The following is a 128,710-nucleotide window of genomic DNA, read 5'->3' on the forward strand; positions in this document are numbered from 1 at the left end:
TATTATATATAAGGCAAGACATATCGAGTTTCGGGGTGACATCTTCCTAATATGGCAATGATAAATGTGTTTGGTGTATAGTAGTATCAAGTTTTAAGCGTCTCAATACCATACAAAATGGTATCAATATAGGAAACCTTGAGGAAGAGACCATTTCTCTTGATATGGTTAAGCTTTTTTACTCAAATACTAGCATATATATTTATGTTAATCCCTCTATCTTATACCAATCATGTCCAAGTAGGTCGAAAGGGTTACCGATCTTTTCTATCAATGACAGAAGAAGGGGGAGGCCCTCCTCTCCCTTTGTCTATGACCTCTTACACCAGAGAAAGCTCCGGTCTTCTATTTCCCATGACCTTAAACCTTGAACCCTAAACCTTAAAACTTTATAATTTAATAATCTAAAAAAATTTCACCTTCCATAATGAACTCAATATGTCTAACTCCAGTCTGTTTGATAGGAAGACAGCATAGGAAATGGTAACAAGTGCTTTAGGGGTCCACAAATCAACATCTTGGAAGCCAAGATACCTTCTTTTCATGGAATAATTTAAGTTCAAGTTGGCAGTCTAACTCCAGAAGTGATACCCAGGTCATAGCTTACTTTATATTTCTAAAGAAAGAAGAGTCTTGGTTCAGTAAAATCTAATTTAGTAGGCAGCAGATGGAATTGTGGAGCTGTTGAGATTCTCTACCTTTAAGCCATGGATATGGTTCATTAGCCAGGAACAATAATCTATGTTTATGAAATAAGAAGCTTTGAAAAGCCAACAAAGTGCATGAAAGGAATTAAGACCAAGCCCTTTTGTCAGCATTGGATGACTTTGAACATTCAACGTTCTTCATCGTTATCTCTACTGTAAGACAAAGAAAGAGAGTAGGTGGTGTGTCTTTCACAGAACAAAAGCTGATCAAGCAATCCATTTCTATCCAGAAGGCCATTGCTGGTTTCAAAGATCGTTCAGGTTGACTCAGCTACACTTGTTGCTGATCTCATTCCTCACCATCTTCTACGTTGGAATTCATCCTTAATACTTCCACCTCTCCATTCTGCCCAGTGCCCAGCCTGAGTCTTTCTCTCTCTCTCTCTCTCGTCCCCTCTCCTTTTCTTTGTTGTGGACTTTTTGACTCCCGTTAACAACAACTTGGACTTGTAAGCCACTATCTTGTATGTGTCCTTATATAGAAAAAGGACATGTATGTGACCCACGTAGAATGAGAGAAATGATTCTCAAAACGAAGTCTTTGGCATGGAGTAGACCAATGTCAACCTTGATAATGACTTTCTTTGTCATTTATGCAAGGAAAACAACTGGTTTAGTGACTTTTTTTTGTCTAATTTACTTGTGTTTATTTCAAAAAAAAAAAAAAAAAAAAAAAACAGAAACCAAGAATGGAATGAAGAAATCAACGCCATCAATTGTTGAATGATAGAGCGGAATTGCAGCAGCAGCGTCTATTTTCTTGCCAATCGAAGGAAGAAGACGATAATGCGTTCATTCTTCCACCTCTCTTTTCCCTCTTCTTTCTCCTCCACCGACAAAATATACAAAGCACTGCGCGCAGGGTATTCAAAATTCCCTCGTCTCTGATGTCCCATCACGGCACCAAGAACTGCAATTCTCATTTGGAATTATACAAGGTGCTTTCTGAAATTTTATTCCTCTGAAATTTTCTGCATTTTCTGAATTTCTTCTTCCAAGTTTTTCATTATCCGGGCATGGTTTAGTTTACAGTCGTTTAATCCTAATTTGCTGGACACCTCCAATGGAAGATTGGTTTTTGCTCCATGAGTTCTTTCTGAGAAAGAAAAGAAATAAGATCTTTAAGATCATATCCTGATATCCACAATAGCAGGCTTGTGGGTTATTGTTGATTTCTTGGGCCAACCCATAAACCCAAAAAAATCTCAAGAGAAGCAGAGAAGAGAGAAACTCTCCCTTGGGGAAGAGAGGAGAGAAAAACCAAGAGAGAACCTCTATTTTTTTATTTAGTATAGGTATAGGTGGGGTAATGGAGAAATTTTTATTTTCATTATTGTTTTCGGGGAAACGATCCCAAATCCACATGTGTGGAAGCTATAATTGTAAACCACGATCGAATCTTTGTGTTCCTCGAACAGATCTCTTAGTTGTTGAGAGGGCTACCCAAAAGTGGTATATAAGTCATAACCAGTAGAGCTTACAAGTGAACCAGATATAGAGATGGCGATTAGAGGCTTGAATGTTCTACCCCATGTTGTATTTATAGTTATGTGAAGGTGTTTATAATTATTACAATACCCTTAGGGTCACATGTTTTGAAATAAAAAAGGCATAAGTTGATATGTCATCTGGTATAATTATAATTTTATGTCATCTCTATGAAAGTTTTCCTTATTTAATAGTCATGTAAGTCCTACACACGTGGACATGGGTGTCTTTTAACAGTTATTGTTAGCAAAACATTTCCTATGATTAAGAGCAATAGTCAGATATTAAACACTCAACCCTATTTTTTTTAGTTGTTCTTTGTGGTTTTATTTTTAATCCTATTTCTTATTCGTTTTTTCGATATTGCAAATGAAGTAGCACTCCAGTTAGTTTATCGACAACCTCGGACTATTAATTTCATAGGCAAGGAAGTACTTAAATAATATGCATATTATCTTAATAAATTATGTTTTTATATAATTGTTTATTTTTTTTTGTTACTTATATTTTGTCGGAGGTGGTTCCGGTCCACGTCTCTTGAGTAAGTTGGCCAATACAATTTAAAAGACTAGTCGTTTAAGTGCAGAAAGTCAACCTACTCAAAAGAAGTGGTTCTGACCAGAACCACGTCTGACACCCACCCCATGGGGCTCAAAAGCGAAACATGTCGGACCTGGCTCTAATACTATGACAACGGCTAGCCAATACACCCAAAAGCTACCGCCTAAAAGAGTGGACGGAACCACTCTGACATATTTAACTCTATTTTCAACCAATAATGACTTAAAACTTACAAATTAATGTTACACAATTTGAAAAGTATAATTAATTAATAATTTTAATTTATAAAACAATTTAGATAAATATTTATTTTATCTAATTTCAAAACATTTAACATAATAATAAATTATTAATTACATAAATTATCCAAAAAATTATATTTAATTTTTTTTTAATGTAATGTAATTATTTTTAATTAGATATGGTTTTGACTTGCATTGGTTCTATCGATGGCCGGCTTGGAGCACTTGCTTAAATTAAATTGTGAAAAAACTAAGGGGGTTGGTGGGCCCTCATCTGAGGTGGCATGTGTGGCCAATGGGAAACTCACAAAAGGGTTTTAAAACGTGAAAACGACGGCCACGTTGGAGAGTGAGCGAGCCGCCGGATTCTGTCTTCACCAGCCTCGCCTTTTGTCCTTCCTCTCGTCCCTTCTCGCGACTCTCGCAATCGGTGAGTCTCCGTCTGATTTAACCGATTTCCATTCGGATTAATCCCAAAATTTTCAAAATTAAAAAAACCCTAAAACTCTTTGAAATATATTTTAAGAATGATGAAAAATTAGTCATTATTTGTCATCCGAAGCCTCATCCATGGTGGCAGAGCCGGCAGTCTATCCCTTCAGATGATCAGATGACCAGGAGAGAAAGATACAGAAAGCAACTCCTGTCTTTTTGTTCCAAGTGAATGAATAAGACAGGGATGACTGGATAATCAGTGGACATGCATCACTCCTCCACCGCAAGTTATGTCGACGATTCGTCAGTTCAAGTTTAATGCCCTCGTTGCTTCTTCTTCCCAGCTCCACAGGCTCTCTCAGTGAGATTTGGATCTGAGAGGGAAATGGGGAAATTTTACTGTCAATAGAGGTGTCCTGGTGCAAAGATCCGACTTCCTTACATTGCAATCTAATGGGGAAAAACCCTCTGATCGTTGAACAAGGAAACTACTAATTGCAGAATGCTGCTCCCGACCACAGCACTACGCCTCTAGACTTCAGAATGGTTATGCGTAAGCACTACGCGGATTGGGTGCACAGATTAATGAAAGAAATCGAAGCACATAAACGTGATCAAGGAAATGAGATTACATTAGTAATCAACTAAACCCACCACCATATAAATATTAGCAGACAAGTCCCATCAGCAGAGATATAAAATAAGAACTTCGCAGAGGTATCATTGTGATTAGGCTACTCTTTCATGTAAAATAATTATTTCCATCAGTTTCTCAATGTTGTGCAGAGACTCAACTACACTTCCATTTTTTTTTCTCTTGAACCCTGCATTTCTTTGTAGTTTTTCCACTAACCCAAGCTATATTACATAATCTTTTTCTCTTTCTTCTAAAAGATTCACAGACAAACTTGCATCTGTGATTACAATGGAAAACTGTAGAAATTTGTTACATGTAAGAACTCCTGTATCTTCTTCTTCTTCTTCTTCTTCTTGACATTTCTTCTTTCTCTGTGCTTCTTTGCAACCTGCTCCCCCTCCAATGGGGGGAGAGAAGGCTGTACTGCTGCTGTTTGCAAATGGGTGTATGAAAACTCGGACAAGGAGGTTGAGGTTTGTTTCAAAGACGAGTTTCGACAAAAAAGGGGAAAAAATAGGAAAAGTGTTGTGTTTTAAAGTGGGGAAACAACTGAATGCATCAGGGCTCTTTGTTCTACCTTTTTATCTATAATCCTTTCTCCTGTTTAAAAGTAGTCTCTATATCACTGTGGAAATGCTGCTTGCTATTGGAGATGCAAACGGGCTCTCTGGAAGGTTAATTCCTTGGCTACTGCAACAAAGAAACACACCCGTTGTATAAAAGAAAAAAAAAGAAGAGAGATCATGCACGAAACTGCAGTTTAACAGTAAAACAATTGGAATCTCTCGTGAGATTATATTTACCTGTCCTGGTCATTATAATTGTTGTTTATATGCCTATTTTTGTCATCGTTGGTAGACCCATTGTTTAGAACATCAAGAAGATAACTGAAACGATCAGCTGATGAGAAGTCATTGAGGTCTGCAAAAGCTTCCATATACGAGTGGAAGTTCAGAATGAAGGATTTTCATAACTTATAAAGAAGAAAAATCTAAGGAAGAAAAACAGACTGACCTTCTGTGAATTTAAAATCATGGATTGGGGGATAGTTGAAGTATGGTTGTTGGGTCACTGGCTTAGGTGCTAATTGCAGGTCTGAAAGTCGCCTTCTCTCAAGTTCCATGGCCTGCTCATGCTCTTCAATAAGCTGCTTACGAATCAATCGTGAATTGTCACTGGCTCGATGCACTGCATGAAGAGCAAGCCTGGTCAGGAAAAAAAGGGAACTAGCAAAAAGACCTACAATCATTACTCGGTATAAGATACCTGTCCACTCACTTGAGTGAAGCTGAGATTCCATCTCAAGAAAGTGGTGGGGATAGTACATTGGAGGGTCAATTTTCTCTTGGTACTTTCTGCAATGTAAAAGGACATCAAATTCCAATCTGATAACCAAAAGAATATAACAAAAGTTAGTAACAATTGCTATGGCTTTTCTATGTACACAATATGCAATTGATGCAAAATGTAATGCAGCTATCAAAGCATTGTATCTGACAAAAACAACACAGTGCCAGATAACCACCAAACCAGGCCACTAAAATGGGATGCCAAAAATCTCATAGTGGCACAGAGAGAACTCCGCTAGAACAACAAACAAGCAATACCAAGAATAAGAGCCCACCAAATTATCAGCACAAAATCGCGGGCCAAACAGTTGATTTACACCCCCTTTTCAGGTAAAAAAGGCTAAAAGCTCAAAAATTTGGAAAGGATTTCCAATTTTACAGAAAAAAAAAAAAAAAAAACCATGACCAGCCAAAAGATGATTACTAATCAAAATATCATTAGTAGGTTCATGAGTAATAATAAGTAAAGTCAGTGATATGGTCTGAAGAGACATGCACCAGGAATCACCATTATTTTCTTTTTCCTTTGAAATGTTCATCATTTCCACTTGGATAGACAAATTCCAAAACTCATAATAAGTGTTCGGCCAATCTAGAGATTTTAGTTCAAGATCGGGACGAAGCCCACATTTCTTGGCAGGACACCAGCTGTATATCAAATATGACCATATGCAAATCGGAGTTTTCATAGGCAAAGTGGGAGCCTAGCACTCCCCTGACAACTGCCATTGCATTTCAATTGTCAATGCAATTGGCAAAAAAACCCAGATGTAAATATGCATGGGTAATCCAAAAAGGAAAAAAATAATAAACCCATGATTCCAGAACCTAACCTCTTTGTTTCACCAAATACGTAAAGAAAGGAAATAAGTTACCTGTCACCAAGTCTGGCCTTTTCTCTGTAAGGTTTAACAAGAACACGAGCACCACAGACAAAATGAGGATTCCCCTTCGTTAGAATCTGCTTCACAGTCTCTGAATACACAAAAGTTACAAAACCAAACATTCTCTTCTGTTGACTGGGAATTCTCACATCCTCAACTGGTCCAAATATCCTAAACAAACAGAAAGCAAGAAAAAACAGCATATGTTAGAACACTGGAACTAGAGAAGTGAAACACATTGCCTGGAACAAGATACAGGGCAGCTCATTACTCAAAATAATCAGAAACATCCTTCTCAGAGAAGGTGCTCTCCGCTGGGAAAGTCAGGTAAATCTGGTGGGAACCAGCAACAATGACTCCAGGATCGTTTCGGTCACTCCTATAGTCCATATATCTGGCAGCATCTTCCGCCAAAACGACAGAATGCTGCCCATGTGGCCTGCAAGCCAGTTATAATAGTCAAGAGCAATGAAACAAACAAAGGGGAAATGAAATAAAGTTTAGTTTGGTATTTACCGATCTATTAGCCGAATACTGTTCTTCAACCGAGCAAGTAACTTGGTCAGACTGTAACCAGCTTTCCCATGTCTTTGGCTTTCTGTAAGGTATCCATCAGCCTGCAAATTCCTTCCATATTTTTCGAAATACAACATTGGGAGAGAAGCAATAGACACAGGCAACCCCCTTTTGGACTTCAGAAGCTCAGTGAGCTCCATTTCTAGTCTCTCAAGGGAACCCGGAGAGAAAATCTGATCATCGCTGCCCAAATCATTTAGACTTAGATTGATTACCTGAGACAAACTATCAGCCATGGTCTGGCCATGAAAATATCTACAGTTAGCCCCGTGCTTGCAAAATCCTTTGTTGAAGTAATGGCAAGCTTTAACAGGGAACTCGGGCAAGCTCGGGGATCTCCTGCTGCTTCTCGTGGCCAGGGCACCTCCCAGTGAGTGCTCCGGGTAGTAGTAATTGTTCGAGAACTCTGGACCAACAGAGTTAGCAGCGTCCAACTGGTCCTCCAAGCTCAAAAACTGGCCTTGATTATGAACTCGGTAGTCTTCTCCCAGAGACTCGGCATAAGCTCCCTGATGAACAAAATCCAAATTGTGCTGATTGTTGGCGAGCTGGGGTTCCCAGAACGGGGACGGGACACGGAAGGTAGCCGGAGAAGAGAAGGGCCGGGAGGAAGCAGGAGTAAAAGGGGTAAACTGCAAAGGCATGTCCGAGATGGGCCCTGAATTGATGGAAGAAGGTGAAATTGGAGTAGACGCGGCTGGTTTCGGGGACAAACCGAGCTCTGCCTTCACCTTGCTAACAAGATTAAAAATCGCATTGTCAGGGCCGAATGCTAACCGAATCATCTCACCCTGGGCATTATCCTGTAAGAGGACATATCCAATAATCTTCGCAACATGGTCAGGCTCGATCATGCTGATTCGGTTGAAAACAACTTTTGTAGCGTCAGGAAAATCCATATTCATCTCCACCGCCTGCAGAGGGAAAACAAAAACACAGAAAAAGAAGAAAGCGTGGAAATTATTCAAACGGAGAGCCGAGCGAATCAAAACGAAAGCCTAGAAAAAAGAGAAAGATTTTCTAAAAATGAAGGCCCCAAAAGTGGTTCGAAGCCACAGATCTAAGAAAAGGGAAACATATAAGCAGATTCAAGACAAATCCAAGACAGAATCGAAGAAAAAAAGGCGAAAAATAAACAACAGAAAACATTTTTTTCCCCGGCCTCATCGTTATACCTCAACCCTATTTTTCTCCCCATAAGGACAAAAGCCTGTTACTGCCCTACCCACGTAATCTCCATCCTCTTACCTAAAAAAGCAAAGATGATGCAAAAATTCCAGCCAAAAGGAAAAACAAAACCCTACAAAGGCTGGAAGGATTAGCAGTCGCAGACACCTTAAAAGCCAGCCTATTTCCCCATTTGGAACACGGAAGAACACTGCACCAGCAAAGTCTGTAAGCTTTTGTTCCTACTCAAAAAAGACGGAATAAATAGCAGCAATTATGGTAATAATGAGGACAATTACGACCTACGTTCTTCACTCTCAAGTAACAAAACCCAACTTCAAATGTGACAAAAACGAACTGCTACCCCGCAACAAAACCCTCCTCCTCCAATATCCATACCCAACACTCCGCTTTCAAGATTCAAATAGGTCTAACAACAACGAAAAAACTGTCTTTGCTTTCAGAAAGAAACTTGAGAAAATACAAGATTTCCAAGGTCGCTTTGTACCATTAGTAAGCTTGCAGCGAGTCTTTTACCACTCCAGTTCCCAAAAGAAACGATTTTCGACGATTCCGAAGCAAACCCACGTTGAAGAAACAGGAATCTCGTGGCAGGAGTGAGTGACAGAGAGAGAGAAAGAGAGAAGCAAGACGAGAAAGCGAGAACGATGTCCTAGCCTAGATCTGCATGAAAGATGAATCTTACAGATTTTTCAGAGAGAGAGAGAGAGAGAGAAAAAAACAAACAGTCAGATGAACCAATCCAACTCCTGATACTGCTCTAGTATCCCCTTCTCTTCCTCTTCCATGCCTTCAATTCTCTACGACTCGAGGCATATCCAATTGCTCCAATGGCAGAAATGATAGCTATAAAGGGCGCTCTGTCGTTGAGTTCAAATCAAGGTGATAAATAAATATATAAAACAGAAAACGAAAAAAAAATTATTATTAAATATCAATATTTTCATTATAAAAAAATAAGAATTTTGAAAATTCCAATTTTTAATTGCGACGCCTTTTCTTGTTTCTCCATTTACAGGTTGGATTTGTCGTTACAGGAATTTCCGGCAAATTGAAAGGCAAAATTGTTCCTGAATTCACGAAATAAACTGCAACTGTCTTTACCTCACGAATTTACCTATCTACCCCTCTTTAATTTCCTTTTATTTTCTCTTTTTAACCGAAAATTCCCTTTTTTTTATGCTCTAACAAATTACACCCTTATCCAAAGTTCACTTTCCGCCATGTGAGTGGGTCCCACCAACATCAATGTCCCTAACACTAAATTAATATTATATTATCAATTTTTATTACTAATGTTTTATATAATAATTAATATTTTAGAATAATTTGATCATGATGAATGGTTGGGATTTAAAGGGGCAGGGTAGAATTTATTTATTTTTAAATAAAAAGTGTCCGAGGGCAAAAAGGGAAAGGAGTAGGTAAAAGGGCAGTTTCGTCCGAGGACCACGACTATGGGTGACCGCTTCCACCGGCTGGAGATGAGGAGCGACCGTCAACTGCCCTTGAAAAGATCCCGCGCGGATTGATAGTTAAATGATTAAATCCCGTTCGATCCACGAGATTCCCAGCAGCTCGGCCGGATCTCCGTCAGAACCGTTCCGTTCCGTTCCGTTTTCCATTCTCTTTTTACCGCACAGTCAAAAAAAAAATCTTAAATAGAATAACTGTAAATCTTCCTTCTTACTGAATCGATAACTCGGAATTAAAACACATGCGCTTATTCAACGACACGGTGTATGCGCCATGGAGGGAGGATGGGACCCACAACATGGTTTTATGTCCGCCTGGCCCTTTTTTTTAAGGGCAGGGGACCCGCATTGTGGGACTCGCACTTGGGTGCATTTAAGTTATAATTATTTAATTAAGCGAGATTAGATCTTATCCTGTCTTTTTTTATTTTGGCAAGCCAGAGTGTAAGTAATCGAGGCATATGGTGGGCCCGTGGTGGGCCCTAGTGAAATTAATGTGAGCTGATGGAAATGGAAATGGGCGGTGGCTGGCAGCCTGGGTCATATTCTCGCGATATATCGCATCGCAGTTTCATCTCGCATACTTTCAGGGTACTCCGGAAAGTCCTCTACCGTCCTATTTCGGTTACTCTCGATTTTTTTAATAATAAAAATGTGTACGCATTATCCAAATAAAATAATATTATATGACGAAAATAGCCTCGTTCGCCGCGTTAATAAATTTAATACCGCGAGAAAATAGAAAAAGCCAGCGTGGCTCGCCGCGGCAGCAGGGGTAAACGTGGCACGTCTCTCAGGTGATGTCGTCGATGTCGTCGACACGTGTACGTGGTTTTCTCCGAGGAACGGCGGGAATCTAATCAAGGGTCGTTTAGGTGGGTTAAAAAGGGGTGGGCCCACCGGATTAGTTGGAAAGCTAGGGTGACTCTCGAGTCAGGGGAAAGGACAAGTTGGGATTTTTTAATGAAGATGGTTGAGTGACATCGGTCTCCTTTGCTTGTTCTCATCCAATAATTCATAATAAAAAAATAATATTACTGTATGTGGGTATGATGTTGAGGGAGATATAAAATGTGTCACACCTCACCATCAATGATCAGCTTGAGAAATTTAGAAATAATTAAATATTAAATTAATTAAAAATAAAATATTAAAAACCCTTTTAAGATTAAATAATTTTTTATTTTTTTATATTTTAAAAAAATTATAAAAATTGCATCATAAATTTTTAATCAATTTTCCTCGAATACACATATTTTATCATTTAATTAATGTTGATTTTTAATTTTTTATATTTATAAATAACAAAATAAAAATGGGAAAATGGGAAGTTTGGAAAGTAGTAATGATAGGGCTATATGAATCTCTCTCTCTCCCTCCAGCCTTTTTTTAAACCTATGTGCAAGTGGTGAGGATCCTTTTTCTCGAGGCCCTTTTTATGAGCTAAGCTGCCTCACATGTTTCACCAAATCATTGCTTGCTTTCCAGCAATATGTGGTGAAGAGGGCAAGCTGCAAAAAAGGTAGAGGGAGACCCTTACAACATTAAAAATGGGGTTTTAAGGCAAGGTGAGATTCTTGCATATAAAGCCTTATTCCCCACCCACTTCATTCAATGGGATCCACCCCACTTGACTCCAATTGCTTCTTTTCTCATTAAATTTTATTAATTAAAATTTATAATTATTTAAAATTTATTTGAGAATTAGACATCATGATCTTGGTTTTTATCTATTTTTTTTAACTTAATTTGATGTGTCAACATGTTATTGGATAAAAATCTATGTGAGAATTTACAATTTCTAGGGCATATTAATAAATTATTCGAATTAAAATTATATAATATTGTGGAAAATTTTTATTTATTACCTTCTTATAAATAATATATTTTTTGAGTATAATGTTAAAACTTTTAACTATGACCGAATTCTAGACAAAATACCCTTCAAATTTGATCGTATCTTTAATATAAATTATAAAAATACATTTTTTAACATGTCCGATATATACATGTTATGAGAACCAAGGAAAGCAATATCTATCAGCTATTGCAAATCTGACACACATATCGGTTGATACAAGTTATATAATGCACTTTGTATTAGCCAACCAAAGGTAACAGTTTCTATCAGGTTGGGTTGGTGGTTGTAACTTAAAATAGTAAAGACTTAAAGACTTAAGAGTTGTTTCGAGTCGAGAGACATACTTATATCTATTTGTGTGTGAATGTGTGTGTGTGGTTATTCTAGGTTATAGTTTCTAAAATGGTCAAGACTTCAAGATTGAGAATCATATTAGATTTTTTGGGCTAAACAAGTTAAGTCTTAGAGAGGGACTCAATTTTTTTTAAAAATTATGAAAATTGTTAGCCTTTTTTTATTGTTTTTAGTTTCATATCTAGAGATTTGCTAATTTCATTGCCGATGTTCTGACCAAACAGGGAGCTTCCTTTAAATTCCTTGTTGTTAGGGTTTAACTCCCCTGAGTTTGTTTCTCGTTGTTATCTCTCTTAATAAAAAAATAAAAAATTCTAACTCGTTCCGAGACTAGTCACTACACTAGTGAATCCTGATCTTATTCGATCAATCTTACTCAAATTTTCATATATCAAAGTCAGGTCTTGAATTGAAATAAAAAAAAAAAACCCTGATTTTGATCCCACTTTAAACATATGAAATATAATTTAGCTTGAGATGGTATAACTAATGCCACCAATGGAAACAAAATCTAATTTTATTCCAAAATTTTAATGTTATTTTATCTTTTTCTCTATTTGTATAGCATAACCTGAATGGTTCATCATGTAATGTATTAAAAGCATTATTCAAATAAACCTCGAATCCAGTTGGAATTTGGCTAGATCGAAACATACGGGGGAAGAACCAGAGGAACGGAGGGAGGGTAGGAACACGCAGAGAAGAAGTGTATCCAGGTTTTAGGATCGTTCGGCGGTGAGGAAGGATAAGAGTTCTAATCTGTTTAGCAGATAAAGAGAAATTCTGTTCGTTGTTTGGTGCATCAGGGATGTACCAGTGGCGGAAATTCGAGTTCTTCGAGGAGAAATGCTCAGGAAAATGTTCGATCCCGAAGGAAAACATAGAATGTTGTTCGAGCGGATGAGGGAAGATTGTTGTGGGTTGTGACGATGGTACCGTGAATTTGCTTGATCGAGGGCTGAAGTTCATGTATGGGTTCCAGGCCCACGCATTTGTTGTCTTGTTTGTTCAACAGTTAAAGGTAGTGACTTTTCTTTCTTCGTATTTTCTTTTGATGGCGTTAATCTGTAATTTGTATGGAAATGTCTTTCCCGTTTCTGCTAGAGATTACTATTCTCAATGTTTAAAGTTGCGTGTATTTGGTGGAAATTCTTGGTTTTGCTCAGCATGCTTACTTCATTGGTTTTAATTTAATTACTTTTAGCTTCCTAGGCAGAGTTCTTCTCTGTGGTGTTGGCACAGTATCTCAATGGTGTAAATACCTGTCTTCCCTTTTTGTTCACTGTTATTTGTCCATTTTTGTTCTTGATTACTACTTATGCTGTTATTGTAATTCATTTTTGTTTTACTCCATTCAATTTTTCAGTGTTAGTTTATCTCTCTCTCTCTCTCTCTCTCACACACACACACACACTCTTTCTCTTTTCCTACAGTTGAGGGTTCATTAGAAACTCAATCTTATATCTGCTTAGTCTGATTTTAAAACTTATAGTTGGGGTTTTCTTAGATTATATTCTTTGATATTTTATTTTATGCTCATTCTACATCTTTCGTTTTTGTGCGTTCTAAACCAATTTGAAGTCCAGCAAGACTTTCACATTCAGTTTACTAACATCCACTCCCCTCGATGGAGAAGTAGAAACTATACCCGTTGGAAAAAAATAATGATCAAGAGCTCTCTTTTCTGTTTTTTCGTTTGATTAAATAATAAGTGCTTTAAATTCCTATCGCACTTTTTCTTTGTTCTACAATGTAAAGAAAACACCTATGAACTTATGTTCAGGTTAATGATGCTAGTTTTTTACTCAATTCATATTACTTATGTTAAAACTATATAATAATTGTTGTTCATCCTGTCCAGGAAGACGACTAGTTGCTTGTTTAGTCTAAAGTACAATTGCATTTGGTTGGATCTACCAAAACAAGATGATGAAAAGTTTGGGTTAAGAATCGATTACTTACTTTTCTGTTCTATACCATGATTAATTTTGGGAGATCATCTCATATTCTTCTTTTTTTTTTTTTGTAAATTTTGTTTTCTTTGACTTGACCTACACTGTGCATTGTGATGCGTATTATATTTTTAGCAGCATAATCTACTTCTAGTTCTACCTACGGTTTTAACTCATCATGCATGTTTAGTTCGGAGCAAATAAATACAGTGTCAATACATTACACCAATCTGTTGTGCCTCTGTGGGCCTATTACTTGCAGACAGTAGGACATCTTTTTGCAGGGAAGAACAGGAATGCTACTCGAACCTGTATAATATTTGAATCCTTAGAATTGAAATCTTGCTGCTTAAATTATGTATTGTGGATGCCACTTTAAGTCATTTATTCCTCTCTTAATTACCCAGCTATGTAATTTTCTTGTAACTGTTGGAGTGGATGAGCAAACATCTCCACAGCTATCACCAATCAGCCTGAAGGTTTTTGACCTGGACAAGATGCAACCAGAAAGCTCAAGCACTAATATTCCAGTTTGTATCCAAATTTTACGTATATTTACCGATCAATTTCCAGTTGCAAAGTTATATAAAGGTGTCCTTTCTATCTGGCTTCTCTCTCTCTCTCTCTCTTTCTCTCTCTGTATAATTTTTATTTTGATTACATGCTTATTTGCAGATAACATCATTCATAGTTCTTGAGGAAGCTCCGCCTATATTACTCATATCAGTTGGACTGGACAATGGTTGTATTTACTGCATCAAAGGGGATGTTGCGAGGGAGCGTATCACTCGTTTCACACTCCAGGTGGAGAATACATCTGAAAAGAGTAGCTCTTCAGTCATAGGATTAGGTTACAGAGTTGACGGCCGATCCCTGCAACTCTTCGCTGTTACTCCTTCTTCAGTGAGCTTGTTCAGTTTGCAGGATCAACCACCTAGGTGCCAGACATTAGATCATATTGGATGTGATGTCAATAGTGTAGCAATGAGTGACCGCTCGGTATGCAGTTTTCTTTTGTTTGTTTTATGTCTAACTATTATTTCTATTTATCGTTTGTGATGGTAATTTTCTTTTGTATTTCTCCATAAAAGAGCTGTCTTGGAGCATGGTTAATTAGATGGTTTAAAGTGGCTGATTACTTTGTTTCTACTGGCAAAAAGCTCCATTAAATTTATATTCTGTTGTTCATCTTTCAGGAACTAATAATTGGTCGTCCTGAGGCTGTTTACTTCTATGAAGTTGATGGTCGTGTGCCCTGCTGGGCTTTTGAAGGGGAGAAGCAATTTCTGGGGTGGTTTCGGGGATACCTACTATGTGTCATTGCAGATCCAAGAAGCAATAAGAATACCTTCAATGTTTAAGATCTTAAGAACCGGTTGATTGCCCAAAGCATGATAGTTAAGGAGGTATCACATATGATTTGTGAATGGGGTAACGTAGTTCTGATACTTAATGACAAAACAGCTTCAGTCATTGGAGAGAAGGACATGGAGAGCAAATTAGAGATGCTCTTCAAGAAAAATTTGTATACGGTTGCCATCAATCTTGTTCAGAATGCCCAGGCAGATGCAAAGGCCACAACTGAAGTCCTAAGGAAGTATGGGGACCATTTATATGGGAAACAAGACTATGATGAAGCCATGGCCCAATATATTCACACTATTTGTCATCTTGAACCTTCTTATGTGATACAAAAGTTTCTTGATACCCAACGTATCTATAATCTTACAAACTATTTGGAGAAATTGCATGAGAAAGGACTGGCTTCAAAAGATCATACAACCCTAGTGCTAAACTGCTATACAAAATTGAAAGACGTAGAAAAGCTGGATTTGTTCATTAAGAGTGAAGATGGGCTTGGAGAGCACAAATTTGATGTGGAGACTGCCATTAGAGTCTGCCGTGTTACTGGCTATCATGAGCATGCTATGTATGTTGCTAAGAAAGCGCACAAACATGAGTGGTACTTGAAGATCTTACTTGAAGACCTTGATAGGTTTAAGGAAGCACTGGATTATATCTCAAGTCTTGAACCTTATCAAACTGGGATAACTGTGAAGGAGTGTAGTAAGATTCTTGTGGAGCATAAGCCAGTAGAGACTATTGATATTCTAATGAGATTGTGCACTGTTGATGAAGAGTCAAGCACAAAGAAAACCTCAAGTGGAACCCACTTATCTATACTGCCATCTCCTGTAGATTTTCTCAATATCTTCATCCACCATCCTCAGGCTCTTATGGATTTTTTTGAGAAGTATATTGGCAAAGTGGAAGACTCCCCTGTGCAAGTAGAAATTCACAATACCCTCTTGGAGCTATACCTATGTAATGACTTGAACTTTCCGTCACTCTCACAGGAAAATGGCTCCGTTGCTCCCTATCTGTAAGGAACTAGTTCCTTAGGTGCTTCCACGTCCACAACAGCTGAAAGCAAAGATGTGAATAAAGAGAAGGACCACAAGCAACGGCTTGAGAAAGGACTAGCATTGCTCAAGAGGGCATGGCCTGCTGACATGGAACAGCCTTTATATGATGTGGATCCTACTGTCATTCTTTGTGAGATGAGCTCATTCAAATTCTTATACGAGAAAAATTAAGCTTTATAAAGAAGTGATCAGTTGCTATATGCAGGCCCATGATCATGAGGGGTTGATTGCTTGCTGCAAGAGGCTAGGAAATGTGAGCAAAGGTGGGGATTCATCTCTTTGGGCTGATTTGCTCAAGTACTTTGGGGAACTTGGGAGAGGATTGCTTCAAGGAAGTCAAAGAGGTGTTGTCATATATTGAAAGAGATGACATATTAACCCCAATTATAGTTCTACAGACTCTTGCTAAGAACCCATGTCTTACTCTCTCTGTTGTGAAAGATTATATCGCTCGGAAACTTGAACAAGAATCGAAGCTGATTGATGAGGACAGGAAAGCTATTGAGAAGTATCAGGTTAGTGTTCTTGGGGATGGACATCATTTAGCTATTTAAATGTTGAGTCTTAGCAGCTGAAAACAAAAAGTAGAATATCGATTCTTTTTTTTTCTTTTTTTTTTTTGACAAACCTTCATAATCATTTAAAAAGCTTGAAATGATAAAGTTGTCACTCTAGTTCCTGTCTGAACTTCTGCACCTCGATTCACCTGTTTTTTTTCTTCATAGAAAGCTAAAATTTTCAATAAGTATGAAAAGAACATGTTTCTCTAGGAATGCCAAGTACTGTTTGCTCTTCTCTTTTTATCTCCACCTTCAAATACTCTCCAAGAATGAGGTTCAACCAAATGCACCTTTATTCTTAAGAGTTATAGCCTTGAAATCATTTCCAACCTGCCGACCTTGAGGCATGTGGTTTTGAAAACCAATAAATACATGTAGAGGGAAAGGAAGTTGGACTCAAGTTTAGCCAACTTTAGTTTCACCCAACTTTTACTTCTTCAGAAAAGTCATTCTAATTACAAGAGTGCCATTTTTTATTTTTTTTATGAAGGATGCCATTGACTTCTACCTATTCATAATAATGCCATTATCTTCATTTTATCATTAAAAAATGATAAGAACTAAAAAAAACGCATATGAACATCAACCATGAATGCATGGGATTATAAAATAAATCTTCAATATGAAGAAATCAATCAGTTAAAAAAAAGAAGAAGAAGAAATCAATTTTTAAACCATTTAATTCAAATTCGATAGTTAAATTACAAAATTGATGCACCTAGCTTCAATAGATTTTGTCCTTACTCTTTTTTTCATATATGTATATGTGCTCTACCTTAAAGTAGTGCTATTTCCTGTTAGTCAGATCTCTTAGAAATAAAAAACTATATACTCAAGTTAGGTACACCATTGTTATCAGCAAAGAGCTTCATTATAAACAAAAAGCAGGAAACTGAAGATAGTTCAGAAATGACTGTATGTCAATGTCAAGCATCACAAACTATCATTTAAACCTTTGTAAGCTTAGTTTTAGATTCATCAAAATTTATGTAAAAAACTTTCCCTAAATAATTAGGAGGCAAGGTGAAGGGGCCACTGTTTTTTTCTTCATTCTGTGTGCAAAGGCTTCCAGTTTTAAAAAATTACGAACATGTATTCTGCAGTTCTTCTAGATCCAAAGTATGTGATTTAAAATAGAAAGGGCATGAACCTACTTCTTTGTGAAAATAACCCTAAAAAAACTCATTCCTATTACAGAAGCTCTTTGCAGTCTCTCTGTCCTATAATACATCCAGTCTGTGAGCAACTGGAATTTTTTAAGTCCTATCCAGAGAGGCTTTGGCTAAATAACTTGGTGACATTGAGGAAGTCTCACTGTCTGTTCAGAAAATTCCTTTTTGTCCATACACGTCACTGAGTTGGGTGAACTGGTTGTTTATTGTTGGTCGATACATTCAAACAACATTTTGTGTCTCGGTTTCAAGCCAGCTGCCTACATGCAATTCATTTTGGAGTAGCTGAAGTTGACTCTACTTGAAATCGAAGTTGAGTTGTATCTTGGCTCCACTCTGGTTGATTACTAAATTCCTTTCAAGTTTTCTTGCCTTGGTCCATCTTTCCAGCAAATAGTGCAGCCTGGTTGGGTATACCTGCCTTTTTTATCAGATCAAATCCATTGAAAGCCTTAGAAGCAGTAACATTACAAATGAACTTCCAAATTGTGAAGAGAAGCAGGAACATTAGAAATGAACTTCCTAATTGTGAAGTATGTGGTGATATATGTGATCTTTGCTGTGCAGGAAGAAACCTCAGTAATGAAGAATGAGGTCCAGGATTTGAGGAACAACACAAGGATCTTCCAGCTGAGCAAATGCTCTGCTTGCACTTTCACACTTGATCTTCCTGCAGTCCATTTTATGTGCATGCATTCGTTTCATCAACGGTGCCTGGGTGACAATGAGAAAGAGTGCCCTGAATGTGCACCTGAGTACAGGTCAGTCCTAGAGACAAAGAGAAACTTAGAACTGAACGCCAGAGATCATGATCGATTCTTCCATCAAGTCAAGAACTCCAAAGATGAGTTCTCTGTAGTTGCTGAATATTTTGGTAAGGGTATTATCAGTAAAACCATTGAAGTCCCACGAGGTAATACTCCTGATCAGTCTTCCCTGGTTTGCTGGAAGAAGGTTATTTAAGCAAGTTTTTTTACTGTCAATGACTGGTGGAGAAATGATTTATTTCCAGAGCTCGAATACAATACAAGTTCAAGCACATCAAGTTCCAGCCCATTTTTATCAGGCCTCAAAATTTTTACTGTTTGGAAGGTTCCCGGCGGCGAGAGCTAGTCTCTTCTGCTCCAAGAACCATTTTTAATGTGATACTAATCTCGAAAGTTTACCCTGTGAATTTCTTGTTTCCTTTAGATTATGTCGGCTTACAACTGCTGTTATGTAAGTACTGGAGAGTGGGGATACCTGCCTTGTAATGATTTTGTTACTGTTTCATCAGTGTAACATTTACATGCTTGTATGCATGCAATGTATCCCCTGAACTTCGTCAGATGTGTTCCTGCAAATTGACAACAGCATTGATCTATATTGTGTTTATGCCTCAGATTATTGTTTCAAAACCTGATCCCATGAATCATTTTAAAGGATTAGCAGCCTCTAAACTACAACAATTTGCATGAACCAGACTCATGTTCTAGAGCATATTGAATGTACTGGCAATAAAACCAGAAAAGAGGTTGCAAAATCTAAAAACTTAGATCAAAGTGGACTAGATTGGACAGTTGAATTAGGTTCAATCAGACTGGATTTCTTGTCTGGGTTATGGATTTTATTGACCTGGAGAATGACAGTTGAACGGCAGGAAGGGCAGAGACTCCTTCCCTACATTATATACTCAATAGATAAAACTGACAATTTGGTCAAAGAAATGAAAAAAATGACAAAAAATTACTTAAAAATATATAAAATAATTAAAGTATAATAAATAATAGTATCCAATAAAAATCTAGAATAATGTCACGCAAATATGTAATACATTTACCTATCCTCGTAGAGCTGCGCGGGACCCTATTTCTGGTCGCCACCTCCTTTACTCATCGAAGCCGCTGTGTCTGGTAAAATGGTTTAAGTACCAGGGCTGCTCCTGCAATTGGGTTGCTCGGTCTGAAGGGTCCGGCAAATGCTTGTGGGTTTGGCCGTAGTGCATGTGCTTGTTCGCTTGCTAAGGGAAGGAGATATGCCTACAAAGCTTACTGCAGGTATTGCTTTAGGTATAATCTAGTACCCCATAGACTATATAAAACCAGTCGCTTGCTCTGGGCTATTGCCTTATTTACTCAACTGCTTGAAGCGCAGGAACCGCTTGGACGAGAAATAGCAGAAGATGTGTTTTGTATTTTGGCTGTTGCAGAGAAAAATGCTATAGTTGAACATGTTGTTAGAATTCTTTGAAACGGTAATAACGAAGTTAAAGCTGCTGCAGCGGACGTCTTGTGGGATCTATCAGGTTATAAGCATTCCTTTTCAGTTGTAGGAAATTCAGATGCAATCTCTCTTTTACTTGTACTATTAAGGGGTGGGATTGAGGATGGCAGGGAAAAGGATTCTGGGGCTACAGCCCAATTAAGCTATGATGAGCCTGACCGGGAACCATTGGTTGAGGCAGGAGTCATACCCCTTCTGATTGAGTTATCGAGTGAGGAATTAGAGGAGCTTAAGGATAATGCTGCAGAAGCTCTTATAAATTTCTCCGAAGATCGTATTTTACTGATTTTTTTTTTCTAGTGGTTGATTCGCAGTCCTTTCCGGAGTTACAGCACAGATTTGTTAGGTTTCGAATGTCAGATGAGTATACAGTGAGGTCATTGTGGCAAATGAGCATTGATCAGTTTGTGGCAGAGCCAAAGCTTGCCTAATATAGGTGAGCTTTAATATTCAAAATTTTGATTGATGTGTTGACCTGTAATCCAAAGATCAAGTAGTCAAGTTTAAGGCTTCATTGAAAGTTTGAAGATTATATCTTTCTTGTATCCTTTACATTTAGTGGGTTTATATTTTGCAGCAAGTAAAATGAATTGGTTTTGCCAATTTGCATCAGGGTGCCTGAGAACTTGAACTAGTTTAGGCAAAAATGTGGTTTAAACCAAGTCCATTTTTTTTTCTGTTGGTTGGTTTGCAATAGTAGATAGGCTGTTGCTTGTGGTTATCTAATCTCACTCTTTTTCCTATGTCAAAGCCTGATAGTCAAAAAGGTACTGTCTTACCTTGTCCATTGCATTGTGACTGTTACCTCCCCAGGTGCAGATATTTCCATTTACTTTAGCTTCTTTGCCTTGAATTTTTTGTTCTTTAGTGTTTGTGCTCCTAATGACAAGATCTTGACTGATTTGCTCTTATAGCATGTTTAATATTTTGGCAAATCCTATTCCTCCCATACTAGTATCCTTCACATGTTTGTCTAACTCAACTTGGGAATCTAGATCGCATAGCAGAATCATTTGCCCTGGAACTCATTCTGTAACTAAGTTTAACAATTCAATAGGTATATTTTTTATTTTTATTTTTTGAGAAAAATTCCATAGGTATAATTTCAGTGTCAAAGTCTTGAATTCGAAGGTTCAAATGCAAGTTCTGCTAAATATATGGTACATAATATCTGGAGGTTGCAATTTTTCTGTTTTTTAGAATGTTAATATTCACACATTCCATAAAAAAAAAGTAATTCTCGTCTTGTAGAAACTTATTTTACCAAAACTGCTCAGTCTCAAACTCTATGAGCACCTTCATTCTCATGATTTTGTCTATCTTCATATCATGATATAGAATGCATTCTGCTAAAAAAGAAAAGGTGAGTATTGCTCAGTTTAGGTTTGAATGTAAAAAGTGTTTCAATCAAAATAAAAGGAATTTGAAGCATCCTAAGCTTTAGGAAACCAGTCTTTTTAAAAACTGAAAAGCAACCTTCCAGTAGAAATTGAGAATCTCATATCTGCCTTTCTGGCACTCTTGAATTCTCGAACTTAAAAACCTTGGTCTAACATGCTTGTTGTAGTTGGGTTTTAGCAGGTATAAAGACTTTGTATTTGTTGAATTTTATGGTAACTCATATTGGAACAAAGAATTCGTATAATCACTTAATCCTTCCTAGGGACTTCTGATTGCACTTGGAAATTGGCAAACTGAAAGATCAAATTTAAATTTCATATGACTGACAGCTAGATCTTTAGTGTCAAGTTACCTATCTCAAGAGTCTAAATTGAAAGGGGAGCAACCAAATCTTTATCCAACATGGAAAAAGAAATTACAAATTGCTTTAAGAAACTATAAATTTTTTTATAGTGTGGGTGTCAATGTGTTTGAAATTGAAATTTTGGAGTTCTCTTGCCCTACAAACGGTAATTCTGGTGTTACTATGAGCAGAATTAGTGCCTCTATTGAAAGCGTATTTTTTTGGTCATACGTGCACAATTCATTGCTGTTCAAAGAGAAGCGAAATAAAAGTCCTTAGTAAAAGCTTCTATTCTTTCCCTCTTTCCTCCCCTTTTTCCTTTTGTTTTCTTCTTTCTTTCTCTTTCTTTATTCTATTCTGTGAACTAATTCCAGAAAACACACTAACTCTAAAATTCTCTTATGGAAAAAATGTCTGAAATCTATATCTTACTAATAGAATGTGACATATATTTTCTAGTTAATGCAATTCCACACGCATTATTTTGGGAGTTTTCTCACTTTAAGCTAGAGATAATTGTGTGAAAATGTCGGACAGTGCTCTATGTGCTCATTTATGGTTTTTTCATAGAGATAAAAAGCTTAGAATGTTCAATCTCTCCTTGTGAGTGTTTTTATAAGTATTATATATATAGATTATGTTTAATTTTAAATAGAAGTCATGCCCAATCTTATACATGTATTATATAGATAGGTTATGTCCAATTTTATATGGAGGTCATGCCCAATTTTATGTAAAATGTACGTATAATTTTATATACAATTTATTTGATATATATTTTTTGAAAAATTTTAAATGTATGTTGAAGCTCAAGTTTGACTCGAACTCGGTTAAAATTTTTGGGCTCAAACTTGATAACAATTTTAGGCTAGAGACGAGGCTTGGCTCGAAATATTTAAATCAAGCTCAGTTCGAACATAGGCAAATTCGGGTTCGACTCGGTTCGATGCCACCCCTACCTGTGAGCAAGATGAGACTCAAGCAAGCTTTTGGCCCCATTTCTCTCTTCCCTTGTTTCTTGGATCAAAGACACCAAGATGCCTTTCTTTTTGAGATTTAAACACGGGTTATCTCAACATTCATAAAAACCAACTCTGTAATGCTTTCACCTTGAATTTTCAGTCTAAATTATTAGCTTAAACTCGTTTAGAGTTTTGCTTTTGAACTTATATTATAGTGGCTAATACCTGATACTTAATTATGTTTATTTTGTTAACAATCCAAATCTTGTATAAGTAATATTTTTCCATAAATGAATGCAAAACATTATAAAACGAATAATTAGGTAAAATTACTATATTAATGCCCTATTGAGACTGTTCCAAGTTTTAGAAATTGAATTAGCACCAAGTGTATAAAATGAAGATGAAAAGGAGAAGTAATTCTACTGTAATTAAAACATGAAAAAAATAAATTTAACAAGCCAACTCTACCTTCCTCGTGTAAGGGAAAAGAGAAGTAGATTGAAAGGACTAAGAAAGAGCTTTTCCGAGCTTGATCCAAAAGAGTACTTCCGTATGCTAAAAAGCTTCAAGGAAGTCCCCCCAAAGGAGTAGGTAGAAGGAGGTTAGAATTATTTATTATTTTATAATTTGTTCAGACATGATTGAATGACAATTTTGTCCATTCTTATTTTCTTATATTTTTAGTATATTTTTCACATTTTCGCAATTCCGAACGATCGATCGAAATCGCATTTAATATCTGGTATCCGTACCTACAGCACTCTACGCTTGTGTGTACTGTGTCGGTGGTTTGATACTCCTGCAAGAGAGAATGGCGTCATTTACCGAAAGCAATGGAAGAAGGCAAAGAGCACAAGGAATCTTCCACTAAAGTCGAACAAATCGACGGGTCTCTCTGGACCCACCCTTCCATTCCGCCATTACAACTCTGAAGCAAGAAAAACAGAGAGAAAAGCGGCCAGTGAAGGGAGAAAAATCAAAAACCAAAACCATGTTTTCATTTTTCAACTCCATCTAGAAATGTGATCAGTGATCACTGCTCCGATGACCGATCCCTCTTTCCTGAAACACGCGTCTTTTGACGGGTTTTTGTCCATGCCCACTTCATGCACTTTTTGCCAACTTTTTTGAAGTTTGATGATCTGGGAAGCGGTGAATTCTATCTGATACCCTTCTGTGCCTTGTTGTTCTCTTGGGATTTCGATGTATGAGAGGTTCTAGGGGCCGGGGCTCTCGGAACGGGATGCGGGAAATGACCAAAGTGCGGCCTCCAGAGCCTCTCGATTTCTTTATTTGGACTGTTGAGGTACTTTTTCTGTTTCCCGTTTTAGCTTGTGTGCGATCAAATCTGTTTTGATCTTTTGCGATTTGTGTAGATCGTTGCTGAAGTGCGGTGTACTTGGGTGGACTAGAATTTGATTTTGTCAATTACTCGGAAAAAGTGGCCGTTTTGTATGTCTCTAGTGGTCGAGAGCTTTTGAGCTTTATTCTCTGCGTTATCTCATATTTCAGTTTTCTTAAGACCCTCAATGAAACAAAAAAACTGACAATCGAGACTGAGTTATGCTGGTCTTCCGTATTGTATATCTCAATTATCCTGCTACTTCGAATTACACGGCTCCGGGTTAGAGTGAAAGTGTTTGGGAGCAGTATTTACGTTCATTTAGGGAGGATACGTGATTGAACAATTGCAAAAGATGTACCTGAGGTTCCCAAAACCGCTGTCACTGCAACAGCGTTAATGGATTTCATTAAAAGATAAAACTAAATAAAAAGCAGTTGGAATATGGAGAGAAAATGCATGTACATAGCTTTTCTTCCTCTTTCTTACAAAATAATTTTAGGAGAAGATGCAAATTATGTGCATTGGGCTAAAGCTTAGTTCAATATGTGACTTATTTGTTCAGAACTTGTGGTTGTCTGGAACCAATATTCTGAAGAAAAAGAAGAGGGTGCAAATTTTCCTTGTGGTCGAAGAATCAAAATTGGCATGGGCCATCTTGGCTTAGATAATTTTGTTTTATTGCATGCAAACTATACAGAAGATTTTTGCTTTTATTTTTTTTTAAAGAATTGTCTTATCCAGAATGTGCAAGCAGAGTATGTGCTTTTACTTGTATACCGAATTCCATTCATGTAATTTTTTTAGGTGTTTGGATGCAAAATTATAGTGTAAAATGTTCAAGAATATTGTAACAGCAAAATTCATTTGTTATCAAAGAGGAGAAAACGTGTTTGGTTGTCTGCATCTCTCGATAAATTGTTTCTGAACACTATCTTAGCATGCTTGATATTACTGTAGGATGACAAATATCCCACTTCTAATAATAATGTTCAAACTAGGGCAAAAGTAGGATCTAAAACTGCCACTGAAATTAGTTATCCAACTATCCAGATCCCTAAAATGCCCTTGGATTATAAGCTGCTTGCAGTGGGGCCAAATCGCGTAGTGGTGTGAATGGTTTGAGAACAGTTCTTGGGTTTGTTTTGTGATCCTTCATTAGAAGTATATACAAAAAGCTAGCATTAAGAGCAAATAATATTGTTCATTTAATATTCTTTTCTTATTTTGTTTACTTGTGTCTTTTTTTTATCTTCTCCAGTTGATTTAATGAATTTCTGAGATCATGGCCCTCAAATTTGTGTTAATTTCACCCAAGAAAACAATCCCTAAAAATGGTTTGAGGAATTGTAAAAAGGGAGTTTGCTAAGTCATTTAATCTGATATTTTGAGATTTGTCAATGAAAAATATACACTCAACAGTTGCAAAGAAAAAGACAGTGGTCCAGTTGGGGGTTGCATAATTGGAGAAAATGTTGGAAAATTTGTTATGGCTTAGCCGAGTCTTTTGGGGCATAAAAGACTCCATGGAAGCAGAAATTTTCTGGCTCTGTTGCATGGGCTAAGGATTCATAAGAACAATCTTGGTGGATTTTAGTTTTTGTTGCCAATATAAAAGCTTTTCTTGGTTGGATGAGCATGCTGTTGGTTACACCCTGGAGACTTCTGCTAGACTCCATTGAGGCTCAAGACTCGCTTAGAATTTCCTGGCCCCATGCATTGGGAACTGATGATTCTATTGCTGTTTCTCATGATAGAATGGATGTGAGCTGCCAACACATTGTAGCGGGAAAACCTTCCTACTCCCTTGATGTACACTTTTTTTGTCTTTGTATCTTAACTGTGCTTTTCTTGTCTTTCTTATAACTAATTAATCCATTGTTCAAAGAAAAAAAAATGAAAAAGAGTATTAACCATCTCTAAGTGGTTCATTACTGTAAGAGATGTTGCCCCTGTGGATTGGGTCTTTGCCTGAATGGCCACTGGGGGATTTCTAATCTAAGGTTTGGGGTTCAAGTCTCACTAGGGTATTGGTGTTTAACATTCAAACAAAAAAAAAAAAAAAAAAAAAAAAAGTAGAAAAAAGGATGTTACATCTTTTGGAATTTGAAGTTTAGGAAATTCAATTCTTGAATCTTTAGTAAGGAAGCTTAGATAAGGGATGATACCCTTTTTGGAGATTGAAGTTGAGAAAGTTCAGGTCTTGATGCTTCACTGAGAGAGACTAAAAAATTGTTCAGAACAAAAAACAAAAGCTTTCATAAGACAATATCGCTCCCCTTATGTGTCGGTGTTTCTATGTCCTGACTATTAAGTAGAACATGGGTATAATCCTGTTGTCTTCCTTCAGGGGATTTTGTTGGAGAGTTCTATGGTTGCTGTAAATTGTTTGTGCTTCATTCTGGTACATTTTTTTCTGACTTCTCGCCTATCAGACCAGAATCTCCTTGAATCTAGCCTTTGCATTTGACACATGTCTGAGCTAGCTTGGTTCTCATTTTTTTGCATGCCGAAGGCCTAGCTGTTTGGCATTTTTTGTGTCTAAAACAGCAAATTGGTTTTGTACACTAGGATGATTTTGACTGCTATCATGTTGCTCGGTTCCCTTTGTCCTGGAGAAAGGGTTGACCTGTAAGCTCACCTTTAAAATAAAAGGATCCTTGTAGGAAAGAAAACATGGAGACTGTTGAAAGGTGAAATTATTGGGAGTAACACAAGTTTCTGTCCTTGTTTTTTACCAAGAATGCTTGGGTAAATCTTGGTCTCAACCACATCTGTGACTAGTTATTCATGGTAAATTTAGACTATAATTTGACCTCCCACTAAGATTAGGTAGTTAGGACATGTGAATTAGTTAAGTTTGATACCTCACCATGTAGCTGTGTAAAGCATGTGCAAGGACAGGCACAACATGAATATGAGATTGTTTCCAACTTGTAAAAAACAACCAAATTGAAATAAAGCTTACTGTCAGAGAAGTATAAATGATCCATCCTCACTACTGCTGTTGAGAAAACAAAACAAAATAAGGTAATTCAGTGCTACTAGAAAGAAAATAAGGCTGAGAGTTGTTCTTCTTTTTGCTGGAATACTTTTAGAACCCAATTCAATTATATTATCTTGACACTATCCTCATTTATCATATTGGGCCACCTACAAATATTGACTCGCAGAATTAATATTAACAGACAGAAGTGCTTTCATGAATTTTAATTACTAAAATCTATACATGCTATGCATTTGAGTTTGACCAAGTTTGTGTATTGGTGCTAATAGAATTTTGTCTGAATAGATGAAATGCTGTTCTAGTATATGTGCTAAACCCTACTGGGATGGTTTCAGGATGTTGGTTTATGGCTGGAAGAGATAAATCTTGGAAGTTACAGACAGGTTTTTAAAGAGAATGGTGTCAATGGGGAATATTTGGAGAGCCTATCTATGTTCACAACTGAACAGATCTTGCGGTTTATTAGGCGATGCCACATGAAATGGGGGGACTTCATCACACTTTGCAAGGAGCTGAGACGCATTAAAGGTTCTCTCTGACCCACTTTATTGGGTTGCTCTTCATTGATGCATTTAAGGGCCTCTGTATGCAATAAACTATTCTGGTTCAGTTGCTAGAGCTGCTCAGTTCATTGTCCATTGTCTACTTTCTTATTAGAAGAAGGCATCTGGGGTGCCTGTATTACCAACACATGGTGCTTATGAGCAACATGTTTTGGATTCTGAGGGTGTCACCACAAAATGAATATGACACGATATGCCCAACACAGACCTGACATAGCCTAGCACATATCGCTTATGGGCCATATTGTGTTGGGATTTGGGTGGCTCGATATCAAACCAATACTGATACGGGCCACCGTGGAGGACATGATGGCATTTTAATTCAGATCACTGCAAAAGTTCTCCACCTGCCAGTTTTCCAGCAGAACATGAGGATCTACATGTTGTCTGTTGCAAACCTTTTCTGACCTGATAAATGTTCTAAATATTGTTCAGTGTAACTCTTTTTGGGGTTTTCCACATGCAACCCCTATCACAGAAAAGTGAGAGAAACTACAGATGCACACCTGTTGTTTATGTACATTAGTTGACTTGCACCATATTGCGGAAAAAAAAGTACCCCTTGAGAGAGGTATTACTTCTATTATAACGTAGAATTTTTGGCCTGCTAATTTGTTATGGACATGTGCAGCTGACATTAGACTGTTGCTCCTATCTCTGTGTTTAATTGTGGGCCCTAGTGAATAGGTGTCATATCAAACATGCAGACCTATATTTGAAATAGTGGCCCCCCACATACCTTGCTGCACAAGAGTTATGAGACACTTCCATTTTTTATTTCTCGAGATGACCAAAATAGGCAGCAAGGTTGTGCTTGCATGTGCATTTCATGAGTTTTAGAAGGGTGTCCAAGTAGCTGTTTTCCATGGGAATTTCTAGATAGACTCACTCTTTTTCTCTTGAATTTAATGCCAACTTAGTTAATAGGCTATATTGTGGCAACCAGTGGTACATACAAAGTGGGACCACCGAAGAGACACAAAAAAGGGCATCATGCTCCATGATGACCGAGGTAGGTCAAATGGGAGATGTTTGTGTTAAAAAAAAGGAAAAATAAAAATGGCTAATGTGATATCTAGTTGTAGGAAATGCAGAGGTCTTCGATTAAAGGATTTAGCTACTGATATAGTAAGTAACTGGTAGAACAAATGAAATAGAACTTGATTGAGAATTTGGAAAATAGATGCTTCAAAAACTTGCCAAACGACTTTGCCCGTGAAGAAAACATGGAATGCGAGTTTGGAAATGAACAGACTAAGTTCTGAGTTTGTGAGTTTAGAAATGAACAGGCTAAAATCTGAGTTTGGTGAGTTTAGAAATGAACAGGCTAAAATCTGAGTTTGGTGAGTTTAGAAATGAACAGGCTAAATTCTGAGTTATGCTTTGAGTGTTTGTGCTCTTGAATGTGGATTAATATGAGATATCTTACAATTTGGAATACCAAACAGAAATAATACCTCTATTGGATGACATGAGTCTATTAAATGGCTTTAGCAAAATAATCTATGTTAGATTTCCCCCCCAAAAGGGTAGAAAACAGAAATACAGGTGCGTCTGTTTGTGCATGTATTCTGTCATTTTGTGTGCAGCTTCCTGGCTGAGAGGTAGCATTTGAAAATGCCATTGAATAAACTATATTCTGAACTAACTAATGTTTCAGCACTTAGTGTTCTGAATTTTTGCCTTTTCAAATATCAAGTTATATGAGGTATCCTAGCATTTGGGAAAGCCAAACTGGAAAGTCAATAACTGCTGAATTACATCATTATTTACTTGCCTAAGCACAATCATATATCTAATATTTCTACAAGAATTAATGTTTCAAAAGGAACAGAAAGAACAGAAGTTCGTTGCTGTTATTGATGCTCAGGTATTCTTTCTCTTTTTTTTGTGCAGTTGCCTGCCTGAAAGGGGAACAAGAAGTCCGGAGGCCATGGTGGGCTCCACCCTGCTTATCGGTTGTTTTTGTCAAATTTGCCAAACGCAATAGACAGTCACGGGTTGTTTCACTGAAGCTGGAACCCTGATCTGGATCCTCGGTTACAGTATATCTACGTTTGTGCTCCTTCCTTGTTTTCATCTTCATATCCTTTTGTGAAAATGCTGCTGCCTTGTAAGAGCTTTCTTTACACGTCCCATAAGCTTTCCTATTTACTTTTCTGGTTTTCCCCGTCCGTTAGAGCTGTGTATGAACCAGATATGCTAATCACATACACTGCCATGAGTGGAAGATGAATGGTTATAGCAACAATTGTAAACATGATTCTGACAAAAATGGCTGAAAGTATATAGATCTAAACGCCATAAAAAGCTTTTGATGTTTCTGAAATCTTGATGAGTTGGGATAAGGTTGATGCAATTGTTGGCAGGTTACATTGCAGGACTACCCATAAGCAAACATTTGTCCTGTCCAGTTCAAAGATAAGACTGAAATTTATTTTGCCTTTTGCTATATAAAGGAGGCAAAAAATCTGGACTGGGTTGTGAATGAAGCCACGAACAGAAAAAACGGATTTTCCTTTGGTAAGGCTTTTGAAACGGCTGAGACATTGAAGTTGCAAAGAGACCCTCTGTAGATTGGACAATCTTCAGGCTTTTGCTTAAGCTCTCAGACTCCCACCCTTGAGCCCTTCTCCGTTTCCTTGCCCATTTTTCTCAGTCTCTGGTATTTATTTCATTAAAGAACTTCCTCTTCTGTGTCCTTTTGCTCAATTCCCAACAAGTATGCTCACTCTTTTGATCTTTCTCGACAGATCTACCTCTGAAACGAGCTGCCATTCCTGTGTAGTGGGATAAATACTTTTAGAAAAATTACATTTTTATTTATTATGAGATCTTTTATAGTTTATACTTGAATAAAAAAATTAGTTTTTTATTTTGGTCTGGAGGACTCCAATTCTCTGGGCCACAAAATCGCCGGAAATTATTTTCCGTAACATCTGGAAAGGGTATTTTCGGAACCGAAAGAGCGAAGATCTCAGCCACGGAAAATAAAATCCAAGCAGCCCCCAGCAGGCCAACCCAGGCCACAAAGTCCACGTAAACAGATGCAGCTCACATATGGGACAGATGTGCCACGTGGAAGAAAATCTGCATCAACGAATCAAAATCCATATCCGGATTCGGGATTGTGGCCAATAGAAATGAAGCTGGCGTGGCCACTATCCTCTCCACGAGATGAAACCAACTCTATATAAACGGCCATCTTCAACAACCCACCTCCAGTGCACGCAGCCAGAAACTCAAAAACAGAAAAGAAGAAGAAGAAGAAGAAGAAAAAGCTCAGAAATGGCCGCCTCAGCGATCCAGCAGTCTGCATTTGCCGGCCAGACCGCACTGAAGCAGCGGAATGAGCTCGTCCGCAAGGTCGGCGTCTTTGACGGCCGCATCACCATGCGCCGAACCGTCAGGAGTGCCCCCCAGAGCATATGGTAAGTCCTGGTTCTGTGTCTGAAAGAAGCTAGAAATTGGGTTTTTTGGTTCCGGTTATCTGATGCTTGAAAGGGGATTTTGACAAACAGGTATGGCCCAGACCGCCCAAAGTACTTGGGACCATTCTCCGAGCAGACACCGTCTTACTTGACCGGAGAATTCCCCGGCGATTATGGGTGGGACACCGCCGGGCTCTCCGCCGACCCCGAGACCTTCGCCAAGAACAGGGAACTGGAAGTCATCCACTCCAGGTGGGCAATGCTCGGCGCCCTCGGCTGCGTCTTCCCGGAAATTCTGTCCAAGAATGGTGTCAAATTCGGCGAGGCTGTCTGGTTCAAGGCAGGTTCTCAGATCTTCTCCGAAGGTGGTCTCGACTATCTCGGCAACCCCAACCTGGTTCATGCTCAGAGCATTCTTGCCATTTGGGCGAGCCAAGTGGTTCTCATGGGATTTGTTGAAGGCTACCGTATTGGTGGCGGCCCCCTCGGCGAGGGACTCGACGCCATCTACCCCGGCGGCGCCTTTGACCCTCTTGGCCTCGCCGACGACCCAGAGGCTTTTGCTGAGTTGAAGGTGAAGGAGCTCAAGAACGGCCGGCTGGCTATGTTCTCCATGTTTGGATTCTTTGTGCAGGCTATTGTTACCGGCAAGGGCCCCATTGAGAACCTCGTCGACCATCTCGCTGATCCTGTTGCTAACAATGCTTGGGCCTACGCTACCAACTTCGTTCCCGGAAAGTGAGAGGCCATTTACTGATCTGATACTTGTACTATTATTACTATTGAGGCTTCAAGAGAGGATCAATGATCAACTATTGTCTGTGTTATATGAGTGGATTGATGTAAAATGTATCTTTACTGGCGTTAGAAATAGATGAAAGATTACTGTCTTCTTGCCTGGGTGGTGAAAATCGGAATCTTGGAAATGCTTGCATTTTTGTCTTCACTATCCATACCAAAGGTGTCTGTCGAATGGCTTTCAAACACCTAATTAGTTTCTTGGATCAGACCAGTGAACCAGTTTTACAACAGAAAAATTGATTTGATATCTCACCAGTCATCTCTGCAAAAACATAACCCATTCTTGAAATCACGGAAACGCCTATTGTCTCTCACAATAATATCACAACTGTAAATTCTTGAAAGAAGCTTGGTGACAACATGACAATCATTGCAGACACCAAGGTTTTTTACCACTCGAATTGGTTTTCCTGTCTCAGAGTTCATGAGTTGTTAATCTCTCACTATGATAAGCCAATTCAATCTCCTTGTCCTTCTCTTCTAAATATAACAAACACCTGTGTTGTATCAGGAATGAAACCACCAGATTTCAATCCCATCTTCATTTCATCCAATTTAGAATAGATGTCTTCAGTTTGAGGATGTACTTAGTCTCCCACAACAAAACAATGAACTGTTCCCACATGTTATATTGAACTCCGACCTGGATCCTTCATCCCTGCCCTTGACCTGTCCTGAAACCCTGTACCAAGAAAATTCACGTTTGAAAATTCAACACAATTTTCATCACATGACAAGTTTTTACAGGATGGGCTTTCAAATGGACAAGTTTTAAGGTAAGAATAAAAAAATAATAAATTTAAAATATACAATGTTGAAATAATCTATATGTATCATTTAAATTGACCTCTAATAATAAGAACATTAATTTTTTCTTGTTAAATTTATATATTAATTTTTAATTATTCTATATGAGTAAACCATGCAGGTCAAATTCGGGGCAAAGAGGTAGTTGCTTTTTCTTAACCCTATCCCTGTTCCATGGGGTGAGGGGGAAACCCCAACCCCGCCAAAATAAGGTCGGGTTTGGTCTCCTACTAACCTAATCTGTGCCCACTCCTAGTTGATCATTCGTATGGTTCTGATCTGCTTCATCTTCTAATTGAGAATGGCTTGGTAAACCTTGTGTCCATTTCCCCTCAAATTTCCCGAGCTGTATCTGAGAATAAGATGAGATCAAAGTAGTCTGTCCATGTAAGCTCCATATGAATGAATCACCCTGATTCTATGAAACACTGCTCATTAAATCTTTGAGAAAAGCTTCAGTAGCACAACTCTATTAGAAAAGAATAGACTCTAGATGAATGAGAACTCAGGTATGAAAACAAAAGCATTTAGTTTTTATACTAAAGAAATTAAGTTAAGGTTTGTTTATGCCCTTGTTTCTTTCATTCTATTAGAGCAACTAAACAAGGTTATGTCTAGATTCTGTTGAAATCATATATGAAAATACAACAAACTTTTAGCAGTATTTAGAATAAAGCCAAACTTAAGGTTATATTTGGAAAATATCCTTCTTTATTTTCATTTTATGACCACTTAAAAATGCACAGTGAGCCAGGCCATAACTTGCATAAAGAGTTACAGAGTAGCTGCCCCAGAAAAGATTATATTTTAAATCATACATCCAAAGCTTGATCTTACAAAGGCTAAAGGTGAGCGCCTTGGTATCTTGAGATATAGTAAGAGTATAAGACCCTTAAAATCCTATAAATATTGAGTGATACATCCAGTGTATCAGATAATAATGTCCTATGTCAGATAAATCTTGACTGATATATCTAAGTGTATCAGATTGAAATGTCCTGTTTAGGACTAAAAAATTATCAAAACAAAAAAAAAAAAAATCTATGTATCCTATTGGCACTTCTGTAATTTGAGATGTATCAGACGATATGCCCACACATGATAATAAGACTGTGGTCTCAATGAAGAAGCCTAGTTCAAAGAGGACGCATATGAACAATTCATTGATGCTCAAATCTGAGGTCAGTTTTATTAAAACTAAATACAAGGTGAGACAAATGAAACCAGACTAACCTTTATGGATGGATATCTATCTGTATGAGGAGAGCTCTCCTTGAACGCATACCCATGTGAACCGTGGCACCAGGGTCGGTCATGGGATCAAGCCGATATGCCTCATATAAGGTGACTTCAGAAGGGTCTCTCTCATAGATATCAGCCAAATGGATATGGTAATAGGACAAAGTTGACCCAAAGGTAAGGCCGGAGAGTCTCCTTTCTGGGTCCCTCCATCCAGTGCTTGCTTCTTAGTGCACCATGACTCCTACCATATATGCATACATGAAAGGCTGGAGAGGTATGAAGTGCTTATGCTTGGTTAGCTTGCAATAGCATATCTTAATAGACATACTGAACCAAATCAATGTGGTTGACATGAGAAAGGCATCCAGTTCCAGCAATTTGCTGGTAACAAATGCAGCACTACAGACTGTGTGTCTTCATATGCTGATGGTTCTTCACACTTTGAACTGGAATTGATGTTGAAGGTGCTGAAAACCCCCACACCTTCATCACAGTATGTCCAAAGCAACCTTTTCCTCTTCTTTCTGCTTATCCAGATTCCAGAGAAACGAGGAAATTGTTGGTCTATATCCAGCAAGGTACATCAACTTTGTCATTTCGGCTAATTTTGCGTGGATTTCCTGTGTCATTGGGTGTGACTTGTCACCTGCAATGAACTCATGGACCATGTTATCAACTTCGATTGAACTGCACCCTGGGACTCTCGAGAGGTTCAAGTTTCTCATCATCCTTCTCATTTTCACAACACCGTCCCACTGTTTGGCTTCAGCATAAATATTTGACAGCAGAACATAATGCCCATCTACATGTGGCTCAAGTTCAACAAGGTTGCTTAGGGCTTCTTCTGCCAATTTAATATTTTTATGGATTCTGCAAGCACCAAGAAGTGCCCTCCAAACAATAGCATCTGGTGCAAAAGGCATGCTGTGAATGAGTGCCTTAGCCTCTCGAAAGTGGCCAGATCGACCTAAAAGATCAATCATGCATCCATAATGTTCAATTTTAGGAAGAATGCCATAAATATTACTCATTGTTCTAAATATTTCCCACCCTTTACTCACAAAACCAATATGACTGCATGCACGTAATACCCCCACGAAGGTAATTTCATTTGGTTTTAATCCACTCGATACCATCTCACAGAAAAGATTGAGAGCAGACTCCTCATATCCATGGTTTGCTAGTCCCATGATCACAGAGTTCCAAGTGAGAACATCTTTTTTCCGCATCCCATCAAAGACTTTGAGTGAACTCTCAATATCCCCACAGTTGGCGTACATGTCTATAAGAGATGTTCCAAGCTTCACATCCACTTCAATCCCCCTCCTTCTGATGAACTCATGAACCATCTTGCCCATCCCTAACGCACCAAGATCTCCACATGCTGAGAGGACACTTACCATGATAACTGCATCAGGCACCAAATGTGTCGATTGCATCTCATGGAATAACTTCAAGGCGTCCTGTGGCTGGCCACTTTTAGTATATGCTACAATCATTGAGCTCCAGGAAACCAAATCTCTACAACTACTGATATCAAACAGTTGTCTTGCAGCGGTGGCATTGCCAATTGAGGCGTACCCATAAATTAATGTATTCCGCGACACCAAATCTTTCTCAGGCATGACATCATATAAACCATGTGCAGCTTCAATTTGCCCAAGCTTGACATACTCAGCTAACAAGACATTATAAGATACCAAGTCAGGTTCCGGCATTTCACTGAACACCAGCCGTGAGGTTTCAATATTACCTACTTTTGCATACATTGCGACCAGCGCGGTCTGCACAAACAAATCACTCACATACCCAAGTTTGACGACATGGGCATGGATCCTTCTACCACTAAGTTCATCCTTGGTTTTTCCACAGGCCTGAACAGCAAGAGAAAGGCTGAAGCTATCAACAATCACGCCATCCTCAAGACGCATTCGATCAAAAAGTTTAATACATTCTTCTGGGTTTTCACTACACAGATAAGCCCGGATCAGGGTGTTCCAAATAAAGGCATCTGGGGATCGAATTCGATCAAAAATTGATCGAGCATAAGGCAACAATTCCGAGGCAGAAATTGACAGGCATTGGCGCAAGAACTTGGCGGCAATGAAGATGTTTTGTTGAAGAGAGCTTTTGATGACAAAAGCATGAATTTGGAAGAGATGACTGACACAGGTAGTCCCTTGAAGTAGTAAAATAATTGTTCGACAAATGTGGTTGGGGGCGAGAGGAGAGGAGGGAGACATGGAAGTAGGAACATCCCTCCGGTTTTTTGCCAATTGAACCAATCAGTATAGCGGCTTGTAGCCTGAACACCAGAACATATACACGAGCACAAAGCTTCGCAGCGATAGTAGACAAGCAAAAAGCAGCAAACTAAAAAGAAAGGGGGGGGGGGGGGAAGGGTAGACTAATGCCCTGAACAAGTATAAGAGAGTTAAAGGATGCACTTGTCATTAGTCAAGGGTGGATGAAATGGCCAAGCTCAAGGTTATTCTCCAAGGCAATTATAACTATGGTTTTTTAACCCTTATACAGTCGGTCAGATCAACTCTAATTGTTAAGGGGTTGATCCCCCCTTGCCCTAATTCCAACTCTAGACTAGGGATGACCCAATTTCCACTTTAATATCTTGATTTCTTACCAACTCATAGAGTGATGGGTAGGCTTGCATGAAAAGAACATCTCCAAGCCACAAATTGTCCAAGATGTAACATTTTGAACCCTTATTGCACTTCTTTGGAAGGATTCATGGGTATCCAATTTCTTTGAGATATATCATACTTGTTGGCTATGACTTTTTTCATAAGGCTTCTTTCTAGAGAGGAGTCGAGAGAGCGGGTCTCCTTGTTTATGCGCCCTTTGAACTGGATAACCTTTTTATGTACCATTGATAAGTATATAGTATAAGGATTTTTTCTATGACTAATTTTTTCATCGGAAAATTATTCTATTGGAAAAATTCCCTTTGATCGGTTTTTTTTTTTTGCAATTATGGCACCATAGGAAGCAATTAAAAAATCAGTTAGGTTAATGACTCGATCATTCGACAAGTTTTTGTGTATATATTATTTTTTATATATTTTTTAATTTTTATATATGATGGTTATGTGATGTTTTATATTTTATATTGTTCTAAAATTTAAATATTTATGTAATAATGTGAGGAATTAAATTTTTAAGAAAATTAAATAAGGATAAAATCATTTTTTAAAAATTTAATTCAATAATTTCCATTGACCAGGTTGTGCTTCTCACTTTATTTTTTCTCATCCCTTCCTCTCTCTTATTCCTTTAAGATTTTGTGAGATAAAAAAAACCTAAAATTATTTATATAAACTTTTTCATTTGATTTTTTATTTACAAAAACACGCCCTTCCTCACTTTGCCTCGAGTCCAACTCTTCACTGCTTCAATCTACACTTTAATGCCGCCCCCCGCCCGAGTCGTGGCCTTCCAAAGACCACGCTCTCAGGGGCCACGTACAATCTAACTCTCCACCTTCGTGGGCGCCGCAGCTATTCCTTTGCCGCCGGACGAAACAACTCATGACATCCCGCCGTTGCCGGAGATGTTAACTCACCTTTCCTCCCCAACCTTCCTCCATTTCCCATCATCGTCATTTTTCACTAGTTTCCTCGTCGCTCGATTTTCTCCCGGGAAATTGCTCGGATTCGTGTTGAGGAGATTTTCACAAACACCTTATCTAGAACCCATTTTGGAGACACAGTCGTTTGCTGTTCCAGCGGTTGTGAAGACCATCTGCAATATCTTGCGGGGCTTCAGATGGCAACGCAGCTCTGAGCTGAAAAACCTCTGCCTAACACTAACACCGCATCAGGTAGCGCAGATTTTGGAATTTCAGGACGATTCACGATCGGCTTTACAGTTTTTTGAATATCTTTCTCTGCAAAGTTTTTTCAAGCCTAGCATTGAATCCTTCTCTGTGTTGATTAATAAGCTTGTTCGGGACCGGATGTTTGTATCTGCTGATCGAGTTCGGATTCAGTTGATCAAATCTTGTAAGAATAGGGACGAGATTTTAAGGTTGATTGAGTTTTTGAATAAGGTTAGCCTAAACGAATTTGCATTCACTTTGTTTAGTTACAATACGTTGTTGATTGCTCTGGGAAGATTTGAAATGGTGGTGGAAGCGCAGAATGTGTACAAACAGATACTCGGTAGCAGGGTGAGCCCGAGTCTCTTAACGTTTAATAGTTTGATTAATATACTTTGCAAGAGTGGTAAGGTCCGGGAAGCTGAGTTGGTCTTAGCTCGGATGTTACAGTATGATATGAAACCAGACGTTTTTACATACACTTCTTTCATTATAGGGCATTGTCGAAATTGTAGCTTAGATTCAGCATTTATGGTTTTTGATAGAATGGTCAAGGAAGGTTCTCATCCAAACTCAGTTACTTATTCATGTTTGATTAATGGTCTTTGTAATGCTGGGAGAATTGATGAAGCACTGGATCTCATCAAGGAAATGGTGGACAAGCGCATTGATCCAACAGCATATACATATACAGTCCCTATTACATCTCTATGTGAGTCTGGTCGCATCAAGGAGGCATGTGATCTGCTTTTTGACATGAGAAAGAGCGGTGTTCACCCTAACGTTCAGACTTACACTGGTCTGATCAGTGGTTTGTTTAGAGTGGATAACTTTGAAATTGCAGTTGGCTTGTTTCACAAGATGTTACTAGAGGGTGTAGTTCCTAACACAGTCACTTACAATGCTTTGATCAATGGTTTGTGCTCCCAAGGAAAAGTTGGCCTTGCTAGTAAAGTTTTTGATGAAATGACAAGATTCAGTTGCATGCCAAATGCTCAGACTCACAATGAGATGATCAAGGGTTTTTGCTTACATGTTAGAATGGAAAAGGCAATGACTGTTTTCAACAAGATGTTAAAGATAGGCCCATCCCCAAATCAGATCACATATAATACCTTGATAAATGGATATTGTAAATTGGGAAATCTCAGCAATGCAATGAGATTGTTGAATTTCATGCAAGAGAATGGATGTGAACCGGATGAGTGGACATTTACAGAACTGATTTGTGGATTCTGCAAAATGGGTAAGTTGGATTTAGCTTTAAATATGTTCAATAAAATGGCAGAATGTGGATTGAATCCAAATGAGGTCAGTTATACTGCATTAATTGATGGATATTGTAAAAGTGAGGAGATGGGGATGGCGCTATCATTGTTGGAAAAGATGAAGGAGATTGGTTGTAGACCCAATGTGCGGACATATAATGTGATTATAAATGGATTTTGTAAACAGAAAAGGTTACCAGAAGCAGAAAAGCTCTGTACTGAAATTGCAGAACAGGGGTTATTACCCACTGTTGTAACCTATACAACTTTAATTGATGGGTTGTGTAAGAACGGAGCCACAAGTCTTGCATTTAAAGTGGTTGATGAGATGGTGAAGCGAGACTGCTTACCAAACCTTCATACGTACAGTACACTCATCTATGGGTTATGTCAAGAAGGCAAAGCCATGGAGGCAGAACTTCTAATTAAAGAAATGAAGACGAAAGGGTTGATTCCAGATCTAGTGACTTATACTTCAGTAATAGATGGGTATGTTTTACTAGGTAGGCTTGATCACGCCTTTTTCCTTTTGAAACAAATGGTTAATGCAGGTTGTATGCCCAATTATAGAACATATGGTGTTTTGCTGAAAGACTTGCAGAAGGATCAACAGTTGCTTGAAGAAAACAGCATTGATGGCTCTCTTTCTACAGGAAAGGAGAGAAGTTCTACCAGTGTTACTGTTCTCTTAGACAGGTTGTTGGAGAATGATTGTGGGCCATATTTTGATACATATGTTACTTTAATAGTGGGTTTGTGCGAGGATGGAAGGTCACTTGAGGCTGAGCAACTGTTCACGAGTATGCTAGATAAAGGCATGTGTCCAAATGAAAAAGTGTATAATTCTTTGTTATTGGTGTATTGTAGAGAGCTCAAAGTTGACAGTGCTTTAGAAATTTTGGGTAAGATGAATGATAATGGGTTTGAGCCTTCTTTGTTTGCTTACAAAGCAATGATATGTGCACTCCACAAAGCCAATAGAGTGGAAGAAGCACGAGCTTTGTTTGAGGGGATGCTTCATAGAGAGTGGAGTCCTGATGAGATGGTTTGGACAGTTCTAATTGATGGGCTAATAAAGCAAGGAGGATCAGATTTATGCATGAGTTTACTTCATGTAATGGAAGCTAGGGGTTGTGATATTACCTTCCAAACGTATGTGATCTTGGCCAGGGAGCTGTCGGACCAAAATAAGTCCATTGACAGGGATTGGGTGGCAAATAAATTGAGAGCGTAAAGTAGCTATTTTGTGCTTCAGATCATTTTGGGTGTTGGATCATGCTGAAATATGAGGCATCACTTGTTAATGATTAAATGTCTCCAACACTGATGTTGGCCACATCCTTCTAGCTCCAGCTTGTTCACAACAGTTTCATCTAACAAAGGTGAGAAAGTACTGAGAATCCCATATAATTTTTCTTTTTAGAATTTCACAATTGCTAGTGCCATGGTGGAGTACACTTAATTTGTTTGATGCACCATGATAAATAGTTCCCACCACCCTTATTCTTCAGAAGAGAATATGACTAAAGTCGTGCAAAATGCTGTTCACTATGTGAAGTCACACACACATGCGTGTACATATGCACACACCCCTTCTGCTTTTTGGGTCACTATGAGTTAGAAAACCCGGACCAAATACGATCCCATTTTCAGGTCACATATGAAGAAAACCTGAGGAAGGACAAAACCTGGCTGGGTTTACCGGTTTAATCGGTCGACCCGGCTTCCTTTCTCTGTTACAGAGAGAAGAAGAGGAGAGAGGAGCCACTGCCTCATTGTTCAAGGTGATTCTCAAGTGGTCATTGGTTGGTGCTCAACCCTCGTTGATCCCTATGGAGACACTGGAATGTCTATCATCATATTGTTGATATTGTATCTTCCCTTACTTGTAATTGGTCCCACATCCCAAGGTCAGCAAATTCTTTTGCTGACTCTCTTGCCAAGCAAGGTGCTTCCCTGCAATCCCTTGTTGTAAAGGGCGCGCATCTTGGCTAGGCCTTTGTATTTGCATCTTTTTTTGCTATAAAATTACACTTCAATAAAAATAAAAAAAAGAAAAAAGAAAAGAAAAGAGAGGAGCCACTGCTTCTCTCCTTCATATTTGTTTTCCTAATAAGGCGGGGGAGGGACTCCCCACCCTCCTCCCTTAAAAGAAAAACAGAGGGGGAGGGGAGGCAGAGCCCTGCCCCTTCTCTGGTTTTCGAATTATATTGGGGAAGACAGCTTTCCCTTCGTTTTTTTATTTTTTAAAAATTGATGTCATGATGACATCATATCAGGTCATCCCACAGTCAGTCCTGTTGAACCAGACCCCATCACCTTTCCCGATAGGTGACGTGGTCGGATTTTATGACATTGACTAGAACTCAATGAACAGTTTACTGTTTGCTTCTGAAGCAATAAAAATTAAATTATCCACTGAAAAGCATAAAAAGTTTGAGCATAGGATATTTAGTGTTTTTCTGATTTTCTTTCATGTCATTTCCACAGAATGTTTAACATATTGGACGTATTGGAATTATGGTGCAGGAGTCACATATGCAGGGTGCAGGATGCAAATTTCCTTGCAAAAAAGAAGTTTCTTAACTTTTCAGGTAAAACATTATTTTTTGAGCCTTCATAAGGAAGTTTGTATATTTCTCTACTTTATTGTAAAGCCATTCAATTCAGTTAAACTGGAGTCATGCTGTCATGCAACACTTTTTCGTCCTGTCTCAAAACTGAAGCCTAAGTTTTTTTTATACACCTTTTAAAAATAAAAAAAACTGCAGCAGATGTTTATACCTTTCAAATCAACGGAAAAAATGCACGGATAATTTTAAGAAGTTGTATTCTGTGTCATTAGCACTGCACACTCTGTATCTGGTGTACGAATAAGTCAATGCAAATCAGGAATTAATGCCACCAAGTTTGAGAGACTTTTGTGGAGCTCTCTGTATATAAACATGAAGTCATTCAATTGTCTGGAGTAAGACAGGAAATGAAGCTCTGTGTATACTTGGATCTTTAAACAATTCGAGTCATTATCCTACTGTGAGAAGGTAACACTTTTTAAGAAGCTTTAGTAGTTACTATCAACTCCTTGCAGGATGTTATTAGTCCAAAATCCGGTCTAACAAAATAAGATCTTGTTATTTAGGTGCCATGAATCTTATAAGGTTGTGCATGTTTGCTATTTTGTCAAGAAAAACAACTTTCTTGGAGGAAGCACGTAATTTTTTCATCAGCTGTGTTCTAAAGAGGTTGGAGTGAGTACCTTGTGAGGAATGTGTGGATTTGATCAAGACTTAAGAGGTACAAGAATCGGACAAGAAGTGCCAAGAAATTAGGATTAAAGTGGTGGCATATTTCAAATGCTTCAAATTTCATGAGCCCCTAAAATGAATTATGGGAGTCCTTAAGGCTGAACCTTAGATCATTGGAGGCTGCATTAATAGAAAGCGGTTCTGAACATTATCTGATATTACCTTTTAAGAGTTTAACCATGAAATGTGATTTCGCTAATAAGAATAAAACTCTTGAGGAAAGTTACATGCTGATTAAATACTTTTTTAGCTTTTTTTCTTCATGAAAGATATTGGCGATAGAATATGCATTGACTTATGTTCACTTTGGTTGGATGTATTCACTCTGCAGTTTTCTGTACTGCAAGTTTTTGAGCTCTTCAATTTGATTGTTTACTTTTAAGCATCGTTTGTACTTTATGGGAGTTGTTGATTCTTTTCAACTGTCTTATGAACATGAAGGACCTGCACTGGAATTAATTATCAAGCACCAAGACATTGCAAAGAAAGGTGCTGATGAATAACAAAAAGGATACAGGAAAAAAATGGTTGTAGTCTAGTTTTAAAAGAAAAAGTGGTTGTAGTTTCTTATTCTTTTTATAGTACTGAGTTTTTTTCCCTTTTTTTTTTTTCTCTTTTGAAGTATAATGCATGATTTTACTGAAGATTTGTAGTCTTTGCTGTCATTATTTCAAATAGTTGTTGCCCTTGTCAACATTTGAGATTTGACTTTTTGTGAGTCATGCACCATCCCTGATTTTCTCTATATGAAAGTAAGTCACACTAGTTGCTCATAAAGTACGAGGCTGTGGAACTTAGATGTTCAAAAGTTGTAATTGTCAGTTGTGGGAAGCAACTACTATACTACCTGTTAAAATTACATTATAAAAGCAAAAACATTCAGTACTTCTTGCTGGTCTCTGTACTAAAACTTCACCACTTCTGGGAAGGAATATGAGTTGCAGTTGAAAGTGGCAAAAACTTGTTTGGTAGTTGGAGACCCCCCCCCATTCACTCCCTTTCCCACTTGTAATTGCCTCATCCACCACTTATTCTCCATCTCTGAAACCAAAGAGGCCCAAGACTTATTTGTGCTTTTACAGAACAACAGAATGCAGTGACCCCTATACCTCTCTGACAACAGTTTAAGGGAAAAACTGATAGTTTTGTGATGTGTAAGTGATCTTGACGTTGCCAGTCCTTGTTTAACTACAAGAGGAAGGTTGTGGATGCAATGCAGCTTTTGTAGAGATTTGGGTAAGAATTGGGAACCAAGAAGGCCCATCTATAAATGCTACTGCTTTTGAAAATCTCATTGATACTTCATCATAGGAAATGTTTCAGAAAGTCTTCAAAACTGCAGAGGAGTTGTGACATGGAAACAGAAATTTGTTTGTAAAAAGTACTTTGATAGGCAAATGATATATTAGTTCTGTTTGGTCTCCTCCTCCTCTTGGTCACCTCAAATTGAACTTCGATGGCAGCACCTTTGGTTGTCCTGGGCCCGTTGGTTTTGGCGGAGTAATTCATGACGACAATGGCTACTTCCTTCTCTCCTTCGCCGGTCCTTTGGTTATATCAGACTCCACCTCCGCTGAACTTGCAGGTTTGCTTTATGGCCTTAAGATCTTCCGAGACCGATTATTGAGTCCACTTATCATTGAAGGGGATTCTAAAGTTGTCATTGGTTGGTGCGCCAAATTCAAGACCCCTCTGGCGGCACAAAGATGTCTTCCTAGATATCTGCAACATCTCCTCCTCCCTCAATTGTACTTGGGTGCATGTACCCAAATCTGCTAATCACCTTGCGAACATCCATGCTAAACGGGGATCCTCCCTCCAAACCCTTATTGTGGACGGTGGCCCCACCTTATAGGTTGTATCTTTCCTCTCTTTTCCTTTTGTAAAATTCACACATTCTATAAAAAAAAAAATATCTGCAACTGTAAGCATTATGGGCTATGTATAACTATGTAAAGGATGAGGAAAAAAGGTTGTTTCCTCATTTGGTTTCTTAACTCAATTATACACACTCTAAGAGGGGAGAGCCAAGAGTGGTCTATGAATTGAATGGCCACAGGAGAAGAATTAACAGTGGTCTGAGAAGAACTAAAGGTCTGCTATCATATGGATTTTTGAATATGTTAAGTTGGGTCTAAGGCCCATCCCAAGATGACTAGCCAACTTAGGAAATGTCTTTCCCAACTAATACACTCAAGATTTTTGAACTCACTGATCCATGTGGGACTATTCCTTAACACTCTTCCTCACTTGTAGACCCTCTTTTTGTGGCCCTACAAGTGGATAATTTCGGTGTAGGCCCTCTTTTTGTGGCTCTACAAGTGGATAAATTTAGGTTTAGACCCTCGTTTGTGGCTCTACAAGTGGATAGTTTAGGTGTAGGCCCCTTTTTTTTGTAGCTCTATAAGTAGATAGTTTAGGTGTAGGCCCACATATGAGTACCCGCTCTGATACCATGTTAAGTTGGGTCCAAGGCCCATCCCAAAATGACTAGCCAACTTAGGAAACCTCTTTCCCAACTAATACACTCAAGATTTTTGAACTCACTGATCCATGTGGGACTATTCCTTACCAGAATATATAATTTTGGAGTTCTTATCTGCATATATAAAGTGATTATTTGGTTATGCTTTTCAAGGAAAATGCTGCCAACACAGATTCTTGAATATGGGAATGCCACTGCCTATTCCATGTACAAACCTCTTTCATGTTTGGCTTTTAGCACATCTTTCCTTTCCATTAGGTTGGAAAGTTTGCAATGCTTGTGGTCTACCTTTTTGTTTGTTAGTCGTGTTCCACAATTTGGGAGATATCTCTTTGTTTAAGAAGATTTTTTAAAGTTTGTAGAAGATTAATAGCTGATTTTGTCTCTCGATCAAAGGCATATTAAGAGAAGTGTGGCCTACTCAGTAATGTTGCAATTGGCTTATGTTAGCTTCCGGGATATCAGGCTGCCTTATTCTATTTGGCTTCAGGGATATCAAGCTGCCTTATTCTATTTGTCACCTGTGCTTCATTCATTTTGGATCCAACAAAAGGGGTAGATTTGTTTATAATAACATATGAATGGAGTCCTTCTTATCCCCCATCCGGTCACCACCAGGAAATCCAATCAGATTCTGGTTGTTCACAGAATGAAACTTTCTCATGCATTCTAGCTTGCCTAGTTTAGTTCAAAAGTAGCGAACAGGAGGCAGGTAGTTTTTCAATGTCTCACAGATACTCAAAGTTGGATATAAAAATGAAGTAAACACGTATCATGTTCTCAGCCTAGAGCCATCTCAGTTCCTTTCCTTTTGGAGAGGTTGGCTTGTGATACTTATCTAGCCTCCAGAAGACTCATATCAGCTTGTTTCACAACTTATGGACTCTACAATGAGACCAAGTCTTATGTGTTTGATACAGTAATAAACATGACTGGTTACAGTTGTTGGTTGGTATTTCTCATTCTGTAAAAACAGATATAGTGTTTTCCCAATCCATTCTGCCATTTCTGTTCAAGCTGGCTTTTGCATGAAAACCCCACCACACCTTCATTTCTTTTGTTGCTATTAACTAAAACTATTGCCATTTGAAAAAGAAAAAAAGAAAAGGGAATGATTTTTGTGTGTGTAGGAAGCAGTTGATGCAGATTGTAGAAGTTGCCTCAATAAACAAAGTGTAACAAATACATTACATAATGATTTAGAGTAGGTAGAAAGATGTTACAAAGAGAAATGACATGCACTTTGAGTGGCATGGCATTTGACACCTCTTCCAATTTAAGTTTTAACAGCTTGAGAAAACGAACTAGAGTAATGGAAGTGGAGGTTTTTAAGTGGACCATCAACTAATTTAAAAACTTGTTCTCTTCCATGTCAGGAACAATTAGTATAACTATTACTGATAGAATTTTTATCAACTACTGATGAACAATTAGTATTATTATCATTATTGATGCATTTTTTATCGATTATTAGCAAAATTTTCTTATTCCACTTATTATATGGAAAGATTGTGTGTGATAAGTGTATTTAATACTTTTGCCATTCTTCTTGCAGAATGGTCAGTTTGTTCAGACAGATGCTTTTCTCTCTTCTCAAATGAGTAGTTTTCCTTAATTTCTAGTGAATATCTCTAATAGCTGTTAGAAGAAATAAGATAAACTTTGGTCCACTTTCTTGATGGCACAAATAAGATTTCGACATGTACATTTTGAAGAAACTTATAACCATGCATACCATTTCTAATTTTTACGAGGATGCAAATTTCCAGCCAGGGCTAAGAGGATCTAAAATTTTTATACGGTATCATTGTTATCCTCGTTTTTAGTCAGGAAAACATGTTGTTCTTTCCCCATGATGTTTTTTCTTTCTCTTATCTTAATTTGCATTGAGTTTAGAAAAAGAGAAGGGATTCCGACATTGCTTTGTTTAATCCTTGACTCTCTGATGTTGCAGGGTGTATCCAGGCTGGAGCTCTGTATACTATTCAGGTTGACCATGAAGACATGCACATTCATATAAATGCCATCAATCAACTATCAATAATTGTACAACATATTGTCAACAGATCAATTCTTTTTTCAGATCCCCTTATAATTGAGCAATTCTTTTGATTCGTGCTAAAAATAAGTGTTCAATCTCATAGTTGATTTAGGCTAATACCATTGCCTCTCAATTTTGCAATTTTGTATCCAAGCATGTTGCTCTAATGATTAACTTATCAATCTTATTTGGTTACGAGCAAAGGTTCAATTTTTGTACATTACTGTTATTAGTCTGTTATACTGTAAATTGTATTTTATATTTTGATTTGTTGAATGTGGATTTTTGCTCATTTCTAAATCAAGTTCGAGCTATGTGATCCACTCAGCAATTAGATAACAATGTTTTTCCAATTATCATGCACGAGGGAAGCAACAGTTATTTATTTTAATTTGGTTTATTGTACATTACTGTTAATTTGGTTTATTGTACACAAATTTCTATTAGTCAGTTGATGCATGACATCTGCTGGATAATTCTTTCTTTCTTTTTGTTGCCTCCCTTTTAACTCTCATCTCTTGTTTCCTCTTCTGTCACAAGTCCTTTATAGTGGAAATTTACAGGACCAATCTGTGAATGGGATACAGCAGGGCAGGGTTTCCTATCCAAAGAATTTCATCTCTGGAAAACAATAAAGGTACAGCCGTTGTTGAATTGCTAGAAGCTTGAAACTCCTACGTAGAAAAAGACCCTTATTTTCATCTATAAGACAATAAAAAAACATTTTGTAGTTATCCCAACATTCGGTTTTGTATCATGCTTATTACAGTTCATATGGAGTGAATTAGATTAAATCAAGTGTTTCTTATGTAATATCCAATATTACTTATAAGTGCACTACATCAATGTTTATGATATTGGTACTTCAGAATCTTATACACATGTGACATGGGGAGCAATATGGACAGGATGGCCCAACAGTCCTATTGAAACCACAAAATGCATATGGCCATTGACAAATATCTAAAAAATATTTACGAAGGGGTAGTTTGGTCATTTCACATTTAATCAAATTTCCCTTTATGTTAGAAGCAAGTTTAACTTGGTGTCTCTGTTGTATGATTCAAGTTCTGTTTCATTCCAAGTTGTAATGAGAGAGTTATAGTGAGTTGGGTATAGAGGGGCATTTATGCACTTTTGACTCATTATGACCTAAGCGAGGGTTAATAAAAGAGGATTCGACTTCTACCCCTCAACGAGTGTTGAAGCTGTGCACTCTTCTTCTCTCTCTTGTGCTCTCCTTTCTATCTCTTTTTCTTTCTATTTCTTTTCGATTTTCACTTTTACATGGTATTAGAGCACTAAGATCCAATTGCAGATAGTTTTTAACTACCTTTTCTCCTCTAAGTCTGTGACTATTCCAGGTAAGGTGACACTTAGAATTCTCTGCTGATTGAAGTAAGTTAGATTTTCCTACTTTCTTTTGTGTTATAACCCTAGAATTGATGGCTTGTACTACCAATTAAGCAATTCTATGAGTTATTTGTGCCCCTAAAGGGTTGTATGTGTGTTTTTCTCAACTTTGATTTGCGTAGGTCCCCAAACCTGTGTCTGTTACCTGCTTCATCCTCCTATATGCTAACATCATCTATGTTGTTGGTGATTCTTGCTTTTTTGTGTTGAAGTACTACTATTAAGAGGCCACTTAAGTAGTAGTGGTTTGGTTTGAAGTTTGGGTGCCCTAATCATATCCATTGTGGGCCCACCTTGTCTACATAGGCAATTTACCGTGTTTTGGTGGTTTTTTTGGTTTTGGTTGGTGTGTCAGCTCGGATTGACTAGTTTTTGTGGTAAGTTATGGCTGATTCTGGTGAAGTTATTACCCCTATAAAAAATGTACAAATTTTGAAGGTAAGGATACTATTGTAATTACTATTAAAAAAATTGAATGGACAAAATTTTATAAGTTTGGTCCAAATTTGTCTAAATGTATCTTAAAGCCAAAAGAAAAGTCAAGTATCTTAGGGATGATCCACCCACTCCCATGACTGATGGCTGAGAAAATTAACCAAGTTATGACATGACTTGTAAACAACATGAAATATGGAGTCATGTTATGCATTGTGAGAAAACAAGGAAAGTAATTTTTTCGAGGGATTATGATTCTACGCAAAGTTCTTTAGTCTAAAAAGAGGGGATGGAACTGTGATTAATTATTTTAGTGAATTGCAAAGTGTACTAAATGAAATTAGTATAAACCATTCTTTTTACAAAACTTGAGGAACTTCAGAAGCAATTTGGGCATATTCATGTGCCAAGTTTCTTGTTGGGTTAAGTCTTGAATATGCTGCAATTTGGGCCTTTTACTTGCTGCTGCTGCTGTACCCTCATTGACGAAGTAGTTTGAGTTGAGACAACTGTGGCTCCACAGGGCAGCAAGGAAAATAAGGAGACAGAAGCTGTTACCCTCACTATTCTGTCTACAACAAGCGGTTCAGAGGCACTCCGTGGAGGTGAAGGAGGCAGTAAGGGATGAGGTCGAGATAGTTCTGACCGTGGCAGAGGATGTGGTGATGGTAGAAGTGATAGGAGGTGTGTCCATTGTGGGCACATTAATCACTTCTCAGATAAGTGTTAGGACAAGTTTAGAAAACCTGCTTGGCCAATATAGTGTTTCAGAAGGAGATGAAACTTCAATGGGCTATGTAGTGGGTATTATTTCTGGTGCTCTAGATTAACTTCAGCAATTGGCTCAAAGGATGGGCATAGTTGACCTCGTCCACTACATGCATGAAGCTCAATGATTCGACACCCACAACCACAACCACCATGGCTAATTCAAGTATGTTTACTTACTATGCTTCTTCTGTCATGTCATGGCTGATTGATTTATGTGCATCTTCGCACATATCAGGTACAACTTCTATATTTGCTTCTCTTATTCAGGCATCCCTATTTAGACATGTCACCCTTGTTGATGGCTCCTCCTAGAGTAGGTAAAATTCAGCCTACATCATCCTTACTTTTAGAGTCTGTTTTATTTGTCTCTAAATTTCCTGTTAACTTGTTGTTTGTCACTCGGATTAAAAAATCTTCAACTTGTTCAGTATCCTTCTTTCCTACTCATTGTATGTTTCAAGACCTTCATATGAGGAGGAGGATTGGTTTATCAAGACCTTCATATGAGGAGGAGGATTGGTTTGAGACATGACAAATGGAAGGCTTACTAGTGTAGTCTTCTTTGGCGCTTCAAGTAGATGTATCATCCTTCCGGTGGCACTTGCAGTTATGATATCCCCTTCCAGCCAAGTGACTTCGGATATTTCCAGCTTTACCTTCTTTGTTGTTCCAATGTGAATATCAGCTCGGGAAGCACCATTGGGCGTCGTTTCTGTCTAGTCAAAGTCATAATACTAGTTTGTTTGAAGTAGTCCGTTCAAATGTATGAAGCCTTGTCAGGTATCTAGTGTCTTTGTTTACGAATATTTTTGTACCTTTTTTGATAACTTTAGTAGATCTATGTAGGAGTATCTCCTAAGGAAGAAATATGAAGTATTTGATGTGTTTCATACTTTTTATAATGAAATAAAAAATCAGTTTGGTGCATCTCTTCGTGTATTCCGTTCTAATAATGAGATTGAGTTTATGAACCATAAGTTTGATTTCTTTTATCAAACTAATGGTATTATTTATTAGTCTTCTTGTGTTTATACTCCATAGTAAAACGGGTAGCAAAAAGGAAGGTTGCTTGAGGTCGTAGGATCCATGTTATTTCAAATGTAGGTTCCAAAATCTTATTAGGGCAATGCTATGCTTCTTGTTTTCTCATCAATAGGATGCCCTCCTTTACACCGCGAGTTCTTAAACTCAAGAATGAGTTGTTTCCTCTTTGTCCTTGTGTTTTTGGGTCTATTTGTTTTGTGGATGTTTTGGTCTATCACATGACAAGTTGTCTCCGAGATCAATTAAGTGTATTTTTCTCAGGTATTCTCGTACTAAAAAGGGTATTTTTCACCCCTACAATTTAAAAACAGAAAATAAAAAAGGTGTATGTTTGGTTCACCTTTATCATATTTTTATTTTATTTTATGTAAAGCAAAAGTCTAATTAGAATCTTTACTTTCAAAGTATATGTGTGATCTCGTGTGTTTATTTTTGAGTTCTCATCCATGTAGCCATGGTACTTTTCTGGGAGGAAACAACTTCACTCTAAATTTAATTTATTATTTGCATCCTTTCATATTTCAGGCTGTCAAAAACCGTCATTACTGAATAGATATTTATGATGATGATCTTTAGTGTTTTATTTTTCACAATGCTGCTTACGGGTAGATAATGCTAAGGTGAGACTAATCATAACAACAAACTTACTTAAAGTTGCATCTTTATGTATCTACCATCCTTTAAGGGGAGCCAAAATTGTGATTTGCACCAGTTATGTGTTTGTTTCTATTAGTAGCTGGCATGAATTACATGCCTAATATTTATGTTGAATGCCTGATAGAATGTCAAGTTCATGCATATTTATGATAGAATGCCTGATTTGTTACTAGTGATGAATGCATTGCAGAAGCAGTATTATGTGGATTAGGACCCTATCGATCTTTGACAAGGTTGCAGTATTCTATAGCAGACACTATCAGCTATGACACACTTATTGGAAAGGGTAAGCTTCTCCTTAATTTTCTAGCTTCTGAACAAACCAACTGTTGATCGTCTAACGAAATTGGCTGATAAATTTGACAAACCATACACATAAAGCTCCAAATCTTCTTATTTAAGCCATTTAAGCAGAGTTGTGAGCCTGAAAGCGATCCAGCATTAACCATCACAAATACCGATGGTGACTCGAGAGCTGAAGGAGATTTCATATTGGTGACCGACCAAACACTATAATCTAATGCCTCCTCTAAGTGAAGTTCATATGAGATGTGGATTGCTTAGGCTTGGTCAAAGGGGTAGGCCACATACCGGACATTTTACATACAATTTAAGACACCTGGCCTTCTTAAAATCTTTAAGGAGACTTTAGGGACCTTTTGTGCCGCCATAAGAAAATAAAATAATAAAAAATAATTTTTTATTTAGGTAAATGGGTAATCTTACCCAAAACCTTAAATGCCCCAAAATAATAAATTTTTTGTGCCATATTATAATTACACAACTAAAAAAATAGATAATCTTACCATTAACTGGCCTAATTATCAAGACCATAGGACACATAAGGGTAGGCATCGGGTTGGGTTTTACTGGGGACTCGACTCGACCCAACTTGAAAAACACGGGAATGGGGCGGAGAAAAAAACCTCGTGAACCCAAACCATGAGATTTTATACCCATAATACCCTTTAAAAATGTATCTATGATATATATTTTAGTAATGGTAATTAAGAAAAAATAAATATTTAAAACATTTTATAATAAAAAACACTTAATGGATTAAATAAATAGAGTTTGATATTGTGAGATTTTCATGGTGCATTGAGATTTTTTTTAAAATTATAACTTTTAAAGGTTTATAGATTTTAATGGGTCAATATTTTATGGACCAAACGAACAGGACAAAGACAAGGTGGGGATGGGTCAGGGACGAGCGGAGACGAGGTTGGTTTCACAACCCCGTTCTGTTTTTTTTCAGGCTCGAGTTTTGGGGTTAGGATTGGGGGTTGGGTTCAGGTTTTACGAAACACATCCTCAATAACTAGGTTTTTCCCTCAGAGTACATGTGGCGGAAGAAGAAAGTTCAGGTCAAAGAGGCAAATAGAGAATGGGAAATGAGAAAAAGAATATAAGATGAGGAAGGAGGAAGTAGGAAGGAGGTTGGGGCTCATGTCTTACCGGTGCCTGAATGTTTGTCCTTGAGGTACCGGTAGCAAGAGAATAAAATATACCAAAAAAGGGAATTTGTAGAGCATGAATATCGATAAAGGTCATAACAACAAGAGCAGCATCCAGAGCTTTCTCACCGTCCATACTGTTCCAGGCCAAGAACTGAACGACAAGAAAAAACAATCGGAGCTGTAGACAGACAATGACAAGCATGTTTTTACTCGGTTATTCCTCTTCCTTCTCTCTCTCCCCAGCCTCATCAACTCCCAGATTTATTCCTTCTTCAAGCCCTTGGCTGCTTGTCTCTTCCTCTCGTCCACTGTGCAAAAACGATTTTGGTGAAGAAAGAGAAAGAAAAAAAGACACGGTCTTCTCTGAACCCCACCGAAAAGCACATCTTCTCCGAGGCAAAAGCCCTTTGGACATGGCGACAAAGCCATCACCCAACCCTTATTCCCCTTAAAAATCCTTTCCAAATGCTAGAGTCCGACCCACTTTGGACCCATTCTCCCACCATTTTGCTCTTCGAAGGTCCTGCCTCCTTTCACCCTTTCACGTCCACCAACAAGAGTCCCTTAGGAAAGCCGGAGAACATTTCCTTCTTGGACTTTGCTTCCCTCCTGCCGATTCTCCTCTCTCTTAGACCATCCGCGATCAGCCGAAAAGGACAGAAAATGTATACAAAACAAAGCTATGCTGACAAGCCTCATTTCTTATATATAGTCAGAGCCATCTGAGAAGGGCTAAAACACTCCTCTCCACCGATTTCAATCTGTATTTGGAGCTCACAGACAGATATCTTCTTCGATGGGCAGGCAAAGTGGTGCTGATCCCACTGCTCTCCATTATTCCATTGCTCTCCTGCAAGAGAGGTTCAGACAGTTGCAGAGAGTTAAAGAGATGAGAGAAGAAAGGGAGCTCCTTAGAGTATTTGCACAGACTGAACGGGTGGGTCCTACTTCACGGTGTGAGCCCTTCTTCTTCCACCCTGACTTGATTCTTCCTTGCAGACCTCTTCAAACTTCTTTCTCCCTTCGACCAGACTCACAGTTCAAGTGTGAAAACTTTTCGTCTAATGAGATGCCATTGTTAACAAGCTTGTGGCCTCAGAAAGCTGTTTCACACACCTCCATCATTCGAGATGATACAGATGTAGATACTTCTCTCCATCTGTAGATAGAATGTAGATAGAAGTTCTTCCAATAGTCTATTTCTCTGTTTTTTTTTTTTTTGTTTCTTTTTACATAGTAAGAAGAACGAGAAAAGCCAGATGTTCCTGTAACTAGTATTTGATAATATTGTCATGATCATCAACTTGTTTGAGATTTAGATAAGGATTGGAATAACCATCCTCGAATGAAATTTAATCAAAGTTCAATTCGTTGGAGTTGCTTCATGTCCTAATATACAGTTTACCAAGCTCCTTTTCCTGTTTTATTTAGAATCTCTCTCATCAACTGGTCCAGGAGATATAATTGTAAGAATTCAAATCTCTCAATTGAAAGACTTAACAAGTAAGACCCATCTTTAAAGGAGAGGGGAGGTGGATGATTGATTTGTAGTTGATGATCAAATCTCTCCATTGAAAGACTTAACGAGTAAAACCCACCTTTGAATGAGAGGAGAGGTGGATGATTGATCTGTATTTGATGATTTTCCTCTATCCCAACCAATGACATTTAAAATTTGTTTACAAGTTATTTTGCCAAATGTTGATTACACATGCATACAACACCTCAAACTTCACACTAGAAACCCCTCCTAGTGATTGGAGAGCTAAAATCTCAATCCACAAGTTCTAGTGTGAAATTTTTTTTTTTTTTAAATTGTGGAGTCCTATTTCTTTCTGTGCTTTTAGCAATGTTTTTGGGATTAGAATTTTATGAATAGTCTATTTAAGGAGGTCAAGCGACAACGAAAATACGAAAATACAGTTTGTCATGCCTCCATTTAGCATCATTCCTTCTTTATGTTTCTTGTACACTTATTCTAAATCGGTACTAGAGCTTTTGGTCTGATGCCATCTTGATCTCTCTTATTTTCTTTGGAAGAGGAAAAAAAATAGAGAAACAAGAAAAGAAAGGGAAAAAGAGCATAAAATTGATCCCATTCTTTTCATACTTCCAAATATGGTCTCTTCACTTATTTTATATTTATTTATTATATATAAAGGAATCACATAGTAGGATAGATAAATAAATATAGGATCATTGTTTTTTTAAAATAAATCCTTTTATTGCAATATTACTTTAGACCGTACCTCTTTAACATTCAGCCGTCCCAACAAAAAATTCTTTTGTCGGTTCCTCAGTACAATTTTTTTTTAGTCCAATATGTTCTTGACATTAAAATGCAGTGTGTTTTTTCCTTCCATAAAATTTAATTATTTATCTTTTCCAAAAAAAATCGTCTCTACACTCTCAGTTATTGAGACTTATTACTAAATAGGTCGATTAAGTCTTCATCTTGCGAAAATTTTGTCTAGTGTCCTTTTTCTAATTACTTTGGCCTAAAACTTAGAGACTAACATATAGTAAATCAAAGGAGACCCTAAGCATTTTTCTTTATATCTATGTGAAGTGGGAAAAAGTCTTATAAATTGAGTTATAAGATTGAGCAATAGGCCTCCTAAGTGGCTAGTCATTTTGGGATGTAATCGGACTCAACCCAACAATGGTATCAGAGCAAACTCTCCCAGTTAAAACCCATTACGTGTAAGCTTGGAGGTGTGTGGGAGTGTAAAGTGAGAAAAATTCTCATATTGAAAAGTGTTATAATCACTCCATTATCTATTTCTTACTATAAGTTAACAAATATAGTCATTTAATTAATTAGTATTTATGAAAATACAAAAAAGAGGGGGAGGGAGAGACATCTTCGTCTCCGTCTGCATAGTGCACTGGGCCGCCGCTTGCCGCCACTCAAGGAGAGGGATGGCTCATCCTCGATTTTTGTTTCTGCTTTGTTGAAATTCTTGCTACCTACAACCAGTAGAAAAGAAGGGGAAGGGTGGAGCCTTTCCCGTCCCCTCTCCTCCAAAGGTGGCGGTCGACAAACCATACTCACGCTGGGAGGGAAGGGAAGGTGTCCCTTCCCCTCAAATATAAAATATGTTTCGCATTTTCCAAAAAACTAGCAAATGAAATCTCTACGTGAAAGAGTAAGATACTCCAGTGTTGTAGTGGATCCCGTACGAGCCTGATAACAATGACACTTCGATTTTTACTTTATTACCAGCATAGGAAATGCTATTGCAAGAAAGCAGAGCAAATATACCTTGTCACCTTTTCTATGCCTCTCTACTGTTCCCCCGAATGTGGAGCAAAGCAGAGGTTGACTCTGAAGCATTTTTGTAGAGCCTCAGAGTAATCGAGAACTTTCGAACAGTGGAGGTACTCGGAACAGAAGCCAAAAGGATTGCTTGATGACATGGGGTGCTCTGATGATTCGAATTACAGCAAACCTCTGCCATGGATCGGCCTCTATGTAGCTGCAGCATCTCTGGCATGCGCGCTTGCAATGGCAACTGATGTTTTTTTGGGGCTAGGGAGGAGAAAGCTCTTGTTTCCTTGCAAATACTTTTCTCTAATTCCTTGCAAGTACTTCTCTTTCAACGCGTCCTCCCTGACCCTTATGGCCATCGCCACAAAGCTTCCTGTGGATCTGAACACCAGCATGCCTCATTGGCAGGATCAGCTTACCAAACTCAGCGGTACTACCTTTCTCTGTACAGCCATGGCCAACTTCTTGCCTTCACTGGGGAAACTGAGAGAAGAGGAAATGGTCTCCAACGTTGTCGCGCTGGCAATTACCGTGATTACTGTCATCGTTAACATTGGAATTCAAATGGGTACAGGGGTAATCTTCGCTTTCTGGCCTGAACATTTAATAATTATGTCTATAATGGTGATTCTGCTTGTGGTTGTGGGTTCCTCTGCATTGACTCTTTCAACAACGAAGCAGTTGTTAAGAGAACAGTATGATCGGGAGTACGAGTTGATTCCCGATGCACCCGATGAGGCTGAAAACTTAGCTGTGAAGACACTTAGACAGAAGATGAAGAGATACTGGCTGCTGGCTCACACCTGCAATGCTGAATATGTTCATGGACGCTCAGCCTTGTGTGGTGCTTCAGGGGTATTCTGTCTTCTTAGTGCTTTCATGTTAGTGGAAGCGGTGCTTCGCACACAGCTGACAGGTATGACGGGATTTTGTGATGGGGAATCAGATTATGAGTGGTCAACTATGATTATTTTTGTTTCTCAGGTTATTGCAATAGCAGTGGGGAGTATTGCCCCAGCAAGCAGATGGTTCAATTCAATAAGCTTCAGTGGCAGTCAGACTGGAGGAAGATGCAATCGGACCAACCTCCGAGTGGAGAAATACTGGGTTCAGAGATTGGTGGAATGGAAAGGGAGTCCCTTACCTTTCCAAATGACTAACAGGAGCTGCAGAAGGATGGCATATTCTGTGAAGAGTCAAATTCTCCATTTTTGTATACAGATCCAAAAAGCAGTTGTAATTACAAGCAAGCTCATTCGACTGGCTTCCCCCATGAGGAGCTGCAAGACACCCATGCTAGAGTCTACTTCAATTTTAACCACAAATGATTACTTTGTGGTGCATCTCGATGGAGAGGATGGATTGGTCGACTTGATCATGAGAAAAGGCTGTGAAGCTGCAGAGCTATGGGTTGACTGTGGCAGAGAGCACCAACCAACTCATTTTCTGGAGCTGCTAAAGAATTATTGTACAGCATCACAAGGCTTCAAGGGTGTTGGGGAGTTTGACAGTGAGCAAGTGCAATCTATACTTTCTCCAGAACCTCCCTACTGTTGGAGCCTGCCCTTGGTGACACTGGTGAGTATAGCTATTTCACTTCCTGGTACTGATCGAGCAACTATTGAACTGTTACTAAAGGGTGTCTATGAAGGGCTCAGATATGTCAAACTAATTGAAAAGAATATGGACACGAAAGGATTGATCAATATGAGAGATGGAGCAGGTAGTGACTTGGAAAGGTTTTATCACTATGATCGGTGGTTGATAGATATGAGAGAAGCAGCTGATATTGTCTGGGAAGGAATTGATCTTCATGATCGGTGGTTTGATTACGATCTTCGCAAGTGCAGGCATGAAGAACAAAATGCTGAGGAGGTGATTGTCAAGCTTGCAAATATCTCTAAAACAAGTGTAATGGATTTCATGAATCAATGTGGAAGAATAATGAATCCTCATGACTGGCCGGCCAAAGTAATAGCAGCCAATTCAATGTATAGAGCAAGTCAAACTATTCTGATTGAGCATAGAAGTAAGACTGAGAAAGTTGAAGACTTATTCCAATGGTTATGTACAACAATTGCTGATATCTTTGGTGCTTGTCTAACAAACTTGCCGCATTTGATATATAAGGAGTGTATTGACAACAGAATTGAATTGAGGGAAGCAGGTGTTAGGAAAGCAGCATATCTTCTTGGGGAAACTGAAAACATTCTGGAGATATTTGAGCAGTCTGGATTCTCAGGGTCGGACACTGACGCAATGGCCTAAATCGAAACAAGGCGTCCAAGCAAGCAGAACAATGCTTAGTATCAAATTTAGGAGTTCAAGTGGGAAGTTCATATTACCCTATCTACAAGCAAAAGAAGTAGGTTAGACCCATTAAAGGTTTGTGTTAGAAAATGTGGTGTTAAGTGTATTTAAGTTGTTTCAAATTATGTATGCATATCCTTTAGATGTCTATAATTATTTCTAGTTTGGTTATATTATGTAATCCTGTACTTCTCCTTGTATAACAAGAAGGAGTGGGACTCTTGGGATCTTACGTCTCAATAAGTTTAAAGCCTCGTAAACTCTTATAAACCTCTCATCCCTTTGCTCTCATCTTTGTCATTTCTCTATCTTCCTGTTTTCAAATGATTTCCTACACGAACTATTCCCTTTTTCCCTCCATCGAGATCTCTTCAACCCAACCTCCACCCAATTATTATATGTCAATGTCCACCAAAACCCAACTTTGCAAATAGTTCTAGTATTGGAAATGTTAAAACTACAAAGAAACTGAATTTATCAGATTTGGTGCAAGCTATGAGTCAATGAGTCCTAATCATAAGAGATTCATAAACATCCCGTCTTTCCAAAACCAAACCAATGTGAGACTATTCTGCAGTAATAATTTTTTTTGTCCCTCAAGAACTAGCCCTGAGTATAGCCACAAAACGGTGGATTTTTACCCACCCACTTTTGTAATAACATCTATGCAAATGTAAATGTTTTCTTAGGAAAATATGGGTTACTATATATAAGCTTGTCATTTATTTTTTAGAGTACTGTCTTGCCTAAACAACATACCTGTAATTTGTTATTAGTGAGTTATGAATACATAGTGAAAGGAGCCACCAGGGCATCCTCAAGCACGACATTTTATTGGTCTTTCTCCTGCCCTTTTCCACTTCTTGACTGTTGCTCCTTTTATGGTGTCAGATTAGACAAAAACTTGGTTGTTGCTCCGGTGAGTTGCTTCTGTGGTTGCCGGTGCATCGAGTCAAAGTCAAGAGGTTACTTCATTGTTCTTAAACCCGGCATGTCATCTGTCTGGATTCTTTGTCTCGTTTTGTTCCTCAGTATTTTCATTTCTGTTATCATCACCCATTCTGGGTTGATCAAGTAGACACATGAGTTTATACTCTCTTCTGAAGTTCAGCAATTAACCTAGAATTGCTGCTGTCATAAGTCTATCCTCTTTGCTGAAGAAACTTGTTACAAAAGTTTTTCTTTTTGCTGCTATGTGTGACTAGTCGTGCAGTGGTAAGTGTTTAAGTCCTGCTGTTATCAGGAGTTTCTGAGTTGTTAATAAAGGTTATTCATGCATTGTAGGTCTTGTCTCAAGTAGGTTGATTGCTTCAATGGTGTAGTTCCATGTTTTTGGAAAACCTAGTCTCTTTGCCAACTCCCCCTTGAAGCATGTCCAACCTTTTTTTTTTTTTTTTTCATGGAGCTGCTTTTAGAGCTCCATTGAGGGTATTTGACTGGCAATTATATGTTATGAACCTAATTTTTCAGCCCTTGACTCAGCCCTCAGCTTGGCCATAGACTCAACCTTTGAAGGCTTGGCCCTATTATGGAGGATGGCTATAGGAGTGAGGCTCATGTAGCCTTTTGTAGTACGCGGTAAGCTATTATCTAAAAACTATTTAATTCATAAAATCCCATCAAATAAATTGTGAGGCAATAAGAGTGGAAAATAAATTTTTTAACCCTCTTTGTATTATTATTAAATTAAATTACGCAAATAATTCCTTTTTTCTTTTTTTTAAGATTATAAATTTTCCCTTTTTGTGTTTTCATGAACCGGTGATCCCTCGAGTCGATATTTCAACTTTTGGTGGTATCGCGGACCTTAAAAGACGCATCCCTCTAGTGCTGTCTTAAAAAGACCGGTATTTTCAAAGCACGCTACTGGTTACAAAGCTTCTAGTCTTTTCAGTAAAGGCTGAAATTTCTAACTCGTCTGCAGTTATGCTACCTTCCGCAGCTCCTCCTGATCGATTTTGATGCGAAAATTCCGCGGTTGATTGGAAGGTGTGAAGCATGCTTCTCTTACAATTAGGGTGGTTTTAATTAACAAAAAAAAATTGTATTTTCATTACTTGGATTGTAAGTTCTGCATGTGTTGATGACTTGATGTTTGCTGGTGTCTTCCGCTAGTTCGATCCGGAGGAAGAGAGATCAGATGAGTAGAGATGTGGGTCCTCTTTATTTGATGCCGTAGGTGCTTAAACCCTTAAGTCGGTCGAGGTTTGAAGAGTTTGGGTAGCTACCGTTTGCCGAATTTAATGTTTCTGTGAATCTTTTTTCGCAGTTGTAGTTTTTGAGCTTTTGAATTCAGCTGGTCGGGTGGCGGTTGTAGAAAGTAGTTTCTCCTGGGAGTGATGCAAATTGGATTTTTCATACTGGGGTGAGATATTTTATGGGTGTTTTGAGAATTATTTGGTAATTCGTGGCTATGGGGTATCATCGGAAACCCCGCATCAATGATGCCGGATTTAGGCGCATGCTTCCGATGGTTTTATTTGTTCTCTGCTTTGTTTCGGTTCTGATTTATCTTGTTAGAACGGATAGAGTTTCCCAGGTTGTGCTCTGGTCTTCTCATGAGAATGATGAAAGTGTTGATGGGAGCTATAAGAATGTTCTTTGGAATGTCACAAAAAATCTGAATTTGCCTAATCAGACGGAATTGTCAGTTTATTTGGAGAAGAATAACCGAATGCCTCCCAGAAACTTAGATCTTTTCCCCAAATTGGCCAAAAACCACATCAAGATTGTCCTGTATGTGCACAACCGACCCCAGTATCTTCAAGTAGTCGTTGATAGTCTCTCCAAAGTAGAGGGTATTGGGGAGACTCTGCTTATAGTTAGCCATGATGGGTATTTCCATGAAATGAATGAGATTATTGAGCGTATCAGATTTTGCCAAGTGAAGCAGATTTTTTCACCTTACTCACCTCATATTTTCCCTAACAGTTTTCCCGGAGTCTCACCAGGAGATTGCCAGGCTAAAGACAATCCACTGGAAAAACCTTGTAAAGGGAATGCAGATCAGTATGGCAACCATAGATCCCCAAAAATTGTTTCACTTAAGCATCACTGGTGGTGGATGATGAACACTGTTTGGGATGGTTTGGAGGAGACATGGGATCATTCAGGTCACATTCTTTTCATTGAAGAGGATCACTTTATCTTCCCTAATGCTTATAGGAATATTCAGATGCTTGCATCCTTGAAGCAAAAAAAATGTGCCGATTGCTATGCAGCTAACTTAGCACCATCGGATGTGAATTCAAGAGGTGAAGGATGGGAGATGCTGATTGCAGAGAAGATTGGCAATGTGGGTTATGCATTTAACAGGACTGTTTGGAAGAAGATTCATGAGCGAGCTCGGGAATTCTGCTTTTTTGATGATTACAACTGGGATATAACAATGTGGGCAACAGTTTATCCCTCTTGGGGTACTCCTGTATATACCTTAAGGGGGCCCTGGAGAAGTGCTGCACATTTTGGTAAGTGTGGGTTGCATCAAGGGCAGGGGAAGGAGTCTTGTATTGATAATGGTGGGATTAATGTGGGTTTAGAAATGGTTGACAGTGCACCTAACATTAATCCAAGGTGGCAAGTGCATGTCTATAAACGTCAGGAAGGGTATAAAGCTGGATTTAAGGGCTGGGGAGGCTGGGGTGATGAGCGTGATCGCCAGTTGTGCTTGGATTTTGCACAGATGTATCATGTTTCAGATACATATTCGAGTTGAAGAACTGACTTCTAAACCTTTGTGATTTTTTTCTGAACTTATCAACTACACATGCTTCTTTAGTCAGTTATATAATCCATTTCACTTATGAGTTGTACAATATACATACTGGATTCAGCTCTGAGTAGTTGTTTCTGTATTTTTAATTGATAATGGTAGTGGACTCTGTCTTATTTCACTGTCTTGGAAAACCTTGGCCAGATGATTAGCAAGCTGTTTCTAATTTGTTCTATCTGTTTTTACTCATGGGTCACATTACTTTGCTTAACAAGACAAACAGATAGTCTTTCTAAGTGAAAATTTCTTTGCATTTGTTTTTATAAGATGTATTAAGGTTTGAATGATGCAGTTGGGAAGTGGTCCAAATTAGTGGTATCATTTTATCTGGGAAATGGAATCAGCAACTAAAACTATTTCAATCTAAGATGTGTTGATTATTTTACATTCAATATTAAGAAAAAGCAGCCGTAATGTTCACCGAAGGTACCTTGATAAACAGAAGGGCTCTATATTCTGCCAACAGCAGCGAAACTGTTTAAGGTTGTATAGTGAGCTTGATAACGATGCAGAATCCCGGTGAGGGGGAGAAAAATGGGGTCATGAACATATGTCCACCCACTAGCTGCGGGTGGCTCTGGAAAATTACTGAACTACGTGGCTGCACTACTTTTTTTACATAGAATTTCCATCGATTTGAAATGGTAAACAAAGTTGTGGATATTTACTTAATATAATTTTGCTTAAAGTTGTATGTGCAAGCTTCTACAATATGAGTTCCTGACAGTTTATCAACCTAATTTTCTTTATCTTCCTTTTGCTTTCACTTGTTGACTTACTGGTAGATATCCAATGTTTGTACAATATTTTGCATTACTTCTGATGTTCTCTGTCAAAAATTTACTTTTTAATGGAACGAAAAGAGAAAATACACTTCTTCCTCAGTTTTAAAGCAAATAAAATATTTCTGACAAATTAGAGAAGCTACTGTCCCTGGTTTGCAGACGAATCCCTTGCCGTTTTTTCTCAAAATGTGAACACATTAAGCTGTCTAATGTCAAATTTTCCAGAGATTGGGTCGGTTAAAAATTATATGTTTTTGCACCTGCACAGGTTTTCATTTTCAAGTAAAGTGATCTTTGTATGCTTTCATCTGGTCCTTCTTACATGTATAATATGCTTGCTATTTGGGTTATGAGAAATCGTAACTGTCTTTTAGATTAGTAGAAGGCGCAGATTGTACTTCCAGGAGGCACAGATTGTACCCAGATACTTCTCTTCTCAAATCGTAAAATGGCATGTAGCTAGGTGCTTTTTATGCTAGTTTTCAATTTCAGATACTACTCTCTTACTCCAAATAGCATAACTGCACAAGGTTTGACTCTGTTTATGTATTCAAGAGCTGCTCTTCATTGTAGTCTGAATGTGTATGAATACTTGGTCATGCCTGACTCAAGTCTCAAGATGATTCCGTTCAGAAATGTATAAAGTTGAAATTGAAGAGAAAGGGGAAGAGATGAGATACTGCAGTTGGATGTGGCTTGTCTCTGTTGACTAACACATACTGTAGAGGCTGAAGACAGTTGATTTATCTTAAAACACAGTTGGAGAGTACTTGTTTTCAAGGCTTTAGATAGTCAGAACTGGACAGTTCTCTATGCTGTCATGGGTTGCCGATGGCATGACACTTCACTGGCGAACATCAGGACCATGTATTGCTCGATACAGGCCAATACAGGGGTTATGTATCAGCTGAAATGTCCAATATATAACAGATTTGAAATTCTCCAATCAGTATACGGCCATCACTGATCAGAACTGGATCATCAGGTTCTGGTTATGAAAAGACGAGGAAAAGTACCAGAAGAAGAAGTACTCCATGGACTTGAAGAAAGATGATGAGTGAGAGTTGGACTTCAATGTTTCCAAGCTTCGCAATGTGGTTAGAGGCCTACGGAACAGAAGTTACTCTGCCAGCAAATGGGTAAAGTCTAATTTTTCTAACTGATCTCTTTGTTGTAATTTTCTCCTCCTTTTTTTCTTCATAGCAGCCGAATATCCAACCATTCAAGAGTGATCTGAAGCAAACATTTCCGCATCGTTGCAGAATAATGCTGGTACATAGAACAACCAGCAAGTTTGAGGCATGAACAGCAACTATAACTGGAAACGTTATGGGTAGTTTTTGCAAGGGAAAAATTGGTGGGGTTTGTGCTCGAAAGGATCAATTCTTTGGACTGGAACAAAGTTCAATTCAACGAAGGTGGTCTCCTGAGACTGACTGTCATATCTTTTTTTTCAACTTCATGCCTTAAAAGTTGAAAGAAGAATTTTCATCTTCTCGATGATAAATTTGTTCTGAAAATACAATATCTAGTTGCTTGCATTTAAAGTTTTTTGGATCTGAGAATATCATATTTCATGTAACTAACAGCGTGGAAATTGGACTTTAGAGGGTATATTGATTGAAAAACAAGTGGATCCAAATCCAAATTCTACACTCCAAGTTAAGCACAGGGTAGACTAAACGGGGAGGGGAACCTGCCCAACAAAGGCAAGGACATGATCAGTGGATTAGTTTTTTTACTTGACCTACGGGAATTTATTATAATATTACCTTTTATATACATAATTTTTCGTTAAGAACAACAGTTTACAAAAATCAAACTGATGCTTAAGATTTTTATTTTAAATAAATTAGTTAACTTCTACAATGGCGTTTTCCAAAAATAAAGTTGGAGTAAGAACAGCCCAACATAGCCGGGACAAAAAAATCCGTCTCTGACGTGTCCCTTACTCACCCCGAGTCCTGGAAATATCTGATAGATCGCTACCAGTCACAGCCTATTCTTGATTTCTCCTACAGACGCGCAGCAGGGGTTGGCCATTTTCAGCTCTTTCGAGTAATCTGATAAGGCTTCTCTCGACGTATCAATGAAGACCTAGTGAAGAGATGGCTCTCAATTTCTTTTCGCCTTCTCAGTCCTTCCACGACCTTCCTCTCAGCAAGTCCATTTCTCGTTCTTCGATACTTCAAATATCCTCCTCTTTCCAGCCATGGAGCAGCGAAGTCTTTCACACCCCTCTCAAGTTCGTGTCTCCCAAGGTCACTTTCACTCTCCACGCTCAAAACCTTCTTAAAACCCAAAGTTCGTCGCAGGAATCACTAAATCGTAGTCCCGATTCTCCAAGACCTCAATCTGTTCAAAACCCGGGTAGACATGCCTCTTCCCGGAACTCTGTCTGGGTCAATCCCAACAGTCCCCATGCCTCGCGCCTTCGCCTGCTATCCGCAGAGGCCAGGCACTCATCTCTGGTGAAACTGTCTGAGTCTTTGAATGCATGTAAGTCGACTGAAGATATCTCCAGAGTTGCTTGTGTTTTGGGCGAAAACCCATTAGAGCATGATGTGGTGATTGTGCTGAATAATATGGAGAATCCGGAAAATGCGATTCTTGCGCTTAGGCATTTTCAGAATAGCCTTAGTCTAAGACGCGAGACGATTTTGTATAATGTCACTTTGAAGGTTCTCAAGAAGAGTAGGAAGTGGGATAGGGCTGAGTCGTTGTTGGGAGAGATGATTGAGCGAGGAGTTAAACCAGATAATGTTACATTTTCCACTATAATTAGTTGTGCAAGGCTGTGTTCTTTACCCAATAAGGCTGTGGAGTGGTTTGAAAAGATGCCAGAGTTTGGATGTTTACCTGATGATATCACGTACTCTGCGATGATTGATGCTTATGGGCGAGCTGGTAATGTTGATATGGCTTTAAGTTTGTACGACAAGGCAAGGAAGGAAAGATGGCGGCTTGATTTAGTTACTTGCTCAACCTTGATTCGGGTTTATGGGTCATCTGGCAATTTTGATGGGGCTCTGAATGTGTATCAAGAGATGAAAGCTCTGGGTGTTAAGCCAAATGTTGTTATATATAATACTTTACTCGATGCCATGGGGCGAGCAGGAAGGCCGTGGCAGGTTAAAACAATCTATAAAGAGATGAATGATCATGGGATTTTACCAAATCGGAACACATACGCTGCGCTATTACGAGGGTATGGTAGGGCTCGGTATCCTGATGATGCACTTAGTGTATATAGAGAGATGAAGGAGAGGGGAATGGAGTTGACTGTTGTTTTATGCAACACTCTGTTAGTTATGTGTGCACAAATTGGATATGTTGACGAAGCTGTTCAGATTTTTGAAGAGATGGAGAAATCGGAGAATTGTCGACCTGATAGTTGGAGTTTTTCTTCATTAGTTACAATTTTTTCTTGTAGTGGGCAAGTTGTAGAGGCAGAGAAGGCTTTAAATAAGATGTTAGAATCAGGGTTTGAACCTAATCTCTATATTCTGACTTCACTTATCCAATGTTATGGGAAAGCAAAAAGAACTGATGATGTGGTCCGGACTTTTAATTGGCTTTTGGAACTGGGAATAACTCCAGATGACCGATTTTGTGGGTGTCTTTTGAATGTGATGACTCAAACACCAAAAGAAGAACTTGGGAAGTTAGTTTCTTGTGTCGAAAGAGCTAAGCCCGATTTGGGTTCAGTAGTGAAGCAATTGGTGAATGAAGAAAGTGAAGCTGGATTATTGAAAAAAATGACAAAAGAATTATTGGGGAATATTAGTCAGGAAGTGAAAAAGGCTTATTGTAATTGCTTGATTGACCTATGTGTTAATCTAGATGTATTGGAAAAAGCTTGTGAATTGTTGGACCTAGGGCTTGAGCTTGACATTTATAACTCAGTACACTCTAAATCGGCTACCCAGTGGTCTCTGCACCTCCGAAGCCTCTCACTAGGTGCTGCTTTAACAGCTTTGCATGTATGGATAAATGACTTGTCCAAATCATTAGAAAATGGAGAGGAGTTGCCCCCATTGCTTGGAATTCACACAGGTCATGGCAAGCACAAGTACTCAGAGAATGGGCTGGCAGCTGTTTTTGAATCTCATTTGAAGGAATTGCAGGCTCCATTTCATGAAGCCCCAGACAAGGTTGGCTGGTTTTTGACCACTAAGGATGCAGCCAAGTCATGGTTAGAGCAGAGGAAGACTGAGGAACTAGCAACAGCATAGTCCATAATTTGACCTTTAAATGTGAAAATTTAGAGTTCAGGTCCTTACATGGACAAAGTGATCTGAAACATTTCCTGTTATGATTTTCCTTTTTGACAGCCCATCTAAGGAAGATAAGATAATAGAATCTCTTCAAAATGCTTACCCTTTTGTCAGCCAAGATTTTCTAGTAAATTTTGAATTGGAGGTTCTCTTTTTTCTCTCTTCCCCCCTCCCATCCTCCCTTTCTGTGTAAGTGCTTTTCTTAGTTCTAGTATGAGTTGAGTATTGAGATTGTTTAATTGCATTTATCACGAAGCCACTCTAACTTTACATATGTTACCACTGCTGTTGAATATCAGTGCAGAGAACAGCAACCTTCATTGCTGGAACCCTGTTATACAGTCAAGGTGACTCAGACTTCCTGTTAAAATACATGTATAAGGGCATTTTGGTCAATTTCTATTTGTGTTTAAGTTAGTCAACAGGATAAAAGTCTATGTTTCAAGTTTCAAGTCATTTTGATAAGTTTTAGGATGCTATTGAATTTTAGGTAATGAGGGGCATTATTGTAATTTGTGTTTTTTTTTTTTTTTTTGTATACGCAGTTGCATAAATTGAAGATTTGACTTATAATTGATGTCGATTGGTTTTAAACGAAGATTGGAAGTAGTGAATTGATGTACTACAATTTGCCCTAATTCGATTCTCTGGGTTGTGGGGCCCACTTGCATTTGCCCATAGTGCTCAAGACCTATATATGTGGTGCTCTTCATTTGTAGTTTGTGGTTGCTATTCTTGGATGGCATTAACTCTTTTGAAAGTTTTGAAAGCAAGGATTTACATTCAATTCAGATTACTTCAGCCAAATTGAATGAGAAGAATTACTTGAATTGGTCTCTGTCAATTCTTCTAGTATTGAAAGCAAAAAGGAAAGTGAAACACAACCAGTTATGACTTGGCTACTTAACAGTAGGGAGACCAAATTCAGTGATCAAGTGATACTTTTAGAGAGATTTGGTTAACATTGGATTCTATCTCGTCTCAGGAGAGTAGTTTGCTCAAGGTATATGACCTATATGCCAAATATTTCAGCATCCAATGAGGTACCAGTTCAATCACAAATTATTTTACTGAGATGAGGGGTAACTATAAGAAATCAGTGTCTTCCATCCGTTTACCTCAAACTCGTAGCTACTTCAGAAAGAAAAGAACCCGATTAAAGTTGCACGTTCTTAGAAGGACTCGAACTAGAATACGATGTAATCCAAATCGATGTTAGTTGATGACGAAGTAAAACCCTTGAGAAAGTGAGAAATAAATGGTACCACCTGAAGCATCAACGTTTAATCTCAATTGCCCCTACCAAGGTCAGACACCTCCATAGGTTGTGGAGGAGATGGAGAAGGCAGAGGTAGTGATAGTTCAAGTTAGGATTGTGGCCATGACAATAGGGGTCAGAAAAGATGTATTCAGAGTGGGAGAAATAATCATTTTTTTTCAAAAAAATGCTCAAAAAAAATTGAAAATCCAATATGGGCAAACTCGAGTTCAACCACGGATGAGAAAGTGCCAAATAGTTAAACTCAAGGGGAAATTTAGTAGTTACTTCAACGCTTGAGTCAATTGACATCCACATTATCATTGTTTGCGAGTTAAGACACCAGATCTTCATCCATAGCAAGTGCCATGACGGAAAATTTATGTATGATTGCATTACATGTGTCCTCTAATCCATCTTGGGATTGATTCTAGGGCATCCACACATATGTCAAGTATACCCACTTTGTTCTCATCAATTCTTCCCTAAAAATAATTATCGGACTGTCACTCTTGTTGATGGGTCCACCTCTCAGGTCCATGGTGATGGTGTAGTTTAAACCGCTTGGCACATGTCTCTATTAAATGTCTTATTTGTACCTAAATTTCTATTTAACCACTTGCCTGTTAGCAACATAACTATATCCTGGAACTGTTTTGTAACTTTTTATCCTACTTCGTATGTATTTCATGATTTTGAACATGAAGAAAATGATAGGTTCCTGACATGAGGAGGGTGAACTATTTGTTGGATAACATGAATGTTCCAAAAGTTATGGCCTTATCCACACATACTTCAACGTATTTGTGGCACTTGTGCTTCAGACACTAAGTTTCACCAATTTCTTCCTTCTATGTCATTTGATCTGTCTTTCGATTATGAATCATGTCAGCTTATAAAGCATCATCGATCACATTTCCCAATTAGTTCGAGTCAAAGTATTAGTCCTTTTGAATTGGTTCATTTAAAAATATGGGGCCCATGTCGAGTCCCAATTGTGTTTGGTTTTAAATATTTTATGTCCTTTGTAGATGATTTTAGTAGAGTGACCTGAGTGTATCTCCTAACACAAAAATAAGCATCTACTCAAGGTCACACGTACTTTGAGTGTTCCTTTGTCATTTTGGGGCGATGCAATTATCACATCGTCTATCCTCATAATCCTCTGTTCTCCAGGTAAGTGTTCTTATTATGGTCCTAAAACCTCAAAGTAAGGTGTTTGATGTCCATCCATGAGTTTTTTGTTCCACTTGTTTTGTTCACTCTTTTGGTACTAATAATCATTAATTGTCTCATTAGTCCACTAAATGTGTTTCCTTGGTTATTCTCGTTATAAAAAATGACATGAGTGTTATAATCCTCTTACAAGGAAAACTTATATTTATATTGGTGTCATGAGTTTGAGAATACTCCCTATTTTCCGTTATCAAAATTATGTTCCTCACTTCCTTTGGAGTCTGCTTAAGAAAATCCAGAAGTTCAACATCAAGTTCCTATAATTTTTCGGATAACTCCAATATAGCTACATCACCTACTCTTCTTCCACCACCTTCACCTCTCAAGCCACTTCAAGTACATCAATATTGTAGTGTACAACAACAAGAACCTCCTTCTCAAGTCCAACAATCGGTTTCTTCATCACTAGATTCTAGAGCTTTCGATTCAACCTTATCCATTGCACTCCGGGAAGCAAAAAGGTCATGTACTTGTCACCAGTCTCTGCATCTATTTCTTTGACTTCTTATATCCTCCTATAAAACCTTTTCTTTGTCATTGTTTACTTCTGTATTCCTCGTAAAATGTAGGAGGCCTTAATGTTGGGTAACTGGAATCAAGTTATGGATGCATAAATGAAGGCCTTGATCTCTAGGGCTTCATGGACACTTTGTCAACTACAAGATAGTGCAACCATTACGGAATATTGATGGGTGTATACCATCAAATACAAAGCTGATGGGAGTATTGAAAGGTACAAAACTCAGTTAGTGACGAAGGGATACACAAAAACCTACAACATTGATGTATTCAAGAATTTTTTTCTTGTTGTTCTTCTTACCTTCTTCCATATTTTGGAATTTGTGGCAGGGAATAAGGGATGACCTTTACATCAATTAGATATTAAGAATGTTTTTCTTTATGGTGATTTATAGGAAGAAGTTTATATGGAGCAACCTTCAAAGTATGTTACTCAGGAAGAGACTAGAAAGGTATTCGAGTTGCAAAAAGTAATTTATGGTCTAAAGTAGAGCCGTAGAGTTTGGTTTGAAAGTCCATAATTTGGGTTTGTTCGAAGCCATTGTTACCACTCCATGTTTGTATTTAAAAAGCTATGAGGAGTCATGATTCTTGTTGTATATGTGGATGATATTGTGTTGACTAGGAGTGATTCGAAAAGAATTGGCGAGGTTAAAGAGTATATGGCAAAGACGTTTCCAATGAAGGACTTGGGAGAGTTAAAATATTTTCTTGGTATTGAGGTGAAGAAGCAAGAATGATATTGTTTTATTTCAAAGAAAATATGTTCTTGACATATTACAAGAGTATGGACTTTTGGGTACTCAGTCCAGTGGATACTCTATGGAAGCCAATATTAATAATATCCATGATGATCAAAGTCCACAGTTTAAGGATAAAATGCAGTACAAAAGGTGATAACCAGCTTTTCACTTTCTTTCTGCAAAACCATACGAGGTGCTTGAAGAAATGCTTACATCGGTACTTAAAGATGGTTTGTCCTTCTTAAACATGGGGAGAGCTGAATTAATGGATCCACCTTTTATGCTAAAAACTGCCAATTTGTAAATGTAATCTTCAAGCCATTCAATCGTTTCTCTTTCTGCAATTCATATTCTTCCTCTAACCCAGCAAAATGCCAAGGTTCTGAAAACTTTTTCAACACTCCATGAAGAGGATGGACTGCTCACGATCATTTCTTCTTTGTCAATGGTCAGGCCAATCAAAAGATAAAGAAAGACATCAAATACTCCGTTACTGCTTTCCAACTTTCATTTTTCTTACAATTCAAAGTAGAGAATGATCCATTTTGTCTCACTGGATATTAACGACAGGAGTGCTCACAAGGTGAACGTATAGATATAATAATAAAAGAAGTGTCAAAAGGCGGATAAACCAACAAGAAAGCGTGAGGATGATCACAAGAATAAGTAACAGAGAAAACAAAGTGGTGAGCATGTTTTGGCAGTTCTCCCTGACTAGCAACTGATCAAAACAAAGCATAAAACAGGAATCAGTAATCCCCAAGTTAGCAAGTTTAAGATACTTCAAGAGAGAGAGAGAGAGCTAAACCATACCTTAAGATGGAGAGGGAGAGAGAGAGAGCATCTGAACAAGTCCAATAGACTAGATTTCTAGACACTGGTTGAGCAGATAATTTTGGTGGACATAATCTTCTTAATTTCTGAAGTTCAATAGATGGAAGACATGGGATTTGCAGATATCTGAACATGGAGATTGCAGAGAGTATTCTGGACGTGCCAGAATTCTTTAGAAGTCAAGAAGAGTTAACGTTGTTCTGTTCATGACTAGTACAGATTGTGACACTCTTAAGCATCAAAGTCTTGGTTGTGAGCGAGATCTGGCTGCTTTTGAGAGGCATCTAGAGGCTTCTTTGACTAAACATTCCTTGAACTTATATTCCACTCGTAGTCAAGAGTTACATTTTTTATTATTTATTTTTCCTACTTATCTTTGTGCGTTTTTTGTTTTTTTGTTAACCTTAAACAAAGTTGTCACATCCCTGATCAGCAGATAAGGAAGCTTGAAATTATGTGAGACACATGGATGTTGGGTAGGGGTGGTATCGAGTCAAGCTGATCTCGAACCTGCTTATATTTGAGATGGGTTTGATTTAAATATTGCAAACTTAAGTTTAAGCTTAAAATTGTAATTCGAGTTCGAGTTCGAGCTCCAATTTACATTTAAAACTTTATATAAAATACATGTCAAATTGAGTTATTATCTAGGGCCAAACTAGAACTAGTGTTAACTATTGATGTCAATTGAACAGGAAATATTGATAAATCAATATTTATTTAACATTATAAATTACAAATCATTCCAATTAGTTAATTAGGGTTAAGATTAAGGTTAATTAATTTTTAAAAGGAAAAGTGGGAGAGTATTTCAACTCTAGGCTAGTAATTGTTTTTTGGGTAACTTCAGTTAGTCAAATTGAAGGTGCTACCTGAGAGTTGGACAAGGGCTAGCAAACAAACATCCAAGATTCTCTTGATCATGGTTTTTTTTTTGTCGGAGAGCAGAAGACAATCTTTCTTTGACAAAATGCTTCCAGTCTTCTGCTTCCTTGCAGTTTGTTGGTTTCTTCGATTCAGCGCATGGAGCTTGTTCTTTCCTTTCTATCCTAGGCCTCCCTTACATTATTGGTTTCCATGGATGTTGAAGCCAAAGGATTCCAACAGCACCCAACAGTCTCCACTAAGTTGCTGCTGCAGGAGGAGATCAGTTAGTAAGTAGTATCTCGTATTTCTCCTCATTTCACGCTGTCAAGCATTAATCTCATCAATTAATTTTCACTTCTACCTGCAAGGGGCCAAGAACCCTCACATAGCGGGTTTTAACTATAGCAGTTGTTCAAGTTGCTGCTATGGCAGCACAAGATCAAGGATCAAGCACAAATTCTTGGAATGACTTTCAAGATTGGCATATGGGCTACTAGGATTGAGCGAGTTGGAACAGGCGAGTCAGGCCAACACAACCTATCCAATCCGACTCAAAAATTAATCTGGTTAACTTATGCTTTCGAATTTTTTTTTTTTTTGCAAGCTTCTAAACTGAACCATGGTTCGCTCGAATTCGACTCGTTAACTTAAACGAGCCCAATCTCGATCTCAAATTCAATTTGAGATCAAGATAAACAAACCAAACCAAGCTGAGCTCTAGCTACTCATGAATCGGCTCGGTTCGATGCCACCCCTAATGTTGGGCATCCCTCATTAGTCCCACCCTTTCTCTCTTTTAACTACCATTGAGTTAATGGTTGCTTTCTGTTGTTTCTACGAGAGATGGACTCAACACCCGATTGTAAATGGTCAGTGACAACCAAAACAGTAAGAAAATAAAACTGACAACCACATAATTCAGTTAAATACTTTTGAATTAAATCAACTAAAACATATTAAGCTTCAATGGTAAACTCTTAGACTGAAGCAACATCTTTATGCGATACCCATGAACTCCAAACCTGTAGCAGTTGGTGTCAACCCATGATCAGCCAGATATTGGGGATTATGGAATTTACTCAAATGCCTAATGCCATTATCACATAGAATTGTCACAATTGTGTGCCCTGGACCAAGTAACTGTGCAGCCCGCAGAGCTCCCACACAGTTCATGGCTGACGAACTCCCAACGAAAAGTCCATCATTTTTCAGAAGAAACCTGAATAAAATTTTGGATCAGTTTCTCAGAAGAAATTAATAATAAGTTTAGGAGTAAGGAGGAAAGCATGTAAAGCTGTTTTAACAGTATACAAGTAGGTAGGACTAGGGTTCAACCGAGGTACAAACCTAGACATTTCAACAGCCTCCATATCTGAACCTTTAAAAGCTCCATCCAACTTTGCTATCCAAAAGTTATTGGTCATCCTGTTAATTCCAATTCCTTCAGTTATAGTATCAAAAGGGTTTTTTAGCCTTCGACCCTCAGCCTCTTCTCGTGTATACATTACTCCTCTTGTCACCTTATTAAAAAGACCAGAGCCAGGAGGATCAATCAAGAAAGACTTGATGTTAGGGTTCTTTTCCTGTTCGTGTGAAAATAGGACATTTTATATCAGACGGGGAAATTCAAATTATACCAACAAAACAGTAGAAAGAAGTGGGATAAAAAAAACCGGTACAGTTTATAAGGTTGTATGGATTCTCAGGGTTTTTTCAATTCTTTTGAGCTGATATATGAATAAGATTAAACTTATATGTAGGTGCTGCAGGGGGAATTTTGATTTGTCAATCCTATCCATAAAATCAAGGCACCATGTGACATCGAAAATCAGATGGCTGTCCAACGGGTGACACTCTTGAGGGTAACATTATTCTATTTATAGACCTGTTGCTCATACATGGAACACAAATGGCTCAAGAGTACCCATGGGAATGCAAAATAATTGCGGAAGTATGTCAGATGTACCTGAAGAAACTTTGAAACTCCAGCAACAGTGCCACCTGTACCTGCAGCTGCTACAAAAGCATGCAAATTCCCACCAGTTTGTTCCCATATTTCAGGACCAGTGCCCTCGTAGTGAGCCCGAAAGTTTGCGAGATTTTCAAACTGATCAGCAAAAAATCCACCTTTGCAACCAGCAGGAAAAACAGATGGTAGCTCTCCATTCTGCAATTTGCCATTAACATGATGGCTTCTTGTTGAGCTTTCTCTTGCTGCCAATCCAGTTGCCTCTGATGCCCTTCTTCTTGCAATATTTACAAAGTGGTCTCTGTGTGTGATTGACACAGGTCTTACTCTTTCTACAGTTGCTCCGAGAGCTTCAAGTATTTGAGACTGAGAAAAAAGGAGTGCAGAATCACAAAGTGCAAGAAGAAAACAACAACTTCATTTATTAGTGAGAAATGAACAAATGAGTTTTCCTGTAAGATGTTCCATCTTTTCAACAGAATGTAAGATGAGTAAGCGGTTTCCTGGTTTGACTAAGTTTGGACTTAATGCATTTGCCAAATTGGATCTACTTTGCTCAGACACCAAGTAATTTTTGGCTAAAACAAAGAAGGAGAGCAAGAAAAGTTCATCTAACTAGCAAAAATAAATGCATTTTTTTGTCAAGAAAAAAGGTGTGTTGACCTTAAAGAATTCAAACAGTCAACTCTGCTGAGTAAGATTGAAATTCATCTCCACCAATTTGGTGAAATCTTATGCAATCCATATAAGGAAAGGAGGACATGATATGGACAAAGTTTTGTCAGTCGTGCAGTATTTGTTCTTGATCAGAGTTTCTTTGAGACATTACACAACTTCTTAAACAATTTGGTACCAATAGATTCCCGTTAAACTTCTAAAGGTGTATCAAAAGTCAAAGATATACCTTCTCAATGGCAGCATCATCAGGGATCACCACGTGGCACTTACACCCATAAGCAGGAGCTACTGTTGCTAGACTAATTGCAGTACTGCCAGCACTTCCCTCAGTCACAACACCACCTTGAGCAAGCTTACCAGATTCCAAAGCCTATATAGGGTCACAGGTTGGAAGACTAAAAATGGAAAGTGGAACAGTCATAAATCTATAAATTACACTCTTCTTGACATAATAAAAAAACCGCATGCACACATATCCATATAGGCATTAAAAAATGTACGCATGAGCATCCACCAAAACATGCCTTTCCCTTATTTAAATAGATGATGACAAAGGAAAAAGAGAACAAGCTTTAGGTATAAGAAACATTAAGAGTGTACAATGGAAAGATGGTTGAATACTCAACAATCAAAACCTCCGATATTTCTTAACAAAAGATGAAACTCATGAAAAACCTCAACAAAGTGTAGGTTTCAGTCCCCAATGCAACTGAAAAGAGATGAGGCATATTATAATATTTCAAAAAGAGGAATGAAGAGGGAAAAAGTTAAGATATCCATTCCTCTTGGAAGTGTAACTATGAACGTTGAACCTTCAAACTATCATCCATATCAATATTTGCCCATTTCTTCTTCACTGGGGCATTTTATTATGGAATTGGATATATCCTAATTAGAAGCCTCCCTAATGTGTTAATTTCATATTTGAAAGTCCAATACTGCGTGAAGAATGAATGTCAAGAATTCCTAACTTGCATATCATAGTTGAGAAAACTTTTTTCCCCATGAACACATCGGCAAGCGAATTTGTTGAAGCAACATATTTGGTTACAACCAAACCACCTTGTATTTTGTCACGAATAAAATGACAATCCATCTCTATATGTCTGGTTCTTCATGGAAAACGGGATTAGCTGCTATATGTAAGGCAGTGTTATTACAATACAGCAATGCTGGCTTTGAATGTAATATTCTCAACTCTGTCAATAATGAGTGTAGCCAGGATAATTCACAGCATGTACCTATCATGGCTCTATATTCAGCTTCTGCTGAGGAGAGCGATACGGTTTTCTACCTCTTCGTCTGCCAGAAAATAAGAGAAGATCCCAAAAAAACACAATAACCCATATTGGATCAACAAGATATTGGACAACCAGCCCAATCCGAATTGAAAAAAGTCCACAAGGATAAATCAATCTGAGAAGGAAAAAAGAAACATTGTCCCGGGCTGCTTTTCAAATAGCGCAATACACACAAGACAGCTTCCATGTGTGGTTTGTGTGGTGCATGCATAAATCTACTTAAACACATGGACCGAATATGTGATATATGGCCAGGTAATAGTCAAATAAATTAGGCGTCCAACAAGTCGCCTATATTGAGATGGGTCTTTAAGCAATTTGCCTGAATCTGAAAGCTTTACGTTTTGCTCCATGGGAAAGTTCACAGGTTTATCACCCAAAAATCCACCATCTGTTAAAATTTCCAAAGTATATTTTCATTGCGAGATGGAATCTCCTTTTTTGACCGAGAAACTTCGATGCCCAGATTTATCTGAAAATGACAATGCAAAATTTCTTCAGAGCTAATATAGCATTGACTTCATTGTCTGTAATAAGGATGTCATCAATATATATCAACATAGATGTAAAAGATTTACCTTTCCGCCATGTGAATAATGAGTAATCTGCTTTGGATTATTTGGATTGAACAAATCCAACAACTTGGATAGCTATAAAGAACTTGGCAAACCATTGTCGGGAAACTTGTTTTAGGCAATATAACGACTTGTGAAGGCGACATATGAGATTCTCCCCCTATTGCTGAAGACCAGGAGGTGGAGACATAAATTTCTTCATGGAGATCACCATGAAGAAAAAACATTGTTGACATCTAGTTGGTGAAGAGACCAATTCTGGGTAGCGGCTAAAGCTAATAAACAACGAATAGTAACTATTTTAGCAATGGGAGAAAAAGTATCATGGTAATCCAGTTGTGTGTAACTTTTCACAACCAAACGAGCTTTGAAACACTCAATGGTACCATCCGACTGTCGTTTGATTTTATAAACCCAACGACAACCAATAGGCTTCTTACCAGGACCAAGAGAAGTGAGGGAATAGAAGTGAGGCTTCTAAAGCAGCCAATTCAGATTGCATTGCTTCTTGCCAATGGGAATGAGGAGCTACTTCGGTATAAGATGTAGGCTCAATATCTTGATTGACAACAACAATAAAGGAGCAATGCCGTGGTGAATAGCGATGATAAGAGACAAAATTGCTTAGGGAATAACGTGTACCTTTTTGTGGACTTGATGAAAAAGGCGACAAATGGTTAAGCGATGTCACTTGGTTGCAGACAACGTCACGTAAAACAGTGGGAGGATTATGAGGTCGTTGAGAATGAAAAAATTGGTTCGGGAGGAGGATTGGCAGATGCTGGTTGAGGAGAAACTGGAGTTAGTGGTAAGAGTTGTTGTACTAGTGGAGAACGATCAAGTAATAAAAAGAGGAATCACTGGGGCTGAATTTGAGGAAGTAGATGGAACTCATAAGGAAAAATAGTTTCATGAAAAACAACATCACAACTAGTGAACATTTGATGATTGGCGAGATTATATAATTTATAGGCTTTCTGACCAACTGGATAGCCAAGAAAAACACAACGTTTGGCTCGAGGGGCAAATTTATGAGGGACACATATGCAAGACACCCAAATACTCGAAGATGAGAATAAGAAGGAAGTTTGGCATAAAGTCGTTCAAAATAAGTTTGGCTAAACAGGAGTGGTGTGGGCAGGCGATTAATTATATGAACAACAGTTGAAACACATTCTGCCAAAAAATGTAAAGGAAAGTGGGCTTGAAAACGAAATGCTTGAGTTGACTCAAGAATATAGCGGTGCTTGTGCTCTACAACCCCATTTTGTTGGGGAGTATAGACACCAGAACGTTGATAAATGGTCCCTTTTTGTTTAAAAAATTCTCCCATAGAGAAGAATTGTCCACCATTATCAACCCAAATGTTTGCTATTGAAACATGGACTTGTGTTTAGACAAATAAGAAAAAAATAACAAATAGATGTTGAGTCACTTTTGTGATATATAAAAAATACCCATGTGAATCTAGAATAATCATCCACAATAGTCAACAAATATTTCGCACTATAAAGGGAGAAAGTTTTATAAAGGCCCCAAATGTCACAATAAATTAATTCAAACAGTCTAACAAACAAAATTGAACTAATAGAAAATGGAAGTCGACTTTGTTTTGCAAATGCACAAACATCACAAGCATTATTAGACTGAAAAGGAAAATTTAACAAATGTCTTCCCATAAAATCTAATCTAGAGGAAGACAAATGCCCCAATCGGTGATGCCACAAAACAGTGGAGGAGGTGACATGAAGGTTGGATGAACGACAAGAAGTGGTTGATGCAGATGGAGTTTGAGATTTTGGTTTCTCGAATGCTAATGCAACCAAATAATAAAGTCCGTCTCATTGTTCACCCAAACCAATCATCGTCTTCGTCATCAAATCCTGCAAAATATACCAGTGAGGATAAAAGTTTATTGAACAATTGAGATCTTTGGTTAACTCGACTCACAAACATTAAATCCACCTTAAATATGGCACATCAAACACATTTTTTAAAGTAATAGCGGAATTCAAAGATAAATCCCCAATGGAAGTAATCGGATCGTATTCTCCACTTGGCATAGCAACTGGTGGCAAAAGGTTGTTGTTACTGCTGTTGACAAGTAAAGTTGGAGATGAAAAAATATGGTTTGTTGCACCACTGTCGATAATTATTTGATGGAGTCGCAACAATGTTTGTAATAAACCTGAAGCAGCAGTAACATTAGCTTTAGGATTGCCGGATTGTGTTGTCCCTTTTCCTTGTATAATAGATAAGATTTGCTGGATTCGTAAATCAGAGAGCCCATTTGTTTCTGACGACACTTCTTGAATTATTTGACCCTCCTTGACATTGTTGACGAAAGAATGATGATTTTTGTTGTGTTTGGAATGAGTACCTCCTTGATTAGGCCTGTTTGATGCATGTTTAGGGTGTTCTGGTGGGTACCCATTGACCTTCCATCATGTTTCTTGAACAAGGTGGTCACGGTCACAATAAGAGCAAAGCAAAGGTTTTCAATTAGAAGTGTTGGAATGAGAAGAACCTTGTCCACGTCAAATAGATAGAGCCACCAATTCGGTACTTTAAACAACCATGGTTGAGTTCTCCGCCGTTTTACGTGCAGTCCCCAGACTTCGCTGCTCCTCTTCTTGGACAATGGAAGAGTAAACTTTGCCAACATTAGATAGTGGATTCATCAATAAAATTTGCCCCTGAATTGCACTATAAGACTCATTGAGTCCCAATAGAAATTGCATCAATCTGCATCTCTTATGGTTTGTCCCACAAGAGCAAACAATTTCATTATAGGATCCTAATTCATCCCATAATCTTTTGAGCTTTGAGTAGTAAGCCGCAACAGTCATTTGATCTTGAGCAAGACTAGCAATGTCCCTCTCAATCTGAAAAAATACGAGGGGCATTGCTTTTAGAAAAAAAGGATCCCGAAGGTCTTCCCATACCTCCTGGGTGGTGGTAAAAAAAATGACACTGTATGCAATATCTGGTGTGAGTGATTTGAGAATCCAAGAGAGGATCATATCGTTGCATTTTCTCCATGAAGAATATTCGTCTGGTTTGGTTGTGGCAGATGGCATTGTGGTGGTCCATCTATGAAACCTAACTTGGATTTGGCATTCAAAGAAATCGTTATGGTTCTACACCATATCAAATAATTATCCCCATTGAGAAGTTTGAAAACGAGCATGAGTCTTGGATGATTAGAATGGTGCATAAAATATGGATGGGCAACATCAAGTTTACCTCCATTCGAAGATTGCTAGTTCGTCATAACGATGAGAAACGACGATAAATAGAAGGCCCAAAATAATCTTCCCCGAACAGCACATGCTTCCAAACAATGCAGGAAGCCAGAAAAAAACGGGTTTGAGTTGACACGATCCAAGTTAACTCAGTGAAAAAAAAAGAAGGCAGCTAGGCAACAGATGAGTGGACTGAGCTGGTCTGGCTCGGTTGGCTCGACTCGGCCGAGTCTAGGAACGTGCTGATTTAAATCAATGCAGCACACCTAGCTTGGTGCTTTAAATCGCGTTTCCCTTCGCCTCTCGCTTTCGAGCAGAGTGAGAGAAACCAGTGGCCTACAGCGAACGACAAGGAAAGGCTAGCAAAATTTTCGAGAGGGAAGAAATAAGCCACTATTCACTATTCGGGGGCAAATTCCATTGATGAATCCACTATCTAATGTTGGCAAACAAAGCCTACTATTCCATTGTCCAAGAAGAGAAATAGCGAAGTCTAGGGACTGCACATGAAATGACGACAAACTCAGCCATGGTTGTTCAAAGGACCTAACCGGTGGCTCTAGTTGTTCGATGTGGACAAGGTTCTTCTCGTTCTAACACTTCTAATCGAAAATCTTTGCACTGCTCTTATTGTGACCGTGACCACCATGTTCGAGAAACATGCTAGAAGCTGAATGGGTACCCACCAGAACACCCTAAACATGCATCAAACAGGCCTAATCAAGGAGGTACACATTCCAAACACAACAAAAGTCTTCAGTCTTCCGTCAACAATGTCAAGGAGGGTCAAATAATGTAGGAAGTGTCATCGATAACAAATGGATTCTCTGATTTGCAAATCCAATAAATCTTATCTATCATACAATGAAAAGGGACAACACAATTCGGAAATCCTAAAGCTAATGTTGCTACTGCTTCCTCAGGTTTGTTACAAACATTGTTGCGACTCCATCAATTAATTATTGACAGTGGTGCAACAGACCATATTTTTTCATCTCCAACTTTACTGGTCAACAGCAATAACAACACCTTTTTGCCACTAGTTACTATGCCAAGTGGAGAACATGCTCCGATTACTTCCATTGGGGATTTACCTTTGAATTCCGCTATTACTGCCATCTTTTAAGGTGGATTTAATGCATGTGAGTCGAGTTACCAAATATCTCAATTGTTCAATAACCTTTTATACTCACTGGTGTATTTTGCAGGATTTGATGATGAAGGCAACAATTGGTTTGGGTGAACAACGAGACGGACTTTATTACTTGGTTGCATTAGCATCAAAGAAGCCAAAATTTCAAACTCCATCTGCAACAACCACTTCTTGTCGTTCATCTAGCCTTCAAGTCACCTCCTCCACTGTTTTGTGGCATCGCCAATTGGGGCATTTGTCTTCCTCTAGATTAGATTTTATGGTAATGAAAACGTGTGATTGTAGATGCATGATTGTAGTAATTACAGTCCTAAGATTTGTAAAAACAATTGTATAAATATACATCGTCTGATTCAATTGAATCAAAATTTCGAAAAATATCTTTCTCCTGTTTTTACAAACATGTCCTTAGAGATCAAACTTGTTCTCCAAAGATCTTGAGAAGAGACATTTGATGGGATTGCCACTTACATTTGTAAAAAGAAAAAGGGATAACCACTAGTATTCTTCTGTAATACTGCAAGTTATTTTATAAGCAGCAACAGAAATACACAATGGATAAAAAAGAACTGAAAGGTGCCAATATTGATAACGGCATTATTTGAATCTAGATGGATCCACAAAGTGAAACAGAATATCTTCTAAGTGGCTTTAACTACTTTTTTTTCCAAATAGTGGCTTTAACTACTTTTTTTTCCAAATAGTGGCTTTAACAACTTCAACTACTCATACAATCACAAGTTTAAGAGTTCATGTTCTGTACTCCAACACATCTAAGCCCAAAATAAGCATTAAATAAGCACAAACCAATTTCTTATAAAAAATAAAATAAGAAATCAATTCAGGTACTTTACCTCTTCAATAATTTTAACCGCCACCCTATCCTTAACACTTCCCCCAGGATTCATGAACTCGCACTTTGCCAAAATCTGAATGAGGAAAAATAGAAATCCATCAATAAACAATTGAACAAAAAGGAAAAGGTACTAAAAAGTATAAATTCAGAAGTCCATCTTCAGTTAAATAAATACGAACAAAAAGGAATCAAAAAACTTCTAAGAGAAAGGAAAGAAAACCCATGACGCCGGAAAAAAAGCACGAGAAAAAAGGATAGAAAGGGCCCTACTTCACATCCCGTGGCTTCCGAAAGACTATTGATTTTGATAAGAGGAGTATTTCCAATGGCACCAACAACGCCCCTCTTTCCTCTTGCTTTACGAACGGCCTTCTGATACGCCCCACACGAAGGCTTCCTGATAAATCCGCTGACGAAATAGGAAAGCAATGCCAGGGAAAGAGCGGCAGCAGCTACAGCTACAGCTCCAGCTGCCTTCACTGGCGCCATTGCTGCTAACTCGGACTATCTGGGCAACTGCGATCGAACTTATAAACTCGATTGAGTCGGTGAAGGGGTGGGTGGGCACGGGTTGAGTTTAAACGGCGAAAACCCGACCCGATCAGACCAGAGCTGACCTAAATTTTAGGGACGGGTTGCCCCTTCAGTACAGGGGTCTATGCCCATACGCCATACCCATCTGCAGGCTCTACTTATACAGTATATTTTAAAAGTTTATATATTTAATATGATAAAAATATATTATATATTATTTTTATTGTTAAAAATCAATATATTTAATTATTTACTACTTATACAATTTTTTGTGTCGTTAAACATTTTTTAATTAATTTCTTTTGTTTTTCTTCTCCAAATTTCAAATACCAAAAGTCTAAAATCGAATTTAATTAACTATTATTAGAAATTAGACAGTATCGGACATGCAATCATTAGTATATCATTTGGATCCGTCATATCGCCGATTCTACCGATACGACACAAACCACCAAAGCATCAAACCATGTAAAGCCTCTCAACATGCATGCACTGGTCAGATGCTTCCACTTCCCCCATTCATATAAAAACTCCCAGCCCCCACTCCCCCGTGATCTCTCTCTCCACCATGGGCATCTGCATTGATCTCCTGTGAGTGGTTGGTCTTCAATGACGGACAAGAAGAGTTCATGGCTTCTTCAACAGTGGAGCAAGTCACCTCCTGCACCAGCAAACGCTACAACCTGGTGCACCATGCTCGACGTCACTTATGCAGTTGGTTTCCAGTGAGGTTTGCAGTCCTCCATTGTCGCAGCGGAAGGCCGGGAAGGTTGGCTGCGGGGAGCAGGTTAGAGTTGTATTAACCAGACAGCAGTTGGAGGGCTTGTTAATGAAAGGGGGTGACTAGTTTACTGCAGAGGAGTTTGCATGTCATTTACAATTTGGAGGGCTTCTTTACAGGTAAGCGCTTTACAATGGTGTCACAAATTGTGCAGAGATTTATTTACAATTCCTATCTTACAGAAACCTTCACTTTCACCTCCAAGACCAGTGACTGAATCTCAAAGTGGATATAAATTAAGTGATCTTCACACATTTTGGAACAACGGTTTTTCTTTAAACTATCCAGAATCACATCCATCAGTTGTTCTACGAGCTTCAAAAGAAACACTTAGTTTATTTCATAGCTGTACTAACAATTTCCAGATAAATACAGAAGGGGAAAACTCACAGGGTTGTGACAGATTAATGGAAGACCCAAATTGCAGCTCCCAAGTCCTCGATGTTTCAGAAATTGCTTAATATTTCTCTAACCTTCAAAGTCGATAAAGATCCAAAATTAAAGGCATCTAACTTCAGAGGACTCTAATATTCATCGAGCTGAACCTTCCAGAGGCCTTTTTGACACATTTGTATTCCTGTTTTTCTGTTTATTATCTTCGGATTTAGCCAATAATGCATCCTTTTCTCTAACTGCTGCTTCTCTCTTCATCTTCTTGGCCTCAATTTCTATAGCCTTTGTCAGTCCATCAACCTTCCTTTGGAGCATCTACAAAATATTGTGTGCATTAGTGGGGAGGGAGAGAGAGAGAGAGAGAGAGAGATCATATACCTTGAGTTCATCTTCTTTGGCATTCAAAATTCCATCTGTCCCCTGACAGAATTTTCTTAAACTAATAAGTTCCCTCTGTAGCCTGTCATACAGGAAACCCGACACAAGATCTTCATTTCTGCTATCAATGTTGCTCTTATTCTGGATGTCCACTTCACTAACAACATTGACTCTGGTTTCATCTGACATTGGCATCTCCTGAGGACTAAAACTATCAAAATTTGCATAAATATTTGCATCAGTTTCTGTGTTCTCCTTTCCACCATCATCCATGAATTTACTTCTGGAAGCCCATAAGTTATTTTTAATCATATTTTCTCCAGTACCATACTTTGTCTTGACGCTACTCAGTCGTTTAAATTGTCCAGTGGAATCAGCGGTTTCAACTCCCACATTTGGCTGCTGCAGTACAGAAGTTTTACTAAGTGATACTCGTGGTTGAGATGTTGACCTTTTCCCGGATCCGACATTATTTGATAAGAATCCCAAGACATGCTCGGGTTTTCCAGTTTCACGTGATCTAAAAGAAGAGATGGGATTGCTTGAGAAACTCGCCACATGCTTTAATCCTTCCTCTAATGTTTTCAACCTCAGTCTTAGTTTATCCTGACGTGCAAATGAATTTACATGAGTGAAAAATTCAAAATTTGGCTACTTTAGAAGAAGAATACGTATTACTGGCTCAATGTACAGTTATTCTCTTACTTTGAGCTGTGCTTCAGCCTTTGCTGTTCTCTCTGACACAGTGAGCTTGTCCTTTAACCGCTGTATCTCACCCTAAAGGAATTTAACTTTGTCAAGACATAATAAGCTGAGATACATTTGAACCATTTCCAAAAATTAAATTTTGGATCTGAACAATCTGCAATTTATATCATCTGATTCAGTGGTCAGTCAACTTAAAAGTAATGTAGTATGCATTTATCTCTGTTTTCATGTACTGATGTTACCATAATCATGATATTTGTTAATTTAGACTGAAAAAATCATTCCAAAGTTTTGTCTGTTAGATGGAAGCAAAAGATTTCTTAGTCAAAGAGTGAACAACCATCATATGAGCAAATCAAGGGATATTTGAGCATTCAGTGTATTTTATAAAAACTCATACATGGAGAAAACAAAGAAAGGCTCTTAAAACTTGTCAAAAAAAAAAAAAAAAGAACCTGAATGAATTTGCGTTCTTCAAGCCATTGTTTTACAGGCATGACTTTCTCATTGTCATCCTTCCACCCATTTGCCACAACAGTAGCCACTCGATTTGCCGACACTTTGACTCTGGCTAGCTCCCTCTCGCGAGTTCTCTTTTCTTCCTGAATGATCCAGCATGATTATGGTTAGAATATGTCACTCTCTCCTTGATATTAAAAAATGTAATGCTAAGCATTTAGCTAACAAAACAGCTTTACATTCAATTCAGTTATCTGACGTTGGTAATCCCGGACAGCATTAGCTGCAGCAGCACCAGCCAGAATAGATTCCTCAAGTTCTTCAATAGTTTGACTAAGCTTCTCAACCTCAAGAACCTTTTGACGGTTAGTTTTATCAAGAATTTTATTTTCTTCCTGCAAATTTATGAAAAAGATAAGTGCTTGCTGCAGTAAAATGAAAATCACCATCAAATTTAAGCAGTGGGGGATGCCACCACCTGGAAAATTTCTATTTGTCTTTTTAGCTCAAAGTTCTGATTTTGAATTTCTTCAACTATCAAAGCCCTTTCCATAGCACATTTCAAGATTTTTTCTGCTTCAACTAGCGCAGCTTCTTTTGACTTGGTAAGACGTTCCAAAGCTTTATTATCCTCAAGTAGCATGGCAATCTACAAGAAAATAAGAGCTTACAAGTTAAGGAGTTTAAAATAGTTTTGCTTTTGAAGGCTACTATATCAGTACCTCATTCTTGTACATTCTAATATCAGCCTCAAGCGGTGCAATAACAGCTTCAAGTGGTAAAGAATCTTCATCCTTCTGAGTAGCATGGATTCTTCTGAGAGCTGCTTCAGCTGAAAATTGAGCAGCGAGTGCGTCCTTCTTCTCATTGATTAATTTTTTTACTTCAAGATTCTGCAGTTCAATGAAATTGGGCTATTGAAGTAAGTAATGTGTAAGTAATTAAAGGGGGCAATCTGCTAGGGAAAGAGCAGAATATTATCAAGAGTTACCTTTTGTTCAAGAAGATTTTCAGTTGATTGCAGCTTCTCATCAAGTTTTTTGAGTTCATCAGTGAACTGCAGAAATAGGACAATGCAAAATTTAGTGGATTTTGGCAACTGAAGAGTTTGTATAGAAACTGCTCCTAAAAAAAAGACAAAAGCGCTGGACATGTGGGGCTATAGAAAGAAATTCCATTAAGAAATTGAAGGGTCTTCCCATGAACTAGCCAAGGTCCCAAAACTTCATCAATGAAACAAGTATGGCTGGTTCCTACTATAGATTGATGATTAGGCAAAATCATGAACAAGATAGCTAGCATATGATATGTTTGGACAAAAGAATGTGCACTCTGTCTCTCTTCATTTGGGAGAAATCAATTACATGTGTATCAGTACCTCTTTCAGTGCCTTATCTTTGAGAAGTTCCATAACTTTTAATGCTTTTATTTCTGCATGGGCAACTCCAAGCTCCCTATCCTTGTCTGAGCGAAGAGGTAAACCAAAGAGGAACACAAATGAGTAAACAAAACAAATCTGTCAATTACTAACAGTAGCATATTTTTTTTAGATGATTCTGAAATTTAGGGAGGAAACCAAATGTCATATTTACAGTTGTATTTTCTTTTCGAATTGTTGTGATCACAGTTGTACTTTAATAAGATGAATATCTTAAAGATGAATAGATTTCCTCTTCATTTCCTTTTCACTGCCCTGAAATCTGAGAGAACTGAAGACGGAAGCAAATTCCCAGAAAGATAAATTGCTTAACTAATCATCAAATTTTGGAAAACGGTAATTTCATTTAAAGAAATACACTAAGAAAGAAAAGTAGAAACCATAAAAATGGAGAAATCGAGCATGCAATATACCCTTGAGCTGATTCTGCAACCTGTTGAACTCTATCAGAACAGAGTCTGAGGGAGCAAACTGCATCGTGTCCCCTCCGAATTCTTCCATATCTGTTACTCTTCACTGTCCCGAGCAAACAACCAACTGTTTCTCTGCCCCGAGTAAACAAACCAGACAACCAAAACTCCGGAGTTCCAACCAATTTAAGGTATGGGTCTTGTGGGGAAGAATCCATTTTCTGAGGAAATTGACCTTAAAAGAGAGGTATACGCTTCCCTTGCTGAGAAGTAACCCGAGAGCACAAATCAGCCGGCTTAGCCGGCTCTTTTGACAGCAACAGCTAATATTCCTGTTAACTGCATCAATTTCAACCACTTCTATCGAAGATCAAAAAGCAGAACCTTATACCCGGATGAGACTCCCCACCCCATTTACAACGGTCTTTGCAGATTGTCGCTTTTCATTATTTTAAAAATATAGTTAAAGAACGGGGACATGGCTGGAAGCTTTCCCTTACAGCGCCAGGGAGACCCAGAGTCAACCTCAGGTGGTGGCTTGTTGAAAGACTTGAAATGAGACCGGCAAGTGCAACCAGACAATGAAGGAGCTTCGAAATTGGTTACTAGCAGAAGATCAAAAACCCAACTGATTTGGCACCCATGATTCGGATTTGGCAGGTGGACAACCCAGATGCAAAATGAGTGTTAGGGTCTTCTCAATCTTATGTTAAAAAAAATCATGTAGTTAAAAGAAAATAGCTAGCAAAGATTTAGGTTATTTTTTATTGATTTATCTTGTTTCTATGTTCTTTCTTAGAAGCAAAAAGCTTTTGAGTTCTGCTTGACTTTCTACAATTATTCAAATATGCATTCTGTTTTTTTTTTTTTTTTTTTTTTAACTTCTGGTTATGTAGGCAAAAAGTGATTTCAGAAAACAATTCAAATAGGCTTTAAACACTCTTTTAAGGAGCGGTTTCATTTAGCTAGAGGGTAAAAAAAATGGGAGGTTTTCTGAGCTGTCTCAGTGAGCTCAAGCCGTGTTGTCCATTTGTAAATGGGTGAACCTGATTCCTTTTCTTGCCGAGCACAGTTCAAGAAACCTCAGTGAAAAAAATGGAGCTACTTATGGACCAGGACTGGGTGGAGTAATAATTAATGCTATGTAGTTTATATAAATAAGAGAAAACAGGGTTTGATTTCACCAACAAACTCTAAATCAGGTTCAAGCTGGTAGTTCTATGCACATATAAATGACTATAAACTAAAGGGTCTTCATTTAAAAAGCTGCAACTAAAAAAACAAGCCACAACCAAACCCCTCTTTGATAGAAAACAAAAACAACTGATAAATGGGAAATCTTTTACCCTAAAAAAGGGTAGAAGACGAGCTGCCCTAGCAATTTTTTTAGAAGAGAATGGAAAAAAATGTCTGGGATGCCAGCAATTATATTAGTGTAGTTGATGGGAAACATTTCCAGGATAAGACCAAATCTATCTGGTTTTGTATTCACTGCTTAACCCTGCTTTCAATAAAGTTTCTTCAACAACAATTAGAACAATAATGCATATGATCAATTGTCCTCCAACTGGAGTTGTCAAAATCACCATTGAAACTCTTGCTTGGCTCTTCCTATTGCTTAAACAAGAATCCCTCCTCAATCAATGCTTCTTTATGAGAGCCAATCATGCACACCATCCAGTTCCAAAGACTGGGAAAAGAGAAAACAAGAAGAGAGGAGTTTTGTGGGTATATCAATGAGGAGAATGCTGAAGTGGCTTGAAAGAACAAACAAGAAAACAAAAGAGGTCCCCATCTTACCTTTGAAGAATGCCAGGCATAAGAAATATGTAAGACCCCAGGCTGTGCTCCCCTTGACACTTAGCCTTAAGTCTCTGTTGAGAATTTTGACAAACAGTAGGTGGAGGTGGTGACAAAGACAAGACTCCAACAACCCGACCACATAAGGCTCCATGACATCACAAAAAGCATTCCAACAACAAATAGATTCAGAGAGCTGAAAGCAAAAAGCTAGTTTTGTGAAGTATTCCAACAACAAATGCACTCACAGGGCTGAAAAGCAAAAGGGCAGTGGGGACAATATTATTCACGGCATTGAATTGAAACATTTTGCGGTGTAATCAATTTGATAAAAACTCCTAGATCATTTGTTTCTGGTAGGCAAACACAATTACAATTCCTTAAAATCCCAAAAGAGCCGTACCGTTCCATGATTCAATATGAGTAATACAGTACCTAAAATTGGTGCAGTAAGTTAGGTGAGAGACCGATAATTTGGCAAGAAGAAGAAGAAGAAGAAGCCATGAAAGTAATTTAAAATGAGTTGTTGATGAGTCATTTTCTTTTATAATTAATGACATGGGAATGACACAATTATGCAATTAAATGAGGCATTAGTGCAACATAAGCATTAAATATAGTCTTAATCAAAGAAACTTCTGATGGGAATCTTTTGAATGACTCAAACCAACCAGAGGGGGGAGTAAAGTTGAGACTTCGACTGGGTACTGATCACAGCATATGGAATTCTGTTTGAGAGATTTGCAGCTTTGGCAGGAGCTTTAGCTTAATTAAAAAGCTAGCACTGTTTTTGGCTGCACTATTAAGTCCTCATATCTTAGAGTAAAAGCTAGTAGTAAATAAATAGTAAAGAGATGTTGCATGAGAAGTAAGGTAAGGTATGAGACATGCAAAAGCCCTAATAATAATCTTTAGATTTTTAATCAGGAAAAATATTTAAAAATTATCAAAATTAAACCGTTATAATCCAAATGACATATTGTGTTTGTTATCATCAAAATTAAGCAAGTTCAATATTTAATCTTAGGCAACTTCACCTCTTGACTTAGACCCGCTCCTCCACTTACATTACCTTTCGTCCAAGAGAGAAGAGAGAAAAGTAACCGAATCCTAAATGACCTCAACTTATACGTATTTCATTTAATAAATAGTATACAGATAAATCTATAATCTTAGAATTTTTATTCCATATCCGTTTATAAACAAGCTGATAGAATTTTCAGACGAAAACTAAAATTGCCAACCCTTAGGATAGGTATAAGGGTATCGTATTCTATCAACTTTGGAGTTTTTTTATGTATTTGTTTGATATTTAAAAAAATAGAGTGAAGCTCCTAACTAGTTTTTTTTTTTTTTTACTTCATCAACATTTAGAAGTGGCACAAATCAATATGAACCTGTTATGAACTCAATAGTCGGTCGAGTCATTCAATGGCGTTGTGGCTGAGTCATTTAATTATTTAGTTAGTTGCCTTTCTTACAATTTGCTTTTACTTCATTTTTATTTCAATTGAAGAGTTAATATGTCGTAAGGGCATCATTGTAATCTTTTATCTTGAACTGGTGTTGACGCCAACCCTACTTAGGGGGGAAAGTGGAATGGAAAAGGAAGTCTTGATTTTAGGTTAAACAAGTGATTTGGAGTTTTCCGCAACGAGCTCTAAGGTGTGTGTCCTCAATGAACCTATCCCCTTCGAGCTTGGTTTTCTACTCCTCTTCCTCTTTTTCCCCTACGAATCACTATGTGAGATCCGGGACCGTAACAGAACCAAATGATCCGAACCTAGCCCAAGTAATAAACGAGTCAACTATGATCTAATTCATAAATGGGTGAAACTTTGTATGAACACTTTAGACTTGAATAGAACCTAAACTATGTTCACACATGTCTTTCTACCCAAACTAAAAAAATAAACATAAAATATAATTTTAAAAGGAAAATTTTAATTTTTTTTTAAAAATTACTAAGGATGCGAATTAATTATCCATTTAGTTATATTTAAAAAAAATACATCATATAAATCTAACTTAAAAGGTATAATAAACAAATTTCATTTTGAAGCCCATGAAGCCACCCACAACTTAACTATCAAGCCCAAACCCAGCTCTATACAATTAGATATGATTATTCTAATTATTCTACTAATTTTATTCATCACACGTCCAATTATTTATTATTTTATATTAAAAAAAGACTTTATAGGTCCTGGTTAGATACCCCTCTTGTATGATATCGACATAGGGTACGTACCCTCACGCATAGGGGCGGCCACAAATTGAATTAACCGAGAAATCCCAAGCCAATTCGAGTTGTGAGATCTACCCCCAGCTTGGAAGTATGAATCTTTATCCCTTTCCTTGACCTGACTCTGAAACCTAAGGTACAGCGGGTCCCACCTGATAGTAGAGAATAGGAGAAACCTTATTCTTATTCCAATTCCTTGCCTCGGCCAGCTGATTACCTCCCCATGTGACTTCCTCTCCCTTTAAGCTTTCGATTAAAGGAATCGCCGACACGTCATTCTTTCCCCTTCAAATGACTAACATGCCCTTCTCTTTGTATTTTATTTCATGGTAGGACACTTGGGACATTTAATAAACCCTAGGGCACAAGGTTAGTACATCCCCTTTCCCACAAAATTATCTACCACGTGTCATCCCGTCATTGGTCCACCAACAACACGGTCTTGCCAGTCAGAGAAAGATCAAGGAGGGTCAAATCCGGAAAATAAAAAATAACGCAGGGGGCGTTTTGGGGAAATTGTAAGGCCTGGTAAATATGAAGACGCGTTTTAGTGCACACGGAGCTAAATCCGAAAACAAACATTTCCCCGCAGAGAATCTTTGCAGACAGAGATAACCTCCAATAATCTCTCTTCCTTTCTTTCCTTCTTCCTCCCCCTTTCTCCTCCTCCATCTGAAACTCCCCTTTTCGGGTTTACCTCTTTGTCTGCTGTCGCGATCGTGTCTGGTTCGGTGGAGCGTCGGCGGCGATGGAGGCTGTGGAGAAGCTGCTCAAGTTCAAATTCCATGTCCTGGCGGCGTCGGCGGTGGTCTCGCTGGTGCTTTCCCTCTACTACGTTGCCCCCAACTTCCTGACCGTCGTGACCTACTTCTGGCCGCTCCTGCTCTCCACGGCGCTGTTTCTGGCGGCGGTGGTGTTTTTCGGGCGGGTGACGCCGGTGGAGTCTTCGGGGGACGCCGGGGGGGAGCTGTTGGATTACGTTGCAGGAAAGCCGGAGGACGCTGTGCCGGAGGGGACCCAGATATTGGAGTGATTCGAGGGTTTAAGATACGTTAAATGTTGCGTCTCTCCCTCCGATCTTGTCACTCTCGTCGTCTCTATGATTCCCTCTGTTCCCTTTCCTTCACTGTGCAAAGACAACGATGATGATGATGATGACATGGTTGTAAATTTGGACAGCCGAATAATGTTAATGACCAACATATCCGTTACTGTTTTTTTCCCATGTTTTTGCTGTGATGCGCGTGGTGCTTAATACGCATAGGCTTCTTCATCTCTGTTGTTTTACTTGTCCACGTAAGCCCTAAAATGCCACTTCAAAAAATTCGACCGTTAATCCTCAGGTCCCTTTTGTTTTCAACGGAGTGGGTCACACTCACCCTTTAGGACAAGTCGGTTAACATGACAAGACTCAGGCGAGTCAACCCAAATTAATGTAATAGATTTTATAACCAATTTAATTAATTATTAAACATGTTTAATTGAGTCATTCTTGATGAAAGATGTCTTTATTAGTTTTTTTTTCAAAATACCAAATTAACAATTTTTATTTACCTAAAATAACAAAAATTTCAAACTTATTTCCCAAACTACATGAGGGATCGGTCAACTTCCCGCATTAGCAAAGCTTGTCCACATAGCGCCACATCAACATCCTCTTTTAAAAACCTAAAATCTCCGCTCTTTCCACTGAGTCAAAGATGAAGAGATAAGAGGAAAAAATTGTTCAGTTTAAGTTTTTAAAGAGGGTGTTGACGTGGCGCCATGTGGACATGTTGTTTTCTTATGATGGTTCTTTGTTCCTCCTATTATTTGAATTTGTTACCACCAAAATTAAGGCATTTAAAGAGATCTTTAAGACGTCTATACATATAGAATTTTGTCCCTTTCGATACACACTGTAACGATTGATACATATCAATATAGGGGAAATGTATCGATAGATTCAAGGGAAACATATTTAGTCGATACACCCAATACATTTTTTCGATTTCGACGTTCCTAATACGTATAAAATATTTGGTATTCCATCCTTATACTTTAGTTTGAATTATCCCTCATGTACAAATTTTGAGGTATACTTCTAAGATACGTATTTCATGTGTCTTAAAACCGTGACAGATAAAAAATTCAGGGGCAAGTAAGCTCTCAATCTTCATGTGAGCACAAAAGGATCCGGGTGGACCGGGTCAATTGTTGATCCTCAAACCGAGTCTAGGACCAGAAACCGGTCCGGTCGAGTCCTGTAAACAAATTTCTCGTGATGCATGACAAATAAGTGGAATGACAACTATGCACCCAACTTTAATTTCTGCCTCTTTGTTGTTGCGGGTGTTAAAAGTAAATTCACGATTCCTGTATGCTTAAAACGTTTGTCTGATCGCTCTTCGGTGTCCTATGCGGGGCTTCCGGCATCGGATGACAGTAAAAATGGAGGGAAGAGCTTTAATTTCAAACTCAGACGATCTTCTCCAAAAAATCAAAGGTTACGAACTGTAGAATATCTTCTTGTTTATTCATTTCTTAATTTCTTGGGAAATAATGGTTGGAATTTACGAGGTTCTTAATTTCTTAATTTTTGTAGGCTTCACTAGATCGCTTCTGGAGGATATCTGCCACAATGGACAACTTCCTTCGGTTGTGCTCGATCGATTCCGAAGTTATTGCTCTAGACCTACTGGAAACTGGTACGTTTAGTTCTTTTTTTCTTTTCTTGGAAATTGAGACGTGGAAGCTTGATAACTGTTTAGATCCGCGGCGAAGTCAAGAATTTGTCATTTTAACATTAATATATTTCTCTTCTACTGCATGGAGAAATTGTAAGATTTCTGTGAACTGTGAGTTCATGAATCGTGGTCTAAATCTACCGACATTTTTTACTGCGGCAGGGATTATCATGAGAAGTTGAAACCTTATTAGATCATTACATGTTAAAAAACTGCTTGTGATGCTTTTTTCATTTGAGTTTTTACAATTTTAAAAATTGTAGCTGGTTGAGCTGATCCAGTTGGCTTTCAGTTGTAGAAGATCGCATGCTCAAGAAAAAAATTGTCCATCAAGTGTGAGCCACTAAAAAATGTGTTACGTTGTGTTGGTATCAATATGTCATGCTTTAGAGTGCTTCCATATTGGTACTCTCTTACTTGTGCAACTGTGTATCTCTTGTCACATACAGTGAGTGCGGATTTGATTTGCGTAATGGTACGGAGGTTCTTTCTCTTGAAAGGAAGGGTTGTCGAAGCAGACTAGGTAATTTGTGATAATCCATCTATAAAATTTGTCATGCCTTCTAAATTTGTTATACAGTAACTTTGTAGAAAGGGGGATTAATGTCGCTAACATTTATATGCCTATTTGCAAAGCTTATCTAAAATTTATTTGCTTGTTCTCTTCTTGGTCAGATGTCATGTTAAGAGTGCTGCTGGTGATTCAGAAACTGTTGCAAGAAAACAAGCATATATCTAAGAGGGACATTTATTACATGCATCCATCTGTATTTTCAAGTAAATCTATCTCATATTATATTCATGTTTCTTGGATGCTGCTCCGGAATTTACCTAAGTTGGGGAAACTCCTTTATGGCTTTATACTTTTTTTCCCGCATTCATTAGTTGAGTAATAATGCAATGTGATCCAAGTGTTATGGATTTGACAATTCCAATATTATGATAGTATTTTTTCTCTTTTCTTTTTCTTTTTAATGGATACTAGATGTTTCGTTTGATACCACAAAAAAAAAAAAAAAAAAAAATTACATCCAATTAGTAAAAATGGGATGTGAAAATGGGTGCGAGGTGCTTGTTTTCTAAATGCTCTTCTATGACATTTAATGAATCTACTGTGGAATTTGTTCCACATACATATTTATATTAGCCACATTACAATGCCTACTTAATGAATATATGCATTACAGTAGATACTCCTAGACTTTAAAATGAATAAAACTGATAATAGGATGAAGTTTATTTGTTATTTTTCTTTCATCTGAATAAAGTATTTTATTGAAATTGTTCTAAAAAATTTATTTCAATAAAACTTATTTTTTCCTCAGGCCATCAATAAGGAAATTGTGAATAACCTTACATATATATCCTACACTTAAAACGAGGAAAATCTGAAAATCAAAATCATGTTGATCTTTTTTCCATTTCGTCTGGTCAAGCAGTTAGCAGAAACAAAGATTTCTTCTCTTGCCATTGATATGGAAATTGTGAATAAATTAATCTTCTAATTTAAATGGATATTTTTGTTGATATCCACCCAAATAATTTTTCTTTCATGCTATATCGCAGGCCAAGGAATTGTAGATCAGGCTATCAATGACTTATGTGTTCTGTTGAAGTGCAGCCGACATAAATTAAATGTGGTGGGTGCTGATTACATGATCTCTTTGCATAATATATATGCCTCCTTTATCTTTATTCTATTGTTGCCACTGTTATAGTTCATATTGCATTGGGGTTAGATACCAAATGTTTTTTATATTGACTGATGATTTTACCGAGGGGCTGAATTACAAATAAGTCCACCATCTTCTTTCAGTTGTTCTTTCAATTGTTCTGTTCAGGGAATTTCAATATAATTTAATCACTGGGAAAGGCCTGCAGAAAAGATGAGCTGATACACTGAGCACTTGCATGAATAGAAAAAGACACTCCATATCTTCATTTGTTGCTCCCAGTAGTAAATGTGATCAGGATAAAAGAGTGGAAAAACAATAGAGGAGAAAATCATTTATCTTTTTAGTGGTGTTATCAATCCAAACAGCTATTTCTCAAAAATACTCAGTGCTAAAACTTAGTGGATATGTAATTTCCCTATACAGAGATGATCTCGAACTCTTTTCTACTGATCAGCTAAAACATGTGAGATAATTGTATGCCTCATACAACTAGACAACAGAGATTCAGAAATCTCATCGAGTTGCACAGTTAAGAGTTTTATTTGATGATACATGACCTGAGATCTATACCTCTAATATCCTGATTAGTGGTTCCTATTTTACCTCATAGAAAGTGCTTAGGTTGGCAAGTGGAATATTTTCTATGATCTGTAAACTTCAGAAATAGTAGATTTCCTAGTGGATTGATTCACTATGTCTGGAAAAATTAGGGTTTTTGGAATTGGAAGAAAAAAGAAGTGAGAGGAAGAGAGAGTTCAGAAAGCTCCAAAAAGAGAGCTCATTGGGGGTCAGGCACGACCCCCAATAATCATGCTTCTTCTCTTTATATCTCCCAATGTACCCTCTACACATGAACATTAAACCATAGACATAACTCAATGCATAGAACAAGATTACATATAGAAATAATTCTACCATAGATGTAAAATGACCATAATACCCCTGGACATATTTTCTAACAATGTCAGTAATGTCAAATTCTTGGAAGTAGTTGCTTCAGCTCTACTGTGTCCCACAATTGAATTTTTTAAGTAGTACTAATTTGTAGACTTGAGAGTATTCAAATTCATTAAAGGTTACTGTTTAAAATCCAACGAACAAAATTTTGGCTGCTCATATGCTTTTAAAACGATGTTATACTTTTTTAGGAAGTCTCGATATTAATGAATAAGTGGAACAGATGTATGACAGAAAAATAAAATATTTTCCTCTGAGAAGCTTTAACTGTGTAGTTGTTTGCTCCTATGCTTTGCAGTAAAAAGTTGCATTACATTAGAAGATTTTCCTCTGTGAAGCTTTAATTGTTTAGTTTACCTCTATGCTTAGCATTAAAAAAGTTAAATTCTTAATGGAACATAATCTTATGATTTTTCTGTGTTTTTTTCCTTTTGCAGGTGTCCGTTGCAAAAGGGTAGTCTTTGATTTCTAAAAACCTCATTGGATTCGTGGGACCAATAGTTTATGTTTTTTTATTCTTTTATCTGTCCAAAAACTTTGCTGGACAAGTATACTTCTATTTACTGAAAGGATTTTGTTGTCAATTAGGGCATGGATAATTTGCTGACAAACTTACTGTTGCTTACATTGCAGGTGATTTATTTATCTGACTGTGTTGGAATGGTTCTTTTGTGGTTCTGCTAAAGGATAAAATTTAATGATATTCTCACATGAAACACAGATTCCATTTCTTATTTGATTGTCTTTCTGGTTATGCAAAATGGAATTGGACTGTATTCTATTGCTATCCTCTTGATATTGAAATTTGACCCGTTAATACAGTAGAAAGTTCAATGATCAATATTTTTCCTTTCCAATGCTATGGTGTTCATATTCTAGAAGCATTCATTTCTATGGACTCTAACTGCGATAGAGATGAAGAAAGAAAAAGAAAACTAATCATATTAACTTTGTTAACCATCTTTGATGATTTATTGCTGTTTTGTTTACAGTTAAGCTGTCTTATACACATTTTAAACATCTTTTGTATTTTACTTGGATATAGTTTACTTCCTAGGCATTATTTTGTTATGATCCATCATGTGTTCTATTTTGAAATGCATCTATTGGTTTGTTTTAGGCTAGTGATGGGCTGGTTAAGGTTCCATGAAGCAGGCAGGAAATATGATTGCATGAAAAGACTAAACACTGTAAGAGTAGTTTATAACGTTTCAGAGTCAAGATATTTTTCATTGATGTAATGCTTTTTAATCGAGTTAAAATGTTTTCAGGGTTATCCTATTCCTGTACGTGTTGAAGAAGTGAAAGGTGCCCTATTGCATATTCTTTTCTCCCAAGATTTGTTGACTGGTTAGAGACTTAGAGTTTGAAGGATATGTCTTTAATTGCATAACAGTTAGGTCACTCGGGAAGTCGGATTGGCCAAGTGAAGTGGTAGAATACCCATTATCGGAATCTGAATTGATCAACTTAAAATTGATCTATTGGTCCAGTTAAAAAAGTCATAGGTTCATTGCTGTCTTCTTGACTTTCATATATTTGAAAGTTTACTATCATAGGTCTTGTTCCACAAGGCATTTTATTATTTTAATTACTTGTTTGCAGACATAGTGAGTTTTGCTCGGTACATTCTAGTTGTAGAGAAGGAAACAGGTATAAATTTCTTTTATCCTTAGTAAAATCTTTTTTTTATCCTATCTAGTGATAGCATTGGTCCTGTCAATCAAATCATTTGTCATTGAATCTCTTTCTGCAGTTTTTCAACGTTTAGCTAATGACGGATTTTGTGACAGAAATCACTGCATAGTGCTTACAGTAAGATTGTTCTATCACTTGTCAGAATTCAAACTCCCTAAGGCTTCCAACTGATGGTTATTCTGGGACTAATTGCAGGGAAGAGGCTATCCAGATGTTGCCACCAGAAGGTGTGGTATTGTTTCTGTTATTCTTCCTTCTGCTTTCCCTAGAAAATCAAGATTTTTGGTGATGTAAAAACTTTTCTTGTTACCAGGTTCTTGCGTCTTTTAGTTGAAAATCTGATGCTTCCAGCTTATTGCTTGGTTGATTGTGATCCTCATGGTTTTGACATCCTTGCCACATATCGGTTTGGTTCAATGGTAAAATAATTTCCCCTGATTCTTAAACTTCCACACCAATCCTTTCAACATATGTATACTTCATGGCTACAAAAGTGATGGTGGACAATCATCATACATTGTGTGTCCTCAGCATTGTTTTATAGTTTAACATAATTTCAATAATTTTCACCAAGTTCCCCTGTCTTGGAACCTCTTAAACGAGGTTCATGGAGGCTGCTTTTCTGCAGCGTTTGAGGAGAAGGATACATTTCTCTTTGAAGCCTTTTCTTCTGATCAATGCAGTGCACCCAAGCTTCCCTTGACACTATTTTCTGTTGCATCAAAATGCTTTTAAGCTTCAGAACGGTAGCTTAGTGAGCCACTGGTGAATATTTCTGAATTTTGTCACAGCAAATGGCGTATGACACAGAACTGCTGCGTGTGGATGAGTTACGCTGGCTTGGTGTTTTTCCTTCCGATTGTACAAAGTATAACCTTCCTGATCGATGCCTCCTTGCGCTAACACCTGAAGGTAAAAGATTGCAATTTTAATCCGTGTCAATATTTTAAAAACGAGGCTAACCATCAACCTTTATCTCATTTGTGTAATAGAAGTTCTCTGAGTTGGAATAGATTTAAGTTGCTCCCCACATCCAAAGGTTGAAATAACTATTATTACAACTAAGTAATAAACTAACTGACCAATGGCTATTAGTCAATTTTGTCATTTCTTGAATAATGTGTCCCTATTTTTTCGGTTGACCTGAACATGGCAAGCTTACTAGGTCAATAACTCGATTAACAATGACAACATTTGGTGTGTCATATAGGCAACCAACAAGTTTCAAGCAGACAGATCATGCTGGGTGTCTCTCTTTTTTTCAAACCTTGCTTTCATCCTTCAAGTTGATCTGATTTTGTGTTTGCTAGTCTGCTATAGTCAATCAGTAACTGGTGAGCTCCTCACTTGCATTCCAGATCAGAAGAAAACAGAATCAATGCTGTTGAGATGTTATCTACATCGTGAAGCACGGCAATGGAGGTTGAAACGTGACAAATAAAATTTCGATTTTCTATTTCTTAACCAGCATTTCCTCTTCTTTTTTGAAAATAGCTTTTCATGCTTTTAATTTTTGGTTTTGTGACAGAGCGGAACTAGAATACATGCTGCAAAGAGGATTGAAATTTGAGATTGAAGCCTTATCTGTATCATCCATTTCTTTTCTGTCAGATGTGTACATTCCGTCCAAAATTCATGATGAAGCTTACATATGAGTTACATCTTTCGTAGATTTATCTCCCCCTCTCCCCCTCTCTCTCTCTCTCTCTCTTCATACCTTCTTTCTCATACATGTTAAAGGTTCAAAAGTAAAGAATTCTGCCTCTGGGTTTTTAGGCAGCTCCAGTCTTGGATTTAGTAGCAATTCAAGAAAAATAGAAATTGTTATCGCCTTCATAAACGTACATATAAAAGCTTTATGGATAAGGCAAAGTATATTGTGGGACATCACACCAAACAAAATTTCCGAGATTGTCTCAACTGTGGTTCTACAACTCATTCACAAGGTAACTTGGTTTTTGAAGAGGTTGCCTCTGTTGTGGAGGTGGGGAACCGGTCTTGAGCATGACTTTAGAGAGACTCAGTTTGAATTGGTGTGACTTGAACAGTTAAACTCTGGCTAAATGGCAAATGTACGGGGATCTCAATAGTGATTGGAGAGTGCTTTTCATCAGTAAGAAGCCAGTCAATGAAAACACAGGTAAATCAACTAGAATTTAGCTTCCTAGTGGAGCAGATTGTGCCAGAAGTAAATCAGATGCTGTTAAAGTTCCAGATTGGTCAACATCTAGCCCATCAAACTCCTCCAATACAGGTGTAATATCTTCTTGACTAATCTTTCCCATCTCTTTGAGCTTAAAAAGAATGAACTCCGCCGCACTGGGGAAATCACAGAAGACATACTGTGATCAGAATTTAGGAAGTGAAATGGTTTGAGTAACCTGTAGATGGAATTTGCAAACAGAAGCAAACCAATAGTAGTTGGCTAAAAGAAACCAAAAAGGAAGTCATGCTTTGGGAGCACAACAGGCTGATGCAATTTGACGACTTCTGATTCAGGAGACACTTGATTTATTTAGAAACAGAAACTTGTTGACTGATTAGTTTACCTGACAACTCCATCATCATCAAGATCAGCAGCTTCAAGATCTACACTTGTCATCCGCCTTGTAAGAACCCATTTGGCCAGTGATTGCTGCCGGCTTTCAGTATACAGCTCTGCCATGTAAAGAAAGAACTGAGCTACACAAATAGTACTTGCCAGTATCCAAAATATGGCAAATATTCTTCCTCCTTGAGTTGAAAAGCTCATATCTCCATAACCCAATGTTGTAATTGTGGAACAGACACAATAGAAAGAGTCAACAAGGTTCAAATTCTCAACTTCAAATAGGAATATTGTTCCTACAGCTATCAGAATGAGAAGAGCAATTGTCACCATCAGGAATTTATATTTCACCCTGTTCATTTCCAATTCTTTGACAATCTCAGTGGCTCCCACTTGTCGGCGAATGTTCACGGCTTTAACAAATAACAATTCTTGCTTTTCGACAAGGTAATCTGCTGCTTTACTAAGAATCATTCCCACAAGTGCCACTCCACTAAACACAAAGGCACATGCCAGAAGCTTTGTTGCAACACTGTTGGGAGCAAGGTCTCCATATCCAACTGTGGTCATTGTTACAATGCAGAAATATATGGCATCAATGACACCATTTGTTTTGTGGCCACTGACTTGTTTTCTCACCAAGTAGAAGCAGAGGGTGCCTACTCCAAGATACATGGCTAAGGCTAGAGTCACTTGCCTCAAAGAGGGATGGAGCTTCTGTAAGATGTTTTGGGAAACTAGGGAGGATAAGCCGCCTTGATTCTTTTCCACAATGATGTTCTCCTTCGCAGGAGCACTTTTACACCGGCGATACCTTCTCATCATGTTGGAGGTTTTGTGCTTCTGCTTTGAGGGGCTTGCAGGGTCTTCTAAACAAGAGAGCAAGGGTACTTTTGCTCCATCATGAGCCATAATTGAAGACGTTAAGAGACCTGTAACTGTTGATATGGGCAGATTAGCAGAAGAGAAAATTATTTGTAAAACTCTGTAGTGGGTATGTTAAGCTTTTATTTTTTCAATTGAGAAGGCAAGGTTACACTGGAAAAAGAGATCAAACGTGGGTTGGATAAAATCCGGAAATCTTCACTTGTTGTTCATTATCCGAATGTTTCAACCTGTTGCATTTACTTGAAGAAGCTCAAATTTCAGGGTGAGCAGAACCCAATACCAAGTTTCTGGATTCAAGATGAGGAAAATAAAATTGACAAGAAAATACAGAGAAATCCAAATAAATTTTTTTCTCATCCATTAGCAAATGAGACAAAACAAATAAGTTTCAAGTTCAGAATAGAAAACCCAGATCCAGAATAAACACAAATGATTTAATTTTACCATCAATATACTCTTAAAATGGATTCTCTCACAATTAACAGATGCAAAGTCGAGAAGATGAGGCAATTCAGACATTTAAAAGAGAAAAGAAAAGTCGAACATACTGCAACTAAAATCACGGAATGCATGAATGGATCAAATTAACCATTGTGTCCTATTTCTTAAAGACGATTAAGAAATCTTAACGAGGGAGAGATTCCTGCAACCTTACGAAGCTCAGATGAGATCCATATCGCAACTTGGCTCCTCTATCTCGAATGTCTCTGTTAGAAACAATTCGAGAAAAGCCTGGAAGTTCTGCTTGCTGTAGAGAATTCGGGGGAAAAGGAGGTGAAACAGTGGGAGACGGATCAGGAACCGTGAATGCTGATGAACAGCACTAAAATTTGGCTTAATCTGAGAATTTGGACAGGCCACCAACTGGCCATGTCTGGTTCAATAACAAAACTGGCGATTTTTTTAGAAACTTCTTCTGTCTGTATTTTGTTACCTGAAGAACGACAAAGAAGGCGGATTCTCTCTCGTGGAGACAGCAGGAAGAGGGCTATTGGCTATTGGTCGAGAAAAATTCCGTATCAAGGCAAAGTGAGAGATGATGTTGGACGGTGTCATCTTACTGTGTCAACCATACTTACTGTGTCAACCATAATCAAATGTTCTCGCTTGTGGCTAAACCAGTGTTAGAAGACCCCGGACCCCTTGTGGGTGAAGCCAGGGGACACGGCCCTTCCCTACTCAATGAAGACAAAGGGGAAGGCGAAAAATAGGCTCACTAGTCACTACCCCTCTTTTTTTTTTTTTAAAGGAATTTTTTATGGGAAAAAAAGAGGGGTCTGGATAAGGGTATGTAAAATAAGACCTACTGTAACCGGGGAACCGCAGAGTCCCTCTCAAGTGTTGTCTTCTTGCCAAGGGATCCCATTTGTGATTGCACAAAACACCATCAAATCTTTACTTTAGATAATATATTTTCTCTCTCAGATTGACGTGGGTCTCTGTTCGTGGACATTTCGTCGAACTGCTTGTGGGCAAATAGCGACCGCAGGACGTATTGCCCCATTCCGCAGCAAGAATCAGACATACCCCCCTCCCAAAAAAACTGTTTACTGCAAATCGTTTTTGGGATTTGACAGAATTATCACCAAATGTTTACTTCAGATAACAAATGTTTCCTGTCTCATATGTGTTCGATACTATGCCCAGGCCAGGAATGCGATCCTCAGCAAGCCTCAGTTGATTTTGTCATCTGTCTACTGGAAATTGAAGACTTGAAAGATGAATCCGTCGAAAAGGTTTTGCAGAAGATTTGAAGAGGAAAAGGAAAGAAGAGTCGAGAATCATAGTACTTCACCCCCACCTTTGCCGAGAGAGACAGAAGAGGGGAAGTCACCCCTGTCCTGCAGGATAAGATTAAAGCGACATTAAACTCTTAATTAAGTGAGTTCTTAAGTAAAATTTTGAAGATATTTTGTAATTTTGACTTGGTTAACTCTATATTTTATTAAAAATGACCAAACCAAAGGTAGTGGCATTTTACGTAAGGTCTGACTCACCATCTTGTCAAATTACTATAATGCCTCCTTGCCCTTTAGTTTAGATGGAATTGTTGGCTTCTAGTGGACAAGTCTAGCTGGAAGCTTCATGGTTGATTCCAAATGGGAAAGGGACTTTCTCTGGTCTGTTTTGATCTTTTGTGTGAAAGAGAGGGCTAAAGACTTCGATCTTTTAAAGACTTCCAAGTCTTCATTTTTAAAGACTTCCAAGTCTTCATTCTTTGTAATCAAGTTTGTTTTCGTCGTTCACTCTCAAGTACTGCCTTAATTCTCCGTACTGGTTTACTGTATCAGAACAGAAAGGAGGATGCAGTTGTGTTGGTAATGGTTTTCGGTTTTTCCTTAATCTTCAGAGCAGAAGGGAGAATTACGATGGCAGCCAAATGGAATGAAATGGGTGAACAAGTATGGTTTATTTTAAATTGATACATGCTGTTCTGGGTTCTAACATGCCTACAGCAGGGAAAAGAAAAAGAAAAGAGATCTTCTTTCATGGAAACACAGATTACATCATTAGAATCAGTTGTCTGGCTTCAGTCCTCATCCCTTCTTTCATTCTTTTTATAAAATCTTCAAATCTTGCATCGGATTCTCCTGAATTCAGAATACCTTCACTCTCCTCTTCTTGTTCTTCGTTTTCGTATTCTTGATTGTCTCCTACGGTCACTTGTAATTCTTTCAATTCTTCTATCCCCATTTCCAGTTTCTCGCCTTCTTCCTCCGCAGAAAAATTCACCACGGCCCAAGCTGTTTCTTTCATCGTCTCCTTCTGGGGAGCCAAAATTTTGGGTTCCTGAAAAAGGGTTTCTGATTCGACACGAGGAGCTTCGTCGTGGGGGGAATTGGTTGCAGAACTGACGAAACCGGGGCAGCCAGAGACAATGAAAAGGATGCCATTACAGAGGAGGAAAACTACCGTCTTGTTCATGTAAGACTGCAAGAAACCGTACACGAAGGAAGAGATCAGAAAGATGTCGATGGAAGTCACAGAGCTCGGCAGCCATGAAGGGTCGGAAAACAGGACCGAGAAGACGGAGAGCGAGACGAGGGCAAGGACTTCAAGGGTTCTTCTCAATTTCTTGAGCTTGATCGGGGACAGGAGCTTGTGCTCTCTGGTCTCCATTTTCGAACTACCGAGGAAGGTGAGGGGGCGAGGACATATATACTGGCCGGTTTGCTTTGTTGAAGTGAATTTTCCGAATTAGCCTTGTGATGAATTGGTGATGATAAAATAGAGGCAGCGAGTTGCATGGAAGATTCCAAGAGAGGGGGGAAGGGGGGGAGACCCCCCAAGTCAACCAACTGCCAAATGGTATTTCAATCTATGTAGGTTGGCTTGAATCATTTTATGACTTGGTTGGGAGTTATAAAGCATATTTTATTATCTAACTGAAGTTACACCCATTATGATTCAGGTGATCACGGATTAGGTAATAGAGATAGAGATAAACATAATGATAGATATAAAAATAATGATAGAGATAAAAATAACTAGTATTTGTATTAGAGATAGACTCAGATTATAAAGTCTTAATCACCTATAATCTTTTTGTGTAATTTTATAAATAGTTTACATACGATCAATAATAATTACGCCAATATTATTCATCATTCCTATATTCTACATTAGGTTGGGGGTGGATTTTCTAAATCTCGAACCCTAACCAAAAAAAAAAAAAAAAAAAAAGGCCAAAATTTCAAACTCGACCTTAACCCAATCATTGTCCCAACAACCCCGTCCTTTCAAAAATTATAACATTAATTTTCTCAATTTATAGATCAGTTAATTAGATTTTTTTTCAAAAATACACTTTTTTGGGTCTTGATTTATAGATTAAGCAATTCCACTTTGGTTTTCCATACCTAGGAGATAATTGATACTTTTTAAATATTTTTAAATCTAATAAAATTTAAAATATTAATAATTAATAATAACAATTTTAGGACTTATTAAAAAGTGGAAATAATTTAATAAAAAAATTACAATTATTTTCTTAAAAATATTGGGGTGAGAAACCCATTATTTGTCTTAATCCCACTAATGATGTGATGAAAGCACTTAATTAACCCTATTTAAAATTAATTATAAAATATTTTTTATATTCTCATCAATTATATTCCATATGAGAAATAATCAGCTTAAAAAGCCACAAATTAGAACCATAACAAAGAACAGAGGCAGTGGCAAAATCGTAATATTCTGTAGTATGTTAGGCTTTTGGGGAAGCGAAAACGTTAAACTCCGCATATATATAAGCGGTTGATATTCAAAGTTCAAACCGTCACCGTCTTCTCTTGCGCTCGTGCTTACTTGGGTATCTGCGGAGCCTCGCCGGCGCCAGTGACTGACGGAGACTTCCGATGCCATTCTCGTCAGTTCTTCTCTCTTTTCTCTTCCTTGACTTTACCGCTCGAGTACGGATGTTCCCCTCTGTTCTGTTATCCTCAATCAAATCTTCCATCAGATTGAGAAACTGAGAATGATATTTAAAGCCTTGAGATGACCCCTTCTTTTTTCACTTCTTCTCTTGTTCCTCTGCGTCCTTTCTTTCTTCTCTATACCTGTCGCTCTGCCTTAGACCTTTTGAAACCTTTCGGAAAGCTATTTCTTGTCCGAACTCTGAACTTTTTGTTCTTTTTGTATCTGAAGGTTAGATTTGCCAAGAGGGTTTTACTCTTGCGGTTCAGCCATGGATGGGTTTCGCAAGCTCGGGATCGGGTCGGTGGCACTCGCTGTCATCTGAGGTGGGTAGACTACTAAAGCATTTTTTTTTATTATATCTCCTTAGTAGATTACGAGAAAGAAGAAAACGGATGCTCCAGATTGAGCTCGATGCTTCGCTTCTTCGTTTGTCTTGCTGGGTTTGCTTTGTCACTTTTCTGCATATGTATGTTCTGCGCATCGAGTTCGTTCCCTATGATGCGAGCTGGTTTTCATGGTCTCTGCAGTGCTTTCCTGCGATTCGGAGGTGATTCATGCCAGAAGACTTGCTGCAGAGAGATCCAGTACTCTTCCAGAGAGAAATTTTACGACCGTCCGCATACTTCTTCAAGCAGGTAAGCTTTACCTGGCGCTTGTCACGTCAGTTTGCAATTCCGTTTTCAACAAAATTTCTCGTTAGGAACCGGAATTGTTCTTACATGATCATTTTGAGAAAAACAACGCGTCTGCAACATGAATGGGAGCCAATCAGCCTCCACCTAAGCTTCATGTACATCCAAATGGTTTTCATGCAAGGCAAGCCAACTCAACATCCCATTCAAGGCAATTCTCTCCCTATTGTTTACACGGGGAAGATGCTCTCTACATGATTCTCTCAATCTAAATCCTTCAAAAGAGAGATACAATACAAGATCCTCTCAATCATGATCGTACAAACAAGGGAATACAAGATCCTCTCTAGATTTGCCTATAAATTTAAAATACATTTCACTTTATTTAAATTAACACTCTTATTTAACTTATATAATATTATAATTATAATTTTAAATAAATTATTATAATTATATAAGTATTATCACTATTATCAAAATCGATCTTGTGAGATGACCAAGTCTGATTATGATAACCAGGTTTGAATCGTGATAATGTCATAATGACATCAATATTTAAAATAAAAAATAAAAAAAGGGTGAGAAACTTCTTATTACCCCAACTAGTATTATAGATGTGGTCCAGTTCAATATTTGACATGATATTAGAGTAGATTGATCTTCTGCATCTGCCATCCTCCAAATTTTATTTTGCCTCCTCTGCCTTTCCACACGTAACTCATTCTCTGCCACACCCTTCCAAGTTGAACCACCCGAACGATGCACTCTGGATTCCATCCACCTCATCTTTTCGCCACTGTCAATTGTCATTTCCATTGCCGCCATCATCTCACTGTATTCCGATTCAAATCTCGTCTTGTCAAGCGAAACCATTTCAGACATATTCCTCCTCAGCTTATCCTATACCTTCACTGACATATCCATTGTTGTTGTCGTTGCTATCAACTTTCACCGCTACCGCCAGCTCTACCAACATTTGCCCTCCCATCACCACACTAGACTCCCGCTGTGTCGTCTCAATAGAGCCAAGCCTAAGTCCCTCCCCATACACCACACACACACACACACCACGGCCGCACACGTACCATTTGCACTTGGGTGAACTCACACGTGCGACAAAAAAAAAAACCTCACTGCAAATCCTCTCCTCCCCAACCAGACAGTGCATTCTTTCCGATTTTGTCTGCCCCATCAATTACCAGTGCCAAGTTCACAATGTCAATTGCTATGAGACAAGATTGGCCTCTTTAATAGTGGCCTATCTTGAGGGGGGCATAATAAAGGATAAACATAATCCCTTCAGTTATCATATTAGATCCTATTGAATTTATCCCTTGTATTTATCTTCTCAATTGTAAATGTATGGTTTAGTTCATCCTCTAATGCGGTTCAGTTCAAACACTTTACGTTGCTCATAATATTGTTGGAAGTCTAAACAATAACTATACATTTCTAGAGGAAAATTGGTATTTTGGAAGAATAAGAAGCAAATGGTGGTTGCAAGATCTAGTGTTGAAGCTAAGTATCAACATGACCCATACGATGTGTGGGATACGCTATGGTTAAGATCATTCTTCTTGTAGAGTTTGGATTTAGTATTTCTAATTCAATGCAAATGGGGTGTAATAATAATAAAAAATCTATATAACTAGTAATCTAGGGTGCCATCGGTGAACTAAACATAACAAGGTCGATTGTTACTTCACACAAGATAGAGTAATGAAAGGCTTGATTACTATTCATGTTTGGTCTACAAAGCAACTACGTGATTTTGTCATCAAGGCACTTCACAAGTGACAACTTGAGGGGATATATGACACCTATACTCCAACATGAGGGTTTTTTAGAAAGTATAGATAATATGTATCTATAGAACTATTTTTTTCTTTTGTATTTCATACTTTATTTTTTCCTTAGTTGTCTATTTAAGTGAGGTCAATGTTGTAATTGTAATCTAAGTCGATCGGTTACAAATAAGAGGTGAACAAGGTCAAGAAGACAATATTTTCTCCTTTTTTTTCTCATAATTATCACATTAAGCTTCTTCCCCTTTTACATAAAACCCTAATCCTCTGAAGTTACTTCTTAATCTCTTATTCATAATTTCTCTATCAATTTGGAATTGAGACCGATGTTCAAGCGTCAATGTTTTGACCTCTTCTCGAGACAAATCTAGAACCACTTAGGTGTGAGCAACTCACCTTCTTGAAAAAAAAAAGGTCTCTAAGTCCTTAAAATACTTGATCAGTCACAAGTCACTTGCCCAACCCTTGGATGACTATTTTTCAGCTTGTGAAAAGTTTCTACTACTTGGGAAAATTCAAATTACTAAGGATGTGTTTGAAACATAGAAAGTGGAGAGAAAATAAGAGGAAGAGAAGAGAAAAAGAAAGAGAAAAAGAAAAAGAAAAAGAAAAAGAAAGAGAAAAAGAAAGAAAAGAAATGAAGTTTATTTTCTCTTGTTTGGATGCCCATGAAAAATGAGAGAGAAAATAGAAGAAAAATATAGTTTCTCTTGTTTGGATACATGTGGAATGAAAAAAATAGTAATATTTTAAAATTTTGATGATTAAGTTTTCTCTCTTATTTTCTTTTATCTTAATGATTCTTTGCTACCAAACAACAGAGAATAACTTTCTCTCTCCCGTTCTTTTTATTTCTTTTCTTTTTTGTGAGTTCTAAACAAGTCCTAAGTGCTCAAATTTTAGAGGGTTGGAATTACTCTAGCATTAAAATTTAATTCTAGATCAATAATAATTCTAGAGTTGTTGTGTCTGAAATTAGTTGAGGAAATATTTTTTAGAATTCCCTAAATATTCTAATAATTGTAAAATTCAATTTGATTTTGTATATATTGAAATGAATTCTCAATGAAGAAAAGAGAGATAAAATAAAAATAAGAAGGTAGGATGGTCAGTTGCCTTCCTCATTCCTTTGTCTAGAGGAGAGCTACCATCCACTTTTCATGTGGAGTATCAGTATCGCTACCCTCCTTTCAACTCCCTCCCCCTCCATTCTTCCCTTCTCTATTGCATCTGTAGCTGCTGGGCCTTGACTCCTTTGGTCCTTGTACTCGATGCTACTATGAATGGTAAAGAAGAGACTAACTCTCTCGTTTTCATTCTGTATCTAAGCTTCTCTACAAACTGATGTCAAGAAACCCACCATCTCAACTGATGTCGAGAAATAGGCCTCCGATCAGAATGTGTAAATGATACATGGAACAGAAGATTCAGTTTGTCTTACAAGAGGGAAGGCCTGCTCTTTCGTCAGACCTGCACAAACTGTTTGAACGAATGCCACAAGGAAGAAAGCGATTCTTTCTTCAGATTTTCACACTTGGGCGGCCAGCCAAGATAAAAGGCTTTCCTAGATCAGTCTCTTTCAGTGCTCCACTGGAACAAATCCTAATTCTTGACGAATGTTTCAAGCACTCCTCCAATTTGTTGTGTTTCTTTTAGCGTGGTTAGCCATATTTCTTGAAACCTGTTTGTGATTAGCATCCAGAGTTCCGCACTGTGGCTTTTTCTGGCCCATCAGTGTCTTGTCCCTTTCTGCCCACTATTATCTCCAGAAACTGCCACTCTCTTTTCAGTCTTTTAGTGTTTTTTCTCCCTGTAATTATCTTCTACTGACAAGAGCAACTTTCTGAAACCAATTTCAATGAACATCCATAGACCCATTATTCAATGCATGGAAACCAATCTTTAAACAGGAGTTACTACTGCTTTTGGAGTCTAGGCTTGAATTCTGGTAAAAATGATATAAACAGTGTCAGAACCAACAAATGACCGTGTATTTCAGTTTCCTACTTGAAAACAGCTCCTGATGTCATCCTTCTGGAGCTGAAGTAGCTTTAGTTTCTGAAACTGGATCAGCTGAATGCCACTAAACCCACAAGGAAAAGCAGTAATATTAGCCTATATTCTTCATGCTTTGCACAAGAAAGAAAAACAAGAGAACAGTGAAAGGGAAGGTTAATTTCCATGAGCAGACGAAGACATGCAAAACAAACTAGTGAATAAAGCTTAAGATTTTTATTTTCCTCATCCGGGTCCTTGAGATATCCTTTGCCATTGCAGCTTCTTTCCAGTTGCCACTGTTTCGATCCAATTCAGGTGTTTCAGCAACTGGGATTTTTACTCATGCTTGCTTTACTTAGGATGACGGTGAACCTCACCAATGATAGTAGTTCTGCTCTTGGAAGGTCAGAAAATCATCTCCATATCCCAGAATTAGTACCTTAAAATTATCTTATAATCATCAGAATCTACTTTTCCAAGTTGCATGCTTGAAGACAAGAGAGTCCATCAACTTTCTTTTGCTTCACCTCTGATCTTTTTATTCCAATGACAGTTTCAAATGAGGTGACAGGGATAACGCTTATCAACACAAGAGGCGGGCAACAGACGGTCAGCTTTTTGTGGAGCCCTTCGGATTCCAAACTATCTGCCCGATCGCCCTTTCAGGCTTTTAAGCAGAGACGATGATTGCGGGAAGGAATCCCCAGTGGGGTCTGCGGAAGGGTAACTCAGTGGTGGAAAAGACTTTGAATCTTTCGTGGCTCAGGGCTGCTGTTACTGCTTTCATCACAGACTTCGGGATGGTACCTTCGGCCACAAAATTGAGATTGTGTCCATTTTAGTGTTGGTGTAGGACTACTCTCACCTAAAGGAGTTTCTTGTGTTGCTAATTTGAAGGCAGTAGAATACCTTAAATTAGCATTTGATGAGACTTGAGTTAGTGCCACGAAATCAGAGTCATTCATGAGAAGATTTAATTAAATCTTCCTAATCACCATGAATTGATGGTGAGATTTTATATTTAATTTATACTGATTCTACAACACAAGAATTACAATAGTTTATCGGTTTTTCTGCCTCTCCGCTAATTGGTCTTCTGCCTCTTATTCCGCAAGCTTCTGTTATACCTAAATCAAGTCTGCGGTATTTGGAAACAAATATAGATTCGATGATACAGATAATTCACGTATAAATCGATCCGTTATAGAACTTAGTAGATGCATGTATTGTTATCTGATGATTTTAGTCTCAAATTTTCTATTGAAAGACCTTAAAACATATTTCTTTGAAAGTAGTGCTCGATCATTTAAAGGAAGATTAACAAAATAGTAGTATAGCTTTGAAAGGCCTATTCACTTATGCCCTCTTAGTAGTTTAAAAATGAAATTAAACAACAGATCAAACAGCATTACCTTTGTATAAGCATTAAACTCTCCTGTATTTGTAGTTCAGAAAAATCCCACTTCTACTGTTGCTGCAAGCATATTATATATTTTGAATTCCTAAGCCCAAAGTGCTGATTATCGTGCTTGAGCTCTCTTCGTCTGTCCTCCTTCATTGGGAAAATTGAATCAAGAAACCTGTTTTGTTGTTTATAAAAGAGGCTCCCACTGCTGTCTGCTGTTTCTCTGCTTACTGCTCTGCAGGTTGTATAAGCAAAACCAGAGAGAGGAACTTGGAGTCCTGCGCAGGACCATTTAATTGTGCACGACAAAACCTACGTCAGTGCTACAGAATCTGCTCTTTGCAAGACTCCATTTCACTAAATTGCCTTTGCTGCTGCTGGTTTCTCAGTTTATCTTCCTTTTTATCTCGGGAAACACAGAAGAAACACATCTGGGTCTTGCTGCTTCTTCCTCTTCGCCTAGTTTTCCTGGTGGTTCTCATAGCAACAATGGGAGAAGTAAGTGCAGTTCTGGGTAGTGGGTACTGATGTTGTTTTGATGCTCAAACTTTTTATGATTCTGGGTAGTGGTACTGCGTCTGATGTTCAATTCTTGATGTAATGGCGAAGATAGTCTCCTTTTCCTTTCACTGTTTACAAGATTTCTAGTTTTTTTCCATCCTTCTTCTTCTCTATTTCTTGGGTTTCTGTTTACTGTTGTTCTTATTTTATGATTTTCTGCATGTATCGATATGCTTGAAGGAGAAAAAAGAAGAAGAACAGAAGAAAGAGGAAATCCCTGAAGAGAAGAAAGAAGAAGTTCCAGAAGAGATAGTTCTTAAGGTTGACATGCACTGTGAAGGCTGTGCAAGGAGAGTCCGGAGATCTCTGAGAGGATTCCAAGGTTTGGAACCTCATAACCACTCATTCCATTTCCTCAACGAAGTCATGGATCTCCCTTACATTTCTTCTGTCTTATTTATCTTCTCTGATGACTGAACAGCAGATTAAATTTTGGTCTTGATGCAACTTCTTCTGCTGAATTTCAGGTGTGGAGGATGTGGTTACAGACTGTAAGAGCCACAAGGTGGTGGTGAAAGGGAAGACTGCAGACCCTGTGAAGGTGTGTGAGAGGATTCAGAGAAAGAGTGGAAAAAAGGCTGAGATCATCTCTCCACTGCCCAAACCCCAAGAAGAAGAAAAGATAAAGAAAGAAGATGACAAAGACAAGGCCGAGGAGAAGAAGGAACAGGTACCTTTCTCAGCCTTGGCTTACTCAATACTGACTCGTTCTGACTCGTCAGGGTCAACATGGGTGCGATTGGTTCAGTTCTTGGAAGTCGTGTGAGTTCATCTTTTATTCACTAATGAAGACACCCTACCCCACATTTTGGGGGTACTGAAACTATAATCTTTGAAGGGTAAGACTGAAAATTTTGTTGATTCACTAATGAAGATACCCTACCCTACATTTTGTATGACAGCCCCCTCCAGTGGTCATAGTGACTTTGAAAGTGGGAATGCACTGTGAAGCCTGTGCTCAAGTGTTACACAAGCGAATCCGAAGCATGGAAGGTATCTTTGATAGCTTGCAAACCCATGACACTTCAAGACTATTAGTTACTTTAATTTTCTCTTCTTTCCCTCAATCTTCTTTGCTCTCGTAGGAGTCGAATCCGTCGAAACGGACATCAAGACGAACCAAGTGATTGTAAAAGGCATTGTCGACCCAGAGAAGCTGGTCAAGACAGTGTACAAGAGGACAGGAAAGCTGTGCTCAGTAGTAAAAGATGAGAAGGAAGAAGATAAGAAGAAGGAAGAAGAGAAAAAAGAAGAGAAGAAAGACGAGAAGGCTGAAGAAGGGGAGAAGAAAGAGGGAGAGGAGGATAAAGGCAACAATGCCAGCGCCAAGAAGAGTGAGTACTGGCCTCCAAAGGACTACGTTGAGTATATTTACCCACCTGAGATCTTTAGTGATGAGAACCCTCATGCCTGCTCTGTAATGTAGAAACTTTATGTCTATTTCTACCATATATTAGTGTAGTAAAAAAGCGTTTTCTCGGCGTGCGATCATTTGAGGGTTGATCTCCGTCCCAAATTGATTAGAAGCCTCTTCCCAAGCAACAAATATCGGATATTCTAAACATACCACTTACATGTTAGTCTCTCTTTATAATTCCTTAAAACACACCAACCAACCCAAAAGGCCTCTAAAAGACCTTCTGCCTACCATGAAAACAATAAGCAGAAGCATGTTCGTTTCTGAAAGCTGGCCCAGAGATGCCCAGCTTTCTGGATTCCAGGTACTGTTCTTTCTCGATAAAAAAGAAAAAAAAAAACAAATAACGAAGAGTAAGCCCGTTATTAGATACAGAATCGAAGCTAGAGCTGTTGCTGCTCAGAATCAGGCCGAATCCAACCAGCTCGGTGATCATGCCAAATTCTTTTCTACTTCCTGGGACCAGGAGTGTTTTTTTAGTCAGTACTGAGCATGGAATCAGAAAAGCCAAAATTAAAAAATGAGAAAGACGGATGGTCCATCGAAGCACTTGCTCTAGTTGAAGTTGACAGAAATTTCCTGAGCCATGATATGGAATTCCATCCATCTACTTAATATAAAGTGACAACCTTTTGATTTTTGGTCACTCTAGTGAATCACTTATTCACTATTACATTGAGTGATTGCCTACAGATTGCTTTTTCATATTTTTAATCTCCCAAACCCACCCATCTCTTTTTCTCTCTCTACCCAACGACTTCTCTCTAACTTGATCACTCCCACACTTACATGTGCATCACACAAAAGTGTACATTGCATGCAGTTCCTCCACGTAGCATGTTCTACAAACATCCAAGAGACTTGAAGTATTGGAAAGCTAAAGCCACTCAAGTGTTGACATTCTCACATGGCAATGATTAATCTTGGCCAAGTGCTCATTTATTGAGGCATTTCAAAGGATTCTTGCAAAGTATTGAGATTTAAGGATAATATCTCAAATTCAAGTGTTTACATACATATACTTTGAAATATATTGATAATACTTAATCAAATACAATGAGATAGTGGTAGTACAATGTGAAATCGTTTATTAAAATTTATATTACTACTTGTGGGCTATACCTCGAAATCAATTATTACATTGAGTTATTTTGTGTGCATTCCTCACCTTACAAAACTAACTCTAGATTTATTTTGAGCCTTTGTTTTAAAATCAAGTCATTAAAGACTATTTTAAGTTGTCTATATTTTCAAATCAAATCGTTAAAGACCATTTTGAGCTACTAATTACATTGCCTTGGTACTTTAGGATTGGTTTATCATTTTGTTTGTGCTTAGATTGTTAAATCTACCTATTGATAGGCAATTCACATTAGGCTATATTGTAAGTAAGTAATTCTTGCAATATAGGTCAAGCCTTGAGTAGGTGAGAAGTTATATTTGCTACTACGTGAATTGTAAGACCTTGTGTAAGTAGGTTGTAAGGGGTGGGCATGGGTTTGGTTGGGGTCAGGTTTACCAAAACCTAAATCGTCAAACTTGACACCGACCCAATTACCTTCCTCGTAACCTTGTCCCCATAAACCCGACCTATCTCAACCTCGTTTTATATCTCTGTCTCATATATGGGTTGGGTATAGGTCGAGTTTGGGAAAACCCGTTCCCAACCCGAAACCAAACAAGTTTTTTTTTCCTTCCTATCCCTAACCCTAGGGTGAAATTAGAAACCTGAACCTAAGTTTTTTGGGTAAGGTTGGGTCTGGGTCAGGTTCCCCATAAAACCTGACTTGATGCCCACCCCTATAGGTAGTGATGAAAATTCCTTAGTGGGTCTATATTGGTGTGCCTAGTGAATTGTTAAAAAAATCTTGAGTAGGTCTAGGCTTGTGTAACTTTATTAGTTGTTGGAAAATCCTTGTGTGGATCTAGACATGTGTAGCTTATTGAGTTGATAGAAAATTCTTATGTGGATCTAGGCTACTATGCATGGTACCTATTGTAAATCTAAATGATGGTGTGCTATTATAAGTGGTTGTTGTGATCAATTGAGTGGCATAAGTCTTGTTGGTTTCAAGATCCCCATTGAGATAATTTTTTTAGAACAAACACTCAAGCACTATGATGTGTGTTGTGTATTGTGCAACTCAATTTGCCCCAAAAGGATATTTTTGATAGTATATCCGTTTAACCTATCATGCCTCATCTTAGTGGTCCATACAAGAAAGGGACAAGAAACTTAGACAAGAAAACTCACCATCCAAACAACTTAATGTTTGACCAAACAAGAGAAGGGAAGGATCACTTTTGAAGTTAGTTAGCCTAGAAGAGGCAAGAAGAGTAAAACAAGCAAAAGGAGTTGACTCAATAACAAAGGAGTTGAATCCCACTTATAGTGAGTTTTGAATTTAAAAATGGAGTTGACCCCTCTACTAAAGCTACAAAGGGGTCGCCTATATAAGTAAGGAGTTCGACCCCATTAGACGAGTAGCAAAGAAAAAGGAGTTGGACCCTTCTAATAGTAAGTTTGGGATTAAAATGAGAAATTAATTCTATAGGGAAGAGCACACAGTAGGAGTGGACTATATGGGACACATCGACTCCATATGAGGAAAAAGCAACAAAAAGGAGTTCACCCTAGCTAACAATAAGTTTAGGAATGGCAATAGAAGTTGACCCTTGTAGGGAGAAAAATCTAGAGGAGTTTTGCCCAGGGAAGGATTCAACTATAGAAAGAGTCGTTGGAAGCCAAAAAGATTCGACCCCAAACACATGAATCAACTCCTTGCTATAGAAATTCAAATATTCATAATGTTAAAAACATCCAGAAGTTGCAGGTCCCCAAATCTTATAAGAGACCTACCAACATGTCTAATAGCAAAAATAGGATTAATTGATTAATTTTCAGAATTTTGACCTATTTTTTTGTTAAATGCCACAAATAGCTTTATCCATTTATAACAAAAAGTTTTATTTAAACAATGAAAATCATGATATTTAACCCTAATTTGCGCTAAACAAAAATATCTCCTTACCATAAAGAAAAATAAGATTCCCAAGCCCTTGCACTCATTTGAGAAGTTTTAGCCTCCTCCAAGCCTTGAAAGGTAACCAAATTTGGAACCCTAAGAAAAGAAAAGAAAAGAAAATGAGAAATTTGATCATTCTTATTCCTAAAAATAGTTAGTAAAAATGAGATAATGATCAAATTCTCATTTTTTTTCTTCCATGGGGTTCCAAACAAACCCATAGGAATCAGAAATTTAATCGGCTTATTTCAAGGTAACAACATGAGCATTATCTAGTTGTTTGGATAACCATTTTTTATTTCTTAAATTATTTTATTTTTGTGTATGTTAGTATTTAATGTTTATTTAAATTATTTGGTTATTGTCAATTAAAAAATAAATAATATGATTAATATAATAAAAAGGTGATATTCTTTACAATCACATTAATTCTTTAAGAAAATTATTAAATAAAACGACTAGTTGGGCCATTTTTTTTATTATAGAGAAGAAAACTAAAAATATTTTATTAATCTATTTAATAAGATAGAGGTGAATTACTATCGAAGTTTTGGTACTTTATTTTGATCACTAAAAGGGTTCTTGAGTTGCAGTGTTTATGATTACACTTGAATAAAATAAGTAAAAATTAATTACATAATACTGAAGTAAGACATAAGTGATCAGGAACCATTTTAGTGTGTATTTTTCCCATCGTCAACATTTCTTAAAGGCAAAGATGAATTAAACGGAAAACTTGCTTGTCCACAAAAATGATACAAACTCAAGAAAATTTTGGTGGAACAGAAAAATGACCCAAACATAGCTTACCAAGTATATTCCCTCTTAGTCTCCATTTCATACTTGCATACCCTCATTTTATTATTAGAGGAGAAAAAAATGAAAATGTTCAATTAATTGTTTACGGAGCTGAATTACGATCCACATTTTGTACTATAAGCAAATAGATGATTTTTTTCCTGATATTATCAGCCTACTTGCTAATAATGCTAAATCTTGTGACTCAAAATCTTCCAAAAAGTGTATGAGATTAATCCACAAAATGTTATCTCCCTTTTTTTTTTTTTTTGTTGCTTGTTTGAACTCTCTATTGTTAAAATTTAGGGTTTAATCTATCTGAACTAGATTTGAGAAGAAGAAGAATAAGGGAGAAGAAGGTGTAAGAAAGAAGAAAAGAGACGATGAAGAGAAGAGAGCATGTGAGAAGCACGAGTTGGAGTGCAGATTAGGGTTCAGAGAAGAGCTCAATGACCCTCTTCCCCTAACTCTATTACTTACATAGGTGAGCCTGAATGCCCTAGTACATATGCAAGTCAAAAAATAATTCTCAACTTATAGTTAATTACAACTTATGCCACTTTCTCTCTTAATTATATGATATACCACTTGAATGTCTTCAACATCTATCAAATAATATATTTAATATACCAAAATTTTAAAATTGGGTTAATTCAAAAATAGTGTTAGTTGAATGGTCACACTCTTAGATATATAATCGAAGAAAGATTGTCCAAGAAAGGGGCTACAAAGGACATACTCATTTCTTCTTAAAAGTTAATTGACTTTTAAATAGTTTACCTACTATTCTCATTCAAACCCATTTTAAAACAAAATAAATCAATTAATGTATAAAATTAATTAATTAATTAATTAATTAATTTTTTGCTTCCTAAAGTAATAAATTTTAAAATACATAAGGAAATAACTTGCAAAAGTCAATTCAAATATGTTTTAAATATACCATACACACTTGTTGGACATGGAGATAACCGACTTAACTTGACCTGGATTTTGAAAACATCGTTAGAAACTGTAGTTACAATACTACTGATTATTGACTAGATTCGGACTGAAGTTCAGTTAATTTTGGCTGCATTCAATAAAGTTATCATATTTACAATAATGTTATTATCTCTTCTTAATTATTAAAATTAATAAAAATAAAAAAATCTCAAATGATCTAAATGTAAATAAATTTTAATATTTAAAATTAAAATTTAATGCACCTAAAATTAGATGGAGTTAAGTCCGTTCTTTCTTCAATTTTTATGGTCCAATGGCACCATGACGTGGGGAGTCACGTTATGGATAATTGACAAGTATGGAATATGGACCATCCAAAAGTGGGATAACCCCTCCTTGAAAACCATGGGTGACCAACCGCCCACTTTTGGGCTCCGCTTGTCAGCTCCGGAAGGACCGGTCTGGGTGCCAGAAAGCCACATTGTGTGGGCCCATAAGAATCGTTCTCGATGAGGGCGCACCCTTTTCTGTGCCCCATTTCTATGTGATTCCAAAGTCAAAGACCTAAATCCAAACTCATCACGGAAGACTTTGGTCCCACCTTGACTTCTGTCAGACGCGCACCTCTCTCCGATCCAACCAAAAAGGAGCGGACCAAAACACCGCCATTTTGTCCTACTTGTTTAACACGTCATCTTTATTACGGGTCACGTTGGAAAATGCCGACGACGTAACGGAAATAGTGTGTATCCAAAACACTGATTGCACGGTTACGGCGTTTTGGGAGTGCCACGTGTCTAACGTCGGCGTGAGTCAAGTGGGTCTCGTTGCAGCTTGTCCTTTTCCCTCTCGCGTGGCACCAAGAAGAACGCGTGCAGACTGCGCGAGGCACGTGACTCGCACATACCCGCCAAAAGCAGCCCCACTTCTCCACTTTTTCGTTACTGAAGCGTAAAATGACTCAAATGCCCTCACTCTTATCTTCTTCCCGGAGAAGGTCGACCCCCTGTCCTGACGCGGGGGCATTTCCGTACAACGGTGAAAACTCGAGCGCCATTTAAAGAGCTCTGCACATTTATTCCTCTCGTACGATTCAAATTACCCCAGCGAGGGAGCCAAGATAGTGAGAGAGAGAGAGAGAAGTGGCGTTAATGGCGTCGGAGAAGCCGATACCCGAGCAGTCGAGCTCGGAGAAGCTGAAAGAGGAGACCTACGAGCGGTATCTGGTGGAGGAGGTGGCGCTGGTTGTGCCGGAAACGGACGACCCTTCACTCCCCGTGCTGACATTCCGAGCGTGGTTCCTCGGCATCGTCTCCTGCACCGTCCTTATCTTCTTCAACACGTTCTTCGTCTTCCGGACGCAGCCGCTCACCATTTCGGCCATCCTCATGCAGATAGCAGCGTTGCCTATCGGGAAGTTCATGGCTGCCACCTTGCCCACTAGGGAGTTCCAGTTCCTGCGCTGGAAGTTTAGTCTCAACCCGGGGCCTTTTAATATGAAGGAACATGTCATTATTACTATTTTTGCGAACTGCGGGGTGTCGTATGGTGGCGGCGACGCTTACTCCATAGGGGCTATCACTGTTATGAAAGCTTATTATAAACAAAACTTGAGCTTCCTCTGTGGGATCTTCATCGTCTTGACAACCCAGGTGCGGTGAAGAGTTCTTTCACCCTTTTGAGAAGTTTTATCCGTGAAATGTTTGCTTATGTCGTCAGAGAATATTTATCGCTAAAATGGTTTTTCGTTTTTCTTTTAAATTTCGGCCTGGAGTTGCGAGAGAATATTTTTGGAGAAACGTGTCGATGATGCTTTCAAATTCTTAAAGTTCCTAGGTTCTGTGAACTGATATAATTCAGTAATTTGGTGTCAGTTCACTTGTGAATTTTCTCAAGTATCATGCTCGTATCATTTCCTTAAATTGTGGGTGATCAAGTGTAAAGTACCTTTTTACGCGAAAGGAAAATTTTACTGGAGCGGTTTTTCTTTTATCTTCTATGTAGATTTTCCCTGTTCTCGTGATTTGAAAGCCTACCAAAAGCATCTTCAGTCTGTTTTTTCTGTGGAAATTTCTGGTGGAAGATGGGAACGCCAGTAGTACGTTCATACTACTTTTTTCTCTGTAATTATTCCCTTCTATTATTGGGAGGACCTTGGGGGGACACTCTTGAGTTGTGTTGACCTCTTTATCCTTACGAAGTATACAAAAGTATACTTATATTGTCTTGAGTTCAGTGATTGATTTTCCTTATATTGTCTGTTTGTGTTCTCTTTTTCTTGCGATGTGAAATGCCACTAAAGCATCTTCCATCGAAATAGACTGGTTCAAATTTTATGTGGAAAATTTAGATTGAAGATGGAGATGTCTTCAGTAGATTTCGTATTCATTTTATCTTTCTGTAATATTTCTTTTATTTTTTGGGTAGAACATCCTTTTAAGTTTTCTTGCTCTTGAATTACGGGAAAATCCTCCGGATATTTTTTTTCTTTCTTCTTTTTATCCTCTTCATTAGAAGAAAGCACAAGAATCTTATTAATTTTTTTCTTTTTCTTTTTCAGATTTTGGGGTATGGATGGGCAGGTATGCTGAGGAGATACTTGGTTGATCCTGCTGAGATGTGGTGGCCAGCCAATCTAGCTCAGGTTTCACTCTTCAGGTTTGTATTTTGTCTATTCTTAGTTTTTCCCGTCTTACGTTATGTCCTCACAACGCCTTCTTTACTTTTCACCATTTCAATGCCCATAAAGTATTTCAACGGTCCCAAGTATTTAGTTTGAAAATGTGTAGAAAAATGAGATTTGGTATCCTCTATACCAGAGATATTACTCCAAAATAATATAATGTCGTCTACATAAACCACAGACACCACAATTCCAGAGGACCTCTTTATCACAAACAAGGAGTGATCACAATGACTCCTCGAGAACCCCATAGATACCACAACTTAGCTGAATTTTTCAAACCAAGCACATAGATTCTACTTCAGCCCATAGATCACTTTTTTCAGAAATAGGATATGTGCACTTCAACAATCCAATAACCAGCAATTCATAGCTATTTCAACCAATATCATGCAAAAGCAGTAGTAATTAGGGCTGATGTCATCAATTGGGCGATGATGTAGGCATCCAACATTGTGTTGGGTGTTGCATATCTCCAAAAACCCAATTAGGAATGCAATTAAGGCAATCAAAGTGTAGAAAATCTTTCAATGATTCATAAAGACTAGTAATCCTAAGGTTATGACAGGAAAGGAAGAAAAAAGCTTAACTTTGATGATTAGCATAAAAAACCTGTAGGTTTTGTCCTTCCAGCAGGTCGTCGTCCTCTTCAAGAATGACAAGAATCTGTAGTAGAATGTTCCCATCAACGATCTACTACTCTAATACCATGTAAAAATCAAAATTTGGGTGAAGGAAGAGTAGAAAATTGAGCAAAAAAAAAAGGAGAAAAGAGAATAAGGACTTTTTGAAGAGCCTGAATGGCTTTTTTGGGAACTGTGCACGAATTCCCAGAGTCATTAAATAAGTGTTTTGAGTTGTAAATTATTAAAATATCCCTATACACTTAATAAACCTTAATCTCCTTATATCTCCATAACTACATATCCTATGTACATGAAAATTTAACCACTGATATAATTTAACACGCAGAATAAGATTACATAAAGAAAATTAACTACTGAAATGGTAAAATGACTAAAATACCCCTGGAGTGTAAAATGACCAAAATACCCACTGGATGTATTTTCTAACCGACTGTTCCAATTCCTGATCCATATGTTTTCAAGTGTTGAACTTCATTTCAGTAAAATTTTACTGAATTCCTAATTGTAGCTGCTTGAGTAGTAAAAATGCATCAATTGTTTAGAAGTAAATGTCTTTTAGATGTTCACAAACACTGTTTGACTTGTTTGTGTAATTTAACTGAAACTGATAGAAATTAAGCACTGACCGAATGTGCCAATGTAGACAAAGATGTAATAGTATACTCACTAGAGTTCATACATTTCCTCGTGAACCTTAACATGAAACAAAGCAAGTTGGTCCAACTATATTTCCCATATTCAGATAAAAAGCAATCTGTACTTTTTTCACTTTTAAATTAAACAATCATGAAAAAATTGGGTATTCAACATTTTATCTTTTTCAATTTTATTTTGTCTTAACTTAAAAAGATATATCAGTTTTAGTTGGATCACTTAGATTAGTCACTCTGATGTTGTTGCAGGGCTCTCCATGAGAAGGATTCACAATCAAAAGGACTTACCAGGATGCATTTCTTCCTTATTTTCATGGTTGCAAGTTTTGCATACTATGCCTTGCCTGGTTATCTATTCACCATATTAACCTTTTTTTCATGGGTTTGTTGGGTCTGGCCTCACAGCATCACTGCTCAACAGATTGGTTCTGCCTATAATGGGCTTGGTGTGGGTGGCTTCACTTTTGATTGGGCAGGCATCTCAGCCTACCATGGGAGTCCCCTAGTAACCCCCTGGGTCTCCATAGTTAATGTTGCTGTTGGCTTTGTCATGTTTATCTACATTATAATACCCATATGTTATTGGAAATATAACACATTTGATGCCCGAAAATTCCCCATTTTTTCTAATAAGCTCTTCTCAGCTACCGGTCACAAATATGATACTACCAAGATCCTCACCCCACAATACGATCTGAATGTCGCGGCTTCTGATAGTTATGGGAAGATGTACCTCAGTCCTCTATTTGCTCTCTCAATAGGCTCCGGATTTGCAAGATTCACCGCTACTCTCACCCATGTGGCACTCTTCCATGGCAGGTTACTGCTTAAACCTTCATCTAAAGTTTGGACCTGTCAACCAGTCTCTACTTTGCTTGAAATGATAGATTTGGTAACATTTGATCTAGTTTTTTATCCTTTTCCTTCTGTGTACCATGAATTCTTTTGACTATACTTCTCAAACCAATGAGTTTGTATCATCTTGTAGGGATATTCTGAAGCAGAGCAAGTCTGCAATGAAGTCTGTGAAATTGGATATCCATGCAAGATTGATGAAGAACTACAAAGCTGTACCAGAATGGTGGTTCCTTAGTCTACTATTGGGGAGTATTGCGTTTTCACTGATGATGGCATTCATATGGAAAGACGATGTTCAGCTACCATGGTGGGGCATGCTCTTTGCATTTGGTTTGGCTTGGGTTGTAACTCTTCCCATTGGAGTAATTCAAGCAACCACAAATCAGGTATTCATGGGAACAGAGTCAAAAGTTTAAAAAACAAGGTTTCTTTGAGGTTATAGGTAATATGGTAAACTAACTAATTTTGATGCTGTCTCTGTTAGCATGGCTCTGCAAATGATATGTTACAAATTAAGGATCTGGTTATTTGTTGATAATATCTTTTGTTGAAAGACTTCCCTGTACACTTCTTTTTGCTTATTATATTAACCTCTGAGAGTTATTCGGCTCCCAGAGGGACAGGATCTTTTCTTTCTGGGAAAGTTTAAATTAACAGTCTGGTGGTCTGTCATACTGTGGACTGCACTGAAATCCTTGAAGCCATATTATTGAAAATTCAGTTTCTAGATCACTTCATTTTTCAAGTTTCTAGCTATTTACTCAGGAGAAGCTTGTCCTTTTTGAAGCTTTCACTTCAGTATTTAGTTTCACTGGATGAATCTTAGTAGTATGCACAAGTTAAGAAGCTAAAAGAGATACTAGTATTGACATGTTTTCATTTGTATTGCTATTGTACAGCAACCTGGCTATGATATTATAGCACAGTTCATTATCGGCTATGTCTTCAGTGGGAAGCCTATTGCTAACCTTCTTTTCAAGATCTATGGCAGAATCAGCACTGTTCATGCCCTTTCCTTCTTATCTGATCTAAAACTGGGTCATTACATGAAAATTCCACCAAGATGCATGTTCACTGCTCAGGTCAGTAACTTGTTATTGCCCATTGTTCAACATTCAAATTCTCTCTGCTGCATTGCCTTATTCTTGTCTGTGCTGTGCAGCTTGTTGGGACTGTTGTCTCAGGTATAGTGAACCTTGCAGTTGCATGGTGGATGCTAGGAAGTATTGAAAACATCTGTGATGTGGAAGCTCTCCATCCCGACAGTCCATGGACTTGCCCGAAATTCCGAGTTACATTTGATGCCTCAGTTATATGGGGCCTTGTAGGACCAAGGAGACTGTTTGGACCTGGAGGAATGTACCGGAACTTGGTCTGGCTATTCCTTATCGGAGCTGTCTTGCCTGTACCCATTTGGATCCTGAGCAAGATGTACCCTGAAAAGAAGTGGATTCCTTTGATTAACATACCTGTCATCTCCTACGGGTTTGCCGGAATGCCACCTGCCACTCCCACCAACATTGCTAGCTGGCTTGTCACTGGCACCATCTTTAACTACTTTGTTTTCCGGTACAGGAAATCATGGTGGCAGAAATACAATTATGTCCTCTCTGCAGCGTTAGATGCTGGGACGGCTTTCATGGCTGTGCTTCTGTTTTTGGTATTACAAAACCAGGGTCATGAGTTGAAGTGGTGGGGAACAAAACTCGATCACTGCCCTCTAGCTACTTGCCCAACTGAACCAGGTATCACGGTTGAAGGGTGCCCAGTTAGATAGAGATGTTTCTTGGTACAGAGACCAGCTTTGAATTTTTCCATGGATTAAGAGCAGACTGTGGAATTACATAAAGCTGATGAGGATTAAACAGATGCAGGAGCAGAAATGGGCTGCAGAAGAGTGCTGGAAATAACTGTTGTTACTCTACTGTGGAGACTGATGTCATGCCTTGTACATAAACCTGAAGAGATGAATAAAACCTGCTCGTTTGCCTGTAACTGGGATTTTGTTTTTCTGCAAGAGTGATTTAGATTGATTTTGGGTCAGATTATCAGATGGTATTCTGTTTTGAATATGTCACGAGCATTCATATTATCATTCATAAAAAAAAGGATATGGCATCGTTACAAATGGAAAGGCCCTCCTCCACTTCCCTTTTTTCCACGACGGGCACAACGATGGCGGCCGCCACCCCTCCCCCTTTCTTTGGTGGGAGGGGGGGAGCCCTGGTGTACCCTCATTACAATCGTAAGACAAAAGATAGTGAACCCTTCGCACGCATAGTGATCCTGGGTTCAATCGGCTCAAGCGATAATATTGAGCTCTATTTTTTAAGACGAATACTTAAGCCTTGCTATTCATAACCATACACTATAAACAGGTTTAGCAAATATAAATTGATTATTCAATTGATTTTGCATTGATTTAATGGTAAATATATGTTTTATTCAAAATAGAAATTGAGATTATTCGTCACATAACATTACAAACATAAGTAAATTATCATGGAGCCCAAATTTTAAAGTTCATCACACTTTTATCTTTAAATGTGGAGATTAGAGCCAACTGGGCCATCAAATACATAGATACGTATATGTAAGTACAGAAAAACACAGGGGCATGTTATATTTCATTTATTAGTATCGAAATTGTTGAATTTATGGATAAGAGAAATACTTCATTGACTTTATTAACTTATTATAATCAGAATACATGAACCACTATTTATAATAAAGGAAGGTAGTAGAGTCCAATTACAATAAAACTACGTTTGTCCCAATTACACCCAAACTCTAACACTTAAGGATAAGTCTTAGCATAATTAAATAACTCAATATAAATAGAAGACAAATATAACTTAAACTAGAACTCTTCTATGACGTGACCATAAGATAAAAATGTAAGTTCGTGGTTATTTTTGTGAGTCCTTCTTGATCTTCCAACCAGTTTGTGGTTATCTTTCTGAGTCATTCTTGATCTTCCAACTTACGTGATAAGGATGATAGTTCGTGGTAATCCTGGTGGGTCCCAACTTAGGAAATTAAATTTAGGAACAGTCATCATCCCCGTTTCTGAACAGAGCAGAAACCAGAGATGGCAATGTTGGAGCTAAGAAAAGAATTAGTGAGTGTTAGAGAAGCCAACGCAAAACTGATCTCGAATGATATACCGAATCAGAGAGATTGGTGCTGTTTTCAGTCAGCGAATTCAACATTTCAGAGAAATCGGACAAAGAAAGGTGTAGAGGGAGAAATACTTTGACGAGCTTGAAATCGGTTTTTGTGTGAATGAACAACAAGTAGAAAAAACAGAGACGATAAGAACAACTGGCGACGAGCAGAACAACCAATGACGAACACAAGAAATACGAAAACGATGAAGGGAGAAGAGAAGTGAAGACGAAGGGAGTACGAAGTTGAAGAGAGAAGCCGAAAGGAATGTGATGAGAGGGAGAAAGAGAGTGAGAACGCACGGGAGATTAAAAAAAATTGTCGGGGGAGGAAAAATCATCCCGAAAAATGAATCATCTACTTTTGTTTTTCAGATGACGATAACACGGTTTCATATAATGAAACTCTTAATTAATTACCTTCTCTGCCATTCACGAAACCGATAAAAGGGCCGCGGCGCCCGAGAGAGTCCAGAAGGAGTGTGAAGACGATTAGGAACGGCAATGATCAGAAGCAGCAGCAGGGGGAGGAGAGAGAGATCTGGATTCTGGAGTCAGAACACCTCATGGGTTGCAGAGGCGAGGAGTCGTCTAATAAATCAATTTCGTTGACAGGCAAAACGTCAAAGTAGCTGAAGTCATCGGGATGACGATGGGAACCCTACGGTGGCTGACCATCGCCGTGACGTTGCCTGCAGATTCATCCACCGGCTCGTGCATCTGCTAAATGCCCAGTTAGATATTGAAGTTCATTTAATTTTTTTTTACTTTTATCAATTTTAGTGATAAGATTGATTTAATAGATTTTTGTAAATACAATTAATTAAATTAGAAAAACCAGGGTCATGAATTGAAGTGGTGCGGGACAAAGCTCGATCACTGCCCTTTAGTTACTTGCCCAGTTAGATGGAGAGATGTTTCTTGGTATAGACACTAGCTTTGAATTTTTCCAAGGATTAAGAGCAGACTGTGGAGTTGCATAAAGCTGATGAGGTTTAAACATATGCAGGAGCAGAAATGGGTTGCAGAAGAGTGTTGGAAATAACTGTTGTTACTCTAGTGTGGAGACTGATGTCATGCCTTGTACATAAACCTGAAGAGATGAATAAAACCTGCTAGTTTGTTTTTCTGTAAGAGTGATTTAGATTGATTTTGGGTCAGATTATCAGATTGTATTTTGTTTTGAATATGTCACGAGCATTCATATTATCATTCAAAAAAAAAAAAAAAAAAAAAAAGATATGGCAAAGGCCCTCCTCCTCCACTTCCCCTTTTTCTATGACGGTCACAACGATGGCGGCCGCCACCCCTCCTCCCCCGTTCTTTGGTGGGAGGAGAGGAGACATGGTGCACCCTCATTACAATCGTAAGACAAAAGAGGGTGAACCCTTCCCATGCATAGTGATCCTAGTTTCAATCGGCCGGTCAAGTCCGAGTTTTAGAACATCGAGTTAAAGAATCACTGATAAAAAGAGAAACTCAAGCCATAATATTGAGCTCATTTTTTAAGACGAATAATTAAGCCTTACTATTCATAACCATACACTATAAACAGGTTCAGCAAATATAAATTGATTATTCAATTGGTTTTGCATTGATTTAATGGTAAATATATATATATATATATATATATATATATTTTTTTTTTTTTTTCAAAATAGAA

At 38.0% G+C, this 128,710-nt stretch overlaps 14 protein-coding genes and 2 pseudogenes across 24 annotated transcripts; 11 read left to right on the forward strand and 5 right to left on the reverse strand.

Moving 5' to 3' along the window:
• Positions 1 to 4,162: 4,162 nt before the first annotated feature.
• Positions 4,163 to 8,896, reverse strand: LOC137966523 (zinc finger CCCH domain-containing protein 18-like). 9 transcript variants are annotated; one of them, XM_068813238.1, is made up of 8 exons: positions 8,555 to 8,896; positions 6,820 to 7,793; positions 6,575 to 6,742; positions 6,295 to 6,474; positions 5,349 to 5,425; positions 5,085 to 5,258; positions 4,874 to 4,991; positions 4,163 to 4,757 (listed from the first exon to the last, which is right to left on the reverse strand). In XM_068813238.1, exons 1-8 carry the CDS (start codon positions 8,555 to 8,557, stop codon positions 4,688 to 4,690), a joined length of 1,764 nt encoding a protein of 587 aa, XP_068669339.1. In that variant the 5' UTR covers positions 8,558 to 8,896; the 3' UTR covers positions 4,163 to 4,687. The 9 variants fall into 9 exon arrangements, with proteins under 9 accessions (XP_068669339.1, XP_068669325.1, XP_068669317.1 ...); XM_068813224.1 differs by having other exon boundaries at positions 4,874 to 5,000; XM_068813216.1 differs by having other exon boundaries at positions 4,163 to 4,760; positions 4,874 to 5,000.
• A 3,535-nt stretch (positions 8,897 to 12,431) lies between these two features.
• Positions 12,432 to 19,210, forward strand: LOC137940153 (vacuolar protein-sorting-associated protein 11 homolog; annotated as a pseudogene).
• Positions 19,211 to 23,635: 4,425 nt separating this feature from the next.
• On the forward strand, positions 23,636 to 30,639 carry LOC137966609 (uncharacterized). The gene is made up of 3 exons (XM_068813290.1): positions 23,636 to 24,144; positions 27,523 to 27,715; positions 29,647 to 30,639. Exons 1-3 carry the CDS (start codon positions 24,046 to 24,048, stop codon positions 29,775 to 29,777), a joined length of 423 nt encoding a protein of 140 aa, XP_068669391.1. The 5' UTR covers positions 23,636 to 24,045; the 3' UTR covers positions 29,778 to 30,639.
• Positions 30,640 to 30,957: 318 nt separating this feature from the next.
• On the forward strand, positions 30,958 to 32,073 carry LOC137966601 (chlorophyll a-b binding protein 5, chloroplastic). Its single transcript, XM_068813280.1, has 2 exons — positions 30,958 to 31,181; positions 31,272 to 32,073. Exons 1-2 carry the CDS (start codon positions 31,039 to 31,041, stop codon positions 31,921 to 31,923), a joined length of 795 nt encoding a protein of 264 aa, XP_068669381.1. The 5' UTR covers positions 30,958 to 31,038; the 3' UTR covers positions 31,924 to 32,073.
• A 16-nt stretch (positions 32,074 to 32,089) lies between these two features.
• On the reverse strand, positions 32,090 to 36,322 carry LOC137966619 (pentatricopeptide repeat-containing protein At5g66520-like; annotated as a pseudogene).
• Positions 36,323 to 37,451: 1,129 nt separating this feature from the next.
• LOC137966629 (pentatricopeptide repeat-containing protein At5g65560-like) lies at positions 37,452 to 47,159 on the forward strand. The gene is made up of 3 exons (XM_068813313.1): positions 37,452 to 40,516; positions 41,664 to 41,728; positions 46,879 to 47,159. Exon 1 carries the CDS (start codon positions 37,600 to 37,602, stop codon positions 40,366 to 40,368), a length of 2,769 nt encoding a protein of 922 aa, XP_068669414.1. The 5' UTR covers positions 37,452 to 37,599; the 3' UTR covers positions 40,369 to 40,516; positions 41,664 to 41,728; positions 46,879 to 47,159.
• An 8,882-nt stretch (positions 47,160 to 56,041) lies between these two features.
• LOC137966646 (uncharacterized) lies at positions 56,042 to 59,856 on the forward strand. 2 transcript variants are annotated; one of them, XR_011116230.1, is made up of 2 exons: positions 56,042 to 58,385; positions 59,797 to 59,856. XR_011116230.1 is itself a non-coding variant. In XM_068813334.1 (2 exons), exons 1-2 carry the CDS (start codon positions 56,164 to 56,166, stop codon positions 58,282 to 58,284), a joined length of 2,016 nt encoding a protein of 671 aa, XP_068669435.1. In that variant the 5' UTR covers positions 56,042 to 56,163; the 3' UTR covers positions 58,285 to 58,590. The 2 variants fall into 2 exon arrangements, 1 of the variants encoding a protein (XP_068669435.1); XM_068813334.1 differs by lacking the exon at positions 59,797 to 59,856 and having other exon boundaries at positions 56,042 to 56,592; positions 56,698 to 58,590.
• A 324-nt stretch (positions 59,857 to 60,180) lies between these two features.
• On the forward strand, positions 60,181 to 62,265 carry LOC137966658 (alpha-1,6-mannosyl-glycoprotein 2-beta-N-acetylglucosaminyltransferase). The gene has a single exon (XM_068813345.1). The coding sequence runs from the start codon at positions 60,740 to 60,742 to the stop codon at positions 62,039 to 62,041; it is 1,302 nt and encodes a 433-aa protein (XP_068669446.1). The 5' UTR covers positions 60,181 to 60,739; the 3' UTR covers positions 62,042 to 62,265.
• Positions 62,266 to 64,908: 2,643 nt separating this feature from the next.
• On the forward strand, positions 64,909 to 67,679 carry LOC137966637 (pentatricopeptide repeat-containing protein At4g16390, chloroplastic-like). Its single transcript, XM_068813324.1, has one exon. The coding sequence runs from the start codon at positions 64,992 to 64,994 to the stop codon at positions 67,116 to 67,118; it is 2,127 nt and encodes a 708-aa protein (XP_068669425.1). The 5' UTR covers positions 64,909 to 64,991; the 3' UTR covers positions 67,119 to 67,679.
• A 5,757-nt stretch (positions 67,680 to 73,436) lies between these two features.
• On the reverse strand, positions 73,437 to 82,883 carry LOC137942436 (cysteine synthase 2). Its single transcript, XM_068788073.1, has 6 exons — positions 82,665 to 82,883; positions 82,393 to 82,467; positions 75,491 to 75,634; positions 74,584 to 74,952; positions 73,965 to 74,200; positions 73,437 to 73,836 (listed from the first exon to the last, which is right to left on the reverse strand). Exons 1-6 carry the CDS (start codon positions 82,881 to 82,883, stop codon positions 73,614 to 73,616), a joined length of 1,266 nt encoding a protein of 421 aa, XP_068644174.1. The 3' UTR covers positions 73,437 to 73,613.
• Positions 82,884 to 83,866: 983 nt separating this feature from the next.
• On the reverse strand, positions 83,867 to 88,062 carry LOC137940164 (microtubule-associated protein 70-5-like). The gene is made up of 10 exons (XM_068785100.1): positions 87,499 to 88,062; positions 87,026 to 87,111; positions 86,639 to 86,704; positions 86,370 to 86,540; positions 86,126 to 86,296; positions 85,887 to 86,042; positions 85,644 to 85,790; positions 85,186 to 85,257; positions 84,481 to 85,086; positions 83,867 to 84,417 (listed from the first exon to the last, which is right to left on the reverse strand). Exons 1-10 carry the CDS (start codon positions 87,584 to 87,586, stop codon positions 84,241 to 84,243), a joined length of 1,740 nt encoding a protein of 579 aa, XP_068641201.1. The 5' UTR covers positions 87,587 to 88,062; the 3' UTR covers positions 83,867 to 84,240.
• Positions 88,063 to 92,118: 4,056 nt separating this feature from the next.
• Positions 92,119 to 92,813, forward strand: LOC137942723 (uncharacterized). The gene has a single exon (XM_068788461.1). It carries the CDS (start codon positions 92,289 to 92,291, stop codon positions 92,571 to 92,573), a length of 285 nt encoding a protein of 94 aa, XP_068644562.1. The 5' UTR covers positions 92,119 to 92,288; the 3' UTR covers positions 92,574 to 92,813.
• Positions 92,814 to 93,962: 1,149 nt separating this feature from the next.
• LOC137966683 (meiotic recombination protein SPO11-1) lies at positions 93,963 to 100,252 on the forward strand. Its single transcript, XM_068813374.1, has 15 exons — positions 93,963 to 94,025; positions 94,125 to 94,227; positions 94,716 to 94,789; positions 94,942 to 95,043; positions 95,833 to 95,906; positions 97,337 to 97,353; positions 98,020 to 98,089; positions 98,171 to 98,207; positions 98,505 to 98,552; positions 98,656 to 98,714; positions 98,793 to 98,824; positions 98,911 to 99,016; positions 99,389 to 99,509; positions 99,956 to 100,019; positions 100,126 to 100,252. Exons 1-15 carry the CDS (start codon positions 93,971 to 93,973, stop codon positions 100,250 to 100,252), a joined length of 1,089 nt encoding a protein of 362 aa, XP_068669475.1. The 5' UTR covers positions 93,963 to 93,970.
• Positions 100,163 to 102,990, reverse strand: LOC137966666 (two-pore potassium channel 1-like). Of its 2 annotated transcripts, none has more exons than XM_068813365.1 (3): positions 102,684 to 102,990; positions 101,147 to 102,077; positions 100,163 to 100,916 (listed from the first exon to the last, which is right to left on the reverse strand). In XM_068813365.1, the coding sequence occupies exons 2-3, from the start codon at positions 102,055 to 102,057 to the stop codon at positions 100,754 to 100,756; spliced, it is 1,074 nt and encodes a 357-aa protein (XP_068669466.1). In that variant the 5' UTR covers positions 102,058 to 102,077; positions 102,684 to 102,990; the 3' UTR covers positions 100,163 to 100,753. The 2 variants fall into 2 exon arrangements, with proteins under 2 accessions (XP_068669466.1, XP_068669458.1); XM_068813357.1 differs by having other exon boundaries at positions 101,147 to 102,083; positions 102,684 to 102,989.
• A 9,545-nt stretch (positions 102,991 to 112,535) lies between these two features.
• On the forward strand, positions 112,536 to 114,358 carry LOC137942607 (heavy metal-associated isoprenylated plant protein 7-like). The gene is made up of 5 exons (XM_068788315.1): positions 112,536 to 112,790; positions 113,034 to 113,175; positions 113,321 to 113,523; positions 113,756 to 113,846; positions 113,939 to 114,358. The coding sequence occupies exons 1-5, from the start codon at positions 112,782 to 112,784 to the stop codon at positions 114,277 to 114,279; spliced, it is 786 nt and encodes a 261-aa protein (XP_068644416.1). The 5' UTR covers positions 112,536 to 112,781; the 3' UTR covers positions 114,280 to 114,358.
• Positions 114,359 to 120,122: 5,764 nt separating this feature from the next.
• LOC137966695 (oligopeptide transporter 3-like) lies at positions 120,123 to 125,925 on the forward strand. The gene is made up of 6 exons (XM_068813385.1): positions 120,123 to 120,691; positions 121,600 to 121,697; positions 123,272 to 123,841; positions 124,011 to 124,266; positions 124,780 to 124,962; positions 125,043 to 125,925. The coding sequence occupies exons 1-6, from the start codon at positions 120,191 to 120,193 to the stop codon at positions 125,655 to 125,657; spliced, it is 2,223 nt and encodes a 740-aa protein (XP_068669486.1). The 5' UTR covers positions 120,123 to 120,190; the 3' UTR covers positions 125,658 to 125,925.
• Positions 125,926 to 128,710: the final 2,785 nt, after the last annotated feature.

Source organism: Aristolochia californica, unplaced genomic scaffold (assembly GCF_029961685.1).
Source record: "Aristolochia californica isolate CCGP_79_NKW_82.1479 unplaced genomic scaffold, dmAriCali1.0.hap1 SCAF_10, whole genome shotgun sequence".
NCBI lineage: Eukaryota > Viridiplantae > Streptophyta > Magnoliopsida > Piperales > Aristolochiaceae > Aristolochia > Aristolochia californica.

Bases quoted from the DNA above. Each gene is read 5' to 3' on its own strand.
- LOC137966646 (XM_068813334.1), top strand. From the start codon at position 56,164: ATGGGGTGCTCTGATGATTCGAATTACAGCAAACCTCTGCCATGGATC. The intron at 56,593-56,697 runs GTAATCTTCGCT...ACAACGAAGCAG, and splicing joins GAATTCAAATGGGTACAGGG to TTGTTAAGAGAACAGTATGA.
- LOC137966629 (XM_068813313.1), top strand. From the start codon at position 37,600: ATGTTAACTCACCTTTCCTCCCCAACCTTCCTCCATTTCCCATCATCG.
- LOC137966601 (XM_068813280.1), top strand. From the start codon at position 31,039: ATGGCCGCCTCAGCGATCCAGCAGTCTGCATTTGCCGGCCAGACCGCA. The intron at 31,182-31,271 runs GTAAGTCCTGGT...TTTGACAAACAG, and splicing joins AGTGCCCCCCAGAGCATATG to GTATGGCCCAGACCGCCCAA.
- LOC137966695 (XM_068813385.1), top strand. From the start codon at position 120,191: ATGGCGTCGGAGAAGCCGATACCCGAGCAGTCGAGCTCGGAGAAGCTG. The intron at 121,698-123,271 runs GTTTGTATTTTG...ATGTTGTTGCAG, and splicing joins GCTCAGGTTTCACTCTTCAG to GGCTCTCCATGAGAAGGATT. The intron at 124,963-125,042 runs GTCAGTAACTTG...TGTGCTGTGCAG, and splicing joins GATGCATGTTCACTGCTCAG to CTTGTTGGGACTGTTGTCTC.
- LOC137966609 (XM_068813290.1), top strand. From the start codon at position 24,046: ATGAGAGGTTCTAGGGGCCGGGGCTCTCGGAACGGGATGCGGGAAATG. The intron at 24,145-27,522 runs GTACTTTTTCTG...GGATGGTTTCAG, and splicing joins TCTTTATTTGGACTGTTGAG to GATGTTGGTTTATGGCTGGA. The intron at 27,716-29,646 runs GTTCTCTCTGAC...TTTTTTGTGCAG, and splicing joins GGAGCTGAGACGCATTAAAG to TTGCCTGCCTGAAAGGGGAA.
- LOC137940164 (XM_068785100.1), bottom strand. From the start codon at position 87,586: ATGGAAGAATTCGGAGGGGACACGATGCAGTTTGCTCCCTCAGACTCT. The intron at 87,112-87,498 runs GTATATTGCATG...CTCTTCGCTCAG, and splicing joins GTTGCAGAATCAGCTCAAGG to ACAAGGATAGGGAGCTTGGA. The intron at 85,791-85,886 runs GTAAAGCTGTTT...TGGATCATTCAG, and splicing joins GTCAGATAACTGAATTGAAT to GAAGAAAAGAGAACTCGCGA.
- LOC137966666 (XM_068813365.1), bottom strand. From the start codon at position 102,057: ATGGCTCATGATGGAGCAAAAGTACCCTTGCTCTCTTGTTTAGAAGAC. The intron at 100,917-101,146 runs GTAAACTAATCA...TGATTTCCCCAG, and splicing joins GATGATGATGGAGTTGTCAG to TGCGGCGGAGTTCATTCTTT.
- LOC137966523 (XM_068813176.1), bottom strand. The intron at 5,259-5,336 runs GTATCTTATACC...CTCTTCATGCAG, and splicing joins TCACTCAAGTGAGTGGACAG to TGCATCGAGCCAGTGACAAT. The intron at 5,001-5,084 runs GTCAGTCTGTTT...CGTATATGGAAG, and splicing joins TGATTTTAAATTCACAGAAG to CTTTTGCAGACCTCAATGAC.
- LOC137966637 (XM_068813324.1), top strand. From the start codon at position 64,992: ATGGCTCTCAATTTCTTTTCGCCTTCTCAGTCCTTCCACGACCTTCCT.
- LOC137966658 (XM_068813345.1), top strand. From the start codon at position 60,740: ATGGGGTATCATCGGAAACCCCGCATCAATGATGCCGGATTTAGGCGC.
- LOC137942607 (XM_068788315.1), top strand. The intron at 113,176-113,320 runs GTTTGGAACCTC...GCTGAATTTCAG, and splicing joins ATCTCTGAGAGGATTCCAAG to GTGTGGAGGATGTGGTTACA. The intron at 113,524-113,755 runs GTACCTTTCTCA...TTTGTATGACAG, and splicing joins CCGAGGAGAAGAAGGAACAG to CCCCCTCCAGTGGTCATAGT.
- LOC137942436 (XM_068788073.1), bottom strand. From the start codon at position 82,883: ATGGCGCCAGTGAAGGCAGCTGGAGCTGTAGCTGTAGCTGCTGCCGCT. The intron at 82,468-82,664 runs GTAGGGCCCTTT...TTCCTCATTCAG, and splicing joins CGGAAGCCACGGGATGTGAA to ATTTTGGCAAAGTGCGAGTT. The intron at 74,953-75,490 runs GTATATCTTTGA...CTTTTTTCTCAG, and splicing joins ATGATGCTGCCATTGAGAAG to TCTCAAATACTTGAAGCTCT.
- LOC137942723 (XM_068788461.1), top strand. From the start codon at position 92,289: ATGGAGGCTGTGGAGAAGCTGCTCAAGTTCAAATTCCATGTCCTGGCG.
- LOC137966683 (XM_068813374.1), top strand. From the start codon at position 93,971: ATGGAGGGAAGAGCTTTAATTTCAAACTCAGACGATCTTCTCCAAAAA. The intron at 94,228-94,715 runs GTACGTTTAGTT...TGTCACATACAG, and splicing joins TCTAGACCTACTGGAAACTG to TGAGTGCGGATTTGATTTGC. The intron at 98,825-98,910 runs GTGTGGTATTGT...TCTTGTTACCAG, and splicing joins CCAGATGTTGCCACCAGAAG to GTTCTTGCGTCTTTTAGTTG.